The following is a 144,179-nucleotide window of genomic DNA, read 5'->3' on the forward strand; positions in this document are numbered from 1 at the left end:
CAAATGCCATTTTTATCCATATAAAACAGCAAATGCATTACACATTAATCACTTTTAATTTTATTAAACTACAAAAAATTTGCTATAAAACCCATAATTATACTTGGAAAATTGTTTTTGAAATTTTTACGAAATCAGTTTTTCTAAATTACTGTCCATTTTCAGCAAAATCATAACATTCATGGCATATCTTTAGTCGTCATATACCAATGTTAGAACGTTGAAAAAAAAAATAATATGCTGGTACTTTTTTCAGTTTAATATTCAATAGCAATCAAATATAAAACAATATTTGAAATTAACATCGATTTTAGATGGTATAACATATATAATTAGAACTGCCAAAGAAGTAGGAGCAAGTGTAAAGGGATTAAGAGAAACAAGTATCATGTTTAGTCAAGCCAAATGTAGAAAACATGATTGTTTTATCTGTAGATCTATTTTTGGTCAAGATCTAATAGTTAAAAATTTTATTTTATTTTTATATTCTAAATATCTGAAAAGCTCATTTTATAAGAATATTAAATTATGTATTATCTATATTTTAAAATGTAAAATAAAGGTTACAGAATTAGTTATAAACAAATCTTCTGAACACAGTATCTAACTAAGCGACATACGCTCAACTATGTGATATTTGAGTTCATTCCCAAAATGTTAACAAAACCTGTTTTGTATCAAAAAGAAATGCACTACTACTATAACTTTACAAAGCATTTAGATAATTTAACTATTTTTACAATTATTAAATTTATTTAAAAAAAAAAAAAAAAAACAATAATACTAATTCTCATTACTATTAGCATTAAAAATAGCTAATAAAATAATCTTTTTTTTATAAGTAAACTGCTTTTAAATACAAGTAACTATTTATTTATTATGCTAATTAAAACATAACAATTTTAACTTTTAATTTTTATTTTACTCGATTACAACATTAATAATAATGGTTTGGGTCCCCAAATATTATACACAAAATTTAAACTATGTTTAAGATATAACACAAATCACAGAACATTTCATTTATTTTATATGCAACACCTTTATGATATAAAATTTTATCACTAAATAAATTTTTGTTCAAGATAAAATCTTAAGATTTTAATGTACCAACAAAGGCAATTGAATGTTTGTTTTGGATACTAAAAAAACAAAAAAAAAAAAAAATTAAGAAAGTTGTAATACTTTCCTGGTTTCCTGACATTGTTTATTATTTGTTCTTATATAGTGGAAAAATAATTATACGTGAAAAAAGTTACTAATTTTTTTTTAGGGTAGGGGATAATTTGTGATGAAATTTTATTGCAGTTTATCATCGTGTTTAAATAAAATGCAAAAAGGGTTGAAAACAATTAAAAAAGAAAATCAATATTTCTTCTGCTCCCCTCCTTCAAAAAGATTTCTTGATTTTTCTATGTTTACTCTGTTAAATGGAAGAAACTAAAAAAAAAATTCCAATAAAAAAATGTGTAACCAAAGGTTTCTTTTATTGGAGTTGAGGTGAATTATGATGAAATTTTATTGTAATATTATCATTAAAAGTTTAAATAAACTAAAAAAGTAAAAAAAAAAAATATCAATTTTTTTAAACTTTGATTGGCTCCCCCAAAAATTTACCTCCTAGTATATTTTTTTGGGTCACTTGCACTACTTGTGAAGACAAAAAAAATTGGTAAAAAACCATTCAATAAATAAAAAGATAACATTTTTTAATTTTTGGGGAAGGGAGAATTTTGGGCAAATTTAAAAAAAGATAGTAAGATAAGCATACACATATGTACTGAGCTTAATACAAACTAGGGTAAAAAAAAAAAATTGATAACATCACTGCAACACAGGTTCATATTTGTAAAACAGTTTCAATTTAACTCTTCTTATTCTTAAAATATTAATTAAAAAACAACTTACACTGAAATAAAAATTTAAAAATTTGAAAAAATTTAATAGCTTTTAATGATTAAATAAAATCATCTAAAAAACAAGATATATCAAGGTTTGTATAATCATACAAGTTTATAAAATAGGCTTTTTGAATATGTGGGGATTCCTCAACAGTTATGTCAGGTAATAGTATATATGCAAAATCTGATAATTATCATGCCCAACTGTGGCATGATATTAACTTTAAACAGAGATTGTAGTTAAGCAAAATATTAAAACATAAATGCAAATTAAAATAGATTACCATGTTTAAAATTTACCCATTCATTTAAAAGTGTGTGTTTAAGTATATATTTGTAAATATAATATTTTCCAAATTTTCTATGTTTATTAATATTATTTCTTTCTAAAATTTCTAGATTTTCTCTATCTTTATTTGTATGTCCATAAATAGTGTAATGTACTGCAACATTTGGAAAATATTTTACTCCATCTTGAAGGGTATGACAACATGCAAATTTGTCAAATTTAGGGGACAGAGAATTCTCAAGCTCTTCATGAGGTTCAGTTACATCCACAGAAAGTCACTGTTTGGCATAGATTTTGATCTGGTAAAGTTATCAGCCCCCATACTTTTTTAAGGATAAGATGAACAATAGTGTAAACATTGTGCGTATCTGCTATGCATAATACAGGATTATTTTTATGGCAGATTTGTAGTGGGCTATGTGGAGGGTGAAAAGGTGGAAATGGAGATGCAATGTGGGGTTCCTACATGCAAACTGGGTTTGGTACTACTTGGATTGTTCCTGTGGAAGTCACTTATGATAGTGTCCTGCAGTTGCAGTATCCTGAAGGAGTCCATGTTACAGGTTTTGACGATGTCATTTCCTTGGTTGTGTTTGTTAAAACACAAGAGGAAGTGATTGATGGAGGTAATGTCATTCAAATAGTCAGTACTTGGGTGGAAGCCAGGAGCTTGAACTTTGTTGCTGAGAAGACAAGGACAACAATAACGGCTGGTTGGTGGAAGCTGAGACCTATGAAATTGTTTGTGTGGGACTGAAGTTATACTTGTACGAAAGGCGAAATACCTCAGCGTTTGGTTGGATGATAAATGTTCGTTCCAATCAGCACATAGCTGAGACTGTCAATAAGGCTAGGACAGTGGCATTAATCTCCAGACTGATGTGTAGAGTTGGCGGTCCAAGCATGTTCAAAAGAAAGATGTTGCATCAGTGGTGAAGTCTGTCATCCTCTATGCAGTCCCGGTCTGGAGAAGAGCTTTAGCGAAGAAGGTGGTGCTTGGGAGGTTGCAGTGTTCACTGTCCATTGGGGTGGTGTGTGCATACCATACTGTTTCAACAGAGACAGTCTACGTGATAGTGGGTATTCCACTGCTAGAATTATTAGTTGAAGAGATAATAAAAAGAGTTAAGAGGCAAACCTAAAAAACAGACCCTGCGAATTGAAAAATGACAGGTAAGGTGGTCAGGTGCTCAGAGCAGTCAGTGGATGAGGAGGCTTATCCCTCGAATCAAGGCATGGCTGACAAGACAACATGGAGAGCTGTCCTTTCAGTTGAAGTTCTTGTCAGACCATGGCAATTTCAACAGATGTCTGTTTGAGAGGAAAAGGAGGAGAGCCAAATCATGTATAAACTGCAGAGCTATAGGTACAGCTGGGCATATCATGTTTCAATGTGAAAGATGGGCGGAAACAAGGAGGCAGGTGCACAATAGGATTAGCCTAGTGACTCTGGAAAACTTTGTGGATGACATGTTAACACAGTGTTAATTGGAATTTGATAAGTAAAATGATTGGTAACATCATGAAGAAGAAGAAGATGATGAAGGAAGAAGAAGATGATGAAGATGATGAAGGAAGAAGAGGATGATTTGAACTGGGTATGGTTAAGAGTTGTGCCAGTAGAGTAGGGCCGGGTGGGCAGCCTTGTTGTGAGTGGTTAGATGCAACAATGGCAACCCCCAGGGCTGAGTTTTGTTCAATTGAAAGCAGGTCCGGCCTTGGGAAGAAGGGCTTTAAAAAAAAAGATGTTTTCAATTTGTTATGTGAAAAATTCCCAGGCCATGTAATTTCATTCAAACCATGCTGACCAAATGTGGCCGCCATGATCATGCGACCTGTCGCCGTGTGATTGAAGTTTAAGGTTTATGAAAATTCTTTTAAACGATTCGATCTGAGCTAAAGGGGATGATTCAACAAGTGACTGCAGAAATCGAGCAAGACATACATTTGAAAGTGATGGAAAAGTTCAGGAAAGAATAACATGCCAGCAGAGCCTTGGAAGGCATTTGTCTGACATTCAAATAAATTTTCTATTTTGTTAAAGAGAACCAGTGAGCAGAAGTGTGTGTAATAACATTTAAACTGAATGTGCAAAACCATCAAACATATAAGCAAAGTGTGCTTCATGAGCATATTTCAATTTTAAATCACTGTTCTGTTCTTTGATTAAGAATGAGAAACTGTTCAGTGAATTTGTTGTGAACATGGGACAAGATATCATTGTTCATTGATAACAGTATAAGGTAATTTCCTTTGTAAATATTAGAAGTAAGTAAACCTGACAAAGTTTTTTACTGATTTTGTAATTATAATCTCACTGTAATACTCCCATTTTAATTTTGAAAAAGTTTTATTAGTAATTGTTAACTTCACTGAAGAATCATTTATTTTCTACGACATACAATTTATGTATTTTGTAAATAGTAATAATAAAAGTAAATAAATTGCATTTATAAAAATTTTATTGTGTGTAATTTCTTAATACCATTTACTGAAACAATTACGTACGATAATATTAATTTATTATTTTGTTACCTATATTTATTTTATTATCAATAATTATTGAATTATCCTGTTTGGAATAATCTTAATTTTTATCAATTTATAAATTATTGATTTTATTATTATAAAATTGAAAATTACTTTTTAAATTGTTAATTTTATTTGAAATTCATTACATATTAATAAAACAAAGTGTTAACAATGTGTAAATGAAAAATGTACAATCATTTATTAGCTTTTATTGGTACATTAAATTATTAAATCAAATTAAGATTTATGACACAAGTAATGTCACACTAAAAAAAATGCACACACGAAATATTTAAAAGAAAACTTCCTTAAATTACATTTTCTAATATTAATTATAACTAAACAATATTTGTGACAAAATTATTATTTTCACAGCCACTTGAAAAAAAGGTTTAAAAAAAGTTAAATGTTCAATAAAATGCTAGGACTAGTTCCAAAACAGCATAAATTTATCCATAAAAACTTTTCAGATACAATTCTGAGTAGTTGCACATAAAATTACTGAGATCCCAAATATTAAATTAAAATTATAATCTAACAATGGTTTTATAAAAAATTCAATTTTTTATAGTACTATAATAATTAATTATATTTAATATCTTTATAAAAACACAACTAACAATTAAAATATCATATACATGTATAAATAAGTAGCTGAATAAAATTATGAATAAATCAAAATTTATTTCTTTGATATTATCAATCATGAAGCATTTAAAACCAATACAATAAATGCAGATGAAAATTCATTAAAAGAATATCTTATGAAAGTAACACTAAATTAGCTGAATGGTTATTAATAGTTTTAGTAATGGTTATTAATTAGTTTCTTATGAAAGAAAAATGCTAACTACAAAACAGAAAGAGAAAAAGATTATAAATACAAAAATATAAGCTTTTATATGAAATACCAAACACAAAATTAAAGATGTTTACACTTACATGGGAAAAGATTAATTTTTTATAAAACAATAAATTAACTGAAAAAAACTGAAATAAAATTTACATTAATTTAGCTGGATATTTTTCTTTACACATTCCTAATGACAATATCCTCAAGTTTTTTTTCTGAATGATAAATAAGCTGTATTTCACTGAATTCCTTATTAAATAAAGGAAAATATAGAATTGGCTTAACCTAGAACTTTTAAAACCTTTATTTTAAACTGTATACCAGCAAATGTTGTTTAAATATTAAAGAAATGAATATCATACATAATAAAATCTGCACAAACTAAATAAAAAAGAAATAAAATATGTATGTAGTAATAAGTTAACTGAGAAGATTACATTCAATAAAGGTAAAGCAAGAGTAACCGACAAATTACACAGATTGTAATGGTTATAATGAAAGTAATTGAAAGAAATGTAATTTTGAGAGGGAGCGAATTGATTCGATTTACATCTGTTGCCCTTGTAAAGTTGAACTTGAAATCCTACTGAAAACCTGATTGGTTTTATTGAAAACTTGTTCTTTCTGCCGAGTGGTAATAAATTTCAATTGCACATCTGGTTATGGGTTAAAGAATCTATCTATAACCAATCTTCCTGACAATTTAACGAAAAAAATATTTCAGGAAGAAAATGACTATTGCCATGCAACCACAATTAGGTGATTAGGATACAGATGAAGCTGTTTCCCACGGTTAGTGTCTTCCCCTTCAGGGTTATAAATAGAATATACATAATCATTGTGAAAGATTTAGTGATGCTTAGGTTAACTACGTAGAGAAACAATAAAATTAAGTGGACACGTGAAGGATTATGAAAAAAAATTATTCCACTCTGAATAAAATTTCAAGATACAGGAATCAACATGATCATAATAACTCCCATCTCCTTGACAAATTGTAACTAAAACTAAATTACATATAACACATATTCAGAAGTCATAGAAAATTTAACCCGGTTTGAAGATAAAAGCAAAACAATAACTGAAAGAAAAACCCCAAAAATTAAGCATACAACACCCTATCCTATCTATTGAATTGCCCAAATAAATAGTCAAAGTGACATACTAATATAATGGATTTGACTAGTTAGTACAGGAATGCGCATATGAGCCTAGAAATAACAATAAAGAAGTGTTGTTTGGGTCCAACCTTTATGAAAGTTTGAATAAGACCAAACACCTTTGGAAAGGATCATAGGTACCTAAGGAGGATTAAATTATTTGAAAATATTTACTTATAATTTGAGTAAAAGTTTGAGATATATGCGACCCACAGTAACCATATTTTCACAACCCATTGATAATTGATGCCAACACAGAAATCATCATTCCAAATTTCATTCAAACCGATCCATCCAGTATGGAGATATCAAACAAAACGTAGGCCAACATACATAACTTTTTTTTAAATTTTTCAATGCTGAAAGTTAAAAGTTTTTAAAAATTTAATTTGATTAATGTACAGACAGAATTTGATAATGACTTTCTTATCAAAACCGCCTTAGATAATAGTACATTTATATAATTTAAATAAATTCAAATAATTTCAGTGCAGTATGTATATGTGGCTATATAAAAAAAAACTTTTTTTTAATTTTTATGACTACATATTTTTATATATTTACAATTTTAATGTTTTAAGTTTAATTTGTGATTTTTTAAAAAGAAAACGTTTTATTAACTGATGTTAAGGGAAACCCTTAAAAGCGCTTTTATGAAATAACAATAAGCGCAAGGTAGCATTACTTTATTTATAAAGTATTACTAAATTAATTTAGTAATTTATTAATTAATTTAGTAAGGAAGCATTACTAAATTCTGCACTTTAGGTGGTAAACTGTTTTATACTTTTGTCTTTGGTATAATTAGTACAGAGAGGAATATGGACAAATACAATAACAAAAGAACTGATTTATATAAAAGGTTTGTGTATATAATCTTCACCCATCTTTTCCTTAATGAATATTTTTAATTCACATCTTCACTCAAGGAGGGTGAAGATGTGAATTAAAGATATTCATTAAGGAAAAAGTAGATTAATCCTTTTACTTCATTATTATATTTCTGCCACCACGGCACAGAAATAAGTTATGAATTTTTTGTTGTCAAAGGTGTGTACTTTAATTACCATAGCTACTATTATTTTGTCTTTTCTAATTTAGTTTTTTTTTCAGGTTTCTATGAAGCCTGAATACTATAATTATTATTTATTAATATTATTCTCACAACCATGAGGATAATGTACAGTGTGGGGGTCATGGGGGGGGGGGGGGTTGAGTAGATGGGAGTGGCAACCAAAGCAAGCTCTGCGGGTGTCCAAGGTGCTGGTCCCCCTGGAAAATTGGGAATGATAAGCGAAGCAACCTCTGCAGTCATAAGATAGGCTCCGAGGAGCCCCTGAGTTAGTTCCGGAATATGTCTGGGCTGACCTAAGCCCTGAGGGTCCAGGACAGGCTAGTATATATATATATATATATATATATATATATATGTGTGTGTGTGTGTGTGTGTGTGTGCGTGTGTGTGGGTAGCAAGCAAAGTTAATATAATCGGTAGATACTGAAATCAGACAGTTTCAGGATTTACATTACAGCCTTATTAAGAACTTGAAGCAGTAAACATGATCTTAACAATGTACCCACCCCACCATTTGAACCAAACTTGATTCTTTCCTCCAGACAGTTACAGTGCAGAGACTAATACAATTCCAAATCTTTATTTTATTTACAAAATCTTATTAAAATGAGTTAAAAATAAACAAATATATTTTATTTTTTTAAATAAATATTTAAACAAGTTGATGAACTTTATAAATAAAAAAAAGTAATGTAGAACTATTTTGTAATGAATTTTTTGTTAAGTTGATGTACATAAATTATTTTGAAGTTACATGAACAATTTCTGGCAATTTTCCTAGGGAAATCCTACACTTCAATTAACAATAAAATAAGATGCATGATAACTGCAAATTATAATAGCTTAAATACCAGCCACTTTTGGTTCTAGATTGTAATAAAAAAGTAAATTATTTAATATAAACTTAAAAATATATATAAAAAAAGTGAAGTTTTCTTATGTCACTACAATACTTCAATTTATAAAAAAAAATTATAAATATTCTCCGATTTGGGTTTATAACATAATAATAGACTCATAAATTAAAGTTTAATTGTTATTATTGTTTTTACATGCTTATAAACATAAATCCCATATAAGTATAAACAATTTGTTTTGAATATTTTCTATGTATGACAAATATGACATCATAGATTTTTATATTATCAATATTTTTCAGAAAAAAAATCGTAATTGATAAGATACTAAATGTGATGAACAGAAATTCCCTGAAATCTTAAATTCTTTTTACAATTATAATGAAACACTAACAATATTTTCTTATAAATTTAGAACTTTAATGAAAGTGTCCCACAATGTTTAACATCTTAAAATTACATCACTAAAATAATCAAAAGTATACTATAGTAATTTGAATAATCAGTACACCAAATATATTAAAATACATATGCATAGATACACACCAAATACATGCGCACGAACAAATAATTAAGTATTTCATTATTGTGCCATACAGTATTGCCAATTATTACCGTAATTATAAAATATATGACCAGCATTTCAATATTTGGAAAAGTAAACAGTATGACATTGCAAGTTAATAAGAAATACAGCATTATTAAATATCACAACAGTCATAATAATAATAATAATAATAATAATAATAATAATAATAATAGTAATGATCATTGAACCAGCAATACTTAACAAAGTAACTTAAATTAATTCAATGTTTGATTAAAAATCCACTGTTACCTAACAATTGTTCGCTTTTCTTCAAGTATATGTTCATAACATGCCTGTGAAAAAAAAATCAGTGCTGAAATAAAGCATTATAGTATTTATTCTGATATAACTATAATAGAATAATCTCTAAGTACAACCAACAATAATATATTATGATTTTGTTATTAATAATAGCCAATGATTCTGAAGAAATGGCTTACAACGTTAAAAAAATTTGTATGTATTTTCCAGTACAAACTATGAAAAGAAAACCATTCATTATATGAAGAACAGTCATCAAACAAATACAACAAAGAACAGTAATCCAAAAGTACGAGAAGAATTTTTTTTTTGACAAAAAAATAAATAGAATATTTTAATCATTGCATTAAAAATAAAATAAAATGCAATGAAGCAGTAAAGATATTAGAGAAGACTTTTGGTGAGAATGTTATGTTAATATGGAGGATTTATAAAAGATACAAATGGTTTCAAGAAGACCATGAAGTTTAAAATGACAAAAGAGTTCATCGACAGACAATGAAAATATCATCAAAATTAACATTTTAATTGCTATGCTTGAAATACTTCAAGGACATCATATCATTTAATCATTGCTGTGCTCTAAATATTCCGAGCACAACCTCATGTAAATTCAAACTGATAAAAAGAGGTGTTCTGATCGTCTCACATTAGTGAAACTTGGCAGACAGCATCTGCTATCTCTTATGAATACAACGAACCTAGTTTCAAATGTCTATCTGCATTCTGCTGCTCTCTGTCGAAAAACAAGTAGATCAGCGCAACAAGATGGAGGTCAGCTGCTCCTTCTCACTGTTGACGAGGAGTATCAGGGGTAGTCAAAATGTCTTCTACTAGTTTTAAGCATTTCCTTACAGAAGAGGAGCTTATAGAAGCTGTAAATAGGAATGGAGGAGGTGGTGTGGCAACCAGTAACGTCACAGGTGGATGTCTTCCCCCTATGGGGTTGGGATGTTGATTTTTTGTTTTTGGTTTCTTTTAATTTGTTTTTGTTGTTGGAATCATGACCAATCCAAAATGGTCAGAGGGCGTGATTTGACCCCTCGAGACATTAACATTGAGGATAATGGACCGAGACTTTTAAGGACGGTGGGGAAACGCAGGCTGTGCCCCCTCTCACCCCCACAACAGAAAAGAAGAAAAAATCTAAGGCTGGCAGTAGGAGTTCCCTGTCCTCCTGGGAGGATGCCTGCGATCTTGAACGTAGTTCTGTTTCCCGCATTGAAGAGGGGGAGCGAAACCGAAGGAAGGGTGGTGCAAATATGAACTTTCGGAAATGGAACAAGTGTTTGGCGTTTAACGTTGGAGTTTTACTCTGGTATATCAAAGAACTGAGCTTAACTGTGCGCCAAAACCCAACCACTAAGCTGGAAATAAAGGAGTGCTCCTGCAATATGGAAGGTATTGCCCGTATGGTGGAAATATTTAAAGACGTGCTTGATGATACAACTGTGTGGCCTCAGGTGAGGCAGTCTGGCACAACTGGACATGGTTGATGAGGTCATGCACACTTACTTCATTATCACGGATGTGGCCTCACAGACACCAGATGGGGGCCTGTGGTAGAACATGGCTTAGACGAGTGAGGATCTAAGGCAGGTGATTGATGATGAGGTCACTGATGCAGACCCCTTGAATGGCTGGTTTTGATGGGCTGGCCTGAAGACATCTTCTAATGTTCAGTCTTAGTAGAAGATGCTACACCGATGGAAAAAGGTGTTGGATCCGCTTGGATTATTGATATAGTGGTTGGGGTTGACAACCCTCAAAACGCTATAATGTTCCAGAGGGCTTCATGGATTCGGGACCTGGCTTGTGCGGAAGACTGTGGATGGGTCAGGTCCTTGTTGAGCGATCGACTACTTGCAATTTATTTGGCGGGGATGTTGTGTGTAAGATAGATCATGGAAGGATGGATTATGTTTTAGTAATCGACTTGACGATTGGGGATTGTGGGATGGTCTCTGTCATCTGCAGATCAGTTCCCCAAGTGCTGAATGATGGACTGAGTCAACCGGTCTGTTTCTATGGGCTGCCTGGGTGGATTGAACAGATTTTAAGGCACACTGTTGAGTAAAAATATGGGCGGGTAGTGAAGTGGTATTTTGTTCATTTCTTGCGTCCGTCGTCAACATTGATGCTGCAAAGCAAGAAGTGACTGGCAGGCCACCGGTACCACAGTGGTGATCAAGGTGAAGGAGAGGACCTATGCTGATCTCCTCCACACCATGAAGGGTGCAGGTTGCCAGGTGAAACTAGTGTCCTCTCTGTATGGAAGGACTAGGGGTAGGATCTTAACCTCTAGGTGCAAGCCGATGATGGTGCAGCTGAACAGTTGAGCAGATGTCACTGAAAAAGTGGAGGGTGCATTGTGAGAGCATGCACGTCCTTGCTAAGTGTGCAGGATGAGTTTCTCAGGAAAATTCATAAAGTAACTGGTGAGTCAGTCACTACAGATGTTTTATCAATGCTCACGGCTTACAGCTCGATGCAAGTAGTAACATTAACTGTGCTGCCCCTCCTTGAGGGCAAACTGCTGTCTGATGGGCATGTTTATATTGGGTGGGTGGGCTGTAAGGTGATGCAGCGTACCTCCGACAAACTCTAATTTAGATACTAGAGTCCAGGCCACAGGGCCAAGTTCTGTAATGTTACAGATAGAAGTGGCCATTGTTTTACATGTGGTAAGGCTGGCCATATACATAAAGATTGTAAGCAGGAGCCTCGATCAACATCCTGCAGGTTGTACAGTCATGTGTCTAGAGGTCAAGGAAGCAAGACAGTTGCATCAGGAGTTGTGTCTTCAGAGTAAGATCATGGTGTCTTTAAGGGATCGCTCTACCCGGGAGGAGTGAGAGGCTTTGATCTTCCATCCTCAATGATCAGGTGGGGACTCCTTTGAGATGCCATAGGGGGAGTGTAATACAGTAGTCCCGATGGGGGATCCCTTTGGGGGTTCCAACTAGAGACAAGGTGTCAAGACCAAAGTCCCGGTGGGGAGTTCCCAAAAGGGAACTCCTCATTTGAGGCATGGCATGCAAAAAGACCGAATCCTGGCTGCCTAGGTGGAGCCTTGCATCCTTTTGAGGTAGTTTGAGAAAGGCATCCACTGGAGCTGAGTTTATGCTTAATTACGTGTCTGGGTCCAGGGGGGGAGGCAGGGAAACTACAGATGTATAAAAAAAAGGGTATTAAAATGATTGTAAGAAATATCTAAAAATTTTATATATGCATTTGGATTGTAAGTATGACCATTATCTAAAATATGTTTAGAAATATTCAAATTTTTGGGTTTATTGTTTTCAATATTTTTACGATTGGTCATACAGACATATATCATATTGCATTTGTCACAGCCCAGACTATATACCCCCTGTTTATTAAGGTTATATTCATTGTTGTTTATTGTCTTATTATAATTATTATTAATATATTTAATTAATTTATTATTTGCAGTGTAAGCAGGTGTTATATTATATTTTTTTATAAGATTTTTCAATTTTTTAACTATATAGAGTGTATTCATTTTTTATGTATATTTTTTCAGTTTTATATGGTAATAACTTTTATTGTTTATTTTATTACTTTTATTATTTATTCTGTTGTATAATTTATTTATAGTATTAATATTAACATGAATAATGTAATTATTCATTAATTAACATTAATGTGATAAAATTTCTCTAAACAATGAAATAGAAATTATTAAAAATATTGCACTTACAAATGGTTATAATATTAACAAAGTTGAATGGAATGACTCCTTATTTATAATTTAATATTTAGAACAAATTTTATCAGCATTTTTTACATGAATGTCATTTTTCTTCTTGTTTGTATTTTGCTTATAACCAAGAGTACATGTAAGCTTACAATTATGATAATTATAATTATGTCAGAACGTAATGGAAAGAGTAATAAAAATATTTAATATGAATAAAAGGGAAGCAGAAAATCACACATCAGATTTATTTATTTTTACAACTAAATGTTTTCAATTATTGTTAATTTTATGATAATTCTGAGTAAATGATATATATATTTATATATATATATATTTTTTTTTATTATAACTATCCTGAATGCAGAATAATATTACTCATATCACATAATTCCTTTTCTTTCAACTTACCATATGTCATATTATTTATGTAATTTTGGCAGTTCTGGACAAAGCTAGGCATACAACTAATGATTATAAAAAGGTTAGAAAACTTTATTGAAACAATATTACTGCATCAGTACATATATAAAATAGTATTTTAATTAGAGGACACATTTTACCGGTCAAATAATTACATTTACTAGAAGACTTAATATATATTTACAATTAACAGTAAACAGCACTATAAAAACAATATTGTACTCACATTTAGATTTGTAAAATAATAATCAAATTCTCCATGTTTAAACCTTTCTTCCATAAAGTCTGCCATAAACCTAACTTCAGATGCCAAATGAAGGATTTGCGAACGAATAATAACAAATTCTAAAAGTGGAATTATTCTATCAGTTGTCAACATATACTCTTCACCTAATCTCTCTTTTACTTCCTGGAATAAAAGTTAACGCAGTTCAAAAAAAGCATTTTCACAAACTAAATTAAAGAATATGATTTAACTTTAGAACACATCTAATCATCTGAACTAATGGGACCAATAAAACATCAGGTAACCAAACAAATAAAGCAAAAAAAAAAAAAAAATATATTTCACTCAATAAATTAAGAATTAAAATAATTAGTACAAAAACAATTTTGAAAAATATGTTTTTCATGTTCTTTGATTATTACTGTTGCAGTTTGGTTTCTGTAATGTTACTAATTGTTCTTCTCTCTGTATACTTGAACTCTAAATTTTTTAAAATGTTGAACATTTTATTCCAGTCTATATTATCAAATGTCTTTTCTCAGTCTATAAATGCCATGTATGTTGGTTTGCTTTTCTTTAATCTTCCTTCTACTATTAATCTGAGTGCTAAAATTGCTTTCCTTGTTCCTATACTTTTTCTGAAACCAAATTGGTCTTCTCCTAACATTTCTTCAACTCTCTTCTCAATTCTTCTGTACAGAATTCTAGTTAAGATTTTTGTTTCACGAGTAGTTAAGCTAATTGTTCTGCATTTTTCACATTTATCTGCTCCTGCTTTCTTTGGTATCACGACAATAATACTCTTTTTGAAGTATGATGGAACTTACCCTTTTTTTGTAAATATTACACACCAGTTTGTATAATCTATCTATTGCTTCCTCACCTGCAGTAATTTTGCAGGTATCCCAGCAGCCTTCCTGCCATTCAAATCTTTTAATGCTCTCTTAAATTCAGATCTCAGTATTGTATCTCCTTTTTCATCCTCTTCGACTTCCTCTTCTTCTACAACACCAGTTTCTAATTCATTTCCTCTGTATAACTCTTACATATACTCCACCCAGCTATTGACCTTTTCTTTTGTATTATAAACCTGTGTACCATCTTAATTTAATATATTATTAGATTTTAATTTATGTACCACAAAATTATCTCTAACTTTCCTATATGCTCCTATTTTACCAATGATCATTTCTCTCTCCACTTTTGAACACTTTTCTTTAATCCACTCTTCTTTCAATAATTTGCACTTCCTGTTTATAGTATTTCGTAACTGTCGATAGTTCCAAAATCGATAGAATGCTAGTGATCGATAGATCTACGTTCATCCATCACCTGCAATGTATCCTCTGGTATTCAAGGTTTTTTACCAGTTCTCTTTGTTCCGCATAAGTTTGCTTCTGCTGTTTTAAGAATTTCCTTTTTAACATTCTCCCATTCTTCTTCTATATTTTCTACCTTATCATTTTTACTCAGACTTCTTGTGATGTCCTCCTCAAAAATCTTCTTTATCTGTTCTTCCTCTAGCTTCTCTAAATTCCACTGATTCATCTGACACCTTTTCTTCAGGTTTTTAAAACCCAATCTACATTTCATTATCATTAAATTATGGCAGCTATCATTGTCTGCTCCAGGATATGCTTTGGAATCAATGAGTTGATGTCTAAATATTTTTTTAACCATGATATAATCTATCTGATGATATCTTGCAGTATCACCAGGCTTTTTCCATGTGTATATTCTTCTATTATGATTTTTAAACTGGGTGATGGCAATTACTAAATTATACTTCGTGCAAAACTCAATAAGTCGGTCCCTTCTTTCATTTCTTTTGCCCAGCTAGTATTCACCCACTATATTTCCTTCCTTGTCTTTTCCAGTGCTTGCATTCCAATCTCTATTGTTAAATTTTCATCCCCCTTTCATTTGTTGAATTGCTTTGTCAATTTCTTTGCATACACACTCTATCTCATTACCACCATGGGCGCACTTGTAGGCATACAGACGTTAACATTGCTGTCCGCTTAGGTTTTGATTTTATCCTTATTACAATGATTCTATTGCTAGCTTATTGGAATACTCCACTCTCTTCGCTATCTTCTTGTTCATTACGAAACCAGTTCCTGCCTGCCCTTTACCTGATGCTGAGTTAATTATTTTAAAATCACCTCACCAAAAGTTGTTTTCCTCTTCCCACTGAAACTTGCTAATTTCTACTACATCTATATTGAACCTCTCCATTTCCCTCTTTAAATTTTGTAACCTCTCAACCTTTTTCAGACTTCTAACAATCCACGCTCTGACCCATAGAATGTTATTTTTTAATTTTCTAGTGACCATTCCTTAGTAGTTCCCACGTAGAGATCTGAATGGATGTGTTTACCTTCAGAATATTTTACCAAGGAAGGTGCGTATATCTTTGTTACATGAAAATGCAGAGAACTACATTTTCTTAGAAAAAAACCAGCCGTAGTTTTCTACTGCTTTCAGCTGTGCAGTACTCAGAAGATTCAGTGATGTTGGTATGGCTGTTTAAGTCCTCCTGACCTAATCTGCTGCCCACTTTCCGGCATCTTTCCTCAGTCTGACTCTCAACAGATACCTCTTTGATATGGTTGCACCTTTGGTCCAGCAACTCTATATCACTGAGCACTCAAGCCCTCTCACCATTGGCAAGGTGTCATGATTCATAGGTATATAGATATATAATGCAGTTATATGGTGACATTTATTCTCTCCAAATGTTGTGAATGAGCAACTCATAAGTTTCCAAAACTTAATATTTTGTGCATCTTAATGAAAGAAACATTTTGAAATAAAAGAGTGCTGTACTGCAACAAATGTATGCTAGAATTACAATAATGTTTATGAATAAAACATTTTTGGTGGTTGAATAATTTTTTACTTTTTAAAATGAATGTAGTATATACTCTTTCTTTAAATTGTGTTTTTATTTGAATAGATACTATTTTTTTACCGTCTCTTTGAATATTCTAAAAACAAAGAACTATATAAAATAATTTTTATTTAATAAAAATAATGGTACTAATTAGACAAGATACATCACCAACCTATTAATCAAAAGATCAAGCCATAAAATCTTGCTTTTGTTCTGGGTTCAATCACATCAATCCAGCCAACTCAATAAAAAGGAGGTCAAATTTTTTTTGTCAACTATGCCTAAAGTGCAACAGTCAGTAACAATAAGTACAAACTACAATACTTCCTTAACATGAAACTTAAAAAAGATCATTTTGGAGTCAAAGGATGATATCCAAGATGTTAGGTTAAAAATAAAAACTTAGAAATTAATTAATATGTGAGAGTATCAAAAAATAAAATAAAAAACTATTCTATGCACATTGTCGCTGAATGGGTTGATGGCAAGAGACAACTTTAAAACCTTGTGGAAGCCCTGAAAAGGACTGTTTGAGGTTTCTAGAGTGATGGCCCTGAAAAGTTCCATTTGTGTGTTTTGTATGTAGCCCTGAGAAGAGCTATTGGCTCTGGAAGCTGGTCTCTAGTGATGTCAGCTCAGCTGTAGTTGGGTGTTGCAGCTCGTCTGTTGGAATTGGACCAAGCTTCCCCTGAGCGGCAGTTGGGTCCCCACTACAGCATGGTAGTGGTGGCTCCCACAGTCCTGCACTGTCGAATTGGTGTCAATATTCTTCCGCCACTGTGGCCGAGTTCCTCCCAAGCAATCCTATGATGGGTTGGCTCCTGCTGATAGGCCTGCCGGCCAGAGCGCTTGAAGACCGACAAGCTGGAGCGGGTGGTACGTCCACACCCAGCGGCTCCCTTGGCGGGTCATCTGGGCCTGCTGCTCCAGCAGGGATGTCAGCATTAACCAGGAGGTCCCACATTGGACTGGCCAGGGAACTTCTTCTTTCTTCTTCCATCTTCTTCTTCTTCTTCTGCTTCTTCACCATGTGATATATGGTGACAAATTGAAAATTCATTCTGCTGTTCACTCTTTTATAGGAGCCCAAGTGGTGGGGTCGCAGTGTTGCTGACGTGTAGAGTTATGCAGTCAGCTATCTTGGTGGGAGTGGTGCTTGTGCAGTGTGTACATATACTGTACTTTCACTGACATCTAAGTGGCTAGCATTGCCCTCGCTGATATGAGGCTTGGAATGTATGTGGCAACAATATAAACTTAATTTGTTTTTCTAAACTCCATTCCATTGTTATTACATTGGATTTTCAACTATTGGAATGTCACTTGGTAAGGCTATTTCTGGAAGAGACTACAGGCTTTTTTTTTAAATGTATGTCTCTTTTATCAGCTGAAAAGATGAAAATTTAGCAAAGATTTCATCCAAGAAGCAAGATGAAACCTTAAATTTAATCCAGTAAATAGAGGAGTAAGAAAAATAGTTTCACTTTTATAAGAAGTGAATTAGTAGCCAGTTTTCATGATATAACATTCATGTCCTGTTTTTTCATATTTCAGATAGAAATAATAGTGAAAAGAAGTTTGATAAAAACCTATTGCTTCTTGTAACAGTCTTATTATCACTAAATAAAATTCTTAATGTTGCTTTGAACTAGTGTGTTGGAATGCTTGATGAACAAATACAAATACTACTCTTAGAAATTAATATCAAAGAATATTAATACTACACTTAGTACTGGGCATGACTTACATTAGCCTTCCAATTAAAAATATGATCATATTTAAAGTAAACAGAAAAATACGAAGAAGGTCATAAAACAAGCAACCCTGGTTTTAAAAATATATAAATGAATGGATAAATGATTTTATAAAGTGAAAAAGTATGTTTATTTTCATAACACTGAATTCATTTTTTTAAACTAAATTGATAACAGGGAATCCAACAACAATAATGTTCTAGTTTATAATATAATTTTTTCATATAATGGATTTTTAAAAGTAAATAAATAAAATTAAATTCAACTCCTAAAAAAGCTTTATTGATAGATATCAAATTCTTTGCTAAAAATAAAAATTTCACAAAAAACTACATAATAACTTAAAATTAATTGGAGGGTAATAAAAACTGGACATTTCTGAATGCTGTATTCTAACTAAAAAAGGATTCATAACTTTTTTTACTCTTTTCACAAGAACAAGAAATAACAGAGACATCCCATTGTGATCATAACAGTAACCGTGTTATAACAAAACTGAAGTCATAAAAAATGCAAACAACATTAAAAAAGATTCTATTCTGAGAAAACAACCTCGTCTGATTGTGCAACTGTAATCTACAAAAGTGCCAACATTATGAACATACGAGGTCTGTTCAGAAAATAACCAGTTTTTTTTTTTAATTTTTTATTATTACTTTTACAGATTATTGCTCCTTGTCCCCTTCCCTATTTACACACTTTTCCCAGCAGTGTTTCCACTTCGCAAAGCAGTCCTGCACAGCTTCATTTGAAGTGGCCTTTAAGGTCTGTGACGAATTTGCTTTAATGTCATCAATAATCTCAAAACAGTGTTCTTTCATCACAGATTTTAATTTCAGAAATAAGAAAAAAATTGCAAGGAGCCAGGTCTAGCGATTGGTGTGACTGTGGGAGGATGGTCATCTGATTTTTGACACAAAACTGATGAACTAACAAAGATAAGTGTGTAGGTGAATTTTCGTGATGAATGAACCATAAGTTGCTTTACCACAACCCTGGTCTCTTTTTGCGGATTTTTTCATGTAACTGTTGTAAAATGCCTTGATAGTATGCACGTTTCACTGTTTCACTTTGGATTCAAAATGTACAATTCCATTAAAATAAAAAAAAAACAAGAGTGCATCACTCTGACATTGGATCAAGACTGACATGTTTTCTTGAGGTGTGGAGATCCTTTTCCAATCCATTGTGATAGCTGAACTTTTGTTTCAATGTTGTACCCATAAACCAAGCTTTTATATCCTGTTATGATCCTTTGCACGAATGGTTCATCATTGAATGGTTCGTCGACTAGTTCAAGAAGCCGCCAACAAATGTCCACTCCATGTTCTTTCTTCTGTTTGTTCATCAAATGAGGTACAAACTTTGTTGCAACTTGATGCATGTTCAATTTTTTCAGTCAAAATGTCATGACATGATCCAACTGAGATGCTAACCTCTTCTGCAAGTTCTCTGACAATCAATCAGCGATATGGACATAATAGATTGTTGATTTTCTAAACGTGGGTGTCATCAGTCGAAGGCCTTTCTGGTCGAGGGTCATCTTCTATTGACTGACAACCACTTTTAAAACGTGAAAACCATTTGTAACATTGAATAGGACCCAGAACATCATCTCCGGTAAGCCTGTTTCAAAATTTAAAATGTTTCTGTGAAAGTTTTTTTCAGTTTCATGAAAAATTTTGTTGCAACGTTCCTGAAAATCACACGTTACAAAAATTGCTACCAACACTTAAACATGTTGCACTCAAATAAAAAATAACACAAAAACTAAACGAGATATCAAAAATTCAAGAACATGTGGCTACAGAGGAGGTTATGCAGAACACAATGCTGCAAACTAAAAGTCAATACATATCTCCGTTGGAATGTAATTAAAAATTTTCGGTTACTTTCTGAACAAACTTTGTAAAACCTCAAGAAAAAAGCATTTAAACAGAACTACTTCTAACATTATCTTAATTTTTTGTTTGAAATATAAATTTAATGTATAATGAAAAAATCTATACCAAAGTACGATCACACACAAGTAAAATTAAATTTAAAAAGAAATTAAACATTTTCATATGTATGCTTTACGTATAATACATATAAATGCCTAAACATGTATAAAATTTAACATGTTATTTAAACTTTGTAAAATATTATTTTTCTCATATACTTAAAATTAATAAAATCACACAGAATAATAACAGGAAAATTATTACGCAAGAATAATATCTTGGATCCAAGGCAAGATGGTAAATCGCATCCCACTTGTATCCTGATGTTTTCTTAATGCCTGCGACATTTTGAAAATAAATCAATGGCCCCACAATGTAAGAATACGAGTAATAAAATATTTCCCAATATATTATCTATATTACAAATATGGAGTGGTTATCTTTTGGAAGGGTCGCTGCAAATTGCTAACATTCAGATGTCACATCATCATTAGTGGATAATTATTACAACAGTTAGAGGTAATTTATTTTTAAAAAATTACGAAAAATTTCCATTTTGGTAACCAACAGGAATCCCCTCCACCTATACAAAATATAGTAAGTGGCAAAGATCCAAAAAAATTTGGGCGGTAAATATTTAGCTGTAAAAAATATTTAATACAACAAAAACTACCAGTTGCTGAACATTAACAAACTCTATGTTAAAACTTTCATGTAGCGATTTAATTAATGATAACATAAATTAATAAAATAAAAAAGTTTGACTTACATCATGCATTCTTTTAAATGTTGTTTGAAGGATCATAAATTTTTCAAGAGGAACAAATGTCGTTTTTAATAGTTGTAAAGTCTCAATTGCAGTACAAAAATGTTTCTCTTCACGTAATTCTCCATCACTATTCATCCAAAATTTCCTTTTGGCAAACAAATTTTTTATAATTTAATATTACAATCATACATTATGTACGAAAATTGAATAAACTGTGATGAATAAATATAATTTACCATAATACAACATGTATTTTTCATTAAAATAATTTTAGATTAAAAATAAAAATGTAGAAATTAATTTATATGCAAGATGTAACAAAAAATAAACAAAATTTTAAAAACTTTTCTATGTAATTATATAACTTAATTTGAACATCTTCAAACTCCAATCCATTGTTCTTACACAAATTTTTCAGTTGTTGATATGTGGTCAGACAAACGTTTTTTTGGAAGAGAGCATAAATTAAAAAAAAAATCTTTTCCATTTTTGTGAACCGCAATAATAAAAGTTAGAGCAGATTTCTTGAGAAGTAAAATGAAACCTTAAATTTAATCCAGAAAATAGAGAAGGAGAAATCAAAATGGTTGTTCTACATTTTATCAAACACTTATGCATAAGTGTTTCTTTGAACAGAAAAGTGTTCAAAGTGTTTCAAAAACAGAAAAGTGTTTCTTCTTTCTCTGAACAATCATGTTCAGAGTGATTTTCATGACGTAACATTTATTTCCTTTTTTCTATATTTCAGGACAGAAATAACTATTGAAAACGTGTGAGAAAAAACTCACTGTCTCTTGTGACAGTGTTATCATAGTACAAGGATAAATCAAATATAAACAGGATTTTATTTAAAAAAAAAATTATTTACTGAAAAATAAAAAGGTGAATATAATTTATTTTTGTACATAGTTTTCTGCTTCAGAAATACACTTTTCCCAGCAAGAGGGAAGGTTTTTTATCGCAGCATTGTAGAATGAAGCTGGTTGCATCAGAAGCCAATTGCGCACAAATTCCTCCACACCCATGTCATCTTCAAATTCTTACCTTCTTAGAGCTTCTTTAAGTGGCCCAAACAAATGAAAGTCACAGGGCGATAAGTCTGGGCTGTAGGGAGGATGATGAAGTTGAGTCCAGTGCATTTATTCTAGTTTTGTGACTGTTAGAGCTGCAGTATGGGGTCTGGTGTTGTCGTGGAGGATGGCTTCTCAAATTGATTGATTTCATCTTTTGCGGTGATATGCAGCCCTCCCCTCATTCAACAGCTCACAGTAGTAAGCAGCACTAATTGTGCGTAGCTCATGAAAAAAAATCAGTGAGCAAAATGCCTCCTTGGTTAAAAAAAATGGTTGAAAGAACTTTACTTTGCCAACTGACAGTCAAGTCTTGGCTTTCACTGAGGCTGTCTTGGTTTTCCTCCACCACTCCATACTGGCTTGTTTCGACTGGGGAGTGTAGAGGCGGACCCACGTTTTGTCACAGGTGATGATCCAACTCAAAAATGCATCACCTTCCTTCTTTTGGAGCCTGTGACAGACCTCCAAATGTCTCAACTTTTGATCTGCGTTCAAAAGGTGAGGGACCCATCTAACACACACTTTATGGAACTGTAGGTTGTTTGTGATGATTGCTTGACAGCTTCCATAACTTATTCAGACCTGTTCTGCAATTTCAGATACTCTCACCCATCTATCGTCTTCAAAAATGTCACGAACCATGTGAATGTTTTCGTCTGTACTGCTGGTCCAAGGACAGTAATTGTGTTACTGATTTTCCACTCGTTCTCATCCTTACTTGAACTCTTTATGCCGGGCAAACACACGACTGCTTGAGAATGTTTGGTCCTTGAACTGTGCAGCCAATCTCTGGAAAATTTTCGTCACCTGAGCTCCTTCACGAGGAAGAAATTTTATAATTATGCGTGGCATAGTGGAGGGGTGCACCTGTTGCTCCGACACTGTGAGCATTACTGATGAATTGGTTGGGAGTGTGGAATGGCCAGCTCTCCACATGCCTAATGACCCTTTCTTTCTTTCTTTTTCCTGTTTAGCCTCCGGTAACTACCGTTTAGATAATTCTTCAGAGGATGAATGAGGATGATATGTATGAGTTTAAATGAAGTGTTAGTCTTGTACATTCTCAGTTCGACCATTCCTGAGATGTGTGGTTAATTGAAACCCAACCACCAAAGAACACCGGTATCCACGACCTAGTATTCAAATCCATGTAAAAATATCTGGCTTTACTAGGACTTGAACGCTGTAACTCTAGACTTCCAAATCAGCTGATTAGGGAAGACGCGTTAACCACTAGACCAACCCGGTGGGTTATGCCTAATGACCCTACCCAAGCGTACTATATGCATGGGCCCAGTTCTACCAACCGTAGACTGTAGATGCCGTTTATATAGTGTAGACGCTATATAAACAGGATTTTTGTTCCTATTTGATTTATCCTCGTATATAATGATTCTATAATGAATGTTTATACTCATGGGATGAACAAGTACTAAAACTACTCCAACTGCTAAGAATAATATTATTATCAATAGATAATAATACTATTATACTATTACAAGTAAATACTAATGCAAATATTGAGAATAATATTAGTATCTGTTGATACTAATAATATTCTTAGATGACTCACATAGCCTTTCCAATCAAATATATAATCAACATAACCTTCACATTTGAGTAATTTTGGTATGCATTTTTGATCTTGCCAAAGAACCTCCTACCAACTATGCTGAGTGTTTTTTGATGTCATAATTGCATGCACATCTTGTCACCTATTGTAATATTCTTCAATAAGTAGCTAACACTATTTTAATCTTACTTCAAAATTTTTTTTAGCTGTCAACAGTCGTGACAAACATTTGTCATAATCTTACAAAAAAGATTAAGATTATGTCAAAATTTTATTTATGAACCTTTAATAATTCCCTTCATTTAGGCCACTTGTCACTTGTGTAATGGTTACTATGTGGCTTTTAAATTGTTGATCTTGGGTTCAGTCCTCTAGTAACAGGCACTTTTACACCAGACACTTTGTCTACATCATTATCTTCATTAAAATACATACATAACATGTATGAGGTCATAACACTACAATAAAGTAATATATAAGAGTCAGCAATATAAACAAAACTTTTGTCTTCATGGCTTGTGCACAAACATGAGTAGATTGGTGCAGAGAAATACTGACAGTGGAGTTATGAGGAGAGGAAGCACACTCCAGCTGCCTAAGTATTCACATTTCCCTGGTCAGAAGCATGGGATTCCATTGTCAGTTGCACAACATACTCTCATCAATTTTCTCCTGTTGAGGACATTAAACATCTTAAATTTCAATTAAATTGTGTGTGCAATTTGAAGATAAAATGTTGCCATTTACCCAAGTCTTTAGCGGGCCAGCAAATTTAAAGGAAGACTTGAAGCTCTAGAACATGAGTCACAACAGGCATTCCAAGGACAAGTGTGACGAATGACACCATTCAATCACTCCAAGACCCCATTGAAAACAATGACACCATATGGTTGATGAAATGCTTTAAAATTGGGTATCAGTCATGGAAGTGCCCATTCCATTATCACAAAGCGCACCATGGATTCCACAAGTCTGTGCAAGATTGGACCTGTTGAAACAGGTTTAACAGGAACTTTGCCCAAGACTTCTGAATCGATTTCAACAAGACTGAAATAATTCTTTGAATCAAATAATTACATGTGATGTCACATGAATCATCACTACACTCCAGTCGAAATCTGTGAGTATGCAGAGGCATAGGAGTGGAGCTTTGCATTGTACAAATGAATAAGCATCAGTCAGCTGGAAAAGTCCTCATAACCGTCTTTTAGGCCGGAAAGCTGTATTGCTCATTGATTTCCTCTATGAATGTTTCACTGTGAATGCTGTGTACTACTGCTAGCTCTTAGACAAAGTGTAACTGCCTACAGGAAAAAGGCACCATCAGCCAATCAGAGGTGTAATTCTCCTTCAGATTGTCAGATCTCATACAGCTGTTAGCAGTCTGTATAAACTGAACAAATTTTACTGGGTAACTTTAGCACATCCCATGTAGAGTCCAGATATATTGTACTGTGATTTCTTCTTATTTAGGCAACTGAAGGAGGGACTGGGAGTGCATCAATTCTGGAGCTTCTATGCAATTGGCTTGTGATATGTTCTCAGACAATTTATTAAGAAGGGATACACAACCTCCCTACACTTTGGAAAAAATCGGTAAAAATTCACGGAAAGTACATAGAAAAGCAGTAAATATGTTTTACACCTTTATTCTGTACTGAAAATGTTAAAAATAAAGTCCAATTTATATTTCACTGACCCTTGGAAATAATAATATTCCACAGATAATCCATTAATGATTTTCCAAACAACAATTCTGGATGCAGTTTCATTATATGTTTTTGAAATATTTATTAGTCGCTAATGACTATAACAGTTATTGTCAATTTAAAGAAAATTTTTTACTAAAAAAAAAAAAAAAAATGTCATGAGAGCAATTACTGTACTCACATTAAACTGCTGTAATCTAAAAAAATTACATGAAATTAACAAGATATTACAAAGGAATCAATATTCAGCTTTACAGAGTATGATGTAATAGTGAGACTGGGATGATATTTTGAATGTTAGTTTTCATTATAGAGTTTCACTTAGATTTATTACATGCAGTAGAATAGAATCATAATAACATTTAAATTGAATTTCTATCTAGAAATATTAAAAAATTGAAAAAAACATTTAAAAAAACATTATTTTGTTTTGTTTCAAACAAAATTAACTTTTTTTACTCACTTAGAAATAATAAAAATATTTTTTCAAAATTTTTTAGATTTCCACTTTGAAGTTGGTATCAAATTAAAAATATATATATATATCTGACATTTCAGTACTATTTTTATTATTACAATAATATAGATAAGCCTACAAAAATACTGCCTCTGTGAAACAAGTCTTATAAAAACATGATGGTGGAGAATCTAGAAAGGCACAGATATTACATAAAACACACTACTACTGAGTGTGAGGTAAAAGATTCTCAAAACTGCTAGATAAATATTATGCTTTTATCTCAAATTTTCCAATTATGTATATCATCATGGTTTGATAAAAAAATATGTGGAATTTTAATTTTCCTCAAAAAATCTTTATTTACTCATCAACATTGACTTGTCACCTTCAAAGTATTTCCCTTCATATAGAATATACATTTGTCCAAGTGCTTTTTCCAATCTTCAAAGAACTTCTGGAATGCAATTTTCAGTAGGGTGTTTAGTTCCTTCAGCTTTTCTATCTTTATCTCTTTAATTTTGGCAAAATGTCGTCCTTTCATAGTTCTTTTCGCTTGAAAAATAGAAAATAATCACATGGGGCCATGTCCAGCAAATACAAAGGTTGAGGCATCACAACAATGTTGTTTTTGGCCAAAAATTCACGAATAAGCAATGAAGTGTGAGCAGGTACATTATCATGGTATAATTACCATGAAATGTTTTGCCACAAATCCTGGTGTTGAACACAGTGATCAGGACTTTCACATTTGATTGAACTTGATGAGCCTTTTTTGGGTTTGGTTCTTCGGGAAGCTTCCATTGGGATGATTGGGCCTTAGTTTAGACATAATATCCATACACCCATGTTTCATCACCACTTATGATTCATTTGAGCAGTTCTGAATCATCATTCACTTGATTCAGCAACTCCTGAACAATGTTTATTCAGCTCTGCTTTTGGTCAAAATTAAACAATTTGGAACAAATTCTGTTGCCATACGTTTCATGTCCAAAACATCCAAAAACAATTGCTTGGCATGAACCAAATGATATGCCAACATCATCATCAACCAATATGATAGTTATTCAGCGATTGTCCATAATAATTTTCATCACTTCAATGTTATTATTGGTTGTTGATTTGCTGGGATGTCCAGGGTGCTTGTCATCTTCAAAGTCTTCATGGCCTACTTGGAAACTTTTGTACCAGTTGTAAATGCTTGTTTTATTCATAGAAAAATTGCCAAAAGCAACATTCAACATTTTCAATTGCAGTACTGCACTTTATTCCATTCTTAAAGCAAAATTTAATCAAATTCTTTGTTCCATTTTTTCTACAAGTTAAAAATTGCTGACCATATGAAAACAGATGTAGCCTTTTTGTAAGTCAACAATAAACTAAGCGTCCAATATGACTACAATGAAAATACATGTTAGGGGCAAGTGTTTTAATACAAAAAAAAATTTGCAACAATTAGACCAATACAGCACGAACAATTTAAAATTCTGCTTATTTTTTTTTATCAAACCTCGTAAAGATTCAGTACCATGCAGTAACAAAATAAATCTTCAAAATCCCCATAAGTAACTGTACTTCACAAAAATCTTGAAATAATCTATTTTAAAAAACATACAATGGGACCATTCAGAGGGTCTTGGAAATTAAAAATGAATCATCCAGATCGGTTCAATCAGTGTAGAGTAAGACTTGAACATGCATAAAAAAAAAATACAATTCAATTAAAAACTCCCATTTTGAAGTCAGTTAACAACATACTTCTAAAATTCTATAATTTCACAATACATTTTTCTGAATAAAAAAGAATAGTAAGTAAACGGTTGCAATTTGCTTAAAACCTTATTTAAAAAGGCGGTAATGATCATGAAACTTAACAATTTATTTGGATAACAGTTTATTTTTGGGTAATTACATACAACTAGGATCATCACAACAGTTAATAATCTTTAAAATTAACAACAATAAAGAAAAAAAAAGTTACCTGTCAATGCCTAAGAATTTCATTAATATAGAGTCTGGATGCTGATTTAATTCTAATAGTCTTCTTCTAAAAGCATCATTTTCTTGTTTGTTATCCAATGTGTACAAGTCAAAAAGTTCTGAACAAATACGAGGGAGAATTACAGGATGAAGCAATGTCACCATGCTTACAACATCGCTACAAAAGAAATCATGAGAAAAATCAATTAAGTTCAAACAATTGTGATAATAGAACTCTGTAATCAATAAGATTGGGATTCAGACAACCAGTTAACAATTTATAATTCAGAAACATAGCAAAATGTAAATTTTAGCTACCAAACAACTTAACGAATAGAATAAAAATATTCTTTATAATTTGACACAAAATAACTGCACAATAAATAAAGTTTATTAATTTAAAAAAAATTAAAATGAAGAGAGAATTAATTAAAAATAATAATACTCTTTATGAATGTATATTACATTTATAGAACGAAGAGAGAGATAACTCAATCATAACAAATATAACATTTTTTTATTATTATTTGCATTCAGTATGGATACTAATATTTAATTTTACATTGTTTATTTGCAACATTTTCAGTTATCATAAAACTGAGGCTATTACTAGCTCTTTTGTTATTTTATCACCTTTTTATTATTTATTTTACAAAGGTGAAATAAAACACATCACATTTTCACAAACGTGATAAAACTGTATATTCATAATGAAGATAGTAATGTTATTAAATACTTTGATGAATAGAAGAAACAACCTGGTAGATTACTTTATCCTATTGTATGTTTAATAAAAAGAGTGGTGTTTGCAAGCACAGGAAAATCAGATATCAAACAATTTGCAACATCAAAAAAGTGAAAAATGTTGATATTGAAGGTGTACTATTAAGTTCTGAAAAAAAATAGACTAGTCAAAAAACTATTATTGACGATTTTGATTCAGATGTAATTAAAATTCTGCACAATTTTTACATGACAAAGAAAGAAATTCCAACTATAAAAAAAATTATATCATATCTGAACCTGAATTATTCGGTGTTTTGGTCAGTGTGATATCAAAGTTGTTAAGTTTATATATTTTCTGCACATGAAGTTAATTTGGTTTAAGTGTAGATTGGTATTGACTGTGCAAAGCTGTGCCAATCAAGTCCATATGTAATGCAAATTTAATAATGCAATATACTGTTTTAAAGCTTACTTTTTCCTGAGAGTCAAAGCTATGTAATAATTATATCCTCACTTAACCCTTAATTTCTTTTCCTTTAGTATCTCTTCATGATAATATATTAAATAATACATATAAAAAAAATAAAGGTTGATTATGATAAAGCTTGGTGCAAGGTAAAAAGATAAAGATGCTATGATTTTCTGATCAAATAGCAATTCTAGCTGAAAATAAAAAAGATTTAAAAGAAACAATGAATGGCATGGATGAAGTTCTTTGCAAGAACTACCTTTGCAAGAAAACTATTACTTTGCAAGAAAATAAACAAGAACCAAATTAAAGTAATGAAATGTAGTAGAAATAATGTAGATGAACCACTGAATATAAAAATGGGAAGAGAAAAGATTATGGGGGTAGAGGAATTTTGTTATTTGGGAAGTAGAATCACTAAAGATGGACAAAGCAGGAGCATTATAAAATGCCGAATAACAGACAAAATGAGCTTTCAGTCAGAAATATAATTTGTTTACATCAAAAATTAATTTAAATGCCAGGAAAACATTTTTGAAATATGTTTGGATCATAGCTTTATAAGAAAGTGAAACTTGGACGATCAGTGCTCGAGAAGAAAAATTAGAAGCTTTTGAAATGTGGTGGTATAGGAGAATATTAAAAATCAGATGGGTGGATAAAATGATAAATGAAGAGGTGTTGCGGCAAATTGATGAAGAAAGAAACATTTGGAAAACATAGTTAAAAGAAGAAACAGACTTACAAGCCACATATTAAGGCATCCTGGAATAGTCACTTTGAGAATGGATGGACAGATAAATGGGAAAAATTGTGCAGGCAGGCAATGTTTGGAATACATAAAACAAATTGTTAGGAATTAGGATGTAAGGGTATACCAAAATGAAATGACTGGCACTAGATAGGGAAACTTGGAGAGCTGCATTAAACCAATCAAATGACTGAAGATAAAAAAAATTGATAAAGCCATATGTCACTTGTTCACAGGAGCACGTAATACTTGGAGTTAGAAAAACTTTTATGGTACTGAAAGGTTAAGCTTAACCAAGTACTCCACATTCCTTAATCCTCTTCGTAAAAAAAATTTAATTCTACAGTAGTCGAGCATTATTTTCAAAATATATTATTTTTCAGGGAATGTCTAAGAAGTTATAGTTGCTTATGTAACTTCTCTGCCCCCTATAAATAATTAAAACTGAAATTTATTACCTCCTTCCTTAAATTAATGAAAATTGAGTTATTGTAATGTTACAACCATTATTTTCAAAAACTCCAGTTTAAGGAATCTTGAGTTTTTATAATATGATTATGTCAATGAGGAAAGTTCTCTTTGCTTCCTTCCAGAATCCTTCAATTTGATAATCTGATGGACCTCACAATAACTAATAATAAAAGTGATATAAAAGAAAATGAATAATTATTGAAATCTATATATAAAAAATATGAGTTTATTAATATTAATTATAGACAATTCCCAATCATTGCTTTTTTTAAATAAAAAAAAATACAAGTTAGCATTACACAAGGAATATAGACAATTATTTTCTGCTTCTCCTAATTTGCGAATTTATTAATTTTATTTTTGTTTAAATTGATGCTTACTAATACATTAATTTATAACATTTTTATTTTAACTATATTTCATCGCTATTTATTATCTTAAATTAAATTCCTGATATTACTCAATATTATCATTATTTATATTTTCTAGGGCTCTATTAAGATTATTACAGTGTGGATTGTTATTTTTTATTTTGTGGTGGTAAGGTGATTTATCTGTTGTTAATTGTTGCTACTGATAAATATATATATATAGAGTTTTAATATATTTTTCTCTTTTTTTATATTTATATCATAACAGTGAAATTACCTGTTTTCTAATTGTGAAGTATATATTCCACTTTTACAAAAAAACTACTTATTTTTAGAATATTTCACCATATTCTAAACCGACCTGTTTATCATACATTATCAAAATATCATAACATACAAAATCCATAATTTTTTTTAACATGTATTTATTATACCAGTAACTACTGTTATGTTTTCCAAGAATTATATGATACTTGGTAGACTTTATGCTACTTTAAAGTGAACCATTAAATATTATTTCTATAAAAAGTATTACCATTAATATAATTACAATTAAGACTATTATAATACAATACTTATGAATACTATAATACAATTATGACTTTTGCAGAATTCTGAATTAGAAATAACCAATTTGTTCAATCATGATATCATGTGGATTTCTTCTTTATTATGTAAATAATTATGTAAGTCCTATAACTGCTTCTTTCTCCTCTCAAAGCTACTTACTTGGAAACATATTGTTCAATGTTAGTCTTGTTAAAATTATTAAACAAATAATGTTAAAGATAATAACCAAAATATGTAAACTTAGCTTTAATTACTCATTTTAAATAATGTTTAAACAACCATAAATTCATAAGAATGTAAATTATACACTGATCTTCAAAAATATATAAAAGATAATGCTAAACATAAAACAGGTAACAAATAAACAACAATCTAACCTTAAGAAGTTTGCTATTCATTCACATATTGGTTACTATTCATTTATGTAAATGGCACCTTATAGTACAATGTATTAGCTGATCAATCCAAATGTGAAGCAAAAAGAACTGTACTCTATTGATAATAAATTTAATAAACTATTAATAAATTTAAATGCATACATAATTAATGTTAAAAAATAAACACGATGCAAGAAAGTCTATTTGTACCTCATTATGAACTATTTCTGCTTATCCCATAACTGCAGTGGCACTTTCTTTTTCCTGTTTAGCCTCCGGTAACTACCGTTTACATAATTCTTCAGAGGATGAATGAGGATGATATGTACGAGTGTAAATGAAGTGTAGTCTTGTACATTCTCAGTTCGACCATTCCTGAGATGTGTGGTTAATTGAAACCCAACCACCAAAGAACACCGGTATCCACGATCTAGTATTCAAATCTGTGTAAAAATAACTGGCTTTACTAGGACTTGAACGCTGGAACTCTCGGCTTCCAAATCAGCTGATTTGGGAAGACGCATTCACCACTAGACCAACCCGATGGGTTAACTGCAGTGGCACTGATTCATAAAATCTGCACAAAGATGTGTAGGGCGGCTAAAATGAAATGCACACTGGAATGTAATAGGGGAACAAAATGTCAACACCAAGGGACAGGAGTTGTCATCTTATAGTTTCATTCTCCTACTATTAATATTCTAAAACTCGTCCCACACCTACTTATTTTCTGTCAGTTGTTATTGTTGTGGAGTCTATTATGCCTACTACGACGTATCTAGAAGAAATTGCAATGATGGAATCTTTAGCAGTGGAAAAAGTAAACACCAGTGACATTCATCATTGTCTACAAGCTGTTTATGGTGATGAAAGTGTTGATTAAAGTTCTTTGAGTAGGTGGGCAATAAAATTTTATGCATTAGAAGCTGGTTGAAGATGAATGTTGAAGATGAACCCTGCAGTGGTCATCCAGCTTCTGTGAACTATGAGAAGCACCAAAAGGAAGTGGACGAATGATTCAAAATATCCATTGTCTCGCACAATGCACTGCCATCCAGATAGGGATATTGAAAGAACGAGTACAACTGGTCTATCATAAAATCTGTTTGCGATGGATGCCACACAAGCTCACAGAAAAGAAACAAACAACAATAAAAGAGATGTTGTGAACAGCTTCTAAAACATTATTGGGTCAAGGGAAATGACTTCCTTTTCAATATTGTGATGGGGAGGGGGTTAAAACTCAGGCACTTTATTACAACCCAGAAGAAAAACGGTAGAGTAAGAACTACTGGCAGTATAATTTGTCACAACCAAAAAAATTCAAGACACAACCTTATTCAAAGAACAATCTCTTGATAGTATTCTGGGATTTGAAATGTGTATGTGATAGACTACCTGGAAGCTGGTACCTGAACTCTAAATTCTGTCCAACAAATAGAGACATTAAAATACCTTAGGAGATATGCACGTTGTGTTTGACAAACCACAGAATTCAGTAAAATGATAACACTTAGCCAAACACATTGTGCCGATGTGTGTGGCCAAATGTTGTGAGGATGAAATTTGAACCTATCCACACACTCCATACTCACCAGATTTCAGACCCTGCGGATTTTCGCTTATTTCTACAATTAAAGATCAATATTAAGGGATATTGACGGATGATGAACTTAAAGACCCAGAGAGTTCGTGGATCAAGGAAAGACTATCAACATTCTTCATTCACAGAATGAGAAAATTGGTTCGCTGTTGGAAGAAATGTGTAGCAACTGTAAACGATAACCACAAGGAAAATAAATTTTTTCTAGCAATAATTAAAATTTTTGTACCAAATAAAATATACTTCTAAGCGCCATATTGTTTCATTTGACTATCTCTTTTCAATTGCTAGTTATAAGCAACTATGCTTTTCAGCCATCCCATAGTTAATGATAGTTAATTTCATCCGTATCTGAAATATATTCTATCTTTCAACATAAAATATTTATAGGAGCAATTTCTTATTTAACAATTTCCAAACAATCCCATCTAAATTTAATAAAAGTCCATATTAAAAGATTATTTTGTATCTATTTGATCTTACAAATTTTTTTTGTACATTAGCACCACATGAATAGACAGCTAGTTTTAATTATATTTTCAGCTTCAAAATTTTTACCTAGATGCCAGGTTTTATGGTTGTAAAATTAATTTTAAAATTAGGTAAAAAATATTTTCCAATTTAATAATATTCCCCATTTTTTTATTTATTTAGATAAATAATTATAATTCTTGCGGTGTGAAAAAACAATTACCGTTTTTGCTTTAATAAAGAATGATAGAATATGTAATGTTATATAACTCTCACAGTTACTTATTTAAAGGCAAGAAAAAAAAAATAAAAAATTTGGATAAACTGCATAAGAAAAACATACATACAATTTAAACTGTATCTACAGTTTATGCAATGTAAAATAGTTACCTTGGTTCGTCGCCTAAAACTATTTCTTCACCAGGAGCTGGTAATGCAGGAAATAATAACCGAATAATTTGGTAAAGCCGTTCAATGATTGAATTAAGTTCTTCTACAGCATGTTGCAAAAGAAGATAAGAATGGTCACAAACCACACCGTATGTATTATTATAAGCTTTGGTTAATTCAGAAAGGGCTATTCCCATAGGATGATATGAACTCTCAAAAGCCTGTAACCATATAAATAATAATTATCATGTTAATATAAAATACAAGTAAAAAAAAGATCAATAAAGATTAAATTTAAACTATTGCAAATCCGCAAATCCACAGTAGACACACCAATTTATGATTGCTTACTGTAATACGTAACTTATATTTTGGGCTCGGTTTCATATAACAAGCAGTTCATCCATTAGGCTTATTATACAGTTATCAGTTAAGGAATATGATTCCTGAGTCAGTCTTCAGGGCAGGCCCCTGACTAGATAATACCAAGAGTGCACTAGCTCTATTAACAATGTTCTGATACAGTTAGCAAAGAAGATCTAACACGGCCAGACTACACCCATACAAATAATGGAGAAGAAGTGAAGAAAAGTAGCAGACAGTAAAAAAGGATGATCAGTCTATGAAAATAGTTTATCACCATACTTCCACATTTCCCTTATTTTACTAAAAGTATGTGATTGACAGGTCGCACAAAATTTTCATCTATTCAATAATAATGTAACATCAGATGAGTAATATTATTACCTCAGAACTTGCATGAACTTCCAACATTAACTAACATGAGTATTAACATTCTAGTTACCGTATCACCATACTGTTGTTTTATCAATTTTACTTTTTCATTATTTTATAAATCAATACAATATTTTTACTTTCTCGTCTAGCGTATAGCAGAGCTATAGCTGAGGAAGGGAAAGTATTCTAATCAATCCAATTTGGGCAAATGTAGTTTTCATCAGATCTTGATGTTTTGACACCTAAGGAAATCAAAAAACCATAAAACCGGATGGAAATTTTGCAGATGTTCATATGTACATGTACATGTGTGTGTGTGTTTGGTGTCTCACATCTTATATCTCCAAAACTACAGAACCGATTTTGACCAAACTAGGTCAAATTACTTCTGTATACGAGGCATTGATGTCATTAAATTTTCAACTTAAAAGGTCAGGGAGATGAGGCTGTAGAGCAGGTCACCTTCAGTTTCGAGATTTCACCTAATTAATGTCTTATTTTTCTTAGGCACATTTTTTAATAATAATATTTGCAATAAAGGTTTTTCAAAATCATACGACCATCATAAAAAACGCTCTAAATTAGTGGCTAAGTGGGTATACTGCATCAATAGTACCACCCTGTCACCATATGGAGTGCTAGTGTAGCATACTGACATAAAGATGTATAAAAAATATTTAAATAAAATTATAAATTAAGTTGTGTGTGTATGTGTGTAAGCCGTCCATCAGAAAAAAGTTTCATGATGGGAAAGTCCTACAATTGTGTTGTCAGCTTTTTTAATGCAAATGAAATTTTAATGGTATTTAAGATTTTAAATATGTCTGTGTTTCTTTTACTGCCTGTCTACTTATTGACCTTTTTTGCAATACTCAACTCACAAATTTAAGTAAAAAAATTTGTTGTACTTTTTTTGTTGTGTTGTATAATGTAAAGTTATTATTTTAAATTTCAATGTTACTTTATGTTTGCCATAAATTATGAGCATCTATTAAATAAATTACTGGATTACTTGAAAATAAATTACTTGATGAACTACCACATACGATCAGCTGGTACGCGTCTTAACTAGAAATTATTTAGATGTTGTTAGAAAGGCATTATTTAGTCACTGGGCAAAGACACTGTTAATGCTTCAGATGGTTAGGCAACAACGAGATAAAACTAAAAAGTATTCTAAGCTGAAGAGGCTGATCTGATTAATTTAGAAGAAATCTCAGATTACACAACATTAAAACATTAGATCAGTGATTCCCAAACTGTGCACCACACCAACCCCAGGGAGACACGGCCTCTTCACTACTTAATCAGATGAATATCTAACTATACAAATTTCAGATGCTGAAGAGTAACCTAATGTGTAGACTGAAGTAATAGAAGAAAGTAATTAGTTACTTTGTTTAAATGTTTACTGTTAATGATCTAATTGAGACATATTTTATAGTATAAAAGCATACAAAAAATCTGTGTAAATAAAGACTTCACCACAGAAACCAAATAATGGTTTGAACATAAATTTTTCTACTATAAAAAAAAAAAGTTGTTTGTTAGTTATATTTAGTTATTGCATTATAAATCTAATTAAAATGTGCCTTATGTCTGATTTCTTTATTATGTGTACTAATAATTTCTGTACAATCTAATTAATAATAATGTACAACAAATTTTTTGATTTACAAATGGAGATTAATAAAAAAAATTACAACTGCAAAGCCCTGATCTTCTAAGGAAATTTTTATAAGTCTTCAGGATGATAGTACAATAAAAAATCCTATTGCAGTTCTTCAGCAAGATGAATACATCTTCTCTAGTTTCTATGGTCACATTTTCAGTTTCACCTTTTCATATTGATTTTTAAAGATCTGTTTTGATTTTTAAACTTGTAAAAGCCAAGTATTACTATTCTCTTTTTTACATTGGCTAAAATTAATTCAAAATGATTACAATGACTGATTTTATTTCTGTCATAATCATTTTAACAATCATCTCAGATTAAGACAAAGTCATCCTTTTCAAACAATTTCATAACAATTTGATATATGATTCATATATAATACAGATGTGCGAAGACAGTAAGAAAAACTAAATGAAAATAATTGGAAGAAATTTTAAACTAAGAAATTTAAAATTAAAAACATATTTGTTGGGGTGCAAAAAAGATTTTTTAGGCATCTCTGCACCATCTAGAATATAAATATAGATACAACTGAGTAAATACACAGCTGCAGAATTAGGACACATGTCCTAATAACTGTTCTATGTATTAACTCCACACACACACACACACACACACACACACACACACACACACACACGCACACACGCACACACACACACACACACACACACACACACACACACACACACACACACACACACACACACACACACACATATATATATATATATATATATATATATATATATACACAAAATTCTTTTATTCTTTTGAGATTAATCTTTTTAAGATTCATATTATTTTTTTTCTCTACTGTTAAATAATATTTTTAATTCTTTTAATATAAACCAAGTTACAGACTAATGAGATAAGACATATCTTACTTTAATTTGTATTAGTAGTACTTTTGGAAGATTCCACATCCTCAGTCATGATTATATTAATTTTATTAATTGCACATTAAATAAAAATATTAAAAAATTAAGGAAATGTGTTACTAAAATAAAGCATGATTAATATGATAAATTTAACTTATAAATAAGCTTAATTAATTTAATTAATGTATTTTGGTGATTTACATTTCATATAATATTCAATTTTATTAACACAATGGTCAATATGTTAATGAATTATTTGAATTAAAATATATATATATATATATATATATATATACAAATTAAATAAATTTAAAAAGATGAATCTCAGGAATTTTATTAAAATATTTTTTGTAATATGTAATGAGAAAAATAAAAAATATCATAAAGTAAAGAAATTAAATTAAAAATATGCATAAAAACTACAATCTTACAAAATTAATTTTTTTTAATATCAATAAAATATAAAAATCTAAGTAATACTGGGTACATTAAAAATACTGCCCCAATAAATATTAAAGAACAGTAATAAAAAAATTATATGGTTTTCTAGTACCTTTCTTTCACACTACAACCCAACATTATTGGTCATATATCACTTACCATAACTAAAATGACAGTAAGCAAATAAAATGCTTAAAGACGTTTTTTGACAAATTTTTAAGACAAGAACTGATTACAATTTTATGAACATATAGTTTTATTTTTATTAATTTTTTTAAGAACTGACATTCAATTGAAAACACAAACAAAAAAAATTTCTAACTTACGGTTCAAGTATGACATTTTTTTTAATATAGTATAAAACCTGAAGTTGAATCTGGGCCAAGACCAAATTTTATTAAATGAATGAGCCTTTCATAAAATCGCATTAATAAACATACCAAATTTTAACTTGTATATTTATATGAGTTGTATTTAATATATACAACAATTATTTATTCAGTGACTTCCATTTCTGTTACAGATTTACACATATAAATAGAAAAAAAGGAATTCAAACCTGTTTAAGATAGCTGCACATATTTTTAAAACCATCTACATCAAGGTTTTCTCTACCAAAATCAGGAATTGTAAACAATTTTTCGTTATGACGATGACTTGAAGCATGAGGTGAACTTAAAGCTGCTGCTATATTTTCCCATGCTCTTTGACTTTCTCTTTGACGATCTCTCTCTGATATACGGCCATCTGGTGAAGCACCTAATGAAACCCAACACTGACGGAATATTGCTTTCCATTTTTGGTTTGGAGGTGTTGATAATTTGCCAAACATCCTGTAAAAACAAAAATATTTTCATAATCAGTATCGACAAATTAACTGCGACAACTGAAATAAATTTCTATGAGAATTATGAAGCAGTGCAGTTTGTTTTCAAAACCTATGATTACTTTTAATAAACACTTAATAGTATTTTAACCCTTCTAAAGCAAACTGATTAAGGAAATTGTACTTTTTGTTTTAAATTGTTTTATCAAGATTTCACATCAAAAAATGAAAAAAAAAAAAAAAACAAAATAAATGAATTATTTATTAATCATTAAGTCCTATTTATTTTACAAATTCACAAATAATATTATAAAACAGATAAAGTTACATATATATTAACTTATAAATATCAATCCTTTTTTTTTGTTATTGTATTTATCCATATTCCCCTCTCTACTGTTTATGTCAGACAAAAGTATAAAAAGTTTATCACCAAGAGTACAGAATTCAATAATACCTTCTTACCTTATGCTTGTTGTTATTATATAAAAATACTTTCAAGGGTTTCCCTCGTCATCAGTTAATAAAACATATTCTTTTTTAAAAATCACATATTAAAAATTTAAAACTTAAAAATTGTAAACTTATAAAAATATGTAGTCATAAAAGTTAAAAAGATTAAAATTTTTTTATATGTGGGTAGCCACACATACAGTACTGTACTAAAATATTTTGAATTTTTATTTAAATTATATAAATGTGCTGTTATCTAAGGCGGTTTTGATAAGAAAGTCATTATCAAATCCTGTCTGTACATTAATCAAATTAAACTTTTGTCTATAGTTGTAAATATAATATTTTTCTAAAATATTTAATCTTTTACTATTATCACATCCTCTTACAATTTCTTTTATACTTAAATTTGTATCCAAATCGGTGAATGAATGTTTATTGATTATTAAATAGTCTAAATTAAATAAGACTGGAGAAACCTACATTGTCGTTTTAATAAGATCTAAAATGTTCTGCAAACCTCGCCTCAAATGATCAACTAGTTTTTCCAATACAAATTTTGTTACCATCACTGCATGTTATTTTATAGATACCACACAAATTATTAGAATCATTATCATTATTATCGATTTTTAAATGTTTTATTAACTGTGTGGTCTCTAAGCTATTTTATATTTTTTATCGTAAACATTAACCAGAATTTCAATAATGTTGTTAATATAGATATAATTTATATAAATATTTTCATCAACATTTTTATTATTTATAGGTATCAACGTTGTTTTATTAATAGATTTAAGTTTTTGTTTTTATAAATATTATCAATTAATGATGTTATATCCATTTTTTACTGCAGTACATTTTATAATATCCATTTCTGAATCTAGTTTTTTTTTATTATCATGTGTATAATGTATTGATTGCTCTATTTAACATGTTTGTAAATGTATTAATTTTGTGTGTCAAAGGATGATTCAAACTTCTGTTAATAGTTATTTTACTAATTGTTGATTTCCTATATACAGATGTTATAATTTTATTGCTTTTATTAATTTCTACATCAACATCTAAAAACGTTAGATTTATGTATTTGTCAGTTTCGAATGAAAATTTTAAATTATTATGATAGGAATTAAGTTTTTTAAAATTATTAAATGTTCATTACTGTTTATAATAGGTTCGTTACCAAAATATCATCCACATATCAAACCCATAATTGAATTTTGTGATCGTGGGTAATACCATATACACTATTCCATTAAATTCCTGTAAATAAATTTCAGCCATAACAGTCAAAAATGGAAATCCCATGGTTAAAGTATTATCTTGTCTGTAAAATTTGTTGTTACACTCTAAATAATCTTGTTTACATATATTTCTAATGATAGTTATAATATTACCTATAAATTTCAGGTCTTTATTATTAATTTTCAGTTTATTTATTGTTATAGATATAATCTGATCTATAATGATATATACTAGGGTACATGTTAGTTATGTAATAAATTAACATTTTAGAATTTTCGTTTACTATTAAACTAGTTAACTAAATTGTACCCATTTTTTCTTTATCCCCACAGTGACATATTCAATCCATTAAAAATATTCTTAAAACTTTACACAGAATTTATTAATAGGGAATAAATTTTTAATTATTAGGGTTTATATTTAACAAATTTTACACTTAAATGGCAGATAATTATAAACTTTTTGAAGAAATTGTTGCATTAATTTTGCAAACTGACAAACACTCAATTTTTAACTACCGTGAACAGTGTAAAATATTAATATTTACTTACTACCAAAGAAGAATTTTTTACTTTTAACATATAATTTCTTCGATGGTGAAATCATTATCAAAAAAATTATTTTAAATAAAAAAAATTAAATCACATGAAAATTTAAAATAACCTGAATCTTAACAACATTCAAAATTAACTGTTCTTTTATGTGACAGATGAACATTGAGGAAAGTATAAAATTTTATTTAAATTATTTCATTTAACTACTTATTAAGAGCACAAAAAAGCACATACATATATTCACTGATTTTAAAAAGGTATAAAATAGTATATAATAGCATTATCAGACAAAATTTTGGAAAAAAAGGCTAGATTTGGCTTGATAAACTGATTAGGTGAGAAAAGTGTTATGAAAATAAGTGGATCATATTTCTGGGTTTAAAATCAAAACTAGAGTGAAACAAGGAGATTGGTGTCTGTCACTTCTGCTTTTATAGAAGAGACATTTAAAGGGATTGTAAGGATGTTGTAGTTGTAATATCGATCTATAAAAAGATGAACCAGGTCACAAATGATATAAATAATCTGGCAGGAGTATTTCTCAAAAAGTAGAAGTGAACTTTGAAAACAAAAGTTGATTTGAAGAAATTCAATTTTAAAGACGACATAAAAATGTCAAAATCATAGGTATCACAATGGGAGAAGTGGTAGAGTTTTAAATAGTTAGGGTAGTATTTAACAATACATCTCTGGAAGATCCAGAAGTAGAATGTAGAATAAAAGCTGCATCTAGAGCTCTCTTCATAATTAACAAATGGTTAGTGTTCTGTTTCTCATCGAGCTGTCCGATGCAGCGATCTAGTGGGTGCTAGCGCTTACCGAAGAGTTCTGCTCATACTACCTCATACTGCTCATACTACTAGAGGTTGAAGTCATACTCTTAGTCCGGATGGACCCCATTCTTTGTTCGGATGAACATTAGCTTTAATGTTTTATTTAATTTTATATTTTTGATTTTTATATGTCAAGTTATACGTTATGTTACAATTCATTTCATTAACTGTCAAGACAACAATTCATTAAACCATTATTCAACAAGCAACAAGGCGTTGTCTTCATTCATCACCTATGAACATACAGTCAACCTCGCTCTAAAATCTATCAGTTAGCAATAACCATTTATTAATGATATTAACTACAACAGCTAGAATAAAGCTCTATAACATAATAGTCAAAACTGTTTTATTATTTGGAACAAAACATGGGTACTGAACAATAAAAATGAAAGAAAATTGTCATTTTTTTAAAATAATGTGTAAAGGAAGACTTATATTTCAATTTGTGGGAACAGTGTGTTGAGAAGGAGGAAGAGTAGAGAATCAAGGGAATTATATAAGGAACCAGTTGAAGTGGCAGAGGTTGAAGTTTGAAGACTAAGATGGCTAGAATATGTAGTTAGAAGACAAGAAGATGCATGATAGAAAGAGTTGTAGAATGGCAAGCTGGAAGGAAAAAGGTCACTGGAATGGTCTAGATTGAGGTTAAAGATGAATAAATAAAGATCTGAATAAGTTATGGTTAACAGAAGATGAGCACTTTGTAGAATTGCTTGAAGAAGGGTAGTTGGCGAGCCAAAAACCAGGTGCGGTTGTAAGGCCATAAGATTAAATAAATATTGCCAACTTAAGCAATCATTCTCATATTGCCATTTGATGGGACGCACACGCACACACATATACAGGGGTGGGTGCCCTTACATTTTTCTAAGTAATCTAATTCACTGTTGTTAATGTTTACTTCTACAATTTATAATATTGCAGTAAATAAATGCTTACTTATTAACACAATCTGTTAACAAGATATTATTTGTTAAAAGGTTAGAACATGAAACTGAAAGCTAACAAAATTTTTAAAAAATCAATATTTTTTTTCTTTGCATACAGAGCTAATTTTAATAATATAATGGATACTTTTCAATAGTAAATTAAATGAATTCAGCTGTGGTTGAACTATGACCAAGATGAGAATATTTTGATTTATTTAATAGGATATGGAGGCAATGCATTCTCACTTTTACTGGCTAGATATTTCAGGCAGAAAATGATCATTTTTGTGAGCTTCAGATAAATGACCTTAAATGAATCTCTGCTTCTTTACTAGAAAGCTCCAACAAGGAAGCAGATACTTCACTGGTGTTTTCTTCACACTGTAGATATAAATAGAGCAGCAAATGGATTTCATTTTCATTGCAAATAAACTCCTTTAAGAATAATGAAAGTGGGATGGTGAAGGAAATGTTTGGACTAACCCATGGAAGCACCTTGAGTAATGGGAGTAGTTTAATGGCAAGACTAAACACTAAACACATCTAAATTTGAACTTTAAAATGCTATAAATATATATGTAAGTTACAAATGTAATTTTTTAATTTATTTACTTACTTTGGTTTTTCCCTCTTAGGGGAAGTGACTTGAGCAGAAGGTAATTTATGTAATATTCCTGTAGTAAGTTTGATTCCTTCACTCCATGACCCGTACATACTACCTTCTAATTTATCTCCAGATGCAAAGACTAAAGTACCTTTACCATTAAAGACTCCGGCAGTTCGCATTTCACCTTCATAGTAAGAACCGTCTTCAAAAACCATTAATGCTTGACCCTAAAAGAATTGATTCATAAACCGTTACTACTGAATAATTGCCGATATAAAATATAAAAATCCCTACGTAATTAATGGAAAGCAGGTAAAAAAATATGGGTATAACAATCACATCATAAAAAAAAGTATAGAAATTGATACATTCTTACAGTCTATCAATTTTTATAGACAAATAACAGGTGCTATTAATTCTTTATTTGATCTATGCTTATAAAAGTCTATATAATTAAGGATTTAATATAAATATGTATTCCTGGTGACACCTACATTAGATAAATTTTATCGATTTAAAAAGAAAATCACAAAAAATCAAACATTAAAGAATAACAATAACTTATGCCAAAGATACTGATTTAACTTAAAAGTAATTTAAGTACATAAAAGCTTTTATACACTTATTTTTAAAATGATTATATAAAGTTTGTAAGCAACAAAGTTCATACATCTTGCACACGTCCATAGAGGTTATATTTACTCTTACTTGGTGTTCTTATTTGATCTAAAAGCCAGAAAAAGCTAACCCACTATTCGTTCATGCTGTTAATGAATGAAAATTTTCACTTTTAAAACACACTTTAAAATTTGTATATAAAAGATCCTAAGTAATTTGACAATTAATAAAATTTATGTGTTTGAATAATATTTAAAAAATTATTTTAACCATTTAATAAGAAATATGAGGTAATGTGACATAATTTTAAAGATAGAAATTGAAGTAATAAAACATGAAAGACAGTATTCAAAATAATTTAGAGATTTTGGAAGTTTGTAATAATGATAAAAAAATTAATATACTTGAAAAATTTTATATTTATAAATATAAACAAAAATAAAAAATGATGAACCACCAGATCACATTTGAAAATAATGATTTAATTAAAAATACAATAAAAATACAATCTAACAGTTGGCAATAATGACAACAGAACAAGGAAAATACTATGTTTTAAATATTAAATCATTCCAGTACAAAAAGCAAAATTTGCATTAATGTCCATAATAAAATTCAAAATTTTTAAAAAGAAAACAATTTTGATAAATTATAAATATGTTTTATTGTAATTATACAATTCAATACCAACTGAAGATACGGGATCCTGTGGAAATTGATTACTGGAATTAATATGGTAAGTATCTATACTATATTCAGTTAGCTTTGAAGAATAAACAAAATAGACATAAACATTAAATAAAATAAACATAAAATAAAATAATTAAATAAAATATAAATTTTAATAAAATTTTTAAAAAATTAGTAAAATTAAATTTTTAATAAATATTATTTATTAAATAAAGTAAACATTGCGTTTGTGTTTGAGATTTCCTCATGTTTCTTCTGAGTCACAAATGTATCAGTACTGATTCACAACATGGCCGTATCTACGTACAACACAACAATAATTACTCATATTAGTCGCTGTATAATTAATTAGCAATTTAGTGCTCATGAAATAAAATGTTTATAAATTTATAAATATTAAGTCTTTCAGTTCTATTAAAACTCTTGATCGTTTCATATGATTACTCTTTTGTTCTTGTGTTCCATTTTTGTGTTTCTGTTAATTACTTATTTACTCTAATAAAAATTAAAGTTAATATACTGGTAATGTAATTTCTTTAAGTTTATTGTAATGTGAGTGTAGTGTATTCCTAGATTTTTGTCTGTATGATTTGAGTTATACCATTATTTTGACAAAATATCTGACTTTGATCAGTTGATAATAGTGCACGATTACTGATATCCCCTCTGAAAAAAAGGTCGTGAAAAAAGCCCTTAAGACATGCAGAAAATACATCATTTTACATGCTTACAAAAGCTAATTACAGAGTAATCCAATGGCATTAATTTCACATGTCATTAATAAAACTGCTGACATAAGTAGAAGTTGTACTGCTTCAGAGTACAACATGATTTGCGAGTATAAATCTACTAATAAATTATGGTCTCCTAAGAAAACAAAACCCTGGAGGCCAATTGAAGAAAAAATTGACGACTTCGATAAAATCATGATTTGTAAAACAATATTTGAATTTTATTTATTGAGAAATGGTTTAGTGATGTGTTACCTCCTCTGGAAGATAATTCGGTTACTGTCTTAGACAATGTCCCTTATCATTCATGTAAGCAAAAGAATTCTATTTGTATTTTGGGAAAATAATGATATCAAAATGTGGCTTAGTTCAAAAGGAGTGATTTTTGAAGAAGATGAACTTCAGGTCCAATTGTTGCAAAGGGTTTTGCTTATTAAAAGTAATTTTAGTGAGTATAAAATTGATGAGTTAACAAGATCCAGTGACAAAACCATGCTTTGATTACCTCCCTATCATTGTGTACTCAACCTGATTGAGTTAATTTGGGACAAATCAAACATTATGTAGCGTCAAAAAATACTGATTTTAAAATATATGATGTTAAAAATTTATGCTTGAAAACCATTAACAAAACAGGCCAGCAGGAATGGAAAAACTGTACAGAACATGTAACGAATATAGTTGAACCAAATTATTGGGAACTGCATAATATAATAGAAAACAAAATTGAGCCTCCTGTTGTATCTATTAACAATGACAACATTACAGATTTTTTTGCAATCAGCTGACGTAAACTGAATTGAATTTATTATTTATTTATTATCATAGAAATTTAATCTAAGATATTAGTGATATTTTACTGTTTCTGGGCAATTGACAATTTAATAACTCTTAAAATACACAAATAAAATGTCTTACATTTAAAATATATATAAATAATTCAAAATATAATAGCGTGTGGTTACTGAATATTAATGTGGCATAGTTTCTTTTATATGCATCAGGATTTACAAAAGATGCTTGTGAATCAGCCGTCTGAATGCTCATACGTGCAGTTTTTTTACTTGAACTCTGTAAGCTAACTGAACAGGATATAATTGCTGTGTTTTGGTGGTTTATATTTTATATAATATTAAATTTTATTAACACAGTGGCCAATATGTTAATGAGTTATTTGAATTTAAAAAAAGTATATATGTATTTATTTTTTTGTGTATATTGTTGCCGAATGGCTTCAATGGCACGTGGCACTTACTAACCTTATGGTGGCCTTGAAAAGGACCTTTTTTGTCATTGATTGACTTCATAAATTGTAATTGTAATTGTAATTGTAAGTTGTAATTGCTAAACTTATGGTAGCCCTGAAAAGGGCTGTTGATGACGAATGGCTTCAACGGTTAGTATTTTATCACCTTGTGGTGGCACTGAAAAGGGCTGTTTTTTGTGTTAGCTCTGAGAAGAGCTATTGGATCCGGAAGCTGGTCTCCAGCAAAGTCGGGGAGTTGCAGCTCAACCATTGAATTCTGACTGGGCTTTCCCTCAGCAGCAGTTGGGTCCCTACTACAGCGTGGCAGTGGTGGCCCCCAGAGCCCTGCAGTGTCAGTCGTCCTTCGCCAGTGTGGCCAAGGTGGTTCTCCCCAAGCGATTCCATGCTGGGCCGGCTCCTGCTGCTGAGTCTGCCAGCCAGGGTGATTGGTCCGACAAGCTGGAGCTGGAGCGGGAAGGTAGCATCCGCGTCGAGCGACTCCCAGGCCTGCTGCTTCAATGGGGTCTTCTTCCATCTTCTTCTTAGTCTTCTCTAGGTGGTGATCAACGATGAATTGAATTTTCACTCTCGTGCACGCTCTTTTATTGGAGCCTGAGAGTGGTAGGGCTGCAGCGCCGCTATGGTGGGAGAACTGCGCGGTGGGAGTGATGCTTGTATCAGCATGTCTGTATACTATGCACCAGTTTGCATTTGAGTTGCTATATCGTGTTCGGCCGCCAATACTAAATTAGGCATATATGTGGATATGTGGTTACAATAAATTTATATATATACAGGTGTTCCACGAAGAAGCCTTAAAAACATAATCTACTGATGATAATAATGAATAAAGTCTATTATAAATGTAGGTCTGGAAACACTTTGTTTTCGACTTATGGTTAGCAAAAGACTTCACCTGGATTTCAACTCTTCTAAAAAAAGCCATACTCCAATTTTTGGGACCCAAATTAAACCACAAAGTTAGTGATTTCTTATATAATTTGAGCTGGGAAATAGGATAAAACAGCTCCCAGAACTGTAACTCTAGTATTTTTTAAGACATCTGACGTAAAACACAAAATTTAGTGTCGAAAAACAATTTTTTTAGGTTTGTAGTGCAGTAGCTTCGTTGAATGGCTAATAAATGTAGAAGATTTAGTAAAAAAATTTAAAGAGAATTTAATTCTGAGAAACCATTTATGTAAATACAAAAAATAAAAACTTAAAAAATTTTTTTTTTATTGAAGCAAAACAGACAATAAATAAACAGAAAATTGTATTATTATGTACCTAATAAACATTATTCTTAACATAGCAAAATATATGAAATGATAAATGGTAACAGAATAAAAAACTTCAGTTACAGTATTGTTCAAAATTTCATCCTTCACAATGTACACAGCACTGTTTTAATGAGTAACTCTTACTATTAACTTTTTTTAGTATACTATCGTTTTTATATGGCCCCAAAAGAAGTAATCTAGTGGCATTAAGTCAGGTGATCGTGGTGGCCAATCAACTGTTCCACCATGTCCAATCCAGTTTAAGAAATTAGCATTCAAGTGATTTCTAGCTACTAAAAAAAATGTGGCATTGCATCATCATGCTGGAAAATCAATTGCAATCTAGTTGGTAAAGGTATATCCTCCAAAAGATCCAGCAAATTATTTTTTAAGAAATGAACCTATGCATCTCCCAAAAATTTCATTGAAAACAAATGGTCTCAGAATTTTTGTTACAAATAATGCCATACCAAACATTAATTAACATACAAACATACACAAGAAAACTTAAACAGAAAAATTTTAACATTATTATTATTATTTATATCATCAATTATAAAAAAATCGGTATAACTGCACTCGTAAAGGTAAATAAAATTAATCATCAGTCAAACCATTGTTAAAAGTATCCACTAAATATATAAATAATAAAATATTTATTCATAATATCTACATATTCTTACCATGAACTTTAATATATATAAGTAATCATGAAACACAACTGGCCTGCATTATTTTAAGAAAAAAAGAATGAATGAATGAATAAATATATAAACTTACATTTATTTCATTTTGAGAGAATATGCCTTCATAATAAATGCCATCACGTGTGATAATAATTCCATTGCCATTTTTCATGTTATTGTTCCAACAACCCATGTACTTTTCTCCTGCAATTTAAACAAAACATTTTATCAAAGTTAAATACATTCATGACAGTATTAAAAAAAAAAAAAAAAAAAAAAAAAAAACTATAAAAATATCAGTTTGACAAAACAAAAATTGCTTGCCTTGTAAATTCTGAATAGTAACAATACTATTACTACACATTTGACTGTTCATTCTACTAGTAATGTCCATTTGATCATTTCCATCTACAAAAAACATAAAATTCAAGTTCCTACATCATAAAATGTGTGACAGCTACTCATACACCTTTCAGTATGGTCTTAAGTAAGATAATAAACTCATTCCTTTTTAACATTCAATTCCTAAACCTACTGAACATCTTAAGGAACCCCACAAAAAATCATTTAAGCTCAAGACAAAAAAACATTTATTGGTTCAAGTATGTCACTTAAATTATGTGTGTGTGTAAAATAATGGTGGGATTTCAAACAGTCATAGTTTTGGAACAAAGCATGATAGAGACATCTGTCTCTATCAATGTGTTTTAGGTTTGTGGCAAACTGCTAAGTTTGAGTCAGATAAACTTGCTAGGTATGAATATTGTTGTGTCCACCACATGAAAATAAAATTTTCCGATGTTACAAAAAACTCAGAGAAATGGGCAATCTGCCGAAGCAATCACATCCAGGATAACAACCAGCATCTGACAAGATTGTTGAAGCTGTGCAAACAAGTTATTTGTAGAGTCTGAAAAAATCAGTATGGTCCTCTACAAGTAAGGTGTATGGTTCTATGAGTTAGGTGTCTATAAAGTTTAAAAACAAGCAACTAAAGTTTACTTATAAAATTCAGGTATTACAAAGTTTATCCAGAGTAGAAATTAAACAAATTTGCAACAAACATTCTGGATAGGTTAGGTTACAATGGGGAATTTTTAGACGAGTTATTTTCAGTGATGAAGCTACATTTCACGTTTAGGGACAAGTACGTTGGCATAATGTTTGAATATGTAGTACTGAACCTACTCATTCATTATGGAATATTTACGTGCCATTCCAAAAGTTAATGTGTGATGCACAACTGGATGAAACAGTTATTGCCTTCTCTTTTGCTGAAAAAACTATAATGGGAAACAACTTCTTGGATATGTTAACAAAAATAGTACAAAAAATACTGAAAAATTCCATTCTTTAGTTAGACAGAGCTCTTCCAAATATTGTTAAATGTGTGAGCGATCACCTAAATGAAACATTTCCTCAGCCATGGGTCAGATGAGGGTAGATGATAGCCTGACCACCACATTCTCCAGATCTTACTCCTACAGATTTTTATTTGTAGGATTATTTACAGGCAGAAGTGTTCTCTGTTCAAATAAGAAATTTGTAACTTCTAAAATACAAATTACTAAAACTGTTTCATTTATCTGTACTCTGTCACTGTTGTGCATAGCAAGATGTTGAATACTGTCTGCAAGGTAAATAAAGGAGCACATATCAAAATCTACTGATGTTTGTAGGGGGTCTTTATTTTTATTTTGATGTATACTCCACGTCTGTCATTTTTTTTCTCCATAACTGTGAATGTTTAATCCCTGTAATTATTTTAATAACAAACTATATAATCCTAGAACTACAATAATTTTTATAGTTAATGACCTTAGCAGTTGTTACAGAGAAAAGGAGAATTCATAAAATTTACAAATGTAATAAAATACAATATTTCAATCTTATTAAATACGCCTGATTTGATGGCTGATATAAAGGTAAAACAAATGTAGACGTGAATTAATTGGCAAAGTGAAATATTTAAAAACAATTTGAACCAGCCAGTGTTCTTCTGGGTAACAGATTTTATTCATTACCAGAAGGAAACTTCAGTCAAAATTTAAACAAAAAAAATAAAAAATTTAAAAAAAATACTTTGTATGAAAATTACTTCAAATTACTATTCCTAATCTAATTTTAGATGACCCATCAGAAAAGTCTAGTGATAAATTGTCATATAAAATCAGTTGTTTGACAGTTAATTTTCGAAGTCGAAGATTTTGTGGCTTAAATCCTAGTAAAGATAAGTTTTTTTTATATTAATTTGTGTATTAGATAGTGGATTCTGGTGGTTGGGGGATTCAATTAATCGCACTACTCAGAAATGGTCAGCCTGAGTCAGTACAAGACTACACCTGATTTGCAAGTCATAAACATAATCCTCTTCTAATTGAGCCCATGGGTGCTTATTACTCACCAACTTAACAGTTTGCAATGAACACAAGTACACATTACAGATTGAAAATTAAAAAAAAGGTTTAGATATTACTTTTTTTTTATAAAGTTTTTGACAGTTTACTATTATTAATATACAATTAAATAAAGAAATTGTTGTTGGAATTGATTTGAAAAAATTAATTGATTTTATGTCTCACAGATCATAAAAAAAATCAGATCAAGATCTAAGAACAAAAAATTTATCAAAGTAAAAAGTTTATATTATTTGAGGATATAAGTTTTAAAGTCTCTTTTTACATACTTAGTTTTGAAACTTTCATCTATCTACATCTATTTTATCAAAACAATATAGTATAATATATGAATAAATAATTTAAAAAACTTTTTTTAAATTAAAAAAATTGGCTATTTTGAACTCATTTTTATTTTATTTCAACCACAACTATCTTTGTTGGTAGTAACTAAAACACAAGGTAATAACTAAATTGGTGTGAGGTATCTGTTTAGGGAATTATTATTATTGAGAGTTACTGTTACCATAATCTTATTTGAACACCAATGAGTTTGGTTAATTTTTAATATTTTTATTTTATATGGTAAAAGCATACTTATGAATAAGTGTAAGATAAACAAACATCAACAGTGATAAAATGCAATGACTCACAGAGCATGTTATACTATCTTATTTATTACAGATTGAAAATGCCTTCATATAAATAAGAAATGAAGGACATAATTCATAAATAACAACACAAATAACTGGCCTGTTTAAGATGTATATATCTCAAGTACTTGAAAATTATAGACACAAATTATTTGACTATTTTTGTCTGGTGTTCAGAGTTTCTACAGTCAGAAAGTTTTATGACTTCTAGACTGAGGTTTATAATTGTCCACTGTTTAGAATTGTTTACAAAATGTATTGTTTTACTGTGTATTCAAAAATCTATAATTAAAACATTTTAAGAAGGGTGATTATATAAAATCAAATCAATTTAAGAACTTTTTCTGGTGAAAATAATAAATTAAGATATAAAAGAATTACTAACAAGAGATTCAAATTTTGACACAACATGAGTTAATAAAAAAATAAATATAACATACCCGTTATTATATCATCCATAACACCATAGCCTTGTTTCTGACCACTGACCCATTCTCCAAAATATGTATAAGCAGAACTAGTCATGAAATGACCACTCTTATGTACACCGTAACCGCAAGCAACTCCATCTTTGAAATATCCTTCATACACATCTCCATTTTCATACCTAGTTCAAACAAGTATAATAAACATTTTATTAATGGATTAATTATGTAACTATAACAGTAAAAATTACATCTGAAATTATAATTTATTAAGTTTTTCAACATATCACTTTCCATTTTGAAGATACAGGTGGAGGTTTCCATCTAGCAGAGTTTCATTAAAAATCGAGTTAATTTATAGTGAGGTCCTGTGGAATGAATTTAAAATGAAATTAGACAATGATATAAATTTGTAATATTCCAGAAACAATGTACTGCATATAGACTACATTATTTTTTTAAAAATTAATAGTTTTTAAAATCAATAGTTTTTAAATATTGAAATAGTTTATTTTTAGAGAATATGTATTATACTGTTTACTGTATAAATTTTGATATACCAGAGCGATAGTGAAAACTAACTGTTTTCATTCACAGATACTATATTTCACAAATATAAAACACTTATTTTTCTCTTAACTTATTAAGTCAGACAGTGTTTCTCTATTAAGTTAAGTGTTATATTTCACCTGAAAGTTACACTTAAAAGATAAGAAATACACGTAAATTAAAACACAACAAAAACTAACACCGATTCTAAAATAATTTTTAAAAAATAATCAAGTACTGTACTTAAACTCTAAACCGATGCTGAACAATTAAAATGCAAAAGTAAAACAACAATAAACGTTCACGAAAAAATGAAAGCTATTACTGCTTCCAAATTCAGTGTTCACGGCACAGAATAAAATTATTCTCAATTTATATATGTATATTTTCTCAACGTGTACATTGCAATCTGTTCAACTTTTGAACAATAAGCAACTCCCTCCGTGATCAGTGAGATGAAGATGATATGTATGATGTATAAATGAGGTTTAGTCTTGTGCAGACTATTCCTGAGATGTGTGGTTAATTGAATCCAACCAACAAAATATCTATTGTCTAGTATTCAAACTCAAATAAAAGTAACTAACGTTTACTAGGATTTGACCCTCAGAACCTTCAATTTCAAAAATCAGCTTTAAACAACTGATTTGCTACGAGTTTTACAACTAGACCAGCCCAGTGGGCTAAATTGATATGTATACAAATTCTAAGAAACTATTAACTTGCTAACAAAATACAGCACATGGACTGTTTACACAAACTGTTGCCTGCTTCCACACATGGCTGCTTTCACCCGCTACATGACTGTTGGCTTATAAGCTGGAAGTTAGAACTGTAAATGTGATGGCACATCTAGTGCTAAACAATTAGTCATCCACTGCACTTATTATTTTATAAATCTTGGTTTGTGTACAATCTGATATTTAATACGGACTAGTTAATTTTTTTATTTACTTTCTGTCTTATTAGATAAATTTAACACATGAAATTAAAAGTTTAATCCACGTTTTTTTCCATTTCTGTATTATGGAATTTTCTATCTTGAAGAGATTAATAATTTCTATTAAAAAAAATTGGGACTTGGAAAACCATACATTTTGAGGAGATTTTCCTGTAACATGGCTTTTATAAATCTTGAAAAAAAGAATGGTTTATGTAGAATATTTAAAAATTTAGGAGCATAAATTTAAAATATAGAGAAAAATAACTATTTATAACTAGCATAAGAATCAGATAATTAAAAATAAAAATCAGGAAAGAAAAACTGTACTGCAGAAAGTAGGAAATTTAAGATTTTCTCTTTTTAATTTCTGTATCATAACTGTAAAATAAGGCATCCATGATCAGAGAAACTGTTTGTAGAGGAAGTATAATGGGTATATATAATAAAGAAAAGAATAAATGAAACAGATAGTAACTGTGATGTAGAAAGTTATGTGAGAATAGAGATCTGCATTAAAATAATCATCAAATGACTAAAGGTATGTACAAACAATATATATAAGATGTGATCAAAAAGTATCCAACCTTGATTCCTAACACAAAAATATCTAATCTATTTAGTTCAATGACTTGTCTCATTCAAAGAAGGCCCCTTCTGATATAACACAATTAACTTAAAATTAATGCACAAGCTTACAATTCTGTTTAATGTAAAGAGATTTAAATACAGAGAAGAGATAAAAAAAAATGTGACAAGAGAACTTATGGTGCTCACTAAAAATTACTTTAGAAAATGCTTCCAACAATGGAAACTTCAGTGGGATAAGTGTGTTACATCAAAAGGTGCCTACTTTGAAGGAGACAAGTCACTGAACAAAATAGGTTAAAATACGTTTTGTTTTTATGAGTCAAGGTTGGATTACTTTTTGAACACACCTCATACTTGAAGAAAAAAAAATTGTGTTAAATCTATTTATATTCCAAAAAATTGAAAGAACAAAAGACTAAAACAACTAAAACAAGTAAATGATGCAAAACACTTAAATTAACTTGAGTTTTGCAGATAACAATCCTAGATAACTTTCAAAGCCCAATTATGTGTAAGTAGATTATCTATAAGACAAATTAAATTACTTAGCATAAATAATTTTTTTTATAATTTAATATTTATTTAAAATAATCATACACAGAAAGTGTTAACACCTATTCTGTTTAATAATGTAATTTTTTAACAAACACAAACTGTTTTGTAAAAGGAAAATTAATGTATTTATACATCCTACTGATTTAAGTAAATTACAAAAAAAAGTATAGGCAGAGAGACTATTTATATATTCCTTAAATTGTTCTTTGACCTTTACTATACCGAACAGCAGTGAATATGATTTTAACCGCATGAAAGACATGATACATGGAAACATCACAACAAAAGCTAGTAGCAATAAAATATAATAATTAGATAAAGTAATAATGAAAGTGTAACAATTCTAACTTTGTACAACCATGACCGTTCTGCAACCCATCCTTCCAGAAACCATCGTAAGTGCTAACTCCTGGTATTTCTAATCGACCTACACCATGAGGTTGACTACAGTGAAATTGCCCAATATAGAACTTTCCATCAGTCCATTCAAGACGACCTTTTCCCTCTAATTTTCCTGAAACCCAACGTCCTGTAAAAAAAAAGAAAACAAATTATAAAATATGTAAGTCGGTATGCAATAACTGTACAGACTTATGCTTCTAAATAATAGTTCTGTTAACAATGAAAAAGAGAGTCATTAATTAAAGCCAAAATTCTCACCAACAGAAATGTATATTATACAGCAGTATTACAGAGCACATAAAACATATATATGAGGAAGCTGAAATGTAATGCAGTCACTCACTAATCACAAATGACAAGAGGTAGTCAAGTGAAACAAATATTCAATAAAAGTACATTTTATCTGCTACAAAAATTTACATTTATTTTTTCACTAAGTCACCATTTACAAACACACATTTCTCCCAACGGTGAACCAGTTTAATCTCTATTAATGATGAATGCTGCCAGTATTTCTTTTATCAAAAATCTCATTGGGTCTTTCAGTTCATCTGCGGTGAAATGGAAACCCTTAATATCTCTCTTTAATTATGGAAATTAGTGAAAATCACAAGAGATCAAATTTGGCGACTATGGAGGGTGTGTAGTAGGTTTAAATTTCAATTCTACATGATGTGTGAGGCTGAGCATTATGTTGGAGAATTATCAACTCTTGAGGATTTTTGAACACAACACAAATATGCTAAGATGTTTTAATGTCTACAGTATGCATCACAAAGAATTTATGCTCAATCTTGCTTCAGGTAGTCAGTATGTACATGTAAGCATGTTTACACTCATATAATGTACAAGGGTAAATCAAATATAAATGGGATTTTATTTTTAAAAAAAATTTATTTATTGAAAAATAAAAGGCAAATATAATTTATTTTTCTACATAGTTTCCTGCTTTAGAAATACATTTTTCCCAGTGAGAAGGAAGGTTTTTTATTGCAGCATCGTAGAATGAAGCTGGTTGCATCAGGAGCCAATTGTGCACAAATCCCTTCATGTCCTCATCATCCTCAAATCATTGCCCTCCTAGAGCTTCTTTAAGTGACCGAAACAAATGAAAATCGCAGTGCAATAGGTCTGGGCTGTAGAGAGGATGATCAAGTTGAGTACAGTGCATTTCTTCTAGTTTTGAGAATGTTAGAGCTGCATTATTGTAGAGAAGAATGGCTTCTAGAATCGGTTGGTCTCTTCTTTTGCAACAATAAGCAGCCCTCACCTTGTTCAACAGCTCACAGTAGTAAGCAGCATTGATTGTGCGTCACTCTTGCAAAAATCAATGAGCAAAATGCCTCGCTGATCGAAAAAAACTGTTGAAAGAAACTTGCCAGTTGACAATTGAGTCTTGGTTTTCAATGGGGCTGTCTTCCCTTCCTCCTCCCCATCATACTGACTTGTTTCGACGGGGGAGTGTAGTAGTGGACCCACTTTTGTCGCACGTGATGATCCGACTCAAAAATGCATCACCTTCTTTTGCAAACCTTGCTGTAAGCTTCTGGCAGACCTCCAAACATCTCAACTTCTGATCTGTGGTCAAAAGGCGAGAGGCTCATCAGGCACACACTTTACGGAACTGTAGGTTGTTTATGATGATCGCTTGGCAGCTTCCATAACTTATTCCAACTTATTATGCAATTTCGGATACTCTCACCCGTCAACTATCTTCAAGAATATCTTGAACTGCACAACTGTCTTCGTCTGTAATGCTGGTCCAAGGACAGTGATCGTGCTCCTGTTTTCCACTCGTTCTCGTCCTTTCTTGATCTCTATGCCAGGCAAACACACGAGTCTTTGACAATAGTTTGGTCCCTGAACTGTGCAGTTAATCTCTGGAAAATTTCCGTCGCTTGAACTCCTTCACAAGCAAGAAATTTTATAATTATGCTTTATGCAGTGGAGGGTGTACCTGTTGCTCCGACATCATGAGCGTTACCCTCGTACAAAAAACTGAAATGTTTTATATATGTGTTTGGAACCCCAGAACACTGTTAGAGAATGTTTTCTCAGAAGGTTGCTCTGAATTTTTTTGATTGTGGCAAACCAGTACTGGTATTCCATGCTCTACCAGTTTTCATCACCATAGAGGGCATTTAGATGATGATGAGTAGTATTACTACCATTCAATTTTTCCAATGTTAAACATTCAATCACTCCATGTTATTTTAAACATAGTTGACATAGCAGGTGTAATCTACTCCATAATAATGATGACTGACAGAAAATGAGAGGGCATGGTCAACAAGTTTTAGTATGTTAATAATAGGGACTGACACTGCAACATGGCAGCACATGTTGCTTTGTGCAACATTGTACATTTGTGTACATTGTACACTTTGTGCATTCCAGTGTACATTAAACTTCAGCTGTATGTTTCACATGCACATATATAATACAATATAAGGATATATATTAAGATTACATAGAATAAAAAGTCAGTAGCACTATATACTAATTAAAAGCAGTTTAAATAAACAAGATGTAGGTAACTTCAACCATCTACGTTGAATGGTAGGCATTTCAGAAAGAACAACGGAAAAATTAGCTTTAATAACTTATACCTAGTTCAGTCCTTCTAAAAATAACTCATTCAATAATACAGACAATAAATAAAAATTTACTCTATTTGTATAATACATTCTTTCAACATCACAACATGACAGTGGAAAACTAATATAATAACTATATGCGTGATAAATAATTAGTTGAAAATATATTTTATGAATTAATAGAAGAAAAAACAAGATTTCAAAATTATAATTTTGATTTTAATCGAACTCGGATAACTAACAGAAATTCACATGTAGTAATAAAATGAAGAAAGTAAAATAGTACAAAAATTAACATAAGACGTTACCATGACAAGAAGCAACTAAAGTAACAAAATAATTACACTTCTTGAAAATAACAATCAGACTGTAAAATAAAATACATCAAACATATCAGAAATAAATGCAAAATATTGAAACAAAAATTTGTTTTGTCTCTAGGTATCATCAATTGCAAGCAATTATACAAATGAAAATGTGTATAAAAAAGTTTTGAAGCAACTGGTGATAAAAACAGCAAGACAAATTGTTTACTAATGAAAAGGTATCCTTCATAACAATGAATAGGTAACCTTTCTCAGATAGCAATTTTTAATTACATTGTCAAATTACAATTGTAAAATATTTTTATCATCATTGTTTGAATAAGATTATCATATGACAATAATAAGACATCATTCTGATACTGCAGTTTATTTGTTTATGAAAAAAGTTTAAAAATTATTCATGTTCCTGCATCGTGGAGAGCCTTAGCTTGTACTTATTAGCAGTCTGTTTATGTCATTCCTTGTCATATTTTTAAGAAGATGCACATTTTTTACCTCTGCATTTCTTGGAAGCAACATTTCTATACTATCTGAATTTTACACAAAAATAAAACTAAATAATATAAAACAGAAGAATTAAACTAAACTTATTTTTGATTTCTACGGAGAGAAATTTTATTTAAAATTTGTTTTATTTTTAAAAAACCTGACAACACAGTTGTAGGACTTTCCTGTTAGGTGTTTTTTTTCTGATGCACAGCTTACGCACCACACATACATACACAACTTAATTTAAAATATTTATAAATTTATTTAAATAAAATACTGTGTATTGTGTATTATGACACAGTATACCCACTTAGCCACTAGTTTAGAGCAAATATTATTATTTTTTAATTGTTAACAAATGTGCCTAAGAAAAATAATACCTTAATTAGGATCAATTTTGAGATATTGAGGGTGACCTTGCTCTACAGTCTCACCCCCTAGACCTTTTAAGTTGAAAATTTAATGGCATCAATGCTCCATATATAAAAGTAATCTGACTGATGTGGTCAAAATCAGTCCAGTAGTTCTGGAGATATAAGGTGATTTAGAGCCTGACACCAAACACACATATATATGCACACACACACACATGCGCGCACGTATATAGGAACACTAACATCTGGTAAATTTCCATCTCTTTTTTTGGGTTCCTTAGCTGTCAAAACATCAAGATCTGGTGAAAACTACATGAACCCAAATTGGACTGATTACAAAACTTTTCGTTCTACATCTATAGCGCTAGATGGGAAATTAAAAGTTTATATTAATTAATTTTGTGTTGTACTGATTATTAACTTTGGCATCTGTAAAAAAAAATTGAATTATCAATTTTAGATAATTCTCTCTCTTTAGATAAGTAAGTTTTACAGTCTATAGTACTATTCACATAGCTCCTTTATCAAACCCCTCAAACACAATATAAAGTTGTAACATTATAATATAGCTAGTATGTAAAAACAACTTAAATTTATACAACTGAACTAAATAAATAAATTCTTAATTAAAATTAATTCATTCAAGTATACATTTATGTATAACACAAAGAAATATATTAACAAGAAGTTCCACATAAGAAAAGAATTAATAAGCAAAACTGACACTAATTAGTAAGCTTACAATCTGAAAACTTTTAATATCATCATATTCAATAAATTATTAAACTAATAATAAAAAAAAAATAATTGTTGTTTATACCTGTATACTTAGCATCTTTATAAGTAGCATGTTTAGTAAATGTATATGAAGCAGTACGTGTGGTTGGAACTGGATTTTTGTTCAATTTTGTTTTTATAGCATCTTGAAATGCATGAAGCCAATCCATTTTATCACATGCTGACTGTGCAATTAATGTAAGTGTATCTTCCGGAGTAGTAATTAACAGAGCATTCTATAAAAAAAAAGGTAAGTTCTCAGATTAGTTAATAGCCAATTAAGTACAAAAAAATTTACTAAAAACTTTCTGATAGACAACTTCTATATCATTCCTGTATGCTTTGTTTTTATAAGCAGTATACTGTATCTGCTATTAACCCTTTCAGGACTGGTATCACACTTAACATGAGTGCAGTAAACATTCCGCACAGACTACAGTTAGGTAAACTCATTTTAGAACTTTATCATTGAGTACTATCATCGTGTTAATGCGACTAATATAATTCTTGCACCGATATGTGCTGCACTTTATTGGCTTTAAGATGAACTATTTGCAACTATTACAGGTTGCAGTAAACAGATGGAAAATGAGAGAATAAAATCATTTACCAATGTTCTAAAACTAGGTTTTTTCGTAAGTTTTGTTGAACTCTGCTAGTAAACATGATCAATTCATCACATTTGTGTCCAGAATATATTTCTTCTCGTTACAGCTCTAATAATACCTGTAATTATTGAACATATAGTGAATGAAACAAATAAATATTATACCCAAGCATCTGAACAAACTGATCTTTCTCATTCATATTTTTTTTCTTGTTTAACCTTTGGGACCACCGTTAGGTACTGCTTCAGAGGATGAGATGAATGATTTGTAGCGTGTGTGAAAATGCTCATTCATATTTAAAATGAAAACCAATTGACATAGATGAACTATATACATTTTTGAATATGTCCATGCTTACATCAAGACATAAGAAAAATTCTATAAGAGTACTGTCAACGGACAGGCTGATTATTACATTCCTAAATATTTTTTGAAACAATAGCTACAAACAGATATTTGAATATTTTTATTAAACTTAATTTTGCCAATGACCTGGCTTGTGTCTTTTAAAAATTCAAAAATTATTAGATAAATTGAAAGTAAATTTCTCAAATATGTTTTATCCTTTTCAAAATATAGTAATTGACGAGTCCTTAGTTTTGTTCAAAGAAAGACTTTATTTTGTTTATGTGTATAATAAAAATTGTGTTTTAAAATTTGTTTCCAAAAAAAAAAAAACACTTTAAATTTTAAATAAAATATAATAATATTCATTCCTAGTGAATGTTAAGTAATAAATCATACAGAAAATGACTATATATAGATAACTAAAATAAAATATCCTAATCTGAACATGAACTATGATTTACAGTATGTTATTCCCGAAAAGGTTAAGAATTCACTTATTTATTAAGTATTCATACGTTTTTATTTTTCATCTTACTATAGAAAGCTTCATTTTTAACTGCAAAAGGATTTGATAGTTTTTTTTCTTTACATAATGAAGGTAATTCATAATAAAAAAAATAAAAATAAATTGATAAAACTTATATATTAAAATAAAATTAATAATAATCAAAACTTTAAACTAAATGAATTTTTAATTGGCTCAAGAATGTTCTGCGTTTATAATTAAACCATTTTAAAAAAGGAAGAGGTTCTCAATTTAACCTGTATTTTTAGGTACGTTCATCCCCTTTCACGTGATCAAATGTTTAAACTTTGCTATTTATTTTTTACAAAAAGTTCAAATTTTTCGTAGCTTTTTTCACATAACCAAGTAATAATTTTTTTGAAAATATTAAAGATAATATTGCCTTTATAGATGAATTGAAGATATAATATAGTATAATGATAATTGAGTCGGGAGTCATTATGATATTTTTATTCAAATAAGTTGGAAAATTAGAGGGGAAACAATAATACATATTCCCACATTACAAACTGTTTCGCCTGTACTCTGTTACAATACTCAGAGAATTTGAAAAGTTTTGCGATTTATTTTAATTTTTTTTTTCTTCAGTTACTTGACTGATTTGATACAGCTCTCCAAGATTCCCTATCTAGTACTAGTCATTTCATACCCCCTACATGCTACATCCCTAACAATTTGTTTTACATATTCTAAACGTTGCCTGCCTGCACAATTTTTTCCTTCTACCTGTCTATCTTTAATATTAAAGCGACTATTCCAGGATGCCTTACTATATGGCCTATAAGTCTTTCTCTTCTTTTAAATATATTTTTTTCCAAATGCTTCTTTCTTTATTGATTTGCCGCAACACCTCTTGTCACTTTTTCATTTGTCAGCCTTATTTTAAGTAAGGCTGAAAAAAATTAAATTATCCTCTCAATTTATGATGTCAAATAAAGCAAAATTTTACTTTAATGGTTTTGTAAATAAACAAAATTTCCAATAAATGTAACCGAACAAAATCCAAAGCAGCTTCACTAGCAACCTCTTCATTTAGAAAAAGTAACTATTACAACACTACAACAGTTGTTTGGGAATGATGTCATCTCAAGAAATGGAGAAATTGAATGGACAATATGATCTCTGAATTTAAATGTGTGTAGCTACTTTTTGTGGGGTTTCTTACAAATAGGGACTACAACACTAACCCACCGGATTGGTCTAGTGGTTAACGCGTCTTCCCAAATCAGCTGATTTGGAAGTCGAGAGTTACAGCGTTCAAGTCCTAGTAAAGCCAGTTATTTTTACACGGATTTGAATACTAGATCGTGGATACCAGCGTTCTTTGGTGGTTGGGTTTCAATTAACCACACATCTCAGGAATGGTCGAACTGAGAATGTACAAGACTACACTTCATTTATACTCATACATATCATCCTAATTCATCCTCTGAAGAATTATCTTAACGGTAGTTACCGGAGACTAAACAGAAAAAAGAAAGAAAAGGGACTACAATACTAAAGCTTGGAGAATTGATGAAATAAAAAGAGCATTGGTGAAGAGATTGCAAACATTACAGTTGAAATGTTGCAGAAAGTTATGAGAAATTTCAGCAAAAGGCTTCAAGAATGCATATTTACAAGAAGTAACATTTGAAAGATATAATTTTTATAGTGTAATAATAGCTATAAAGAAGTTTGCAAATGGAAAATTTTGTTAAATAAGATGTAAATAAAACTATTTAAACAAGGTTTTTTAGATTTTCATTTATCCCCTTTAAACTCTCCTAATTCTTTGATCCATCCAGTATGAAAGTTTGTCAAACTTACTAATTGCCAACCTAAACTATAAAAAATTGCTTAAATATGCAAACAGTAATAACATCATACCTGAAAGGCATCAGAATCTTGAAGTGGTTCAACCCATAATGTGTCAAGAGAATGTACATTCTGGTTAGCTCCAGATATATGAACAAATGAATCAGACAACAAAATTAGCCAGTGATTACTAAACCTAGAAGCATTATGTATTGTTAATGGATGCACTTTAGAGTCCCTAAGTAATCGACGTTGTGGGGTCCTGAAAAAAAAATCAAAGCATAATTCACATGTTTTCATAAAAATTTCTATTGCTAAATAATAATAGGACAAATAATTAATAAACTTCAACAGTATTCAGTTTATATGATCTTGAAATACTATGTTGAGATTTCTGTGGTGAAGTCGTTAATTAATCCTAAACAGAATGATTAACAGCCATCAAAAGATTATTAATAATCGTAAACTCGTAAATGAGTATTAAACTTAAAAACGAAATGTACACTTTTACAAAATTCTGAAGACAAAATTGGAATTCCCCTCCTAGGTTTCTTAACTTCAAAAAATGATAAATATTTGTTATGAATCTTTAAGCCATTGCTGAGACTGTTAATTAAAATAGAAAAACCTGCTCACATCCGTTTGATTTTTGTAGTAAGTTTAGCATCATGTTTCTATTTTAGAATTTCTTCCTAATTAGTGTTCTGGTAATTAATGTATGAATCGGTAATCAATGAGATGAAAATTTAGAGGCAAGAATCTTTGGAGGCAGCTCTTCTGTTTCATTCTTAGGATTTTGCACGAGCTCTTTAAATTTTCATTTAATTTCTTAGTGTATTAAATTAGAACTTCTTCATTACCTCTTTAGTTAAATCAAAAGCCACCAAGTTTAAAACCATTTCTTAATCAAAGTCTATTTGTGTTAAATGCTGCAGTTGTAACAATTATAAATTACCCCAGTTATAAAAGTAATAAGTCCTTACAAAGTGACACAGCCATTTGTAAGAATAACAAGCAATCCATGCCAGGTTTATCAAAGAAAGTGAGGTATGAAGTGGTCTCTAATCTTCTCCTTTGAGCTACATACACAACATAACACCATTACAAGCACACCAAAATGCAGATGATATTTAGCTTTACAAGTCGCACTTCATTATGAGCATCACAGAGACTTGCTGAATAGTAAACATCATTTCAGAGAAAATAACTCTGATTGGTGTCTTGTATGCAAGGTGCTTTACAAGCATCACAGCCATAAGAAAAACTTAGATAGGTGTTATGTATACAAGGAATAATATTTTCAGAAATCCCGATGACTAAACAAAAATTGAATGAAGTCGTCAGTTTATCCATGACATAAAACTGGATGATACTAAATAAACAATTATTAAATTATATAAAACAACTTTGCAACTTCATATTAAGAACTTCCTACCTAAACAGATTTTAGTTTTTTAAATACTTTCACGAGCATACAATTTTGGAAATCAATGTTTCTTAAGGAAAACACTTTCCAAGAGGGTATTTAATTTTTGAAAGAAAATAAATTTTTGCTGCAGCGTATACACACCATGTTAATGGAAAATAATTGATCAATAATATGGTACTTGCATTTTGATAAATATTTCCCATCTACCAAGATGTTTTTAGTAGGATGGGTGGCAGTTGACTGGAATGGATCTTGAATCTATCCCCTGTACAAGGATATAGTTCTAATTTGACTTGTGTATATTTTGTATTCATGTCTATGCCTTAACTTCACAAAACGGGTAGATTTTTATTACATTGTTGAGGAGTTTCTCTAGCATGCCTGTTATAGCTTTTTTCCAAATTACTTGGATTATTTTTAAAATAAAAAATTTAATTCCTGCGGAATACATATGATAATTTATTGATTTTTTGTGGTTATCATTGGAAAAGGATTGGATTATTCTAACATAATGATAATGTCTGATATTATTGCGACTTTCAATGAAAATTGAACAAAAATAGTAAAAACTTTACTTAATTAAATAATAAAACAGTACATATTCTACATTCCATAAAACAGCATAAATTAGCTCATACTTGGAGGAAGTAGATGTTATATTATTAATTTCCACTCTTCTTATTTTTATCAAGATGCAAGTTTCTCAACATTTTGTTTCAGGCAGAATGGTTTTTTACATTCAGGTAAATTTTTTTATTTATTATAGCTATGCATAATCTAAAAAAAAATAAAACTAAAAAAATTTAATAAGATCTAATGTGATAAAGCTATTTAATAAAATAAAATCTATTTAAAAAAAATCATTCAATAATAAAATGACATTTTTTTCAATTAAATTTGGACTTTTTGAAGTTAGCAAAAAATTAAAAGTTAATAAATTTTTGTTAGCCATTTCTAATTTGATGTAAAAAAGTCAAAATTTAAAAAAAAAAACACTGAAAGGTATTATTCTTTTATTTCTATAACATTTTTTGAAGGCAGTTTTATTTTCTTTAAATACTTGTTTTATTTTTATCTCTTACTACAGTCCCTCTAAATTTCTTGTAACTATCTAATCTTTTTTCCTATTTTTAATTTGTTCTCTTCCCCTCTGGTTTCTTCAGAAATCAGTCAGACCCTGTTAGGTCAATGCTGATGATGCAGAGACCTTGTGAAGAAAGTGGATCATTGGTGTGGTCTCGTTAGGCCTATCTATGGACTCTTGTTTTCTACAGCTCAAGTACCAATCAGATCACTCTTAAAATACAATACAAACGGTCAGAAAAACATATAAAAATAAAAATTACATAATATAAATAATTATAAAGTACCATATTTAAAAAATAAAATAAATATATTTAATTAAACCATAAACCACGTTCTAGTCTGACACTATGTGTCTAGTTCTTACCACTATGTGTATGCATGCTCATGTGGAAACACACAGATACAGTATATAAAATATCAATACATTACAGTTACCTAATAAAGCTACAGAAAGCAAACTAAACTGATGTCATCAGGTTACAATACATGCTCACCATAAATCAATATTGAAAACTTCAATTATCATTGCTACACTCTTACTTTTAATAAATAAATTGCTATTAAAAAATATTAAAAAATTATTAAAAATATTCTAACATATCTATACTTAACAGAATATTTTTAGGCTATATTATTTATTTTTAATTTAGAATTTAGTGCTTTCAGAATTTTTATGACAAACTAACATTTAAAATAAAATAACACAAAAAAATCCATTACATATAATGATGTACAAATAATTACAAAATAACAGATGAGATCAAAAAATGCAGTAAATAAGTTAGAATCTATAAACACATAATCTGAATTTATTTTAATTAGAATCAACAGCTCTTATTCTCCTACACTTATCATGAACAACACACAAACACACACACACATATATATATATATATATACATACATACACACACACACACACATATATATATATATACATACATACATACATACATACACACACACACACACACACACACACACACACACACACACACACACACACGCACACGCACGCACACACACACACACACACACACACACACACACACACACACACACAATTTTTCTTTCTAAAATCAATTCTTTCAAGACCCATATCACTTCTGCACCAATAATATAAATTTAAATGTATATAATTCAACTTAATCCACCCAAGTACAGATATAAGACAACTCTTACCTTATTTGTATATTTATATAATTTTTCACGAAAGTACTTTCGCAGAATCCTGCATCATCAGTCGTGTATAATATTTATAAAATTACATATTAAACTTAAAATTAAAGAATTAAACGATTAAAATTGCGATTACGTATATAATATGTGAAGTCATTAAATAAAATAAAATAAAAACAAATATTTAATAACATGTATGTTATATGGCAGCCAAGTACTACAGTACTGCACTATTTAAATAAATATTTTATTTAATATCTATATTTTTCTAAAATATCAAAAATTTATTTGTTTTCATTTTTAATTTCTAATATTTATAAATCAGCATTAACATCAGAAATAGAATGTTTATTGTTTACAAGATGATCTGCAACATTAGAAAAGCCCAATTTTTTGTTTCTATAATGCCTAAAATGTTCATAAAATCCGGCTTTAAACAATCTATTGGTTTTATCTATATAAATATCCTCACAATCATTACACTTTATCACATTAACTTCACATAAATTGTATAAATCAGTATTTTTATTGCTTTTTAAATATTTTATTATGTGGTTGTTAGTTTTATATACAGGTTTAAATTTATCCTTGTCATAAACTTTGGTTATATTTTCAACTATACTATTAGTGAATGAATATTAATATATGAATGAATATTAATTAATATAAGTAAACATTATCAATCTTCTGTGTGTTATGTAATGGTTTAAAAATTATTATACTACTAAGTTCTGATGTTTGTTTTTTATATATATTATCAATTTAACAAGCACTATATCCACTTTGAATTGCAATTGGTTTTATGATAATTATTTCTATGTTTAATTTTTCTTTATTATTTTGAGTATAACGGATAGCTCTGTTAATCATATTTGTATATATGTTAATTTTCTGAGACCAAGGATGATTTGATTTTCTATGAATTGTTATTTTATGGGTTACAGGTTCCTGTATACTGAAGTTACAATTTGATTATTTTTGTTAATTTCAATGCTAACCTCTAGAAAATCTATTGTTCTGTTTATATCTATTTTAAAAGTAAATTTTAAATTGTTATAATATGCATTAAGTTTATTTAAGATAATGAGGTGTTCATTATTTATAACTGGATCATAAACAAAAATATCATGAAAATAACGAGTCCATAGTAAAACGTTATGTATGTGAATAATGCCATAAACTATTTATTCTCAAAATCTTCTAAGTATGTCTCTGACATAATAGCTGACAAAGGAAATCCCATAGAAATATTTATCTTTGTTTATATATATATATAAATAAATATAAACAAAGATTCAACTTAATCAACTGAGAAATTTTGAAGGAGATACACTCATAAAAGCTGCAATAGACAGCAGCATCTTCATAGATATTAAATAAAATATTTATTTAAATAGTGCAGTACTATAGTACTTGGCTGCCATATACATGTTATTACATGTTTTTTTTTATTTTATTTTATTTAATGACTTCACATACTCTTGTATATGTAATCGCAATTTTAATCTTTTAATTCTTTAATGTTATGTTTAATAAGTAACTTTATAAATATTATACACGACTGATGCGGGATTCTGCAAAATTACTTTTGCAATAAATTATATCTTTGTTTTTTTTTGTTAAAGATTCAAATAATTCATTACATATTGACACCACAGTTTTAATAAAATATAATATGGTAAGTTAAACTTATTTAATTATTATGTTTTGGTGATTTATATTTTTCATGTAATATTAAATATATATAAAATGAAAAGATATGTTTTAATCTAATAGACATATATATCAACTGAAGATGTGAGATACTGCAAAGAGTAGTTATTGGAAAACAATACGATAAGTTTAATTTATCTATTTACTGTGTTTTGGTAGTTTATATATAATATTAAATATATATATATATATACAGTACAACTACTGAGTAAAGCTTTCTGAGTTTACATGTAAACACAAAACATGACAAAACTTACTTTTCAGTTAACTGATAAAGAAGTGGTAAATATTCATAATTTTTATAATGGTCCATTTTTAATAAAATATTGCACGTAATTTAACAATTGATTAATATCATCAATATTTCATTTCCATTACTTAAAAAAGAAAACAAAAAAATCACAAAACTATGTTTCATAAAATACTAAAACTGTTTTAAATTTGCTTATAAATTAATAAATCACTAACAAGTCACACTAGTATTTATTGTAACAAACATGTTATAAATCAACTAAATTCAAACAAAATGGGCAAAAAACAACAATTTAACTGAGGAAGCATATAATATAAAATACACAGGAAAAGAACAAATTACACTTAGAGAAACGGGATTTATTCCACTCAAATTCTTATCTTAAAAACACTGATAAAAGGTTTTATCTAAGTTCTTAATGCAAACCATTCACATGAATATACTATGCATTTAATCCATAAAGAGATAGATAGAATTCATCGTATGTAATTCATAACTAACATAAAAGTATCACTGTAAAAAAAAAGAAAAAAAGTATTTTTATTAACCAGAAAACTTTATTTGAATGAAAGTTCAAATTTAGAAAATTTTGTAAATTATTAAACAAGTGCCTCAGGAGACAGTATGTACAAACTTCATAAATTAATTCAGAACATGCAAAGAAACAAAAATATTAATATAAATAAACTTTCTATCACTTTGTTATCAGTTTCCTTTTTGTGTTTTTTAAAGAGAAATTCATATCTTAAAAACAGATTAAGAATTTTTAATATTTGATACAAACATTAATATTAACACTCTCAACTGAATAAATAAATATGATGATAGTACATTTTCAAATTTTAAAATAGCAGCAATTTTAAACATTAAATCATTAATATCTTGATAATTATTATTTCTTTTAAACTATATATTATTGGCTAATATATTAAGAATTTTATTGACAAATGATCTAAGATAATTTTTATATGATTCAAGATACTGTTTTACAGCAGTTATAAATAATAAAAATAATAACAACTGCCCTGCATTAACAGTTATAGTAAAAAATTTAACTAATAATAAGACTCATTCAGAAAATATTGAATTATCAGGACATGTATACCAAGTAGATAATAAATAATAGTAAAATGACAATAAACAACAAAAAGCAGAATTTTGAAAGCTGGATCCCAGCTATCTAGTAGAATAAAGATCAGATTGATAAAGAAAAATAGAAAAATAAGATATGATCGAAGAAAATGAAGTCTAATTTAAAATATAATCAACTTAATTCTGAATTTTTAAATTTCTCACTGAAAAAAATAATTAATGATCTCGAAATTAGCAACTAATTTAATTTAAATAAATATTTTCAAACAGAAGAAAAAAGTAGTTGTTAGAAAAAAATGAAGTGCAACAAAAGTTAAAATTCTCTTTGATAGTTTTGAAATTATTTTAAAATCATCCGTTTTAAATGGACTTTTTAGATCCAGTCACTACGGAAGAGGTAAATTCAATAATTAGGTTTGTAAAAAATAATAAATGCTGTGATGTAGATGATATAACATCTCATTTTTGCTGTTTTCAATCTTTGGATTGGTTTGCAGCAAGCTTCCTAAGACCCAATCCTGTGCTTTCATTTTAAGTTCTTGATAGCTTGAGCAGCTAATATCATTCATACTTTGTTTTATATATTCCAGTCTGCTTCTTCATCTAACGTTCTTTCCCTCTACAATGATTTTTGGCAGCCATGTATTTCATATTATTCACAAATAACATCATACCAAAAAGATTTTAGTGTATGCTTTTATTAGTTCTACAGGCATGCCATCAATTCCTATGGTTTATTCTGCTACTTAACTGCTAGATCAAATTACTATTATAAGATGGATTTTTCTTTTTCTCTTTCTTCTGTATTGTGCCCAATTTTTTCCCTTTGTTTAAATTCTCAATATATTCTTTCCATCTCTTGATCAATTGCTCTTTGTCAAATAGTATCATTCTGTTTTATTTTTCATTGCACATGCTTTCTTTTTTCGGTTCACCGAAAAGGTTTTTGATTGTCTTGTTCGCCTCATCTGCCGCTTCTATTTCTTGAGAGTATGAGTTCTGTTAAAAAAATACACAGGATTTTAGTTTTTCTCAAAAAATCTTCATTATTCATCAATAATGATTTTGTCATTTTCAAAGTATTCCTTTTCAGATATAATACAGTGTTTTTCCAATTTTCAAAGCATCCCTGGAACACAATTTCCGGTATGGCATTTAGCTCCTTTAACGATTCAGTCTTCATCTCATCAATGTTGGCAAAATATCATCTTTCATGGTTCTTTTCAGCTTGAGGAGTAGGAAGAAGTCACAAGGGGCTATGTCTGGCAAATATGGAGGGTGAGGCATATCATGGTGCAATTGCCATGAATTATTTTGCCACAAATCCGGCCATTTTCTTTGGATTACTTCATGCAAATGGCATAGAACTTCCTGGTAGTAATCCTTACTGACTGTCTGATAGTGATTCGGAGATTTTCCGTAATCATTTTCTTAACTTTTTTGACGTCATTGGTTGTTGATGGGCTGGAATGTCTGTGGTGCTAATCATCTTCACAGCCCTCTTGGAAACATTTGTTACCACTTGTAAACACTTGTTTTATTCATAGAAGAATTGCCAAAAGTAACATACAACATTTCCAATGCAGTGCTGTACTTTATTCCATACTTAAAACAAAATTTAATGAAAATTCTCTATTCAATCTTTTCCAAGTTTTTCAAGTTAAAAATCGCTGACCATACCAAAACATGTGTAATCTTTTCGAGGTTACAAACTAAGCATTCAATATGGCTACCAATGTAAACATATCTTAGGAACAAATATACCAACACAATAAAAAAAAAATTGTGACAATTGGACTTATACAAACTGGAAAATTTAAAAATTTGACATATTTTTTGATCAAACCTTGTATTTTAACTTCTTCACATCTCTCTAGCAGATAGTTTTCTTTTACCTCTCTACAAGCTTTGTTAATCTTATTTCTAACTGATTTCTGTTGTTTTTCTTTTTCTGGTGTTGCTTGATTCTTATAATTTCTTCTACCTGGAATTTCCTTTATTTTTTGTTTTATAATATTCTATTTGTCATTAATGTTACGCTCCAGTTTGTTTTTTTTAATAGCATTTTTATTTTACATTTACCTCTTAGTTCTTTCACATCCTTCACACTACTAATTTGACATTTTATTTTGCATTTGCAGTTTTCTCCATTTATTTTAAACTAAGACTGCAATTCATAACTAAATGTGCTGTGGTCACAATTTATAACAAGAAATGGATAGCTTTTGGAATCATGTATTTGATTTTTAAATATTCTTTACTCAAGTTCTCTTATGACTGCATCCTAATCTTGCATTATTATTATGTTTTCCTCTTCTTTCAACCATCTAATCACATATTCTAGGTCCTAATTCTATTTTGACTTCTTCCTTGGCTAAATTTGAGGTTGGCATATATACTTTGATTATAATTGCAACTTTCAGTTTAGTATATATTTTTCCTATTATTAATAAAGACAACTAATTTTTGACTAGCATTAAACTGCAAATAACCTTTCATTCTCGCCATAGATTTTTATCTAGTATTATTCTCACTCCTCCATAACCACCTCTACTTGCACTGTAGACAATTTTATAATCTCTGCAAAAATTTCCTGGAAGGGGCCATTTTATTTCTGAAACATTAAGTACGGTCAATATTCATCATTTCCATCTCTAATTTTATATTTGCTAGCTTCCCACTCTGCAACGTTTCTTGTTGCCAATCTCATCTAGTATTCCCTATTCTTAAATTTGGATACTTCTTGAATTGTTTTCCTCTAGATATCCGAGCAGGGGACTATTCTTAATCTGGAATACTTAGCTAAAGAACTCTCAATCCTACTTGCTGATTCTCAGGATAAATCTTTAGAGTACACTTATTTCCCCTCACCTTGCATACCTTATGCCGTTGGCTGTTAAGCTTATCCCCTTTTGGGGTCATTTCCTATTCAAATGGCAGCTAATCATTTGCTTTAAAGCTTTAAAAGTTCATTTAACAAATAAAAAAATAATAATATTAATGTTATGATAGATGAAAATGCTGTAGCTCAGTCAACAATAGTGAAGGTCACCATTAATGATTAATTATATTGTAAAAGCATGATAATCTAATTATATTTGCAAAAACAAACATAAATAGATATTTTTGCTCTTAAAATTAATTAAGCCTAGGTGATGAGGGCAGTTATTACAAATTTATTATCTTTTATATTAAAATACTCAAAAAGTGTTTTGGTGATGATAATCTTAAACGAAATTTAGAAAGAGTCTTTAGGGGACAAATGAAAGATGTTAGATAAATAGTAGAAATAATAAAATATAAAATCTACATGGAAATCTTTTAAAGTAACAAAAATCAATTGTATGCATATAAATTTTAATGAATTTAGCCTTATATAAATTTTTAGGAATTATAATTAGAAATCAAAAAATGGAAAATTCATTTGTGGAGGTCCACAAAAACAATATTTGTATATATATATATATATATATATATATATATATATATATATATAATGTATTCTTTATTTATACTATATTTTTTTATACATATAAAAAACATTATGTTTTTATGTTTGATATGTAATATTATATAAATATATCTTATACATATAACTGATGATGCAGGATCCCGCTTAAGTGCTTTTGGAATAAAAAAAAATAAGGTAAGTGTCACTTCATTTACTTTATAATTCTGTAGTTGGGTTGTTTAAGTTATATATATATATATATATATATATATATTTGAATATGTATGGACAAAATTCATTCATGAATAATTTAATTACTTTATGAAATTGGTAACTGTAATGATAGAATTTATTTTTATAAAAAGGATTTTAACTGAATAATGCTTTATGCTCTATTGAAGAATTCCTTTCTCTTACCAAGTTTTAATATACGATTTTGATCACCCTATATTCAGTAATAAGATAATAGAAGAAAAAAACAGGGAAAAATTATTATTTTACTTAGAAACTCTTTTTGAAAGTCAGGAATGATTATCAATTCTGACTGTTAAAAGGAAATTCTAAGCAATCTTTGTCAGAGACTTGACAAGAGGCACGACGACATTCTTTCATGCAGAATCATTCTACAACATGGCAATCCACTGCAAGTTGTAAAAACTAACTTTCTTTTCTCTGTCTAAAAACTCTCTTTTGAAATCTAACTAGTGGGAAACCATGACTCATCTACTTCACAGCTATTAACTTACACTTCAGAATTTCAGTTATACAAAGCCAAAGGTACAATCTTAGAGAATGTTTTACAAACAATGAAGAAGTGAAGAAAACAGTCAAAACATAGTAATCAAATGAAAACTTCTACTGAAAAGTATTTGATGAATTCATTTACTGCTAGGATAAATGCTTATTCAATTTTGATGAAGTAATAATACTTATTCAATTAATAAGTGAATGGTTATTCAGCATTAATTTGGAGAAGCAAGCATTAAATGAAGAAAATAGATAAAAGGATTTTCTCTTTTCTGTGATTTTTATATCTAACGTCAAATAATTTCTTTAAATTGAAAATAAACATAGTTTTTTAACAGCCTCATATTTATTATGTGCTGGTTGAATCATTAAGATGTTTATGAACCTTATGAAGAAATGTAATAATACACCTGTCAAGATATGATATCTAGCCATCAATCTATATAATTTTCCCATGCTTAAGTATTAAAAGACAGTTTTAAATATTTAAATATATAATATAATAGGCTTCCATTATGTCTATTAAAATTATGATGCAGTTTTTGACTGTAAAATACAGAAGAAGAATCTTCATCAATATTCTAAAAAAAAAAACTACTGAATCACATTTCACAAATTATTTAGAAAGTGAGTCATCTTCTAAATTGTTAAGTTTAGTAAAGAATGTGATAAAATACCTTAAAGTATCAACTAATCTGCCAGAATTTTCCCAGAATAATCTAGTTGCTTCAGCTTGTTTACGAGCTACTTCTTGAGCCTCACAAAATGCTTCCCATCTCTGAAATTCAGGGGAAACTTCATTTGATCCACGACTCAACATCATCTATAATAAATGTTATTACAATTAAAAAACTTTTAAAAACTAAAAAAAGGAAAATTTATATAAAAATGATAATTTTAAATACATTAAATAATCAGTAAACTTCCATGACAAAGTGTATCGAAAACAAGTGGACTGAAACAGTAACTTAAACAAGGTTCCTCAATTTTATAAAAAAATAAAATATATACATATGTAGTTACAAAGACTATTCCAAATCAACTGTCAATAGTGCTCATATTTCTAAACAATGCTATTTAGCAGTCTGACAATGATGTAGACATGCATTACAATTTGTGCTTTATTTAGTATATAATTTATTTATTAAATTTTCATTATATCTATTGGCTGTAGCAATGTATTTAATATTATTCAATTCATTTTTTAAATTTATATTATAATATTTTAATGTTCTATAAATTACTGTATTAAATGTAGCAATTTTATGATACCTAGGATAAATTGTAAACTGTAATAAATTGTATTAATTCATCCACATATCTACTAAGTAAATTTTTATCGAACACTTTAAAAGAATACAACATAATCTATAATAAATTTAATTTAAAAAATGAATATGAATTAGTAGATATAATTAATAAAATTAACATAAACAACACAATTAAACTCATAACATTAGAAATAAAAGACATGCACACTAATATTGACATCAATAAAACCATTGATATAATTAATAATACCTTAACAAAATTAAAAATAGACAATATAATGATGGAGAAAAAAAATCAGGGAAATGAATTCTTTAGATAACTACATAAAATTTTATTTAACTTGAGAAAATAATAGCATAAATATTTAGATCTAAAAATTAATAAAATTTATAATAACAAATTAGATATTGAGATTTATAGCAAACACCTACCAAACAAGCCACAATAATGCATAATAACTCATTTCATCCTTAGAATCATAAAACTGCTAACATTTAATACATTAATTTATAGAGCATTAAAATATAATAATATAAATTTAAAAAATGAATTGAATAATATTAAATACATTGCTACAACCAATAGATATAATGAAAATTTAATTAATAAATTATATACTAAAATAATAAAGCACAAAGTATACATAAAAGATAAAATAAGGTTAACTAATAATATAAATGGAAATGAATATGCTAAAATTTAATATAATATGAATTATAGAAAGTTCAACAAAATTTTTAAATCATTTGGATTAAAAACTGCTTACGTGACTAACAATAAAATATATAAATAATTTAGATCCTTCTAAAACAATAAAAACAATGATAAATTTAATCTAGATAAACAAGGCATATATAGTTTAAAATGTGCAAACTGCGATTTAAAATACGTCAGCATGACTAATCACTTATGTTCAATCAGAGCATATAAACTGTATAAAGGTAACACAAAAAAATTAAATTTTTCTAAACACATTCTAAATAAAAATCATAATTATAAATGAGCAAATAAAATTTGATAACGGTATTTTTATTCAAACAAATACTGAATAATAATTGTTGATTTTTAGGTTGGCCAAAATAATACCCTCCCTTAACTATACATAACAATTGAGATCACCATATGGACAAGACGTCTACGTTGACATAATTTTAACATACATGAAAATACACACATGACCAATTCTTATATGTACAAAATAAATTTTACATAATTAATATATAAAGTTTTATTTATTATTAGATCCATAATAACTTAGTGTGTTCCTGATGATGGAAATTGCATTCTGAAAGCGCTTGGATGTGTTATATATATAATTGTTGGTAAGCGGTTTATATATTTATTAGAGATTTATTTTATATTTAATTTTTTTTTTAGAGTAGAAGGGATACATTTCAACAATATTTAATAATTTTTTTTGTATCAAATATACAATTTTTATTTCCATATTTAGCAATAATTACCATAGTATATTAGACAACTAATCAATTTTTACCAGAGTTCCTGATCACAAGCAAAATGTAAAATTTTAAATTTCAAATGAATCCTACATGTTTTGTTTTGTACCTGGCCATGGGGCACTTTTTAACAGAATCCTTTCAACAAACAACTTCACTTCATATTACTTTATTATTTCACTTCAAAGAACATACATTTTATTGAAATATAATACATAAATATGTACATAAAAATGCAGTAAAATTGAATTTATAAATTGCTAATGTATGAAATACTATGGTATTTCAACTTATACGTATAGTCAACTTATTCAGTTAAAGCAAAAAACGTATATTGTTATTTAGATGTTACATTATTTTATTTTTAACGAACAAAAAATTTATATGAAATAACAGTGAAGAACTAGTTTGAGAAGTTTATCCAACTGGGTGTGGTTGAGAAAATTTCATTTTGAAGTCTTTCCTTTCAACACAATTGAATTTTTTTTTTCAGGAAACTAAAATTTCCAAGATTCTTCTTTCCTTCACCAAATTTTACTTTGCAATTGTCTTCTATTTGTCCGATAGAAATAATTCGATTCTTTTTCCCTGTACACTCTACAAGAATAAAATCATTTATTTGTACTGCAAAATCATCATTTTTAGAGTCCATATTTTCTTCAAATGTTAAAGAAATCAAAAGCTGTTCAAAAATCTTCATATTCAGATTCATCTAGTAACTTTGATTTGTCTTCTTCTCCATTTTCACTACCAGAAGATTCATCCAATAAAATTTTTCTTACGTGCTTGCACTTCATTTTGCTGCTTATTTTTTTTTCAGATTTTATCTTCTTTTTAGTTAAATTTGACTTAATCTTTTCAGGGTTTCCTCAATTGTATTTCTTCTAGAGTTTAGTCCAATTTTTGATTTACTTTTTCTCTTCCTCCTTTTTTAGTTCTTACAATAGCTTCAGGAAAAGGCTAATCATCTTTAGGTGTTAGAATTCCTTTATGTTAAGGCTTACTTGTTTTGTGAATTAGCTTTTCGGGTGTGCAACTCAATAAGTTTGCAGCAGAGGTTTGCTGCTTGTTGTAGGCCAATTTTTGGTAGTGTAGCTTGCTACAACAAGCAAAACATGAACTATAAGGAATGGATCCTGTTGTAGAACTGATTGGTTTATGAATAGGCCTAATATTGGTATTAGAAAATCTTCGTCTGTAAAAATCAGATGAGAAAGCAGCCAGGTATTGATTGCTTTAAAGACATTAGCAATAATTTTTCAATCTAAATGAGAGAAATGTAGGTTGTGCTTGTTAATGCAGCCAGGCTGTGATGGTAATAGTTTTTCCAGGATTTGATACTAGCCAGTCATTTTCTGCTACTTTTAGTTTTGATTTAATTGGCCCCATTATTCCAACATCCAAGGGCTGGAGATGGTGAGTGCAATGAGAAGAAAATGTCACTAACACTATACCATTATCCCTAGCAAACACAATTCAGCATCTACAGTGTAATGGCTTTCATGGTTGTCCATTAGTTAGTAATTTTTTTTTTCTTTCAACACCTTATATGCTTTTTCTAATATGTTCTAGAACCTGTAAAAATAGAGGGCTGATCATCCATCTACTTTTGGGAGTGTTTACTAACCCTACACTTCCTCAAGCACTCCAAACAACAGTGTATCATGGAATTTCCCCCTAGAAAAATACAAATACTGGAGGAATTGTATTTCTGACAGCATCGATAATCATATACGCTGTTATCATTGTTCCTCATTTCTCAGATACAACCTGACCAACCTAAAGAGTTGCCATCTTAGCAACCACTTTTTGAGCTTGAGATACCATTGATACTCTTGTCACCTAAGTTATCTATATTATCTGCAGTGGAATCATCTGAGTGAATAGCTCATTCATAATTATTTTCAAAAAAATCTACATTTGCTTTATTAAAAGCTGTAGCTCTTGACGGGCTGGTGTTTTCTGCCTTTTGTAAGGCAAGCCGTTTATGAAGATTCATACTCATAAAACCCTTGATTTAGTCAATTACAGCTAATTTATTTTCATCTCAATTAGTTGACATGCTTGAGCCCAGGTGTAAATCATAATCATGTGTAAATTTTGTACTTGTCTGTAAATCAGATCATAATTCTTATTTGAATTTTTTATGATATAATCACTTTTATAATTATGATTACTTTAATCATTTATAATTATAAGCACTTTTATAATGACTACAATAATTTTATAAATTTTTTATGATATTTTCTTGATCTGCGGTAATAGCTTGCAGACATGTATACTTGAGAGCTAAAGCATTTGATGAAGTATCCACTGTTGGGTTATTCTCAACGTGCTGCCTTACTTTTATTTCATTCTATAAAATAAAGCAGTATAGATTCCATATAAGTCTGCAGCTTTTCTAAGGAACATGCCATATCTTTAACTGCTTGCATGGCCTTTCTGGCTTATTACTCTTCTTTATATAAGATCATACCAAGGTGCCTGAATCTGACAGAAAATTAATTAAATTAATACTTAATTATTGTGAGGGGTACATTTCAACACTGTTGAAATCTACACCCAGAGATTTGTTGGAATCAGCCCCACATTTTACAAATCGTTTTAAAAAAGCAATTTCTAGTTGTTAATAGTATAGTTAGATGCGTAAATTCTTAATTAACTTGATGAATAAATCTAACTTACCTCAATGAATGCTAAGAAAAATTAATTGATGAAAATGAAATTCAGTTTTAACTTCACAGGACATGTAACAGAACTCATTGCATTACAAAACATGCGATAGCAAGTGGACGCAAAACTATTGCCAGCTTTTGTTCAATTATGAAACTTAATTGGCCAATCAAATAACAGTTCCTGTGGAGGGAAATTTAAACAGTTGAAATGTGCCCCCTCTACCCTAATTTTATAATAATTATTTGCTATCACCCTCACTCTTATTACCTTTTATTAGCATTCTTCTTTATAGGGGTCCTTCTTCTCTTGCACAATCACTGAGGCTGAAAAGCTGTGTCAAACACAATATCAAATGTGCACTGTTGTTTTGTTTTTATATCCATACTCACAAGAAAAACATGTACAATAAAAATGAGCAATGTTCTTCACACAGCTCCTAAGCATAAAATAGTGAATGAAACATGTCTGTCAGGTAATAATGGTTACATGAGTAATCATAATTGACTGGCATCACTGTTACCAGTTCGCCTCATTGTGCTGTTCGGAAGTATGAGCTCTACTAACAATTGGGACGACCTAAGTAATATATATATATTGTTGGATGACACCTATCTATGATTATTAAGACACCTTGGATTATTTCATAATCCAAGCAAGAGCGTTTTCACGAGTAACTCACATCATCAGTTGCTCTATAATTTTTCAAATGTTTCATTACAAATTACACATTAAAATTAAAATTGTACATTGCAAATTCCATACTAAAATTAAAATTGAGATTTAAAATTGTTAAAGATCCTTTTCCAATTAAATCAAAACAAAATTAAACTAATATTTTTTTATATTTAAAATTTTAAATTGTAAACTAAAATTAAAAATTGCATATATACAAAATATGGAATCATTAATAAAAAATTAAATTTAAAGTCAAAATGAAAATTAATAATAAAAATAAAATAGAAATCCACGTAGACTATCTAGCCAACGTTATGTGACTGTACAGAGTTGAATTATTATGAATTATCAATGCCTAAAGAAGTGCTGCTATCTACAGCAGCTTATATGATCGTTTATCCTCATATTCTGTATGTAGGCAAATCAAATTAAATTTAATTTTATATTTATATACGTAAAATCTATCTAAAATGTAAAAAACTCTATTATTTGTATTAATATTGTATTTCTTAATTACAGTACTTCTAAATTTGTATGAATATCAGATATTGGATGGGTATTATTAATAAGATGGTCAGAAACATTAGAGAAACCCAGTTTTTTAGTTTTATAATATCTAAAGTGTTCATCAAATTTAATAGTTTAGTAGTCTGCCAATGAATTTCTATAAGAAAAACTTTTCTTACATTTAAAAACTGGCTTGCCCTTTCAATTTGACATCCAGTAAGATTTATTTTTACTTTTTTACATATTTTTAATTGTACATAAAAAAAACAATATGTCTTTATACTCCTGATCCTTAGTTCAGACTAATCTAAAACAGTAAGGGAGGCCACCTGCAGAAGCAAAAACTTTACAGATCATCTTTGTATTTTATTTTTGGTGAAGAACCTAAGTTTTGTGATAAATGTTAAAGTTTTATGACTTCTGAAATTATAGTAAAAATTTTCTAACTTTCCAGTCTTTTGTGATGGCATGGACATCATGATTTAAAATGACTAATGCCTCCATTTGAACCATTTTAAAATGACTTGTCTATGATCATGAGAGGGTTAATGAGAATTCAATTTTTATTTTATGCAAAAGAACTTTTTAAATATTGGTAAAACATTTGAACTAACTTTTAAAAGAAATGATTAAATATTTCACAAAAAATGTCATGCATGAACCTAGAAATTAGGCCTCCATTAATTTACTACTCTTTTCATTTTCCTGTTTAGCCTCCGGTAACTACCGTTTAGATAATTCTTCAGAGGATGAATGAGGATGATATGTATGAGTGTAAATGAAGTGTAGTCTTGTACATTCTCAGTTCGACCGTTCCTGAGATGTGTGGTTAATTGAAACCTAACCACCAAAGAACACCGGTATCCACGATCTAGTATTGAAATCCATGTAAAAATATCTGGCTTTACTAGGAATTGAACGCTGTAACTCTCGACTTCCAAATCAGCTGATTTGGGAAGACACATTAACCACTAGACCAACCCGGTGAATTATTAATTTACTACTAAAAAAAAAAACAACACTAATATATCTTACCTTATAGAATGATATTCGACTTAATGGATACACAAACGCAAAAGTAAGAACATTTTCTGGAGAGGTTTTACGAGAAGGAAGCCTATCTGAAAAACATGCTATTAGTTTTTGCGGTATATCAACACAACGTGCTATTTGAGCAAATCCACTCATAGTGATTACATCACAAACAGCAGACAAATATCTTTCGTACACTAACAAGTGCTCATCAGTGTGTGTCTGCAACAAAACGCAGCTAGGTAATCCTTGATAAAGAGTTGCAACATTCCATGCAGTAAAATGGATGAGATCAGTATATCTAAAACAACAATAAATGAAATATGATAGATTTACTAAGAAGTTAATAGTGAAACAGGAAAATTATAAATCAATATTTCCCAAATTTTAATGTGATTTCAAACTGTAATAAGAAGATTTATAATCCAGTTAGCATCTCATCAACAAATTTGACATAAAAGTAAATTTCATAGGAATTACATTGTTGCTATCAGTAATTAATTTTAAATTCAGAAAAACTCTTATACGACAATTTTTTTTATTATCTATTTCAGCTAATGATTTTTCTAATGAGAATACAAAATATTGCTAACACTAACAATAAATCTCTTTCACATTTAATTAAAAATTTTACTCAATTTCTTTCTCAATGAATATACAAATGTTCTTACCCAATTTATAAAAAAACAATAAAGCAGATATTTTATTTCCTAAAAACAACCTTTCCTAATCCAAACAGTTATTACTTGTAACATAGTTAGTAGTGAAAACTACTGATCAAAAAACTACCAAAGTAAAGAGAAAAATGAATAATTATTAGGCAGTTATAATAACAATTTTTTTTTTCATGTTTGACAAGGTCACATGTCTAGAAAGGCTAATGTCTATAAGGCTATAAACATAAATGTACTTATGTTTCTAGAGGAGAAATTTCCACAATAACATTTCAGAATTAAACAGAAAACTGACTGAGGAATAAAACAAGATCTTACACAATTTATTACTGTTACTACAAAGCAAGCTTTACACTCACCAGAAAAGATACAAAATAACTGGAGCAGTTCTATTTTTGCCAATTAATAAGAGAAGAGTAAGAGTAAGAGCAAATGAGTTACATACAATATTTCCAAGTTTCAAATTGCTTAGTTCTTCCTAATAAATTTTCCTTGAGTAAACTTCATGTTCTCTTGCTAATAAAGTATAATTCAAGCAAGCTCCATAAGTTACCATACAGTAACTAAATAAATTATTTTATTCACTATGCTTACAACTTTTCTTTTTCCTGTTTAGCCTCCGGTAACTACCGTTTCTAGATAATACTTCAGAGGATGAGTGAGGATGATATGAATGAGTGTAAATGAAGTGTAGTCTTGTACATTCTCAGTTCGACCAATCCTGAGATGTGTGGTTAATTGAAACCCAACCACCAAAGAACACCGGTATCCACGATCTAACATTCAAATCCATGTAAAAATAACTGGCTTTACTAGGACTTGAACGCTGGAACTCTCGGCTTCCAAATCAGCTGATTTGGGAAGACGCGTTCACCACTAGACCAACCCGGTGGGTTACTATGCTTACAACTGAAAACTTCAGATTACACATTTTTTTATTTCCAGTATATATGCTGCAATCTGTTCTACTTTATTTTTCCTGTTTAGCATCCAGGAATTATCATTCAGGTAATCCTTCAGAGGATGATATATATGAGTTAAATGAAGTGTGGTCTTGTACAATCTCAATTTGACCATTCCTGAGATGTGTGGTTAATTGAAACCCAACCACCAAAGAACACCAGCATCCATGATCTAGTATTCAAATCTGTATAAAAGTAATTGCCTTTACTAGGACTTGAACGCTGGAACTCAACTTCCAAATCAGAAGATTTGGGAAGATGGGTTCACCACTAGATCAGCTTGGTGGATTGCAATCTGTTCTAGTAGTGAACAATAAGCAAACCTCCTATGCCCCAATGAGATGAGGATGATATTGTGATATATGTGCATGCAGTGTAGTCTTGTACAGACTCAGGCCAACCATACCTGAGATGTGTGGTTAACTGAACACCAACCACCAAATTACATCAGTACTAACTGTCTAGCATTCAAATCTGTATAAAAGCAACCAACTTTTACCAAAATTTGAACCTCAGAACTTTCGACTTTGAAAATCAGCTGTTAAACAACTGATATGTGGCAACAAGTTTAACCACTAGAACCAGACATGGGCCACATTACACATTTGAGCATAAAAATGTTTTTTTTTTTTAAATTGGGGAGCTGCCTATCACATTGCAGAGGGATTTAAACTATACTGAGTATCATTGTACCAGGAAAGTATAATTGTACTTTCAATTTCAGAAACTGAAAATTAATTGATGAGAAATTTGCCACAAACTGAAAAAAAAAAATAATTTTAGAATGGTTTATTGTAATAAGGTATTCACTGTAACAGTTTTATTGTGGCACATTTGGTGCATGTGCACATGTGTACATGTGTACATAAGAACACAGGTTTTGTTATAATTTTAAAATTAAAATAAATTTCTGATCTTTTTAGTAATAAATCATTTCCTTACCACAAATATCTAAGAAGTACTGAATTAACAGTATATGAAAAAGAAGTGTGGAAATATATGTTCATACAGAAAAAAAAAACAGAATTTACTTTTTCCCTTGAAGGTAGGCAACCAAAAGATGGATTAATCATCATCCAAGAATAAATATGACAGGGTAGAGAATTAAAAAATATCAAAAAACGAAACATTAATAATTTACAAATAAGTACACTCACTTGAAGAAAAAAATGAAATTTTATCACTTAATTCAGTAGACAAAAATTATTTAACAATAAGTCTGCTACTATTAAAAAAACCGAATAAAATGGAGTTTCAAGGGGATCCTAAGCAAATATTAATATTTTGGGATGTATACAGAGTTGTCAGAAAGTTTAAGGACAGGCCTACATTTCATTTCATCTGCTTTTGTCCCTAAACTAACTGCATTTCAGTCAATGTTTTACATGATGTTATAAGGCATCTAATTACAGGTTTTCAATAACAATTTCACTGTTCTAGCTCTAATACATTTTCAAATAGAATGTTTTTTCATTTTTAAAACATGGTTAAAAAATTCTGTTTTTCTGACTAAAATATTTTTTTGTCGAAAACAATTTGTCTTACAGCTATGAAATTTTTACTGCAGCTTTGTTATGACAAAACAATCATTAAGTAATAATAAACTTGGAGACAAACAATTTCTACTCATTTGGTCACCTCTCAAACAAATTTTTTTTTTTGGAGGGAAATTCAGTGGCAAAATTGGACATTTTCATTCTACCTAACACTTAGATCTATTCTGAGTGCATAGCTGTTTTCTCTATGTCTTGTTTGTGATGGATCGGCTGCATGCACATTCTCTGATGACCTTGATGTTGTGTCGACCATTGTTTATAACTTCACAACACTTTTTACTATGTGAAAGTAAATTCTGCAGAAATGGGGCAATTATCTGTGTCTGAAGATACCAAGCTGTGTCTTGGATACCAATTATCAGTATGCACAAGTGCAGTAAATCATACTGATCAATAGCATCTAAACTTCACGTGTCTAAAACATGTGTTGAAAATAGTGAGACATTTTAAGTGATTGAAACTCCGCGAAGCAGCAGACCGTGCAAAACCTCACCTTGTCAGGATCGAAAGCTTTTAATGTTGAGTTGTAAAAACCAAAATGCCAAGTTGTAATGATCTATTGTCTGCTATGAAGAAAGATGAATAAGACTTCAATATTTATGTGTCTACAAGGCTTCTTGTCTTAAAGGCTTCAGGAAGGCGGTATGAAGACTTTCTAGGCACTCTGTAAACCCTTGATAAATGATCTGATTAAAAAGCGATGTAAAATTTGGTGTAAGGCTCGACTCGACTGGTTAAAGGATGCTTGGAGGCATGTTGTCTTCTCAGATGAAAGTCAATTTGAGCTATTTCCTAGATGTAAAATCAGGGTCTAACGTACAGAGATTGAACAATTTTTGCCTGCTTGTGTTGCTCCAGCAGTTTAGGCCAGTGGTCAGTGGTGAAGCCTTTATGATGTGGGGTTTTCATCACAACTGTGGATCCAGGGAAGCTTTCTTTTGTTGAAAGGACTATGAATAGTGTAAAATACTGCAAAGCAATGGAAGAAGTCATGCTATTGTAGGTTAAAAAATTGCTTAGTGAAAGTTTTATCTACAAGCAAGACAACATCCTGTGTCACACCTCTCAGTACACCAAGAACTGTCTTCTAAGCAAGATGTTGAGGTTCTCTGATGGCCAGCAAGGAGTTCTGACCTAAACCCCATCGAAAATATGTGGAACATGATGGCTTAAAGTCTAGCCAAACAAAAGCCTAAGAATAAGACCGAAATGAAGTTTATGTTGCAGATTTAGCAACACAAATAGTGAAGTTTAAATGCAGATCTGGAAGAACTTTATAAAGGATGAGTGTCTGAAGCTTACTAACTTCATCCCATGCTGAAGAGGATAAGGAGTGCTACAAGGCTAAGGGAGGCCCTATTAACTATTGTATGGAGATTACATAATTTTCTTATTTTATATCATTAAAGCTACTTTCTTTAAAAAGTTTCTATTTCTAGGTCTGTCTCTAAACTTTCTGGCAATACTGTATCTATAATTATATTTTTATTAAAAAAATTTCAAGTCTAGTAGGACAGAGAGAGATCTCACATAATACAAAAATAACGGTTAAAAGAAGGCAAAATAACATTACGATGAAAGAAAAATTCTGTAAAATGACTAGCATTTTATGTAATAAGTAAAAAAACTACTTAAACCACTGAGTTTAAAAAACAAAACAGAACAAAATCAATAGGGTGTAAAGATACTCATTAATACAAAATAAAAAGTACCAATTAAAACATGACAAAAGAAATTTATATTATGGTTAAATACACCTGTACACCTTAAACAAAAATTAATTCCTCACGTTAAATAACATCACCAAGCAATAGATGGAAAGTAAAAACAGAGATAAGTTGCTGCCACAGAATCACAGATTAGAAGTAAATGTCAAAATAGTAAGATGGCAATTACATGACAGACAATATAGGTGTTATATACTAACCATTAGGAAACCATTGGTGAAAAACAGAATGCCTTATATAATCAAGAGATAAGCAGGAAGTGGTATTTTAGGTGTATCATCTATATCAGCAGAAGCAGATAAGAATAGAACTGAAATTGACTTCAGATCTTCAGTTATGATAATATTTAAATATTAACTAATATCAAAAATAATTTGCTTTAGTGCGGTGAGGTCATGGACAGTCTGCTCCTGGTGCTTGGGGGCATTGCTCACATTTTTAGTAATTATGGCTGACAGTCGTGTGGATAAGTAATCAGTTGTTACATAGTTGAGTTGTATGTGTGTTTGTGTACTCTGGGTGAGATTGTGGAAATTTAATTAACTGTTGAGTGTGCTTTGGTGGATAAGTTATTTCTTGTGGCCATGTCTTCATGATTGTTGTGCGCTTGTCTTGTGTTGGCTTGATTGTATCAATGTATAAATATGTGTGTGGTACGTCTTAGTAAATTTCAGGTGTGCTATTTTTTCTGGATGTTTTCCTTCTTTAGGTATTTGTGGTTTGCAGTATGAACATGTAGTGATCTGGTGTGGATGATGTTTGCTTGTGGAGACTGAATGTGAGTGTGGGCACTTACCCCCCTCCTCCTGAAATAATGCTTTATTAGTGGTTTCCTAGGAGATAGGGTCGCCAGGGATGGAAGTTTAGTCGGTAGCGCACAGGAATACATAGCATTTTCTGTAACAGCTTGCAGAACCTGTTAGTGAGTCTGACATTGCTTTGGCGCCTGTAAATGGGTTCCTCACTTCAAAAAAAAATATCGGAAATAAGGCTATAACTGATGAACAATCTAAACTATTAAGATTAATATTTAGTAATTAATTAAAACAATTTGAAAATAAAACTAAACATTCTGAAAATAACTTAAGTTATAATGCTGTAGAACAAAAAAGATATCATCAAGAAGCAATATGAAGATCAAGTATTATTGAAACATATGGTGTAGCCCAGAAAATAAATGAAACAAATTGTGTTTTAAAAAGGTTTGGTGACACATAAGATTTCAAAATAAAACACGAGATAAATGTTAATCACTGATCTGTTCCTAGGTCAAATGTTGAAGCACCCTTACGAGTAATAATTAAACTTTTTAGAAGGGTTTTTGTTATAATGCATAAGTGTGAAGCACATAATATCTACAAAGTATGTAGGAATCTCATGAACTGTTCTAATGTTCATGAATAAACTAAGGTTTCTTGCAAATGCTAAAGAATGTTGTAAAAAAAGTAAGAAACTTAAGTATCTTTGGATAAAAGAAGGCATAGTACTAGTAAGGAAAGAAGATAATGCTCCACTTATTAAAATAAAAATTTTGGATGATCCAGTAAACAGTGCAAGATAAGTGATTTAAAATTATGTGGGTTGAAAAAAATTCAAACGAAGAAATTTTAAGATGAATAATAAGGAAATTAGTAGCAAAATCTTAAAGAAGCAAACAAGACTGGTGGATCATGTATTAAAACATCCACTGTTTTATTAATTTGGTAATTCGGTATTGTAGAAAGTAAAACCTTTAGATGAAAACAAGAAATGGAATATGTAAAAAAAGAATGATGATATACATGTAATAAATGTGATGAGATGTTAAGGTAAAAGATCATTACAAAACAGAGGTGAATGGGGAATACTAGTAAGCCAGCAAGTATATACCAGCAGTTATTATTTTTTAAAAATTAATAACAAATGTGTCTAAGAAAAATAAGACCTTAATTAGGCAAAATCTAGGCAAAAGGCAAAACCTTGCTGTACAGCCTCAATCCCTTGAAATAAAATATTTTAGAAAATTTAACAATTAAAAATTTGATTTTATTTAGTAATGATGATTATGCATTTTTAAACAAAACTTTGAATGTTGTATTTATGTAGGATTTAAATGATTGATTAAACAGTCAATAATTTTGTATATTTATCTTTATGAAATGATCACATTTCTTAAGAAGCAGAGATAAAATTCAATGTTCCACTGAAGTTAATGTTCCAATAAAACTGTTCATAAAGTTGATCATGTAATTATATTTTCTCTTTTTTTTTCTATTTTTCTTATAAAGTATTAATTTTATATATATAATAGTAATATAAATAATACTAGCATAGTCAAATACTTATAAAACAGGGTTTACAGGATCACTAAAGAAAACACTTGTCATCAAAGATTTGCTGAAACTCTTTGATGACACAAGTGGTGGGAAAAATGAACAAACTTGATGGAAAAAAATTCTATTTTATACTATATTAAGCCTTGTTCTTAATTATTGTTAAACGTACTAGTTTATTAAATTCCTGTAGAAAACCTGTAAAATTATGTTAAATTATACATTAAAAAGTAAACTGTTATTCATCTGTTTTCCTCAAACTCTAATTTCCATTATTTTGTGAAAAGATTATACAAAAAATTAGTATTTAAGTGCAAAATATTTACGAAAAGTTTCATTTGTAATTTATTAAAAGGATTTTCTGATGAAAAATTTCAATAAGGTTTAAGTAGATTTTGTTACATTTGAAGGTTTTGAAATTTAACATTTAAATACAAATTTTTAATTCATCTTTCTGTAACAGCACCTACACTGAGCAAACTTAATAAATTACACATGAACAGTGTTAACTAAGACTAATTATTTATTAATTCTTGACAAGAAGAATAAGTTGAACAAATAACCTAAAATAATATATTCCTTTATTTAAGTAAATAATATAAATCAAGATGCATACACACATGAGCAAACACACACACACACAATTTATAAGAATACTACTTACCGAGAACAAAGGTTGGCAAAGAAGTCATCAAGGCATGATTTTCTAGATAAAGGTTTAACAACTGATGTATGAACATTTATCATTTCTTCTAAAAAACACTGTTCATTAGCTAAATCAGAGTTTGATGTCATTTCAGTACAAGTAATACCAAGAAGACATGCACTGTAATCACTTGAGCTTAATACACGTAAAGGAATACTTCCCTCATTTGCAATGTATTCAGATACATCTAATTCTGTATTGTTGCTGTTCAAAGTTTCTGGTCTAAAAAAAAGAGAGGAAAAAAATGATAACATAATTAAGAAGGAGATCCACGCATAAAAAATAAGAAAAAAATAAAGTATGTTTTTAATACAATCACTATTAACAACACAAACGATAATAAAAAAATGCCTTCTCATACTTTTATAGATTGCCTTCTATACTCTTAAATATAATGTTGTTTACAAATGGTTACAGCACAAACTACAGTGTTAACTTCATAGTCAGCATAAAAATAATTTTATTACTAAAGATTTATCTTTAATTTAAATTAAAAATGCATTTTAATAAAATCAACAGGATGATGATATCAGGAAATAAAACAGAAAACAGGAAGTGACAACAAAAAAGAAAATGATAAAATATTAACACTGTACTACAACCTAGATGATTCTTTATTACACAATTAACAGATTTCCATTTAACTACGAGCATATTAATTATAAATTATGTATTCAAAACAACAGAATTAAATGAATGTTAATCAAATTACAAACAAAGAAAATTATTGAAATGTGATAAATTTTATAAGGTAATTATTTTTATATGATAAAATACAATACATTGTAATAATATAACATTAGCATTTAAAACAGATTACAAAAGTTTAATAATACTGTTTTTACTATTACTACTTTAATCTAAGTTAATTCAAAACATATTGTTTGTTTACAAGCTACCATTCCATCATTAGTAAGCTGGAATAATGCGTCTCTCTTTCTCTTTTTTCTTATTTCTTAGTAAAATAAAATTGTACTAAGCATTTAATTTAACAAAGAAAGGAGAAAATGTAAACAGTATAATTCATATCATCTTTCATTTTTGCAGCAACAATAAGCATCGATCAAGAGTAACATTCTTCAGTTCAAAAAATTAATCTCTAGTCTTCATTGCTGCTTAGTGAAAAGTGATGATGAATCACATAATAAAAATGAGGATAGTGAGAATGGAACTATTTCTCAAAACCCTGAGCAAGTAGAAAATAAACAGTTTAAAATAAAGTTGTTCAGTCGTTCAGATTATTAGACTAGAAGAATATAGAGTTCATCAGAAGGTAAATATTTTTTTATTTTTATTAGCAAAGGATGATTTTTTGAACTTTCTTTACATGAAACAAATCATTTGCAAAAAATTTGAAAAAGGAATCTGCTATTTTCACTGCATACTGGTTTTATTAATTAGTAATAAATTTCTAATACTAATCATACATAATCTAAAAATTCAGGTTTAAGATTGCCAACAATGTGCATCCACTGGGTCAAAAATAACAATAACTTTCATTTATATTGTCCACTCTTGCTACATAAAGGTCATTCAAATTTAGAACTGAAATTACAATAAATTTTTACTTTTTTTATTATCTTTTATGACCATATAGGGTCACTTTAGTCAATCCATTATCCATTATTACTTCAATGGGAATTCTTCATCTCACCCAGTACTTGGTAAATTTCTTTTATAGTGGGAGGATTGATGTTTTCTGGTGGTGTTGTTATTGAGGTGTTGATGATAAGGTAAAGAAGGAGTTCTGTCAGTTCTTCACGACTTAGGAGTTGCTGAAATATTAGGATAGGATTTCCGTGTTGTTTACAGTTTTCATTCTTTATTAGTAGGTTTGGGATTCATATTTTTTTAGCTGAGTTTAAGGTTTTGTAGCAGTTTCTTGACTGTGCTTTATTGAATTCTTCTTCTATTGACTTCAGAGTGTCTTTATGGCGTATTTTTTTATTCTCATTAGGGTTCGGGTGGTTTCTTTTCTTTGTTTTACTAGATTTTGGAAGGATGTTTCTCACTCTTGGGACTGATGAAATAACCCATATTTGATGTTTTTTCTCCACTGTTTTGTCACATTTACTGTTCCACCACTGATGCTTTTTATGGGATTTTATTGGGACTAATTCTTCTGTGATTTGTTTAAGGTAGTTGACTAGATCTTGGAGTTTATCTGTGACTTATTTTTCTGATTGCTTTTTGGTCATTTTCATTCTTGATTAGTCAGGTAGGGCACATTTTTCTTTTAGTTTTAGGGACTTGGTTTTGTTGATTTCTTTTGGGGGTAAATTTAATTTTAATCTTGACTATACAGTGATCTGTACCTGTGTTTTCTCCTTGGAGAACTTTTTCGTTGTAGATCCCCTTGTGGTAGTATTTGTTGGTTAAGACACAGTGTAGTTGCTATTCTCCTTTAGTGTAGTCAGGTTGTTTCCAGGTTTTCAGTTTTTGAGGTTTCCTCTTGAAATATGTGGATTTTGAGATTAGGTTGTGTGATTTCTGCAGAGATCAACAAGTCTCTGTTCACTTTTGTTACTTTTAATTAGGCGGTCCATTTTCAATGATGTCACAGTATCTTCTTTCTCTGCCTAGTTCAGCATTTAAGTCTCTGATTAATTGTTTAACATGGTCTTTGGGGATATTATTATAGTCAAGTGAAGTAGATCCCAAAACTTTTCTGTTTCTTTACAGTATTTTTGAGAGTTATTTTTATTATTAGTGGGTGCATAGGCATTTATTATAGTGTAGATTTTATTAGATGCTTTTAGGGTGAGTGTTGAGATTCCTGGGATTGTTACTTGAATTCTTGCAAGGAGCTTATTGTTTCAAGGCTGATTAAAAAGCTTGTTCCAAACTATGGGACATTTTTTACTTACTAATAAAAGACAAACTTACTTACTTTTTCTTTTACCTACTTAATTCTAAAAAGAGAGAAATAAAATTTAAAAAAAAAAATTGGATCTTTATTGTTTCTAGGTAGTACTTAATCATGCAGAAATACACAGTTAGTGCCATGTATTTACCTTACATTATGCCAAGCATACTAAATTTACTTTGGATATCTGATTATTATAAAGCTAAAAATTTTCAAATGTTTTTATGTGAGGTTAATATTGGAAAATTTCATGATTTGTTCAAATTTATTTATATTTCTTTTTAATTAACACCCACAGTTTCAGAACCTTTCACCAGAAATTGCATTAACACAGTTTTGAATGAATCAAGTAGCAATTAAAAAATTCTACAGTAAAAGATGTGATATCCTATTTACAGTGGAATGATTCACCGGTTCTGTAAATTTCATTAAAAATGTAATATTAATTTTATACAATAATGTACCGTTCAGAAAATGCAGAATATATTCTTCTAAAGCTATTATACTTAGAACCTGTAGGTTGTATGTATAACAGAAATGTTAGAATTATTAATCATCACAATGCTATACCACTTGGCAGGCTGAGTAAGCAGGTTTAAGTATAATGATCTTCAATGTCCTGTGTACTGACTGTACAGTCCAGAAACTTTCTGATTAGTTTTGCTACTTAAATCTAATACTGGTGCATTTCATCATAATATACTTAACTAAGTACAATAATAATACAGGATAACTATTCAGAAAAAGTGTTATGTACGGCAATTCTAAAAAGAAACACAAATCTGTCTTCAGACCAAAATTATTAATTGTGAAGAATGACAAATATGGATAAATACATATCATTAATCATGTACACTAATATTTTTAGTAAATTAACTTTATAAAATGAGCATATTGTAAGCTTATCCTTTTCAGAACTAAATAAAACTGTGTACCATTCCACACCAACAGTGTCTCTGTTTTTTACTTTCAAGGTCCTGAATCTGAAAACCAATCAGGAGAGGTATCATTCATAAAATCTACAAATCACCACACATTCTGGCCTAAAAAAATATGGATAACTGCACTCAGCCATCAGCTAACAGTTACTGTTTAAATAAATGCTTAAAATGTTATCCATCAGTTACAAACCCTATAAAATTTCTAGTTACAAAAAATCTTTGGTCACCAGTGTAGGAGGTTCCTGCACAGACTTCATTTGTTAGTGCATGTTACAACAAATTTAGGTAAATTTCAATATAGATTATGGATTTTGTATTATTTTTTAAGTAAAATAATACATTAGTATATTAATTAGTAATATAGTAGTATATTAATTAGTATAATAATTATTAGTATATTAATAGCTCAAATGTCAAGCAAAAAGTGTCATATTTTTATACCTAAAATTCTCAAACTAAACAAAAATCTTTTATATTTTAATCAGATATAATCCATTTCAAATCATTATTAGGTTTTAGAGTTTTTAGATAGATGAATTCACAGATGTATGTAGCTCCACTGCTCCAATAAATGATGACCAACACTCATACGTATGAATTCACAAAGGTTAGCACCATTTTTTATAAGTCTAATCATAATAATAAAGGATGTCACTAATTTAATTCAATAAGGGTGTATTAACTTAATTCAATAAAAAAAATTAAAAACACTAGAAAAAAGTAGCGAAGTAACATTGGCAAAACTTCAATAAATATGTACATATTTTATAATTTTTTGATGCAAAAAGAATAATTTATATTTACCTATGTTTTCCTAACCAATGAAGTGTATTATCAGGAGCTAAAAGAAGAGTATGTCTTGAACCAGTTACAGCTTGAGAAGTACGACCCCATATGATAGGCGATGATTGATCAGTTCCTTTTGTCTCTTCACAGACTTGACCCATATCATTACGACCCCAAACTGCACAACGACCTGTCAAAGTTACAGCTGCACAATGTGACCAACCACATTCAACACGCATTGTACCAACATGAGTCAGCTGGTACACAACAACAGGCCTATAGAAAAAAAAAAACCAAAATAAAATCATAAATCTTAAATAAGTCGTTTTATACCTTTTTGATACTTTATTTAGTCTATTAGGGCTCATGAGAATGGTTTTACTAGAATATGTCAAATTTTTACTACAACTGTAAGCAATAACTCTCATAAATCTAATTTCACTCAACTTACAACTATTCATAAAAAATAAAATTACAATGACAACTGTTAACAAGAATGGAAGAGATGCTTCGAAAACACTTTTCTCAAAATTAGATAAATTAGCTGTAAAATTAACACTTAAAATGGTTTATTAAAACAGTAAAACTTATAGTACTCAATAAAATATAATAAAAATGATAGAAACCATACAATTTTTATGATTTATACTGATTTCACTTTACTTACACTTTTTCAGTAAATGAAATATTATTTACTTTTAATGGATGGCAAAATGACATCAATCATAATTTTTGAGAAATGTTAAAATTATACATTTACAAATTTTTTTTGAACAGAACGTTACAAAACAATGCGGGAAACAGGTAATACTATTTAGAAATAGAAGAATAACATTGTAATAAACTAAGAAAATGGTGTATTAATTAAAAAGGTAAAAAATATGGATTTAAACCAGAGCCAGCTATAACACAAAGGTAAGTTAAGCAAGCATCAAAAATTAGATAGAGAAAAAACTAGATACATTGGAATAAACTTAAATCCCTTAAAAGAAAAATGTACATTTTATTTGAAGTGGTGAGATTGACAAAAAAAAAGTATCTGAATGATATGAGATAAAAAGCTCACATACACATTGCTAACAACGCTACAGCACAATATTTAGCAGCTACAGACATTTCTTGTTACAGAATTTTAGTGTTCTAGTTTTGGAAACACTACAGGTAACTTCTCTTTAAAAATTTGAAAAAACTATTAACTAGATATCAAACATATGTGCGGAAAAACAATCACTGTATGTGTAAGATATGTATGTATCAACAACGAAATAAAGAAAAAACATAAGTGTTATAAGTCAGAGTTGTTTTCTCTCAGATTAATGAAGCTCATTATGCAGCCACCTTCTCAGTAGCAATTAGGGTAAAGGTTCACTTGCAGGGCCTGCATTTCAATGGATTTGAAATGTTGATATGTAACAAATTTAGCTCAGTGAAGAAGGCAATGGGAAAACAATTCATTTTTCACTTTCTCTAGTGAACCTGGTACAAGATCCTTATAATTCTTGAGAATAACTAGGCTCTTTTCAAGAATGAGTTGTGTCTTAAGTTATGTCTCATAAAATTATAATGATTACGCCACCCACAATTGATATGTGAACAAAAAAACAATGAAATAATTATTTGATATTTCATTTCTAAAAAATATTAATAAAATACTATTTATCTAGGAATATGGGGACTTTCTGAACATCAGCAGCATCATCATCTGATATTCTGCCTGTTGGTAGAACTACTCCACCGCTGTCTCCATCCATTTATATCCAAAGCCTTTTCCTCCATCCCCTTGAAGTTTCCGAGCTTCACCTCAATTGTTAACTTCTTCTTCCTCATTTCCTTTCTCTTTTTGCTGACTCTTTCCATGCAGTTGTAAAAATTTTACTTCTTCTAACCATATGCCCTAACTAGTTTCCTTTTTTGTATGTACTTCAGGCGTTTGTCTTACTTTCTCCATATCCATATCTCAAAAGCTTCAATCCATTTTCTTTCTGTCTTCTGCAATGTCCATGTTTCACTTTCTTACAATAGGACACTCCATATATAAAATTTGGTTAACCTCTTCCTTATCTTTTTAAGTCTAGACTCTTACTATATAGTAATTTCCTCTTCTTATTGAAGGCTTTCTTTGCCATTACTATTATTCCTTTTATTTTCATTATATTCTTTCAGTCCTCTATTACCATAGTTCTCAAATAACAGTAATTTTTTACTTTTTCTTCTCTTTTGTATATACTGCATACTAAACTTGAATTGTAATATCATATTTTTTAATCTAATTATATTTTTAAATACCATAAATTATTAGAATTACATATGTTTTATTTTTTACTGACAGGTCATATTAAACAAAATAAATACGTAATTAGATCATAATTATAAGCTTATTATGAGATACGTGTCTTATAAGTTAACAAAAGACAGGTGTAAAAAAAAGGTTTATTTTAATAATAATATTATGAAATATTAAAAACTTTCTTCAGTTTATTATATATTAATAATGCAATCAATTAGTACTACCAATATATTATTCTGGGAGAAGAGGAAAATTCAGTTTAAAATCACTTTACTCCTTAAAATGAATAAATAGGGAAATGTAGATACTAAAAATAAACTTAGCAACTTAGAAAAGTAAAAAAAAAAACCTTAGTAATGACAAGAAATGATCAGAACAGAAGAGGTAGTCTGCAAAAATAAAACAACACTAAAAAAAGTTAAACATTTTTATGTATTTAGCATATGAAAAATCTAAGGATGGGAATGCGAATCAGGAAATTAGTAGCAAAGGCAGATAACAGGAGAATTTTACTTAACCATTAAAGTTTGATGTGAGATAAAGAACTAACGAGAACAGACAATTTGCAAGTGTTTTTTTGTTCCAATTGTGTATCATATTGTTCAGAGTCTTGGGTGAAAGAGAAGAAAAAAGTAAAAAAAAAAAAGAAAAGAGTTAAATTTTTCAAGAAGCACGTTAAGAAAGAAAAGAAGATATAAAGTAAAAAACGCTGTTTTGAGAAGGCATAGGGTGAAGAGCATTAGAAGAAAAAATCAAATTAGAATAAGATGGTCTGGGAACTTAAGGAGATGAGTAGCTGAAGAAAGACTTATTTTACATATAATTAGAAAAAGTTTTCAATAACAAGAGATTTAGGATCGGTTGTCTTTAAGATTGTAATTTAATATTTGTTGATAATTTTTTTTTTAAATAAAAGAAAAACAGATAAGATAGGAATATGGAAAAATCAGAAAGAAAGAAAATTAAGGAGAAAGAAATCTAATTTTTGTTTATTTTAAGTTATATATTTTTTTAATATCTATTAGTTGTAATGTCAATCTCTTACAACCTTTGAGAACTGTCTTTCATAAAATATATAAGAATTCTTTTTAAAAATTAATATTTAATGAAGACATAATTCTATTCTTCTGTATTCTTTTAATGGGAAGAAAATCTACAGGAAGAACAAAAAAAGAGATGGGTGAGGATGTGTAAAAGGACACCTAAAAATAAAGAAGAGAACAGGGGTGGAAAGAGTTTTTGAGAAGGAATGATTTTAAAAAAATTAATTGGAAATCGATGACATGGCATGGAGCCTAACAAAATACTATCAGATGGAGAGAAATAATGACGAATATAATTTTTTAATCAACAATATTTTGATTGAAACGACAACAAAAATAATTGTTACTTTTATAATTCAGCTAACGGTAGGATTTTTTTACAAATGTTGATGTTTTATGACCCCCTGAGCAAGGGAGCAGAATATGTCTGAATGCACAAACATGATTCAGGGGAAATTTGGGCTGTCTGGGAACCTCACAGAAATTTTTACCAGTCATGAAAAATAGATATCATGACGTAAATATCAACTGATGTTGTATTCAATCATTTTTACAATTATTAACTAGAATAACTGATCTTTTAACAAGTTTTAAAAAGAAACATTCATTCCTGGTGAGCAATAATTCATAAACTCAAATTGCGACAGGCAAGGGACGCATTACTGATTATAGAAACATTGTAGTCACCTGTGTGTGTGTGTGTATATATATATATATATATGTGTATGTGTGTGTGTGTGTGTGTGTGTGTGTGTGTGTGTGTGTGTGTGTGTGTGTGTGTGTGTGTGTGTGTGTGTGTGGGTGTGTGTGTGCTTGATTGCATCTTGTGTCTTCTCTACTGCACTATTCCTTAAACTGCTCTGGGTAGGCAATAGTGTTTCTATGTTTTTATTAGTTGGCCGGCTGCAAGCGTATTGTTTTCTTTTAATAGTGAAGTAGTTAAGTGACTTTTAATAGTGTTAAGTGATATACACAAAAATTTTATAGCGAGTATAAAATATCATAATTGTACATTAATTAACAATGTAGACATTAAAAGTAAGCAATGTTGCTTAAAAGTAAGCAAGATGCAAACTGTGTGTTTTGTTACTGGCGCGGCAGATGCGAGAAACTTGGAAATCATTTTGTAAACAAACACCCAAATGAAAAACCAAGAATTAAAGATCAACCTAGTATTTCTGTATTTTTAAAAACAAAAACTTGTGATGGTGATGAAATAAATAGAAGCGAACCTTTAATCAAACAAATAAAACTTGATTAGCCCACCAGGTTGGTCTAATGGTGAATGCGTCTTCCCAAATCAGCTGATTTGGAAGTTGAGAGCTCCAGTGTTCAAGTCCTAGTAAAATCAGTTATTTTTACACGGATCTGAATACCAGATCATGGATACCGGTGTTCTTTGGCGGTTGGGTTTCAATTAACCACACATCTGGGGAATGGTCGAACTGAGTCTGAACAAGACTACACTTCATTTACAATCATACATATCACCCTCATTCATCCTTTGAAGTATTATCTGAAAGGTAATTATCGAAGGCTAAACAGGAAAAAGAAAAGAAAGAAATAAAACTTGATGAATCACAATCACTTTGTACAGTATCAGACTTATCTTGCAGGCAAAACAATGCTAATGTTGGTGATAACGTGTTTATCAAAAGTCATTGACAGTCTTCGCAAAGATATGGGAAGACTGCCTTTTCTTAATGACTTGAACTGATAATCATCACTGCACTCATTATAGGTAATTTGTCTTTATGAAGTATTATTAAATTTATCATAATATTAAAATAATTTTTCATTACCAAACATTTAACAAAATCATTAAAGAATCCTACAGACATCAAATTGGCAGATTTTTTATTAGCCTGACAATATTTATGTATGTTCTAAAAATAAATCAGAATAAATTTCAGCTCCTGAGAGGTAAATGACGGTAACTCCATCGGATTTCCGTTGAATTTACAACTGTTTACCTCTCAGGTGCTGATTTGTATTCTAACAATTAGCTTAATAAGTAAGTAATCATTTTTTAACATGTCTCTTAGGTTAAGCCTAACATATTTATTTTATTACAGTGCCCTCTTCAGTGGTCATCTTCCCTTGAAGCAATCACAATACAGCCAATATTAGACTACTGTGTTTATTGAGTTGTGATTATTAATGTATTTCTTTTCATAAGATAATTTTTTGAATAAATTAAGTGTCTGCAACCCGTGTATTTTTATTACTTCTCTTTTTATAACTCATTATATATAATAAATTGGTTGGTAAAATGTAATAAATCCTCACACTTTTGTTTTGGGGAAATTTCAGGGGTCAGAACATTTTCTGCTCCCCTGCCCCTGAGTACACAAATCCTAAAAAAAAAACATACAAATTTTAGGATGATGAACATACATGCATACATACATGTGTTGGCCTGTATTCTGATTAATATCTACTGAATGGTAGCTCAACATAAATTCTTTTAAAATTAAAAACAATTCTTCAATTAAAAACAGAAATTGCCATTTCAATTTTCAATGCAGATAAAAATTCAATTTTTTTTTTAAATTATAAATGTCTGTTAAAGATAAATGTAATTATTTCACAGTTCTCTACAGCAAATAGATATACGGATAGGGTGATCTCTTATTTGAATCAACTGACTCTTTTTAACTGACTGAGAATTAAACCAGTTTTATTAAAAAAGAATTATTTTTTCCTTCACAACCTTTTTTTCCATCAAATTATTAACTGAAATTATGAAACTATTTATGTACTACAATAGAATATTTTTAAATACGCTGTTGAATGTAAAAATTTTTCTACTTAGACTAAAAGCCAAGAGGGTAATATTTTTAAAAGAACATAAAATTTAACCAACCATCAGAAATTTTTTTTTTAATACAAGAATCATTCAATAATTAAAGAGATGAACAGTGGCAACAGTGGAAATACTACTTAAGAGAATAAAATTAAACTGTCTGATACTCATCTTTGCATCACTGGTATAAAAAATACTAGCTATTTGAAAAGCACTATAAACTCTTTTGTTTATTACAAAATGTCGGTTCCCTGAAACAAGTACTGTGAAAAAACAGTGTGCTAAGATTTTTATTTTCTGAAGGTGTAAAGAGTGTGACGATGGAGCAAACATTGAACACTTATAGGAAAAATATTGTTTAAGTTGTTCATATATAATTTACCAATGTAAGTAAAACTTAATTATTACATAACTTTAAAACACTATATGTATATTTAAAATCAATCCTTTTAAGAATCATACTCCTTTGTACTATATACAAATATATTTATTATATTAGATCAACCAAAGTACAGAATAAATGAAGTAGTATTACTTACCTCCACTATAAACGCAGGAGCACTTTTGCGATTTACTCGGATCATCAGCTGCATTAGATACTTATCTCAAATTACATTACAAACCTAGTGAAATATAATTATGAATATATAATGCAGCTGATGATGCAAGTAAATCACAAAAGCGCTCCTGCATATATATAGTGGAATAAGTTAAGTCATCCTACTTTATTTATTCTGTACTTCGGTTGATCTAATATATATATATATATATATATATATATACAGTAAATATCGTTTATAGGTGACCTCCAATGGACCACTGATTTTAGGACATTATAACTGATACTAACAATAATCAATGTTTAGGTAGCTTAGTGGAACTACTTTAATATGCCATGTACACGGGTATTGTAATACAGTAATAATAATTTATTTCCACAAAAATTTATAAAAATACTATGTAATAATAAATACAAATTCCTCTATCGTGAATGTTTTTTGTGAAGTCATAATTAAATCACTATTGAATGAATTACACAGGATACATAAAATAAAATACTGTACCTGCACGATATAATACGCTCACAGCAAAAGATTAATTACAACTGAGTATGACTGCTTCAGTTTACAATAATCTGATATACAAATAAATTTAAAAAAAGAACTACAATACATATGTAAGAAAAAAGGAACTGTCAAAATATTTCTGTAGCTACAATGTAGATATACGATGTTACTGATAAGTCACTTCTGTCTGTCATTATAAACGATAAAATGTTGCACTGCAGTAGAAAAAGTAAGTCATAATAACCTGATATGTCACTACAACCAATGTCACTATAAACAATGTACATACTGTATTTATCCATTAATAGCATACCAAACTTACTAAGAGACAAGTTGTTGGTCACTATATTCGATATGTCATTATACCCAATGTCAATATAAACGATACTGGGTGAACTATGTTACTGATGAGTCACTTCCGTCTGTCATTATAATATAAGAAAAACAAGAATTATATTACATATGCAGGTAAAAAGGAAAAGGTGACTCATTTTAAATTTTAGCAGTCCAAATATTTCTGTAGCTAGTGTAGATATACTATGTTACTGATGAGTCATGTCCGTCCATCATTATAAACAATAAAATGTTGCACTGAAGTAGAAAGTAAGTCATAATAACCTGATATGTCACTACAACCAATGTAATTATAAACAATACACATACTATATTTATGTATTAACAGCATACCAAACCAACCAAGAGACAAGTTTTTGGTCACTACATTCGATATGTCACTATATCTGACGTCACTACAAACGATAAATACTGGATATATATTTAAAGTTATAATTATTAGTGCATAGGTGATTGATTTTAGAAGAAAAAAAATATATATATATACCATGTAATGTATGTTGCTGTGATTACATCACTTTTTTAAGAATCAAATTCTTTACAAGTTTTGTAGAAAACGTTTATGCATTTACTAGTTATTTAAGAAAGCTATTATAAACTAAACATTAAAAAGCTGTTTTTTGGACCCCTAATTTTGGGTTTTAACTCAGATGTCTTACAAAAATTAAAGGAGATACAATTGTCTACAGCCAAAAACCATAGAAAACCATTAATTTCGCCTACAGATTAATGGCCACAAAATTTCAGTACGTACTCATTTCACTGGTGGAGCAGAGATAAAGGTGAAATCTTTTGCTAGTCTTAACTTGCTAACAAAGCATTTCCATACCTATGTTTATCTGAACTTTATTCATTGTTTTGATAAGTGGAATATGCCTATAAAGTACTGCAGAATCCTCGTGAAACACTCTGTCTTCTTTGTGTGTGTGTGTGTACAGAGTAATATGTAGTATGTACACACACACATATACACCACATAATATATATATTTTTTTATGAAATTTAAACTTTTTTTCTAATCACACATAATCCGGAATATAGTTTGTTCCACACGACTGCATGTAATGTAATGAAATCATGTAATGAAATTTGTTGTAATTATTCAACAAATATCATATTAATTTTATATGATTTCATGAAAAAATAGTGATCAGAAAAATTTTAAATTTTCTGAATAGTTATTTATATATATATATATTTTACACTGATGGAAGAATTAATGAACAGTAATAATAACTAGTTGATAGCTTAAATGAATTGCTACAGGATTTTTACAAAAGTTTTATAAAGTTCCTGTCTTCTGTCTTCGGTGATGGTTGACAAATGAAGAATTTTTAATTTCTATCTAAAACTGACCAAGATTAACTGAGAAAAATTAACTGTAAAAAATTGTTTATTAATTTTTTTTTAGACAATAAAGCCAAAATTCATATAATTTTGATGTACAAGAAATGTTTCAGTATTTACTCATTTTTATATCAATATTATTATATTATATATATAATTTATAAATAAACTATGTTTAAAAATTAAAAATCATAAAAACATTTTCATGTTAAGCTTTGATTAGTTAAGCTATTAAAAAAAGGATCCTAATAACACTCGGTGGACCAAGTAAACCTATCAAAAATAAAACTAAACCAATTCAAAAATTCCAACAAACCAGCAGAAATAAAATATTCACACAAGCTGACTCAATTAAACTATATCTTATATTACATAACCCAAAAAAATGAGATAAAAAAAAAAGAAGAAAACTATGGGTGCGTATTCATATTTTATGTTTTACTTTAGATTTTTGTCTTGTCTTTTATTTTTAATATTATTTTTTTTTGTTTGAGTCAGTGATTCCTTTCCGTGTTGTCATCATGAGAAGCTTATGTATTATGTTGAAGGAGTTATTTAGCTGTTGTTTTGAATTATATTTTGTTTTTTTATTTTTCATAAAAAAATCTATTTATTAATTTTTAAAATTTATATATATATATATATATATATATATATATATCAATAATAAATATATTTACAGAATTAAAATTTTACTATTTGCATTTAAAAAAGACAGACATATTATAAAATTGTTGTTATTCATACAAGAATAGAAGAATTCTATTAAAAAATGACTAAACATATAATAAGATGTGTGAAAATAACCTTACACTAGAATACAGACAATGGATATTTAAAATTAAAATTAACTGTTATCATGTTGGAAGAGAACAAATAAAAAATAAATACATAATTGAAAGTTAAACACACAGTTTTAAAATTATAAACAAAAGTAAATATACTAAGTAAACGTTCAGATATTGGGTACTGTAGAAAGAACATTTTTTATGTACTCCATATATACACACATATATGGATTACAATAAACATTTTATGAATATAACTAAGCATGTTTATTAGATGGTATAACATTACCCTCACAGTGTCCCACATAAATTCATATCTGTACCTATTCCAGCTATGTCTTAATACATACCTACCACTTCATATTCTCTTATCATCCTCCTACTTCTTCAAGACTTGTTGCCAGATGTATCCTGTTCTCTTCATGTTGTTTTTTTTTTTAACTCACTCTTTCAATCTTTCTCTTGGACATCCTTCGGGTCTTTTTTATTCTCTCAACATTCTTAATGACCTTTTCCCAGCTATTCTTTTAACATCTCCATATCATTGCAATCTCCTTCCCTTAGCTCTATCCATTACACTCTTCTGTTTAAGATCATTTCTTATAAATATTTCTCACTTTTTATAAATTTAATTAAAATCTTATTCTGCACCAGATTCTTACCCAAATTTCTACCATATGGCATTGAAACTAAAGAAAAAATTAATGGACGTGCTGAAAAATGATAAAATCTATAAATTTAAAAATTCAACTAGCCTCTTTAAAAAGTACAGAAAAATATGAAAAAATCAGTATGGTGAGCAGTGTTTTAATTTATATGGATAGGCAATTTGTATAGATTTCAAACTAACACAAATGAACAAGAAAAGTTTTTTGAATTGACAAAACCTTTTTATCTAATCTGATTTCTTATTTGCACACTAAATAACTTTTACATGATAAATAATCTATACAAAAGACAGTAAAAATAAAGATTTATGAAGTCATCAGTAATTTTATTCAATAACTAGCCAAGCAGTCTACGTAGTATGTTATCATTCTGGCTTCTAGATTACCCAGTCTTACGCTAGATTCCTGAAAAACATCAGGAATCTTTTTAATAATTTTATGTAGCTCATCTTCTTCATTAAAATGCATGCATAAAAACATATCCAAGAGTGTAATACTACAATAAAAATAGATATCAATTTTTATAGATCTATAAATTACTTACAGTAATGTGCAAATCTGAACACAGGGAATTTTTTTATTTATTTCTAAGTTGTGATTACACTGCTTGACCACATCCATTCTTAAGTTGTCTGTGTAATGTGAGGTTACTGTTCTTGGTTATTTCTTGAAATTTTATTTCATTTTTCATTACAGAATCATATTTTTATATTTTTTGTTCTGTTTGTCTTGAAATCTAATAAAGGACATAACTCCAAGAATACGTTCGAAAATTATTTTTCTTTCTGAGCATAACAGTATGACACAATGGAAAATATCTTCCGTGTGGTGTTGGACTACAGACAGTGAATGCTAATTTAAAAGAATTTCAAGAAATCGGTTCCTTTTCATCTCAAAAAAGGGAAAAGGAAAGCAAATGTACCCATAAAGAAAAACTACTCTAACACAGGATTAGTGAGAAAAATAAACTTGATCCAAAACTATCTGCTGTGAACTTAAATCAATAATTAGCAGCCAGTGGAATAGATTTGCACGTGAACTATAAGACACAAACTTCTTGCAGCTGGACGGAAAGCTCGTTGGTCAGCTAAAAAGCAGCTTTAAACATCTGTAATGTGGAAAAAAGGATCTTGTGGGTCAAAGCATATGCTAGCTGGACCAAAGAAGACTGCAAAAAAGTTATTTTCTGATGAGTTACATTTTTATTTCAGGGATAATGAGTTCCGCATGCTAGGAAAACATCAGATGAAAATAAATCACTGGCTTATATCCAAAAATTGGTTGAAGGTCCTTGTCCATTACATCCACTAGATATGTTGAAAAGTGGTGGATATATCAAAATTTTGAAGGAAAGGTTTGTAACACAAAACAAAAATCTCATAAGACAACAAAGCGTTCTAACAAGATTTGATGCCATTCCATACTGTCAAAAAAGTGGTAACATTTTTCAAAGAACGAAACATTAAAGTGTTCCTGTCGCCAGGCAACTTCACAGACTTAAACCTAACTGAAAGTCTTTGGACAATAGTCAAAAAATGAGTTATACCATAAAAACTGACCTCATTAAAGCAATAATGTTGGTATGGTTTCATGATAAAGAAATAAAAAAAATGTATAGTACACTTGTTGAATCGAAGTTGAATTGTATGCGTGAAGTGATTAAGGAGGACATATTAATTACTAGATATTCACAAGTTACTTTTTATTAAATAACATCTGTGTTCGGATTAATTTGCACACTACTGTAAATCTTACAATACTTTAATTAATACATCAACCACTCACTTATTTCTACTAACTGTATCACCAGTTCCCAGCTGTCCATGTTTTGTATTTCCCCAAGTCCAAATTTCTGTTTTGATTAATCTAGAACCTCGATTCAAATATAAGGCTAATTTCTCTTCAGCTCCTCTATCAGATACATCACTATAAGCTCCACTACATGACCATTCGCATCTAAAAAAAATAATAAATTAGAAGAAATTAAAAAAATTCTGAAATATTATCTAACATATAGCTTTTAATTATCTTCTTTAAATTATGAACAACATACTAATAATAAGACTAAAAAATGCTTTATAAACTGATTGTATAAGTAATAAAGTCGAGCTCGACCAAGTCTCTCAATATCACGTCTATTTTTGCTGCCCACGGTTTGGTGGTGAGCGTGAGGAGATGCTGGACGCTCTTGGCCAGACATGTTCCATCCCGAGGATAAACAGTGTATCATGTTAAAGGGAGCCAGCGAATGGAGGGCAGTAGAAAACTTCATCAAAAAAATATTAAGCAAGTTACATGCCTGTGAAGAGTCCTGTCAGGGAATAAGACGCCAGATGATGCCGGGCCGGACAGGCCTGCGACTGAGCGCCTAGAGGGCCCCCTGAGTGTGAGGGGGTTGTCCTGCACAGTGAGGTTCCTGGCACTTCGCATACTGGCACCAAACGGCGTTATGCTCCCCTTTCTGATGCAATGCTCTGTAGAGCAGTTCCAGGAAGGAGAAAAAGAAGGTATACGTATGTAGGTATTCATCCTTAAGAAAGAGCGATCTATATTTTCTTTATAAATACATGACCTCTTACAATTTCACAAAACTGCATGAAACCTATATCTAAGGTTCCTTGTATCAGTAAAATAGTTTGTTACTAGAAACAAACATCTTCAAAAAGAACATGTACAATTATCATAAGTGCTTTAGTAGGAATCATTATCAGATGAGTTGTGATTAAATGCTGGATAAAACAAAATTCAGCATTAATAAAATGTTTTTTTAATAAATAAATAACTCATGACTACATTAAAAAGCAGTATGGTGAATTTATTATTAAAAAATAAAATAATAATTTTAATATTATTCTTCTGCTAGAATTCTTTAAAAAAAAAAAATATATATATATATATATATTATATATATATATATATACACATGCATAACATGTATTATTAGGTATAAATAACAATTTATAAACTATAAAAGGGATAGTCTATAAACAGACAGTCTATGTTATCAGACATTTATAAACTGTCTGATAACATTCAGTTAGCTGAATAAAAGATCTTTCCAAGAGAGTTTCTTTTTTGTTACATTCCTTCAACACGTCCCAATATTGTCAATCATAATTAACTGGTAAAAACTATATCTCCATCATTTCAATATATATGTAATATACATATTATAATAATACATAAAAGTTAATTGTATACACCACACACTGTCTTCACATACTTTCTGTGTTCTGTGATTCATGAAAAGGAAGGAAAGAACAAAAAAATAATCAACCAAAATAAAATAACTTTTATAATCAACGTCAAGTTTCAATTTTATATAAAACTACTGATTTTTTATTAGTATACTACTGATTTTTTAATGAACTACTCAGAAAGAAATTACTTTAAATTGTCAATTTTAATTAGATATTCTGACTTGTAGTGATCAAAATAGCACATATATCAATCTACATTCTTAATATTTTAACCATCTTTTTAATGATTTCCACAAAAACATTCTGATGAACCAGAGATCTCTGTGAAAATATTTAGCATAGAAAAAAAGGCCAGAACTTTCTTAGCTGTACCCTTGGCATTTCATTTCAAATACGCTATTGAGTTTTTAAATAATTTGATTATTTTTACTCATAATTAATCAAATCTAGTAAGAAATATAAATAGAAAACAATATTGGAAACTGATTTTAGATAACAAATTAGATACGGGTTTTTACAATATTCCAGGAGTACTGGTGATATTTCATTATTTGGTACAGGACAACGAATTTAGTCTCTCTGATCTGGTGCTTAATGACTAAAGGTTTTTTTTAGAAATATCAAGCAAAATCTAAATGACAATTATTTTTTGTATGACAGTGTCTTCTCATCGGTGTCAGAACCAAATTTAACTGAATTTAGAATTTATGCTAAAGGCTTTTTTTTCTTTTTCATAAGATTTTAGTGATCTTTTTTAGAAATATATAAATATAAATTATAAAACAATTAAGCTAATTACATCCTCACCCTAAAGTACGATAGACTGAAAATTACAATATGTAAACAAATCATGTAGCAATACCACTAAAGTGAATTTTAAGTTCCTACAATGTCCACAAAAATAAAATTTTAAAATGGCGGTAAATACCCTATCCTCTTATCTGAATAAATTCACAGTTTAATACCATGGCTTGTCCCATGTACTAAGCTGTTTTAGTTAAATTTCAAGTTTCAATGTAAAGGCAGTCCAAGATATTTATAAATGAATGCCAACATACATATGTATAAATTACATACATAAACACATACATTCCTACTACAATTTTTCACGGGTTTCTTTTTGTTTTTCAACTACACGGAGAATCATTAAACACTGTGATTTGTAAAATCTCCTGCATTCAAAATGTTGATTTATTACCATACTTTCCCTTGTAGCTATAGCTACTGTAGCAAGTGTACAAAGTATCCAGAGATATTCGCCACACTTAATGAACAGATTCAGGACATCAAAATAAACAAATTTCATTTGAACAAATGTCCTATCTTTCTTCATTTTCCCTATTGTACGAGGTCTGTTCAAGAAATACATAGACTGTTTGAATTGCTCGAGTCCAGTTGGTTCCAGTCAAATCTGCTTGGCATCACCATGTTCGTACAGATCAGCTGATTATAACACAGTTTTTTGATTGCAAATATCATTATTGCTTAGCTACATGGTTGTTTGTGAAGTGTGTTTTTTTAGTTTGGCGGATTTTAGAATGAGTAACTTGAACGAGCAATGGGTTGCTGTGAAATTTTGATTTAAACTCGGAAAATCTGCAAGTGAAACTTTTGATATGCTCAAGACTGCTTACGACAACGTTGCTATGAAGCGTGCAACATGTTGTAAGTGGCATGGAAATTATAAAGATGGTCGTCAGTCGATTGAAGATGATGAGTGTCATGGACGTCCTTCCATGTCAACTGACAACTCACACGTAGACAAAAATCAACACCTTGGTTCAGGCAAATCGATGTCTGACCATGAGAGACCTTGATGAAGAGTGTGGGAAATCAGTTGGATCATGTTACAAGATTTTGACTGAAAAATTGAAGATGCACCACTGGTTTTTTCATCTCGACAATGCTTCAGCCCATGCAACCCTCACAACTCGTGAGTTTTTGGTCAAACACTCGATCACTGTTCTTCCCTACCCACCCTACTCACCTGACCTTGCTCCTTGTGACCTTCTTGTTCCCCAAACTCAAAAGACCTTTGAAAGGAAGAAGATTTGAGACGATTCCTGAGATTGAAGCAAATGTAACGAAGGAACTGAAGAACATCACAAAAGAAGCGTTCCAGGACTGTTTCAAAAAGTGGAAACACTGTTGAGATAAGTGTGTGTATCGGGGAGGAGTACTTTGAAGGGGACCCAGACAAGTAACTTCTAAATAAAGTACATTTAGTTTTATGACGTTAGTTTACATATCTTTTGAACAGACCTCGTATATTTTTGATAAAAATTTATATCTTAAGAACGAAACAAGATATTTTAATGAAATTTAAAACAATACCTTCAAAATAAATAAATTTGAAAATTTCAAAAATTAAGATGTTTTAATCATGAATAACTTTGTAAATATTAGTTTTATTGAAGTATGATTTATTACATAAATGTTAATCCTTTTACTATGAATAAAATGATACCTCATTTGTTCAAATTGACTGAGAAATGTTGTAATACTGAGATATGGCTGAAATTGTAAAAATGGATCTCTAAAATTATGCAGTCTGACAATTTTGCGTGTTTTCATACAAGCTTGTAAAAAGAACTCTTAAAATCTATTGAACTGATTATCATCAGTTATTTAAATAACATATCAGGTAATTCATTAACTATTTATGACAAAGATCATTACCTGAGAAGGTATTTAAATAACTGATGATGAATCAATGAATTTTAAAAGTACCTTTAATGTGTAAATCATTAAGTAAGTTTACATTGAGTTACTCTGCTATTAATTTGGTGTATTTGATAATTACTAATCACAACTCACTAGACGACATTTTTAATAAAATAAAAAAATTAATATTTCTATTAACAGACTCATTTTTACAGTTAAAATGATTTCAAAATTTATAACAATTTATTTGTCTAGTTGAAAAATAATCACATAAGGGGACAAAATTATAGAAATATAAACAAACAGGAATAAAATTAACTAGGGGTAGAAGGAAATTTGTGTTGAACTAGTGAGATTTCAAACTTTTAAAGGCTGGTTTCAACATAACCAGTAAGGATTCTCTTATCAAAATGACAAAATTCTGAAAAAAATTTAAATAACTTTATTTCAATACTCTTGGTTTCTTTGAAATCATTTTACAACTATCGAAGTTACCAATTTTTTTTGGTAGTGTGAGTATTCACAACTACTCATTCACCTTTCTATAGAAAGATCCCTAGATCTATGTTCTATTAAATAATCATAAAAAACTTAGAATTTTGTGATTTGTTATTCCATAACATTGTACGAATAAGTTAGGTTACAAGAGTGGTTTTCTGTATAGCCTACAGTCCAGCTAATTTGGAAGTTTTAAAATTCAAACAGTATTTCTATTAAAGATTCTACTGCTATTAGTAAAACACACTTTAAGAAATGATAAAATTAAAAGCAATTACGTAAATGTTATATGTTACCTTAACAAGACCATATGTTATCGTATATAATTAACTGAATGGATATAAAATTGATACAGGACTAATCATGTGATTAAATAATAAAAAATAAAGATGTACTCATACAAACTGGTTTAATAACTTCTTTTTAAAGACTGTTTCTTATTGAAACAGATGGAATTTCATTATACTTATTAAAAAAACAATGTAATTAAAAATAAACTTCTAGTTGAAATGATCTGAATTAAAATTAAATTTCAATTCATATAAAAAAAGACAACAATCGGAGCAAACCTTAAAATGTCATACTGTACTGCTAATTTTAATATATTTAATAATAGTGAAATAGATTAAAATTCATTATGAAAATTAAATAAAATTAGAAAAGTTTTATTAAATAGATGCAAACATTTAATTAACAAGATAAGAATTTTACAAAATCTATTTAACACAAATTAGAGCTAGCAAACATAGATGACAGTCATATAACAAATTAGTCTTAAGTAACAAACCTTTAGCATTGTTAGAATAAATATATAATAAATGGGATGTTCCCAACATGACACAATAGAACTATATAATGTCCCATGTACATCAATGGATTCAATCTTAACGATTAATTTATCATTCAACAGATACTCATCGGTACATACCAAGTTTTAACACTGCTCTTACGGGCCAATAAAATTGTATTCAAATTAAGGCCTTCATAAACACCTCTTAAAAAAATTAAGAATCACTCTTAAAAACATCTAAGCAAAAATGAACATATTAATTACTAATACGCCAATCTCTATAGTGGAGCGGTAGCATCGCAGAATTTCTTTCATAAGGTTTTATTTTTGAAAACCAGTCAGGTTTGTCATTTTTTATGCTCCACAAATATTCACACTATAATTTGGTAAACAAGCTTAGGGCTTATGTAATGAATTAACCAACAAAAAAAGGTAAAAATAAATACGTAGAAAAGAAAACAAAACATATTCTTACTATTATAAACTTAATTAAATTTTTTAATTAGAAATACTATTAAATTTATCACTTTTTTTTTTGTCTTCAGTCATTTGACTGGTTTGATGCAGCTCTCCAAGATTCCCTATCTAGTGCTAGTCGTTTCATTTCAGTATACCCTCTACATCCTACATCCCCAACAATTTGTTTTACATACTCCAAACGTGGCCTGCCTACACAATTTTTCCCTTCTACCTGTCCTTCCAATATTAAAGCGACTATTCCAGAATGCCTTAATATGTGGCCTATAAGTCTGTCTCTTCTTTTAACTATATTTTTCCAAATGCTTCTTTCTTCATCTATTTGCCGCAATACCTCTTCATTTGTCACTTTATCCACCCATCTGATTTTTAACATTCTCCTATAGCACCACATTTCAAAAGCTTCTAATCTTTTCTTCTCAGATACTCCGATTGTCCAAGTTTCACTTCCATATAAAGCGACACTCCAAACATACACTTTCAAAAATCTTTTCCTGACATTTAAATTAATTTTTGATGTAAACAAATTATATTTCTTACTGAAGGCTCGTTTATCACTAAATAAACTGAATAACTAAAAACATTGTTTCCTTAAAGCAAATCCAATAGACTTAAAGTTAAAGGAAAAGGTTTACAGCTAATATATGATACTATTGCCAACATATAGTTAATTCTAGTGTTACTACTTCCATCACCAAGATATATTAAAGATATATACTGTTCTGCAATGGCGGCTCGCATACAGGCACTGTGGAGCTGCAGCACCCCCTATTTCGACTTGATATTATCTATAAAATTTAAAATAGAGTCCTTTTTTCTTTAATACTTTCTTTATACTTGTACAATATATAATTCTTAAGCTTAATATAAGTAGCCATCTCCCAATCTTTGTATAGAACTGTGCGCTTCACAGTTCCAGTGGTTATTATTATTAATAAGTGATTATTAACGAAAGTAATGAAATGTAGTAGAAATAATGAAAATGAACCACTGAATGTAAAAATAGGAAGAAAAAAGATTATGGAGGTAGAAGAATTTTGTTATTTGGGAAGTAGAATTACTAAAGATGCACGAAGGAGGAGTAATATAAAATGGTGCACAGGCGAAACAAGCTTTCAGTCATAAATATAATTTTTTTACATCAAAAATTAATTTAAATGTCAGGAAAAGATTTTTGAAAGTATATGTTTGGAGCATTGCTTTATATGGAAGTGAAACTTGGACGATCGAAGTACCAGAGAAGATAAGATTAGAAGCTTTTGAAATGTGATGCTAAAGGAGAATGCTAAATATCAGATGAGTGGATAAAATGACAAATGAAGAGGTGTTGTGGCAAATCGATGAAGAAAGAAGCATTTGTTAAAATATAGTTAAAAGAAGAGACACTTATAGGCCACATATTAAGGCATCCTGGAATAGTCGCTTTAATATTAGAGGGTCAGGTAGAAGGAAAAAATTATGCGGGCAGACAACATTTGGAATATGTAAAACAAATTGTTAGGATTGTAGGATGTAGGGGGTATACCGAAATGAAACGACTAGCACTACATAGGGAATCTTGGAGAGCTGCATCAAACCAGTCAAATGACTAGATTAAAAAAAAGAGAGAATTTTTCAACTAATTAAGAGACCCAAAAATGTTGCTTTATGGACAATAGAAATATTAATGTTATCATTGATGCAATAATTTATTCTGTGATTCAATAAAACTAATTTTTACTTCTTTTAATAATACTTTGCTTATACTTGTTATTCTTGGGCTGAGTGTAAATAAACTATCCAACTTGCATCATGGAAATGTAAATTGTTAACTGAATAATTCAACAATTTACAATCTGCATATATAGTAGTACTATCCTAAATATTACTTCAAAAACATATTCCCTGAGAAGAAAAGTTCACCCAGTGAAAGATTCTATGATTCCTGTAATATCTCAGGGAATAACAACCTAGAAATTGGATGATGTGAATTAAATAAAATTCTGATGGTTAAAGCAAAGTTTAATAAACCATATGTAACCAAAGTTTTACAATAATGGATGTCATCCCTAAAGTTAATTCTTTTCTTTAACTATCATTATTGAGATTAATTTAAATCTTATCTAGCAGAGAACGTAATTGTCTAATATAAATATGTAATTGTCAAAATAAAAGCTATTAGGTAGATAAAACTGTGATTAAAAATATTATAAATAATTAGTAAAATATCATTTGAAACAATGTTCAGTTATATAAATACATAAAAAAACATCAACAAATATACAAAACATATAGACTGAGTATACAGTGATGTGCCAATTTTCCAGATATCCAACTATCTGTCTGAACTGCAAAGGCAATTAAAAAAAAAATTAATACACAATTTAAAAAATCTAAAATATTTTTCAAATAAAGTTTTGTTTCAAAAGGAAATGTATTTTTATCATCAATCTTTATTTTTACTGGGTTTTTAATTGAATTTTTTTCAATTAGTATAGCACAAAATGTACGTAAATTTAGACCCGCGTTAAAACCAATTATAAAATTAACTTTTTGATGAAAACACATTAGTTGGTCAAGCATGAATTATGTTATAATAACTTGCATACAGGACTCCATTACACAAAAAAGCTCATGAATGTTAGTTTATGGATGAATTTGTCTATGGCTACATGAGTATCTCATACATGTGACATGAATATGTTTATGGCTACAGGAGCAACAAAAACAACTCATATTCTTTGTTTAAAACCACTCCATAATCTTGCAACTCATAACCAAAAATCAACATTAAAAAAAGTACAGATAACAATTTTTTTTAAGAAGAAAGTGTTTTTAAAAATATATTTTGATTGACTGACACTAAGTTTTATTATTAAACATAATTTTTTCGATTTTTGTCATTTTTACGAGATTATATTTTTTATGACACACAGAAACTTAACTCAATTTCTCTGCAATATGTTTTTTGTAAGTTTTTTAAAACACATTTTCATTTTTTTTACAACTGTTAATGTATAAACAATTTTAATTTCTTTTATATAATTTTTTTTTTTAATCTTGATTCTTTTATTACCAAATTTCTAATCAATAAATTTGTTGTTATGTATACTAACTAAATCTCTATTTTATTACACAGTATGTATGTTCTGAGTATCTTTTACTGAATTACATTTTTTTATTTTATATTTTTGTCTTAATATTAATTATGATACCCATTAAACATTAGAAAGATAGGTCCAGTACTATGATAAACGTTTTTTAATTTTCCAATTATACAGATTCAGCCTTGTAAAGGTCAGTTCAAATAACTGGCATTCCACTATAGTAATGCTTCATGTTTTTACTACATTATATTGATTTTTTTCTAAAAGTGTACAATTTTTTTTTTTTAAACGTAATGAGCGTTCTGAGTTTAGCAAATATCACAATGGTGCATAACTGTAATACCTGTTAATTTAAAACAAAAAAAATTTACTCGTAGCCAGGGAAAAATTTTTAGACTAAGAACACAGGATCATTTAATGAATACATCAAAGTATCTTTTTCATAGTACAAAAACTCTACGGTGCAACGGTGGATATCAACAATTATTTACTAATATTTCATCTCAAATACAGCAATAACTTACATTCAAGAAATCATCATCAATGACAAAGACATTAATTTTGAACTACAAGCCAAAGGTATGGAAGAGCCTATGGACTGAAACACATACAGAAAACATTTTGTTTGTTTTAATTTTATACTCTTTTCCACTCAAAACTAAGAGAACCTCAAAAGTCAAGAGCTAAAAGATGGTAAGGTTTTTTATAATATAATCTCAACCTTATTTTTTTTTCAGAAACCATGAGGATTCTATGAGAATTTATAAACTATGAAATTTTTTATGTGAAAATCATGTCTGTTATGAACAGTAATCCAATGAGAAATATATAAGCAGACACATAGTAAAGTATATGTAAAGAAATAAAGAAGGTGTCCAAATTAATATTTGTCACTAATCATGCCCTTACCAAATCAAATACTACTAATTATTAGATAAAACATAATTATTACTACTATAAATAATGATATACCAGACTCTAATAATTCTTATCACTTCTGGCTTGTGGGCTGTTTTTGGTGTTTCTTAATTTTTTAATGAAGTGTTCTAAAATACAAAAACATGATAACCATACATACACATACAATATCAATTATAATATATATATATATTATAAAAACAACTTATGTCTAAAGGATACTATCTTCAGTTTCTTCTCACTATTTGCAACTAGAAAAATGCCACCTATAAAACAGATTGATAAACCACATATTCTGAATTTACAGGCAAAATTGTAAGTAGTAACAAAATTTCCAAATTAAATGTTTACTCTCTTCAAATTTTAATTGCAAAAAACAGAAATACCATACTAATGTCTGAACGATACAAAGAACAAACCCAAATTCAATTACACTAAGTGGTATTGTTGATAGATTCTAGCCAAATAAAAATAATGCATAAGCTACATATAAAATTTAAAACTACAGAATTACATTCAACAACCTTTAATATAAAATATAAATAATTAAAAAAAATAGCTACATAAGACCGACTTACCTCACACTAGAAGTTGATGAAGGGTTCAAATCATCTGTAACAAATTCTTCAAATGAATCGCTGTTATTATCGGAACCACCACTGACATGTCTTGATAAAGTAGCAACTTTATCACCTACTGTTTTAACTCCTTCATAAACTAAACTGGCCATGGTGGTCATATTCTTCTTAATAATTTTTGTAGGACCAGAAACTTCAGCTAACAGCTCTTCACCTCCAGAAGACATCCATGAAAGTTGACGAGTGAAAAACTGACGAGCGGCTTCAGTGTTCATTAATAATCTGCTCATTCTATCGCCTTTTTCTTCTTCGGCTATTTCTGAATCTGTATCGTCATCAATATTTTTGTTTGAAGAATTGTTATTTTTTAATCTATGAACAGAATCACCTTCAGTAGATGATGAACTGTTTCCGTTATCGCTTTTTTTATCTTCACTATCAACATTTTTACTTGTAGATGTTGAAATGCTGATTGATTCATTTGAATGTTTTTTAACGCCTAATGGGCATTCTGACTGTGGTGAAAGAGGAGAAATAATATTTTCATTAGTACATTGTGGACAAGCTGATATAAAAACTTCGCTATCATCGTTAATTAAATCACCATTTACTACTGGACAATGATCGTCTCTTTTATGTACAACGACACAATTAAAATCTTTCCCACATGCTAGCGATATAACATGACGTCCTTCAAAAAAACTAACTTTCTTTGGTCCATCTTCACTGTGAATATCAAGTTGTGGATGATCACCTGAAGCCCATAACTGACCGCTCTCCGACAGATAAAGTATTCCCATTCCACCAGCTTCTATATGTTTCACAGATATGTGCTGACTTGCAGTTATATAACCGTGAACACAACTTTTAGCATCTTCATGAAGCACAACTTCATCTTGCAATTCTAAATTGTCAATAAAAGCTCTGAATACTTGTCCTGATTCATTAGTATAATACAAATAATAACTATAACATGCAATATCTACAGCCTGTATTTGAACTTGTTTTAATGATATTCCCATATTTGAATCGACTTTACCAAACCACACTGAATTATCTTTAGCAAGGAGAAATACATTTTCATTTGAACAGCTAAGTTTTACAAAATCATCGGGTATATTCGAACCAAGTTCATATTTTACTTCAAGTTTATCTATATCTTTCCATATCATAATCTGATTCATAATGACATTTATTTATTATGTATATCTAATATAAGCGCAAAATTTCTATTAAAACTGATATGTTTACAAATAATTAACGAAAGTAATTTCAATTTTATTTCCTAACCTCAAAGCTAATAACCATTTACAATATTTACAATAACCCGGCCCTGAGTAAGATATCTGTTACCTTATTATATAAGCAGTTATACGAGTAAATAGCTTGTTCTTTTTTCGTAACAACATCCATAATATATTATTACGATTCATTTTTGTATCGAAATTTTAGCTGTGTATTTACTGATAACAGACACAGGGCACTTTTTCTTAATAATTATTATCGTCATGAGAACTATAACAACACAAATGCAACATTAGTAAAAAAAAAAACGAATTCAGTCAACCGAAAACAATCATTTTAAAAACAATATTTCACCGACAAAAATTCAACCACCTATGACGTCATTCGCCATCTGATCGAACGCAACAGCTGTTTTCTTGAGTCTTCAATCAGTATCGTACTTCTCAGAATGCCGAATGTAGCGCTCTCCGTAGCTGTTGTTGCAATGTTCCAATTTTTCAATTTTGTCGCTTTCGCCATAAGCAAATTCAACGGTTTATAATTTAAACTTAATCGCCGTTTACCATTGTTCTATAACGTAGATTTCCATAATTTCGTTCTACTCAAGTTATCTAGAGTTAACAGTTGCCATCAAGGACAATAAATAAAGTTCATTTAAACACATTAAATATATTTTATGGTTTTTCCGATACATTTATTGTTAACCGTTCTTTTTTAGTATTTCGCAAAAATAAAATCGAATTAGGTGATTAATGATAAAGAAACAAATAAAATTCGAATAATAAAATAACTAAGTAAATTTTAATTACTAAAAAAACAAAAAAAGTTAGTGCAGTACTAAATTAAAGTTCTCTCCACATTTCATGCTCAAAGTTTTCACGTGATTGCCCAAAAAGGAGTGAAATGTATTTAAGGTGTATGTATGCATGTTTTTTCCAACGTAGCAGTTCAACGGCTGAACTGATTTAGATGTATGACCCCGCGTTTGAATCCCTAGAGTGTCATAGGCTACATATAAATAAATAAATATATACACACACACACACACATATATATATATACACACACATATATTATATATATGTGTGTGTGAGTGTTTAAACAAATTTTTAAATTAGAAAAAAATTATACCATATACAAAATTGTCACCTGCACGCTATTTAATTATCCTATATTATTTATTATATTAAAGAGCAATATTTATCAGCGATGTTTTTTTTTGGCAATCATGTTTTTAATTTTTAATATTTTTTATTAAATTTTATTTAACGAAATAAAGTATTCGTAATTATTTACTAAAGCAGACGTTACTATATTACCGACAAAGAAATTGACTAAAAACCCCGATACCATCTTAATAAGATCGCTAATACTTTTCCATAATTGTTTTTATTTATTTTCACTAATATGAGAAACCATGTTAATATTAGGTTTAGCAGGTATAATTCTAAAAATAAAATTGTCTGAAGGAGAAAGAAATTAATTAAAACTAGATATATATCTTATATAAAAAATTTATATTTTCAAGATAAAGTGCTGTAGCAAGCCACAGCACTGGAAAGACGAGTCTAAAGTATTTTATGTAGAACATTAAAAAAATTTTGTTTTTTTCTAATCACCCACGACTCATCGCTTAGATTTGTCGTTGTAATAAATATAATTTTTGCAGTATTTTATTTAACTACGTATAAAAACATGATTTGCTCAATCAGGATATTTTTTAAAATTAGAATCTAACAAAAAACATTTTCAGATGGCAGAACTAATAAAGCGATTAATATTAAAATTTAATTGATGTAGCTAGGCCTTTGATCTGTCAACCTAATCTAATCGATCTGATATAAAAAAAGACAGGTTTCATCTTCTGCACCACCCATAAATGTAAAGTAACGATAACATATTTAAAATTTGTTAATGCCATACTTATTTACAAGACTTACCATCGTTATAAGCCATAAATATATGTTTTAAAGGTGTAGATTTGTTAAAAAATAAGATTTCGTGTAACATTAGAAATTAATATTTAAAATATTCAGTTGAGAAATATGTAATATAAAATAACAGATTTAGTACAATCTAAATCTAATAAATTAGTTTTATTGTATATATAAATTTTTCTAATGTTTAAATTTATTGATAGTTTTTAAAAAAACTCGTAACTTTTGTTTATTTTTTTAATAATATCTTAAATTAGAATTAATTTTTTCTTTAGTAAATGTTATTTTGCTAGCTGTATAGCTATACCGAATCAAATTTTGCATATTGGGATTTTTACAGATTTTACAGGTTCCAAGACCCGTGTAATAAAATAAACTTCCAATTTTAGAATTGAAAAATTTCGGAAGTCCGAAGTATTCCTTATACACGTACAGTAAGTGTAAGTTTTCTTTTAAGTGTAGTTTTCACGCAGGATGAAAACGGTTTAGACACGAATGAGGGAACTAGACTGCTTTAGAACCAAAGTGGAGTGAAACATACACAAACGCTCGCCTGAATACTTCCTGCAAGCAGCAGAAGCCTGTCTCATACCCTGTCGCCTTCTTATATCTCACTACATCCGCTCATCAACCAACCCGTAATCAGAGGTAACTAAAATGAACTACTGCACATCATCCGACTACGCTTACAAAACATTATAACACAAACTGTACCTATGTAACTGTGAAATTTTGAAACGCGTAGTGGCAGTCGTGTATGTTGGCACCACTTCATGACTGTACTGTTGAGGTAGAGACAATCCTGCCATTTAATAACGTATCAGTGGACCGGTTCGCAATTCACGTTTACGGTGAAAGTGTATACAAAAACAGTGACAGATTGAGTACGATTGAAAACGTTAAGGGTATTTCGGCGTCACCAATGGCGGCTAGCGTATAGTCACTGTGGAACTGCAGCACCCCCTATTTACACGTGATATTATTTAATAAATAAGTAAAATATAAAACCCACTTACAACAATCTTTTAATGCGTCCTAGCGCTTCGGAAATAAATTCCATCTTCAGGAACTTAATTTTTTTTATTAACTAAAACTTTGTCGTAATAAGCAAAATTATGTAAAATGTATAAAGGTGGTCATCTGTTAAAATTGCGTCAACTTAACGTCCTGTCATAATGAATGTCTACCGTAATAACGGTGGATACATCACACGTTTTTTATTCTGGAAAATTTAACTGTTTAAAAAAAGAAGATTTCCACCTTAAAGTTAAGGAAAAATTTCAAATTTATTCATACGACATCGGTTGCATGTGAAAAAAAGTTTCACATGTTTAGTATACGACAAGCCCATCTTCTTACAATTCCAGCAACATTTTGGTCATCCTTGCCGTAAGAATTGGTCATATCAAAACTTGTTACAGCCAAATGCTTTAGGTAATGTTTAGAGGACTATCGACCACTTTAAACCGATGCGATACTGTGCCTATTAAGGGAGGTACGATTTCTTTGTCTTCGAAACCCCATTTTTTCCACCCCTGGGCCAATGGTTGGTGATATCAGAAAAATTTGCTTAAATATGTTTTAGGTCCTTATCCAAAAAATAGTAGGAACTTTAAACGAATTCGATATTTTACTTTCTATAACTAGAAAGTTATAGCGATATTTTGTTTTTTCGAAAAAGCCCCCCTCCCATTTCTATTCCCGTTGTCCGATTTTGGCCGTTAACGAACTCGATCGTGATTTTTGGATAAGTTATTTTTAAGGGACAATTTGAAAGTGATTGACGCAAAATTACGGCAGTTATCGTCTCCACAAGAAAGTGAAATATATATATATAAACATTTGAGCTGGCGGTGGTTTTGGGATCTGGAGGATGTGAAACGCAAAGATATGTCGAAATTTTCCGGAAGTCGAATCATGGTACCCATTACAATACTTTTTTATGAAATCTACCTTAAACATTAGATTGTCCAAAAATATAAAGAAATAAACTATTTTGTAATTTGCGAGGTTTTACCGATTATAACCTCTTAAAATTGGATAATTCATTCGGTTTGAAAAATAGATATCTTACATAAAAATAAAAACAATAATTTATTTTTAATTATTAAAGATCTTTTACTAATTTTGAATGAAAATCCATTTAAAACCACGATATCGTTTATATTAAACATCGGACCTTTAATTATTAAATATCTCGTCATTATTTTCAAGTCATTTAAATATGAAGTGATGCGTTGATATTATAGTGTAAGCTGCCCTATCATATTCGTATTGTATTTTAATATAATAAAATATTAAATTCATACTTTTTTGTTCACATTATAATTTATTATAAGCGTGTCATTGCACTTTATTAATCATATTTTTTTTGTAAATTTTGTTTTTATAAGGTAGGCATTTTTAATATTATTACGTTTTATTAAATTAAATATTTTATCTCTTTAATTTTTAAATAGCAAATGTAATAATATTTTTTATTACTTTAGACCGGAACACTGGTTTATAAAATTCTATTTTGTAATATATTGATATTAGAATATAAAAAAAAAAATATATATATATATATAACCTTTTACTTCAAGGTTATTTTCTTTTTTTCTGTTTAGCCTCCGGAACTACTGTAAGGTAGGCTTTAAGTACTTCAGAGGATGATATGTATAAATGTAAATAAAGTGTAGTCTTGTACAGTCTCAGGTTGACCATTCCTGAGATGTGTGGTTAATTGAATCCCAACCACCAAAGAACACTGGTATCCATTATCTAGTATTCAAATTCGTAAAAACGTTATTCTTGCCGTTGCTAAGATCTGAACCATCGAACTCTCGACTTCGAAATCAGCTAATTTGCGATGACGAGTTAACCACTAGACCAACCCGGTAGGTTTACCAATTAATACTGCTACTCTTCAAGATCTGCCAAATCGAATGGTTGCAGCAGTGAATTCAATAGCCAGGGACCGGTTATCAATAAAAATAATTTGGGACCGATTAAAATAATTAACTGTTATTTATAAATATCCATTTTTATATCGTTGTACGAAGTAAATGAAGTACTGTGATCTTGAGAAATCTAAGTTTTCAAATTTTAACGGAAATTTCGATTTGACCATCCCTGAAACCATTTTGATTATTTTCGGCGTGACGTCTCTACATACATATGTACGATTAGGAGTAGAATGTTGAAATTTTGGATTTAGGACTGTTGCAACATCTAATTGTGCACCTCCCCTTTTGATTGAAATCGACTCGACCAAAATGTCTACCGAGGCATTTACATCGGTGACATCCCAACCGAGGCCTGGCTTATTACTGTGAGGTGTAATCAGTTAGAGGGTCTGAAGACGACTCCCGTTAAAGCCTATCAGGGCTATGAACGAGGTGGGTGGTGTGACGACCGGAATAGTCACAAGGTGGGTGTCTTTCCCTACGGCAGTTGGGGTGGTTTGGCTGACCGAGTGAGGGAAGAAAATTTGACCAACAATTTATTTCAGTCGACTTCCTTGACCAAATTATAATTTTATCATCAAAATTATACTCTGTTTAAAGTATAATTGATAAAAAAAATAATTCTGATCCCATATGACCTCCCTGTTATACAGCTACCTCAAATAATATACTTAATTTCAGTCAAAACTGAAAAAAAAAAACAGATAAAGTATTAGATATTATAAACAAATTTTAAATGTTTAAAATTCTTAAGTCGAATCCATGAAACCCAATTTTAAAAGCTTTTAGTCATTTGTTAACTTTAATTCTTGAGAATTAAAGTTTTAAAAACTGTTAATTTAAGTCAATAAGTGTATTTATTGGAGTAAATTATTTACTTCAATTTGTTGGTCTTTTTGGTGTAATATTATTCAATTATTATTCAAGAAAGAAAGAAAGATTAATTTACCTAAAAAAAAATTGGGTACCGTAATGCCCTCCTTATCCGATAAGGTCCAAAATCAGGCCAAAACTGGGATATTTATACAAATATTTGAGCAAAATTTTAACATTTTTGGTCAACGAATTTTCATGATGTGAATAAAAAATTGTTATACCCCGGCCGTTCGATTTTGGCATATTGTTTTAGACAAACACCCGGCGCGAGGCTACGGACAGTTTGCTTTAAGGCGTTCGTTAGAGGTTAAGATAGTAGCGCGTATTCCGTAACTGGATTCGTGCTGTCAACGTCGGTACTTGTACAGTCAGCACAAAAAGTGAGACCCAAATTACCGTATAATTGTGTTTATATTGGGTAGTTATATTATTTTAATATTTTATAACTGTCTTTTTATATAGTGTATTTTATAAACATAAATGTATTCTATTTATATCAAATTGTAAATACGCCCCATAGAAAATCAATCATACTCCATAAAAGTCTTCGTAGTCAAGCTACAGAAATAGTGGCGCAAATGTGTATGAGTTTATGAAGAAAGAAACAGACGTCGGAAGATGTAAAGTTTGTGAACGCTTGTCACAATCCACTGGTATTTCAAAACGATCCGTTACTAGAACAATAAAAGAGCCTAAAGAAATTGATAGAAATACAAATACATCTTTTAGTACGCCAGGTAAATAAATTCAACGTACTAAAACGAATAACGGGCATTGTCGACTTCGACAAACGCGTAATCAGACGTACAGTACATAATTTTTACGCTGAACAACAAATTGTATCCTCTTTAAAAAATCATCTGTTATCAATTTTAGAAGAATCTATTAATTTTCAGGGTGGGAAAAGTAGTCTTAATAAAATTTTGAAAGAGCTGAGATTTAACCGGGTAAAAACAAAAAATAGCCGTAAAAGTTTAATTAAAACACACGACACACAATTAAAACGCATACTTAACTCATTTACAACGATACTGCCGAGAAAATAGACCTATTATTTATACCGATGAGACTTACATTCATAATAACTACACCGGAGCAAAAAACTAGCATGATAATTTATCTGACTGCTCCTATGTCAAAGGGCCAGAGACTAATTATAATCCAAGCAGGCAGTATAAATGGTTTTGTTCCAAACGCACCGTTAATAAATACGAGTAAATCAAATCAAACCACCAGTGATTATCATGATATGATAATTGTATTTTAATAATTATGAACGGTGGATAAAGGAAAAATTAATTCCAAATTTACTACCTAAAAATATTGTTATAATGGATAATGCTTCTTATCCTATCAAAGAAATTAAAAAAATCTCCTCTATTATCGTGTATAAAAGCTTTTTATTTTGTTTTACGTCGGAAGTGGGAAAATTTGCCTAAACCAAACGCCCAGTAGGGTATGTGGGGTTCACCGCCTACTGCAGTGGGACCCACTAAAAAACCACTATCTCACGCAACGTGGTACTGGAACTGACGTAAAGGCTTAACCTCAGCACCACGTGCGTCACAGGCATACATGACATTCATACAAATATATGCATCAGATTCACACACCGTATTTACAACTCAATATGTACACTATACACGTGGACTCTTCTTAACCCCGCACAGCTATGCCGGTCTCAGACGGCAGGAACGCGTCCCACGGAAGCATTGGTGACGACAATGCCGAGGCACCCCCGTGCACCCGCCCCCGAAGGCTGGTGCCCTGCGCCGCCCTCAACTGAATCCTCGCTCCCTCCAGTTCTTCCTCCCTCCAGTAGCTTCTGGTGGAGCACTCGTCTAAACCACTGAGCACACACAGTCCAACCCTCACTGGACGAGAGCATCAACTACATGACTCCCCCTGGCGAGTCCAAACCGTCACATGGCAATTTTTCCTTCCAACTGGGACACACGAAAAAGGTGATCTCCACCGTTTCCGTTTCTTATGCCTCCTTCCAATCCTGCAGAGGTAGTCTCCAAACGACCCGTGACCAGTTAGCCAATGAGCAGCCCAGAAGTCCACCTCCCCATGCAGTCTATTGAGCCACGCAGCTACCTCTGGGATCAAAATATAGCTCCACGTGCACAAAAGCTGTAATACAAGAATGGTTGACGTAAATGAAAATACCATTTTCACAAGAATGTTGAAAAATAAACTGCATGAATCGGTACAACTTCATAAACCGAACCATAAGACATTTCAAATAGATAGGTTTCTGGCAGAAAAAGGACGCACCGCGCTAAAACTGCCTCCGTACCGCTCTAATCTGAACCCGATTGAAATAATTTTTTCCGATTTAAAATCTTGGGTTGGAAGCAGAAATGTTACTTTTAAAACACTAATTACTTGGCTTGTTTATGGGAAAATAGAATAATATCTAAATAACAATGGGAATAGAAGTGTAATCGTGTTATAATAATTAAAAATGATTATATACAAACAGAAGACCTGTTAGATAACGTAATTGACAGTGTTTGTGAGAATTTACAAGAGGATAGTGATTCTGATTCCGATACTACAAATTCGGAGGATGAAAATGAACAAATGTCGAGAGTTGAAATGATCAACGTAATAATTTAATAAATTACTTCAGAATTATTTCTTTTATTTTTATTAATTAAAAATAAATAAATGGAAAATATATTGTGGTCACAATTAGGTAATTATACATTAAAAAGATTATATCAGAAGTGGTTGGGTTGCTATTCCGCAAATAATAAGAAGAAAGAGCTGAAAAGTTTATCTGGAAGATTCAAGGGAAACTACAGAAAAACATGCATTATAAAGTTAAAAAATAAGTTAATAAAAAATCTGATTTGGACACCACATGACTTCCTTGTACGCTTATTAAGTTACATATACACATTTTTTGCTGCACTTCATTTAAACTAATTTCATTTGAAAGTGAGATACGATTCTCCAATTCTTTAATAAAGTGGACAGTTACACAACCCTGGTTGCAACCAAAATTTTTAATGTATCTCGCATAACTCAAAAATGATTAGTCGTAGTATGCTGAAATTTTTTATTTAGGACTGTTGTAACATCTAGTTCAGCACCTCTCTTTTTGATTGCAATCGACTGAACCAGAAGTGTCCAAAAAAGCCCAAAATCCAAACAAACAGAAGAATCAAACAAAACAAAAACAAAACAGATCAAAACAAATCAGAAATCAAATCAAAACAGAAACAATAGAATCTGTTGTTATGCGAGATTGCATTTTTCAACTGCAATCTGGTAGATACCAGATTGCATCACATTTTTCTGTGGTGCGCGTATCAGAATTTTATATTAGTTTATATATTAAATTTGTTTCACGTTGCTCAAGTAGTTATGTGGTGTAAGTGAGAACGTGTCCGATTTGTAACCAAGTACATATATCGGTTCGAATCCGACTTCATATACATATATTTTCTTTAAAACATTTTTTTTTAAATTTAAATATATTGATTTATTAATAATTATTAAACTTTGGAAAAAATTAAAAATTAAAATTAAAAGTACCTAAAATTTAATTTCATTAATAACTTCTGATTATTTTTCATAATTGTTTTCAATTGCAGGTTAATAATTATTAATAAATCAATATATTTAAGTTAAAAAAAAGGTGATGAAGTCTGATTCGAACCGATGTGCCTTCCCCTAATATCCAAATATTTCATTAATTAAATTTTTATTTGGCTATAACTCTGGAACCCATGAAAATAAATACCGCTTATGATATATCGTTGAAAAGTTATCAATGAGGGCTTATTACCTCAGTTAAGAAGAAGACAAAAATCCAAACAAATTTGGATTTTGGGCTTTTTTGGACACTTCTGATTCAGTCGATTGCAATCAAGAGGGGAGGTGCACAACTAGATGTTACAGCAGTCCTAAATCCAAAATTTCAGCATTCTACGGCTAATCGTTTGAGTTATGCTAGATACAGAAGTCACGCCGAAACTAGTCAAAATGGATTCAGGGATGGTCAAAATGCATATTTTCGTTGAAATCTGAAAATCGAAGTTTTTCGCGATTACAATACTTCCTTTACTTCGTACAAGGAACTAAAAAGAGAAGCCGTTGTAGTCCAAAATAATTATCTGGTGAAATAATCGTGTTGTAACTACGTGATGATTATAAACAAAGAAAAATAATAAAGGTAGAATAACAATTTTAAATATATTAATTATTAAATATTTGAGCATTGCTTAAATACATTTTAAACAAGTATGCTAAATATTTAAATTTATTTAATTAACATTATTTTAAAATGCATCAAGAGAAACGCATTACTGTTTATGTAAAAGTAAAGGAAAACTTTAAATTTAATCTTATATTGTTTGTAAGATCTCTTTTAGATAACTAGATAGATTGTTAAAAATAGAAACTGAAGTTATAATAGTGTATAAAAAGCTATTTCTGGTTTAATAAAAATTAATATTTTTATTTCTTTATAGAAAGAAATATTTTCTTTCTTTTAAGCAAACATTGTATCGTTAAATTGTATAGAGTTTAACAAATGACAAGGAAGTTCGGCAACATCGAAGAATAAATAAATTATAGGTTGAACAGACACGCAAAGTTGGATTAAATAATATAATTAAAAAGGAACTACTTTTATTAGCGATGGTAAATATTTGAAAATCATATTAAACTGCAATAAAAAAAAAACTACATTAAGTTTAAAAGTTGGTATAATAAACGTATTTGTTAATAAATAAATTAAAAATAAAGTAGTTTCCCTACCATTTTTATTTTAAGCTTTTACGTTGCGTTATTGTTATTGGTAACAAACCGAAGCAGGGAACACCTGTTGATTTTTCATTGAAAACTAGCTAATTTTTATTATCGTTGTTATTTATATTTTATTTCAATAAAGTATTTATAGTACAAAATTTTGTTGTAGATAATTTACATAAATAAATTCTATTAATTAAAAAAAGTATTGCCCTATTAGAGTTTTGAAATCGCTGTATTATGCTTTTACAGAGTCAAGGTTCCCTCGGGGGAATCTGTAATCCCTAGAGGACGCGTCCCCAGTTGGCGGATAGGGGAATGTTCGGTAGATATGCCGGGTAAGAGGGATTGGCTAACTGGCATTTCTCCCGCCACCATCCCATTCGGTCACCCTAGAGCATATGACCAAATGTCCGTGCCAAGAACGGCTACTGTGCCTCAAAAACAGATAAGCGACTAATAATCTAATAGCTCCTAGCGAGCTTACCTAACAGCGTGAGCGGACTAAGCGATGTGCCATACACCACCCGCTTACGTGTCCCAATCGCTCACTTCTCATACAATAAAACTAAACCGGGGAGGCGCATCCCTTGTTATTATATTAAAAAAGACAGTAATTTCCTGTCACGCCTCGGTCGCTGAATGCCAGCTAGTACCTGTCCACCATTTAAAGCGCTTGGAATTTTATATGGCTGGTGGCCAGCCATTATCTCTGGATTAGCTTCTCACAGTAGCACGGTTGTCATTATACTTTACCCTTAATCTACCGATGTCGGTTGAACAACGCAACCTCATCGAGGAACTCCCTTACGGTCTGACAATGCGGCTCTCGCCACACTGACTCGCCGTTTATGAGCGGCCAATCTTCTCCTTAACCTCTAAGTTCCGGGGTGGCCCGGTCTCTGGCCTCGCCAAGAGCAGGGCAATCAAACATCATATGCTCATTTGACTGGACCTCCCCGCAGACGCACAGCTCATCAGCTGCCAGGTGGAACCGAAACAAATATTGGTTTAAATTTACATGGTTGGAGAGCACTCGGGCTCCCGTTGCGCTTAAAAACGAAGGACAGGCATACCATCCCCCCCAGATCCTGTATAAATCTATATAAGGACCTTCCCTTAGTCGTGGCGTGCCATTCTTGCTGCCACGCTTCCATCGCGAGGCTGTAAAGCCTCCTCCGAAAGCGGGAGATGGGCAACTGTTCGAAATTTAGAACCGGTGCATTGTTCACCGTTCCGCTCCAGTACTGGCCCGGCTCGAAACCGCATCCATAATACCTCGGTCTCCCTGCCTCTTCTCAATTTCCACATGGCCGCCCGAACTTTCACCACTAAATCGATTGGGAGAGCCTTTCCCAGTACAGTAGTAGCCTCGTAGGAGGTTGTTTTAAAAGTTTTAAGGCTCTGCGCTGGGCACTCCTTAAATTTTGAATAAGTGCTCGATTTCTCCAACCTGTCCGCCCAAACGGACGCCGATTAATAGGTCATACTTTCGAAGACACCTCGGTACACTATGTACAAATGACGGCCCGACAGTCTGTAATTCTTTCGAGCAATCCTCCTAAGCTTGTGCATCACAGAGACGGCGTCCGCCGCTACTTGCCTAATGCAGTGGCTAAACAGCAACCTCTCATCAAACAAAACACCTAGATACTTATGAACACGAACTCGACTGATTACACAGCCTTTATACTTAATACGGGGGTTACGACTATATGATAATTTGTCTGCACCCTTGAGAAGCATAAACTTTGTCTTGGGCACAGAAATCCTTAAATTTTGAATGTCCATCCAGCCCCGGATAAGAGGGAAATAAAATCCCTCCCGCGGACCAAACAGATAGAGCAGCATCTGTCCAAGATTGAGCGGATGTAAACGAATGCCTGCCGGAATAAGCAGGCCGCTCTTGCGGGCCAACAGCTTCGGGTGGAGGAGCTGACAACAGACCTTCTTGTCCTACGGTTGAGAATCGTTCATAAAGGCAGATGAATCGGTACGATCAACGGCATAAAGATGCAGAAGGCAACGGGAAACCACTGCATTAATGATCCCAATGGTTATCCGCAGTATAAATCATCATTATGGTTGGTTTGAATATTAAATTTTCCGGAGTTAGTAGTTTCCCTGTTGGATCTCCGGCAGGAGGGGGGTCAATGTTGAACGAAACCATGAGAATTGGTACCTGGAATGTAAGACGTTTGTTTCAAGCAGGCAAAATTAACAATATAGCAGCGGAGATGTAAAGGCTTAATATAAACATCATAGGGATAAGCGACTAGGGATGGCCAGAAACTGGAGTGCAGCAGAGGGATGAATGCACTATGTATTATTCCGGAAGCACTGATAAAGCAAATAAATATGGAGTTTTGTACCTTACTGAGATAGAATCACGTTGCCCTCTCAAAAAAGGAATATCAGTCTTCTTCAAATTTACACACCTAAAGCGGATAAGCCTGATGAAGAAATTGAACAGTTCTACGAAGATTTATGCATTGTTCTGGAAGGCACCAAGGAACAGGATATTACTATAATCATGGGAGATTTTAATGCGAAGGTGGGGGAGGGTAAATTGGATGATACTGTTGGAGACTATGGACTGGGGGAGAAGAATGCTAGAGGTGACAGGCTTGTAGAATTCTGTCAGACAGGGAGGTTCATATGTATTGAGTCATATGTATTTCTATAGAATACTAATGACGTATTATGAAGGCTGTAAACAGGATAGGATCCTTGGTACTTTGGTTACAAGGCCTTTGCGGTAAGCGAATAGAGTAGTTCCTCCTAGACCAAGAATTGAATTATTTAAACGTTTTTGTTCATACTTAGGTCCAAAAATATTTAATCACTTACCAAGGGAATTTAAATCCATAGAAGACTAGTGAAAAGGTTTTCACTATCAATTTATGATTGGTTGTTGTCAAATGAGAATGTAGAGTGTTTTTTAATTGATTGGCCTGTGATTGTGGGTGGAATCGATGACTAAAAGTTTCATATTTTTATTTTTTTTATCATTATTTTTATTTCTTTTTTTATCTAGGATTAATTTCATTTTCAATTTTTGTCACTGTATTCTTGTATTGTATTTATGGTTCTGATTTATTTAATCTGTTAGTGTGTGTATATATAATCTTGTCATTAGCTGAAATTTTAGTACTGCAAAACTTGTATCGTGTAATTATCTTTTAAATCCACTTGGAAATTCAAACTTGACCATTATTCAATAAATGGTTAGTTTATTATTTTCCTGATTGAAAAATAATGGATTGTAACCTCCAATACAGTTATTATTAAAGGGGGTACCTAGTTCCACAAGATTATGTAATAATTGTTTACTTTTATTATTTTGTATTGTTTGGTTGTATGTTTACTAAGCTTATATATTAAGAATTTATAACTTTAAATAATTTTATTTTCATTTGTAATCTCTTTATTTTGTGGAATAAAGATTATTATTATTATTTTGTTCTTTATTCCCAGAGCTAGACATTGTCCTGTATAATAAATTACTATTAATAGATACAGAAAGTTCCTAATTGTATATTGTTATCTATTAATCGTGGTTTTACTTAATCCTTAATTAAACTCGTTGATTGCAATTATACTGCATCATTGATTGATGCAAGATTACAAGAATGATATGCAGTCAAGCTTCAAAATGAATTTAATATGTCGTTCTGAATTAATATTATTATTATAAGCATGTTACAATGTATAAATTGCATTAAGTATTATCGGTTTTGATTCTTTTTCATTAATTATAATAGATTAAAACAAAAAAGACCGTTTCAGTTTTTTGCATGTTATATTTAATTTAAAGCTAAATTTATTTTGGGGCATGATGCCAATTCGCTACGACGATTCCGTTGCGGAGTGGTAGTGTCTCGTCATCTTTCATCCGGAGGTCCCGGGTTCGAATCCTGGTCAAGCGTGAAATTTTTTATACGCTAAAAAATTCCATTTTCATAGCCCACAGGCAAGCTTCAAGATTATGTCGCGAAATAACAAGAAAAAAATGTTTAATATATTTCTCAATTAACAATTCTAGATGCTAAAATGTAAAACTAGAATTATTAAATCTTATTTAAATTTTATAAAATGTAGAAAAATATTAAAAAAGCCGCCAAAGAGTTGCATAAATATTTCGGTCAAGCCGGCAGCAATGACCTGTATTTAGAAACCATCGTGAAAGAATTCATAAAAATGTATTATTTCAGACTGAAGATATCAAGGAAAATGATTATTGATAAAAAAAAGAAAATAATTAGGCTTATTACTCCCTTACTTGTAGATGAAATTAGCCAAACGCATAAATAAAATGATATACTAACGTAATAGAGTCACCTAAATGATACAAAAATATGATTAAGTACAGAAATTACAAAAAAGAAAAGGTGTTTTGCCCCCACTCCTTTGCTGGGATTTTAAATAATAACACACACATTTAGATAGCATCTTGTTTATCTAAGGAGCATTAAATTATATGAAAAAATTTACCTACCTTTTTTTGCCGCTGTGTTTAATTTACAATCGGGGCCAATTTACCGGAATCATACAGGAAACGGAGCGGAACGCAAGGATACTGATTTTGTTTTCTTCCTACTAATTGCAGAGCCTAACGCATTGGAAAAAGACACGTTCAACTGTCCCTTTGACCACAATATTGGCACTCCGGATTATCAACCTTGTGTCTTCTGAACAGGTAGGCTCGGAATGAGCCGTGGCCGGTCAGGAATTGGGTGAGCCAATAATTCAGCTCACCAAATCCCCTCCCAATCCACGTCCCGATCTCACCTTTTTAACGCTGGGTCCATTCGCCTTTTTGTGAGGTGACCCACCTCGTCTGCCACTCTTCTATTAATTCATGTTGAACGTCTTCTTTGTTGATCCCTTCATAAATTTTTACCCGAGCTCGAGCCATCTGCTGTATAGGTAACACCCCAGTAATTACAAACAATGCTTCAATTGACACCGACGAATAGGCACATGCTATTCGTAACGCTATTTTTCGTTGTACTTCCTCTAAATACCTCCTATTCCTGTCACTTCTCAGAGCCCTATGCCACACTGTCACACCGTATAATAATGTATAATTCACTACATGTGAGTACAGTTTCCTAATTGAGGCCCGCGGTCCAGTAGTTGTTCTTAATAGTCTATTTAAACTTTGTACCACTTGTTCAGCTTTAGTACCAACCTCCTGTACGTGAAAAGTAAAAGACCTTCTGTGGTCTAGCCACATATCCCGATTTTTTTTATTTCTGACGAACTGGACCGGGCCTTCCTCATTCACAATAGGAATATGCCTTATAATTCGTTTCTGAAGTCCTTTCGTTTCTAGAACCTTTCAGTCTAACATGAATCTGCCTTCCATGAGGGCGCTAGTGTTTGGAGGGAGCTTCCAGACACAAGTGTGTCCGGGAAGGGTTTGGGGGAATCGTGTGGCCACCGCCATTGTGCTGGTTCACCTGAAACATAAGAAGACATAAGAAGAAGACATGTTCTATATTGCAAGAAAGATATAATAGATCTCGTTAAGGACAATGTGACAAACCTCTCGTGTTTCAACCTATCTACATATTAAATTTTTATAAAATTTAATTTTTATGAAGCGCAGTAAAATCGCTCTTAACGTTCCCGCTCAAGCGCGCGCAAAAAAAAACCGGAACCATAACAAAATTTGAATACAAAAAAAATGTCATGCAGAGAAGTTTCCTTTGAAATTCCCCAAAGAGTATTAATTTGAAAAAGTGATACGATGTGATGAAAGACGTTTTTGAAAAATAAATGATAAAAATCATAGCTGGAACATTTGTGGTGATTTAAAAGTTATAGCTATCTTGTTAGGCATGCAGTGAGGCTATACTAAGTACTTGTGTTTTCTTTGTGAAAGGGACAGCCGAGCTAGAGATAAACATTATTATCCACCGGGTTAGACTAGTGGTGAATGCGTCTTCCCAAATCAGCTGATTTGAAAGTCGAGAGTTCCAGCGTTCAAATCCTAGTAAAGTCAGTTATTTTTACACGGATTTGAATACTAGATCGTGGATACCGGTGTTCTTTGGTGGTTGGGTTTAAATTAACCATACATCTCAGGAATGGTTGAACTGAGACTGTACAAGACTACACTTCATTTATACTCGTACGTATCATCCTCTGAAGTATTATGTGAACGGTAATTACCGGAGGCTAAACAGGAAAAAGAAAGGAAGGGATAAACATTATGTTACCAAAGACTGGAAGAAACTCCAAATGGGAAAAATATTAATCAGAGCCCTTAGTTGTACCCAAAAAAATATATTTACCCCCTCTTTATATCAAGCTAGAACTAATGAAAAATTTTGTAAAAACAATGAAGAAGGATATTCCCGGATTTTTATACATCAGGCAGAAATTTCCGACTGCAAGTGAAGGAAAAGTTAAGACAGGAATATTTGTTGGTACTCAAATAAGAAAGTTGTTCAAAGATAATGTATTTAACTTGATGTTAAATAATGTAGAAAGTGCAACTTGGGCTTCATTTAAAGACGTTTGCAAAAATTTTCTCGGCAAACAAAACTCCGACAATTATCACAATATTGTTAATCAACTTATTACTTCGTACAGAGATATAGGATGTAATATGTCTTTGAAAATATATTTTCTCCCCACACATCTGGATTTTTTCACGGACAACGTCGGAGACGTAAGTGACGAACACGGTGAACGTTTCCACCAAGATATTTCGGCGATGGAAAGCCGCTATAAAGGGAAATGGAATACTAACATGCTAGCCGATTACTGTTAGACATTAATTCGGGATGTGCCTGAAGTTATTTTAAAAAAAAAGCATCAGCGAAATCATTTTAACACATGTATGGCCATGCAAAATTATAAATTTTAAAGATTTTAACTATATTTTCCCTATTTTTTTTTTTAAAGTAATTTATTTAAAGCTAAGTGTGATAGAAAAATTGTATTTACAGATCTGTAATGTACGCAAAAAAGCAATTCAAGAAATTGTATTACACTTAGAGAAACATTAAAAATATTTTTTTGTCTGTCAGTGTTATCAGAAAAGGGGAGTACACTAATATAATCCATAAAAATAAACTTAATATAAATAGAAAACGTAAAAATGATCATGAAAAATGCCAAAGTAAATGTTAAGATAGTTCGGTTATTTAGATAAAATATCTGCAGGTGTCTAGGTACTAAATTACAGTTAAAAGAAGCCTTGAAATGGCATAGAAGAAGTGGAATGGGGTATACGTAAAATTAATATAAATATATAGTAATTCAAATAATGAAAAATAGATCTTAAACTTATTAGCTCTTTATTTTAATTTTTGTAAAAACTTTAAAACATATTCGAACAGTTCATCGGAAAGGAACAGTCCTAGCGCCAGTACAACAACTTAAAAAAACTAATTTTTACATAAAATTACAAAATTTCTATTGTGAAATGTAATATGTATTGTAAAATATTTTTTACAAGTTATGCAATTTTTTATTAATTTAGTAAACAATAAATAATTAAAACTAAAAAATTGGATAATAATATTGAAATAATATTTATTTGATATTTTTACGTTTTCTCGAGAAAAGAAAATGTAAAAAAGGTCAACAGGCAATGGATTGAGAGAGTAGTAATAATACAGTAATTACGCAAAAGAAGCTAATGAAATAATGGACCACTTCTCAACAGAAGGCTGAAGGACTCCTCTGAGATGCAGGTTGACTAAACCGCATTAGTATTCAGTAGAGTTGTTGTATCTTCTGCAGGAAATCCTGCCTTCTATTTTGCCCTCATATAGATTTATGACGTCCGACTTGAGTTTTGTACGCTAAAAAAACTGTTACAATTTTTTTAAACAGTTCTTGTATGTTTATAAATTGCCTTATTAAAACCCAATTGTTACTTTTAAAAATGCGTATCAGGATAATTAATTTTACGAAATAATTCTTAGAAATTATGTTATTTTATAAAAATAATTTTAAGAAAAATATTTTTTATTTTTCATCGATTAAAGTATAAACAGTATATCATAAATTAACTACTTAGAAATATCACACGAACAATAATCAAGTTACATTGTAGATGTCGCAAAAAATTGTTAAAAATAATAATTGTATTTTCATCCTGATATAATTAAAGTTGTTGACTTTATAAGAGAATCTCTCGTCTGATCAGGAAATTATTTCTAAATAATAAATTTATTGACATCAATCTCATTATGAATAAATCACGTTACCAAATTTCCAGTTTTTATCTTAAGCTTCAGAGATGACAGCAGTAATTAAAATACATTTCTCTTTCCGCTTCTTTTGATGCATTCATCAAATTAAGATTTTAACATTCACAAACCATATTTTATACTAGTAATTAACTTTTCAATGACGATAGAATTACTGATTGAAATTCTTATATCTGAAATAAGAGGAATGAATATCTGAAAGTTTCTTTGGTAATACTAAATATAATAAAAACTAGCCGACCCGTCTCGCCAGAACCTGGTCCGTCGGGGCTCAAGTCAGCCCAGGCGAATCCCGGAGCCAACTCAGTAGCTCTTTGGGGCCTTCCGGAGCCAAAGGACCTACCCATGGCTGCAGAGCTCGCTTCTCTCACTACACCCAATTTTCCAGGGGGGACCGGCGCCCTAGACAACCGCAGAGCTTGCTTCGGTCGCCATTCCCATCTACCGAGAAGGGATCCACTCCCTAGAACTCCAACTGTACGTTATCCTCATGGTTGTAAGAATAATACTAATAAATAATAATTATAGTATTCAGGCTTTATAGAAACCTAAAAAAGAAACTAAAATACAAAAGAAAGAATAGTAGTAATTACGGTTAGGTTTTAATTCATTATTAAAGTTCACACACCTTTGACGACGAAATATTCATAACTTATTTCTTTACCGTGGTGGCAGAAATATAATAATGAAATAAAAGGATTAATCTATATTTCCTTAATGAATAACTTTGATTCACAACTTCATTCCCCTTGGGGACGAAGAAATAATGGATATTTTTAATATCTTAACCTTCAAGGGAGCTACGGCCTTGGTCGTCGAAGACTTAAAACCTGGGATAACACGAATGTATCCTGCAAATTTTAAAGTAATCGGTCGGTTGGTTCTCGCGTGATGCGATAACAAACAAATAGATAAACTTTATATATATATATATATATATATATATATATACATCGACGAAATAACCGTGATCTATTAGATCGAGGGTGTACCCAATGCAGGTAAAATATGTTCCAAATTACGGCATAGGTAGTTTGCTTAAGGGAAAAACTCTTACTGCATTGCCGTGGGAAGCTAACCCTGAGTATGGCTCATCACCAGCCAATTATTATGGCTCCAAGCGCTATAAAAACTAGGCGTGGCAGCGAATTGCTGCCTAGACAAAATAAATTTTATTATGGACGTCATATATATTTTAAATAGTTGACGGGGTGCGCCTACCCATTTTAGCAAATATATGATAAGTGAGCGGTTGGAACACGAAAGCCGGTGGTGTATGGCACCGCGCTTAGTCCGCTCACGCTGTTAGATAAGCTCTAGGAGCTATTTAGGACACTGGTCGCTAAACTGTTCGAGGCTCAGTTGCCGTTTGTGGCATAGACATTCGGTCTTATGCTTTAGGACGACCGAATAGGGTGGTGACGGGAGAAATGCCGAGCAAACCAAGTACCTAATGCATGTAAAAGTTAGCTTTCATCCTACTAACAAATATTCCGTTTGGAATTTTTGAAATCGGTCGATTGTTTTCAAAGAGCACCCCATTAAACTTCTCAAAGCAACGTCGAATGGCACCCCGTATGTTGTTGATGATGATTGATCTAGCCTCCTACGAGGTGCTTACATATCTCACCACTCAACCTCAAGCACACAGTTTCTACAGGAAGACCATTATTTTTAAAACAGAAACTTTTCAAATTTATTTAAAGTAAATTTAATTCTATTATTTTTATAATACTGTTCATTCGACTGATTCGAATCATTCAATCCAAACCTACCTGTTTTTTAACCTCCGGGACCACCGTTCAGCAGCTGCTTCAGCGGATGAGATGAATAAACATTTTGTAGCGTGTGAAAAATGGCATGCCTGACCGGGATTCGAACCCGGGACCTTAAGATGAAAGCCCGAGACGCTACCACTTGCGCCGCGGATGACGGCAAACCCAAGTTACATAGTGATAGAGACATACTCACAGTTCACAGTTCATTAATTCAATTCGTTAAAGTTTGTGATTCAATTTCAAATCTTCACTATTACATTGTACAAGTATATATATTTTTTCTCGAGATTTTTCGTGATGAAATGTTAATAAAAACCTTCTCAGTTAACCTAAGAAACATGGATAAAAATTTAGTAGCGTTTGATCGAGTATTTTTTTGTTTATCCCAACAAACAAAGAAGAACCCTCTTTCTTTTTGTATAGTAGTACGGAGTATGGATACAGATATAAAGAAGGTAAATAAGAAAAAACATTTTCTCTTCTAATATTTTTATCGAAATATGGTACTCCAACCACATAAATTTATCTTTCTATATAGATTCTTTTCAGAAATTTAATAGAACAGTAGAACAGTAGTTACTATTCTGCCAGATGTCAATTGTTTACATTAACGTGTTTTGGCGATCGAAAAGTAGCTAAATTTCGTTACACCTCAATAAAATTTTTAATCTCGTTTTTAACAGATTTTTAATTTTGTACATTTTCTATTTTGTATTTACCTTTTTTTAAACATATTTCTAAAGATACATTGTGCACAACATTGAAATATATTGGTCGAGGTGACAGTTTCAAATACACGGGTAAACTACAACTATAATTTAATTTAAATCTCATCTCGTCCATTTTACTATTTGATAAAGATGTGACGTAGTTAGGGATTCATTGATAACATTGTGGTACGTGTGATTATTGAGTTGAAATTACTATTATAAAATTTACAATAAGATTAAAGTGAATAGTAACGACCTACTGGGTAAATGACCTTGAACGACAAATTTGAATGATGCAAACAATAGTAATGTTCGCTCCCATTTCATCAATGATATTGCAAAAATAATTTAGTTTTTAAAAGTTAATTCTGTAAAACATTTTTTATTTATTTATTTTTCATTATTAAAATATAAAAAATAACATATAATATCGATTTAATAGACCAAAGAATTTATTAATAATATCATTATTATTGTTATTTGATCATTTAAATTAAGAATTGTCTAAGGAAAGTGGAAAAAATTCTCTCATGAATAAAGAATTTTTTTTTTAAATTATTATATCTCGTTTAGATCGAATTAAGAAAATTCGAATTATACGGATCGAATTAAAAAACAACTTTACTTTGCACTATGTTTCCTTTTCTCCCAATACTTTTTCGTTTACTAACTTCATCTCCCTCTTTTTTCGTAAATTTTCTTCTCCTTTTACCTCTTGAGTTTTTTCTGAAAATTTTTCAAATTTTTATTTTCTTATACGAAGTCAAAGGAAGTATTGTAATGGCAAAAAATTTTGTTTATCAGATTTCAACGGAAATATCCATTTTGACCACCCCTTCTTTCTTTTTCCTGTTTAGATAATACTTCAGGGGATGAATGAGGATGATATGTATGAGTATAAATGAAGTGTAGTCTTGTACATTCTCAGTTCGACCATTACTGAGATGTGTGGTTAATTGAAACCCAACCACCAAAGAACACCGGTATCCACGATCTAGTATTCAAATCCGTGAAAAATAACTGGTTTTACTAGGACTTGAACGCTGGAACTCTCAACTTCCAAATCAGCTGATTTGGGAAGACGGGTTCACCACCATACCAACCCGGTGAGTTATTTTGACCACCCCTGAATCCATTTTGACTAGTTTCGACGTGACGTCTGTACGTACATACGTATGTATCTCGCGTAACTCAAAAACGATTAGCCGTAGCATGTTGAAATTTTGGATTTAGGACTGTTGTAACATTTAGTTGTGCACCTCTCTTTTTGATTACAATCGACTGAACCAAAAGTGTTCAAAAAAGCCCAAAAGCCAAAATATTTGGATTTTGGACTTTTTCTTAACTGCAGTAATAAGCCCTTATTGAGAGATTTTCAACGATATATGTGGTACTTATTTTCATTGGTTCCAGAGTGAAAACCAAATAAAATTTTAGTTAAAGAAATATTTGGATCTTAAGGGAACCAAATCGGTTTGAATCCGATTTCATAAACATATATTTTTTGTTAACTTTTTTTTAATTTAAATATATTCATTTATAAATATTTATTCACATCTGATTCTAAAAAAAAATTTACGATAAATAATAATTCAATAATAACAATAAAAAAAAATATGAAAAATATCAGAAGTTATTAATGAATTAGAATTTCATTTACTTTTCATTTTAAAAATATGTGTATATGTAATTTGATAGATTTACAAGGAAGTGATATGGTGTCCCTATCAGATTTTTTATTCATTATACAGCATATTCTTTTCATAGGAAATTCATTTGTAATTCCGTACCAAGTTATCATGCGATCCGATATAAGCTCACCAAGGAAACTTAAGAACGGCCTGCCACTAGGGTCGGTACTTGTGCCTCTCCTTTTCAGCCTCTATGTTGCAGACATGCCAGAGACAAGATCTAAAAAGCATGGCTACGCCGATGACTGGGTGCTAACAACAAAATATAGATCATTTTAAGAGTCGGAGGAGGTCCCGATGGCTGATCTGGAGAAACTGGGAAGGTACTTCCGGAGATGACGCCTCCAAACAAATGCTAGTAAAACAGAGGTGTCATGCTACCATCTGAGGTACAGGTTCGCTAATAATGAGCTTAAAATTCTATTCGAGAATACATGGCTCTTTCACAATAAGACACAGAAATACCTAGGCGTGACACTTGATAGAACGCTTTCATTTAAGAAGCACCTAATGAAAACTGCAGAGGAATTGAAAGCGAGAAACAACATTATACATAAGCTCTGTAGAACAACGTGGGGAGCATCGACTTCCACTTTGCGCACATCGGCTCTGAACCCCGTCTTCTCGGCTGCTGAATATTGTGCGCAGGTGTGGCTTAACAACCCTTATGTTCATAGAATTGAAATTCAACTTAATAACACTATGAGAATGATTGCCGGGGTTATCAGTCTACTCCTGTGGAATGGCTCCCGGTATTGAGCCACATACCACCCCCAAACTTGCGCCGTATGAACGCTCTTGTAAGAGAGTACAAGAAGATTATGGACAATCGAAACCTACCGATACATGAGGCCATTGAGGATGCCAATCGTGGTCGCTTTCGATCTAGAAAGCCACCTATCAAAACAGCAACTGCTGCCACAGAGGAAGGATTTACCTAACTGACGTCTGGCTTCAAGAATGGACCACAAAGCAGAATAACCAAATCCCATGTATTACTCAAAGGCCGCCGGGTTTTGACTTGCCACGTAAGTCATGTTCAACGCTAAACAGAATACGAATTCAGCACGGTAGGGGCGCCTATTTCCTGAATAAATGGGGTAAAACACTGACGCCCCTTTATGAGTGTGGTGAAAATCAAACTGTTAAACACATCACAGAAGTTTGCCCTAGGACAGTTTATGAAGGGAATCCTGAAGATTTCCTGATAGCGACTCCAGAATCAGTAGCATATATTAATTTGTTAAATCTTTGTAATTTTTGACTGTAATTGGTGGTGTGTTTTGGTGCTATACGCTAAATAAATAAGTAAATTGTAATTCTGTTTTTCCTGTGATTTCTCTTTTTGTTTCTATCTGAATTTATTCTACATCAAAATTGTTTGCGTTCAAAAAATTTTATTATTTCTATTATATTTGTTTTTATTAAAAAATGTGAACTACAACAGAATTTTGATCCAGTATCTTGGATAATTATCTGATTACCCAGCAGGTTAGGTGGTTAGTGATTAAATGTACACGCAACAGTGATGTAGGTAGAATAATCGTTAAATATTTTACCTACAGTAAAGTTTATAAAATTTATTCATTTTTATTTTAACATTAAGTTTCTCACTGGAAAAAAATTTGGTAAATATTTATGGTGACTTTAACCAAAAATATTTACCAAATTTTTATGGTGTATTTACCATAAAAATTTGGTAATTTTTTTATTTTATTTTTCACAATGTCTGTGATAAATAAATGAAAAGACGGCATCGTGCAGGTTTTCCAGTTTAGTCATTAATTCATAGTTGTCAAAACATATACAAAAAGAACCGTCCATTTTGTAGAACACTTACAAAGCAAAATATAGTTTTCTGAAGAATGCAATGCCTGTTCCAGCTACTGACAGATTCCATTCTACCAACAGATTGCAATCTAGGGTCAAGAAGTTCACCCTGCCGGGTTTAATAGATCAAGTAAAGTGGGGTTCAGTGGATATACTGAGGACTATAACTGTGATCACAAATGTTCTTAGAAAAACATACACTTTCATTAATTACATTTAGGATCACTTTTCAAAATTATTAAGTTGTAAACAAACAAAAAAGTCATGAAAAAAACCTTTGTTTTTTCGTATCCTTCCAAAGGTTCAAAAAAGAATATTATAAAATTTTCACATCGAATTTCAAAAGTACAGAGAACTTGATAAAATAGCGACTTCTGCTATGTAATTTCATTAATCGCTCTGTCAAATCGGTTGTAAATGGTATTGAAATAATGAAAAGCATAGTTAGTATATATTTTTAATAGCGGTTGGAGGATACCACATAATCTGATTGTGACAGATATGATACGTAAGTCACCTTAAAAATGGTATTTTCAAGAACAAGAAATATCTCATAGCTTTTAGATAAGGTAAAGAAGGAAATAGTTTCTTGTTGCCTTTTTAATATTATATATATTTTTGTGCAAATTAATGTGAAAAAAAGGTCATTTTTAGTTAGTTATGTTGTATCACTGATTCCAGATGTAGTACAGCTGTTTCCCTCCACTTCAAGCATTTTTTTTTTTTTAACCTTCGGGTCCGCAGTTAAGAGGATTTTTCCGCAGAGGATGAGAAGAATGTTTTATAGCGTGTGTGAAAAATGCCACGTCTAACCGGGATGCCACTTCAAGTATTGCCTGATATATCTCGTTTGTTTTGAGAGGTTGTGTGTGTTGTTTACCTATTTTATTTCTGTTTCTTCTAGTGTGAATGATCTTGTGATTTCGTTATTATTAAATTTAGAAAAGTAGCAATATGGATTTAACTCCTAAGAAAAGAAGCAAGATAATAAAAGTCGATGAACATAATCGTACGACTCAAAGACAAGTAGCAACAGAGTGTAAGGTTAGTCTAGGTGAAGTTAATAAGATAATTAGACAAAGTTTTAGACGGGTACCTTATATATACCTTAAAAGATGTTACTATTTCAGGTAGAATAAGTAAAATTAATCCTCAGAAAAACAGTTTTGCGTTACAAAGACTTAGAATCAGCCGGTGTGAAAATTCACGATTCTACTGCACGCATAAGACTTCTGGAAAGCGGTCGCAAGGCTCGAAGGCCTATAAGAAACCAATATCTTACGAAGAAAAAAGGCTTCTTTGGGTCAAAAAAATACAAAAACTGGAGTTCTGAGACTTGGAGAAAGTCGTTTTCTCTGAAGAGAGTCATCTTCTAGTTTAGGGCGTAAGGGTTTCACGTGTGCGAAGAAGCGATGATGAGCAGGTTTCTCCAAAACATATCAAACAAGTCGTAAA

The 144,179-nt window shown here is 30.3% G+C and overlaps 1 protein-coding gene and 1 long non-coding RNA gene across 3 annotated transcripts; one reads left to right on the forward strand and one right to left on the reverse strand.

The window, feature by feature from the left end:
- Nucleotides 1-8,869: 8,869 nt before the first annotated feature.
- Als2 (Amyotrophic lateral sclerosis 2) lies at nt 8,870-118,336 on the reverse strand. Its single transcript, XM_075355217.1, has 18 exons — nt 116,709-118,336; nt 106,283-106,453; nt 94,156-94,413; nt 89,503-89,766; nt 81,611-81,908; nt 74,666-74,811; nt 63,111-63,300; nt 59,803-59,995; nt 55,143-55,323; nt 52,175-52,341; nt 48,780-48,889; nt 43,441-43,658; nt 38,538-38,811; nt 34,244-34,464; nt 28,046-28,222; nt 21,250-21,394; nt 13,888-14,070; nt 8,870-9,549 (listed from the first exon to the last, which is right to left on the reverse strand). Exons 1-18 carry the CDS (start codon nt 117,890-117,892, stop codon nt 9,502-9,504), a joined length of 4,428 nt encoding a protein of 1,475 aa, XP_075211332.1. The 5' UTR covers nt 117,893-118,336; the 3' UTR covers nt 8,870-9,501.
- Nucleotides 90,173-99,677, forward strand: LOC142318766 (uncharacterized). 2 transcript variants are annotated; one of them, XR_012755040.1, is made up of 4 exons: nt 90,173-90,295; nt 90,592-90,817; nt 93,385-93,636; nt 99,543-99,667. It is a non-coding gene; the product is annotated as an uncharacterized LOC142318766 (long non-coding RNA). The 2 variants fall into 2 exon arrangements; XR_012755041.1 differs by lacking the exon at nt 93,385-93,636 and having other exon boundaries at nt 99,543-99,677.
- Nucleotides 118,337-144,179: the final 25,843 nt, after the last annotated feature.

The sequence above is a fragment of the Lycorma delicatula genome, chromosome 2 (assembly GCF_047948215.1).
Source record: "Lycorma delicatula isolate Av1 chromosome 2, ASM4794821v1, whole genome shotgun sequence".
In the NCBI taxonomy this organism is placed as follows: domain Eukaryota; kingdom Metazoa; phylum Arthropoda; class Insecta; order Hemiptera; family Fulgoridae; genus Lycorma; species Lycorma delicatula.

Bases quoted from the DNA above. Each gene is read 5' to 3' on its own strand.
- Als2 (XM_075355217.1), bottom strand. From the start codon at position 117,892: ATGAATCAGATTATGATATGGAAAGATATAGATAAACTTGAAGTAAAA. The intron at 48,890-52,174 runs GTATGTTATATT...TTTAAATTGCAG, and splicing joins TATGGATGATATAATAACGG to GAGAAAAGTACATGGGTTGT. The intron at 43,659-48,779 runs GTAAGTTTATAT...CAATTCTTTTAG, and splicing joins TCTCTCAAAATGAAATAAAT to GGTCAAGCATTAATGGTTTT.